Raw genomic sequence first — 108,979 nt, forward strand, 5'->3', positions numbered from 1 at the left:
AGTAAAAATAAGTGAAATTATCAACTTAAAAAAAAGAGAGACTATTTGTTATATTTTTTTGAAATCTCCAGGGCTAGTTATAGGCTGTGGACAGAAACGAGTCCGTTTTATGCAGCAAATTTAGAGTTAACGCTGCCAAAAGTGAATAAAAGCGAAAAAGCCTAACGGTTTTGAGGTTTGTGTTTCTGCAACTGTTTTGACATGTGCAACTTATCCAGAGAGGGTGAATAAAGCGAATGAAATTGTTTTGAGCGCTCTAGCGCCGTTAGTTTGTCAGAACCGGAGGTGGTCCATATTAGGAGCCGGTCCATATTAGGAGCCTTTTCCTTACATCCTTTTCTAACTGCACGAAACAAATTGTTTGAAAATGTCTCACTCTCAACAGAAAGCAGCCAGGATGCTCCCCAGCGGTAAGCGTTCAAATGGGAGTATGTTTGTACTGTCTGTAAAAGCTCGGGAGGCTCAGGGATCAGAAACAGATTGTTAACGGGAGACAAATGGTGGCTTTAAGTGTTTTCTGACTTTTCGTTGTGCATCTTGCGATTACAGAGATAATTTGTAATTTGAAAATTGACCATGAATCGCCGCTGTAATTATCAACATTTATTGGGTCTTTGAGAGTGAATGCTTACAATCGTTGTCCTCGAAAACACGAATCCAAAGCCGCGATGGTTCCACCCATTAAACAATCAGCCTGATTGGCTTTTACTTTGACGATCCACGTTTCGCCTTAAAGCTCAAACCCATTCACCCACCTCGATTTGTTACATGGGCAAGTGTTATTTGTTCCCCAGCTGGTTATGAATGAAAACTCGTGAAAATGATGACAAGACCACTGACCTGACAACGGTGTAAACACAGTACATGTATTCCTGACTGACTGGTGATTTGAGAGTGGCCAGGGACCCTTCAACCTGTTCAAGTCACAACTGTCATCCTCTTCTGTATTATAGCAAGTCACAGGAAGGTATCGCACAACTCACCTTTGCCAGCAGACAAGTGAATGTTGTCATTTCAAGGAAAATCTCCATGAAGGAGGCGACTTTTTCGGTCATCCTCTGTTGACACAGAAGAAAAGTCTACTTGATTGTTTGGTGGTCACCTGACCTCAGCTATAGTGTAACAACGCGTCAACCTTGACACACCCGTTTACCTTGACACACCCGTTTATCTAGCCTACCACATGTACAACACGTCACTGATACGTCATTGTGTAACAACGCGTCAACCTTGACACGCCCGTTTATCTAGCCCACCACATGTACAACACGTCACTACTACATCATTGTGTAACAACGCGTCAACCTTGACACGCCCGTTTATCTAGCCCACCACATGTAGTGAGTACAACATGTCACTACTACATCATAGTCAACATCTGACATACACCAATATAACAATAGTTTACAACAATTTAGAATCTTGAACCACTGTAACATAGCTAGTAATCACTCATAGCAGAAAAAACATCAGGCATCATTAGTACACTTTCATCCAATACTGTGAATGCACAACTGAACACTCTCATGAATTTTAATACAATCAAATGCATACTCATGAACAAAAATAACTAAATATTAAAAATCAAAATGAAGCAAATCAAATGGACCAAGATTAAGCCATCAATGTTGAGAAAAGCCAGATAGCAAGATGCAACCCGAAGCTAGTGTCTTTGAGTGCAGTTAGATAGAGAGTGGGTGTGTCTGTGGGTGTAGCTAGATGGAGAGTGGGTGTGTCTGTGAGTGTAGCTAGATGGAGAGTGGGTGTGTCTGTGAGTGTAGCTAGATGGAGAGTGGGTGTGTCTGTGAGTGTAATTAGATGGAGAGTGGGTGTGTCTGTGACGTGGGTGTAGCTAGATGGAGAGTGGGGGTGTCTGTGAGTGTAGCTAGATGGAGAGTGGGTGTGTCTGTGAGTGTAGCTAGATGGAGAGTGGGTGTGTCTGTGAGTGTAGCTAGATAGAGAGTGGGTGTGTCTGTGAGTGTAGCTAGATGGAGAGTGGGTGTGTCTGTGAGTGTAGCTAGATGGAGAGTGGGTGTGTCTGTGAGTGTAATTAGATGGAGAGTGGGTGTGTCTGTGAGTGTAGCTAGATGGAGAGTGGGTGTGTCTGTGAGTGTAGCTAGATGGAGAGTGGGGGCGTCTGTGAGTGTAGCTAGATGGAGAGTGGGTGTGTCTGTGAGTGTAATTACATGGAGAGTGGGTGTGTCAGTGAGTGTAGCTAGATGGAGAGTGGGTGTGTCTGTGAGTGTAGCTAGATGGAGACTGTGAGTGTAATTAGATGGAGAGTGGGTGTGTCTATGAGTGCAGCTAGATGGAGAGTGGGTGTGTCTTTGAGTGTAATTAGTTGGAGAGTGGGTGTGTCTGTGAGTGTAGCTAGATGGAGAGTGGGTGTGTCTATGAGTATAATTAGATGGAGAGTGGGTGTGTCTGTGAGTGCAGCTAGATGGAGAATGTTTGTGTCTGTAAGTGAGGCTAGATGGAGAGTGGGTGTGTTTGTGAGTGTAGCTAGATGGAGAGTGTTTGTGTCTGTAAGTGAGGCTAGATGGAGAGTGGGTGTGTTTGTGAGTGTAACTAGATGGTGAGTGGGTGTGTCTATGAGTGCAGCTAGATGGAGTGTTTGTGTCTGTGAGTGAGGCTAAATGGAGAGTGGGTGATCTGTGAGTGCAGCTAGGTGGAGAGTGGGTGTGTCTGTGAGTGTAATTAGATGGAGAGTAGGTGTGTCTGTGAGTGCAGCTAGATTGAGAGTGTGTCTGTGAGTGAGGCTAGATAGAGAGTGTGTGTGATAGTGAGTGTAGCTAGATGGAGAGTGGGTGTGTCTGTGAGTGTAGTTAGATGGAGAGTGGGTGTGTTTGAGTGCAGCTAGATGGAGAGTGGGTGTGTCCGTGAGTGTAATTAGATGGAGAGTGGGTGTGTCTGTGAGTGCAGCTAGATTGAGAGTGTTTGTGTCTGTGGGTGTAGCTAGATGGAGAGGGGATGTGTCTGTGAGTGTAGCTAGATGGAGAGTGGGTGTGTCTGTGGGTGTAGCTACATGTGGAGTTATTCGCTGTTCAGGCTGTTGATAGAAAGATGCAACACGGAGCTAGTGTCTGTGAGTGTAGCTAGATGGAGAGTGGGTGTGTCTTTGAGTGCAGCTAGATGGAGAGTGGGTGTGTCTGTGAGTAAAGTTAGATGTAGAGCTGTTCGCTGGCCAGGCTGTCGCTGAAGGGTTGTACCAGGCCACTGGTGAGGAAGTTGAAGATGAGACCGAATGTGACGGAGATGGGCAGGGCTGGCAACGCCTTCTTGAAGATGGCCAGCAGCAGCAGTGTGAAGCACAGGCCCTAAAACCACACGCACCTGCATTAGTTCTTCAAACCACAGGCACCTGCATTAGATCTTCAAACCACAGGCACCTGCACTAGTTCTTCAAACCACAGGCACCTGCACTAGTTCTTCAAACCACAGACACCTGCACTAGTTCTTCAAATCACAGGCACCTACATTAGCTCTTCAAACCACACGAACCTGCATTAGTTATTTAAACCACAGGCACCTGCACTAGTTCTTCAAACCACAGGCACCTGCATTAGTTCTTCAAACATCGGGCACCTCCACTAGTTCTTCAAACCACAGACACCTGCACTAGTTCTTCAAACCACAGGCACCTACATTAGATCTTGAAACCACACGAACCTGCATTACTTATTCAAACCACAGGCACCTGCACTAGTTCTTCAAACCACAGGCACCTGCATTAGTTCTTCAAACATCGGGCACCTGCACTAGTTCTTCAAACCACATACACCTGCACTAGTTCTTCAAACCACAGGCACCTGCACTAGTTCCTCAAACCACAGACACCTGCACTAGTTCTTCAAACCACTGGCACCTGCACTAGTTCTTCAAACCACTGACACCTGCACTAGTTCTTCAAACCACAGGCATCTGCACTAGTTCTTCAAACCACAGGCAATTACATTAGATCTTCAAACCACACGCACCTGCATTAGTTATTCAAACCACAGGCACCTGCACTAGTTCTTCAAACCACAGGCACCTGCATTAGTTCTTTAAACCACACGCACCTGCACTAGTTCTTCAAACCACAGGCACCTGCATTAGATCTTTAAACCACACGCACCTGGATTTGTTCTTCAAACCACAGGCACCTGCATTAGTTCTTCAAACTACACCACCTTTCATTAGTTTTTCAAACCTCAGGCCTCTCAATTAGTTCTTCAAACCACACACCCCTACATTAGTTCTTCAAACCACACACCCCTACATTAGATCTTCAAACCACACACCCCTACATTAGTTCTTCAAACCACACACCCCTACATTAGTTCTTCAAATCACACACCCCTATTTTAGTTCTTCAAACCACACACCCCTACATTAGTTCTTCAAACCACACACCCCTACATTAGTTCTTCAAACCACACACCCCTTCATTAGATCTTCAAACCACACACCCCTACATTAGTTCTTCAAACCACACACCCCTACATTAGTTCTTCAAACCACATACCCCTACATTAGTTCTTCAAAGCACACCCCTACATTAGTTCTTCAAACCACACACCCCTACATTAGTTCTTCAAACCACACACCCCTACATTAGATCTTCAAACCACACACCCCTACATTAGTTCTTCAAACCACACACCCCTACATTAGTTCTTCAAACCACACACCCCTACATTAGTTCTTCAAACCACACACCCCTACATTAGTTCTTCAACCCACACACCCCTACATTAGTTCTTCAAACCACACCCCTACATTAGTTCTTCAAACCACACACCCCTACATTAGTTCTTCAAAGCACACACCCCTACATTAGTTCTTCAAACCACACACCCCTACATTAGTTAATAATAATAATAATAACGATTACTTATATAGCGCGTAAACCTCGTGGTGACAAGCCCAGAGTGCTTTACACTTACACAATCATAATACAAACAAGGAAAGAGAACTAAATCCGAATAAATTCAAACATAGTCACACACACCCACACACGCACGCACACACACACGCACACACACACACACGCACGCGCGCGCGCACACACACACACACAATCTTTCTTTCGTCATTGTCAATGTTCAGGTAACCCGCAATGTCATTCCATGTACGCATACGTTATACTAGTACAACACACACAGGCACATACACATCTTCACGAACGCCACACTTTAGTAGATAATACACGTGGCAGCGCCAATGACTCACCGATCATGGGATCTCCTTCAGAGGTCTAACTTAAACATGTGTGTTTTGAGGGCTGTTCTAAAGGCAGATGGTGACTGGGAATCCCTAATGCTCCGGGGGATTTTCTCCCAGACAAGAGGTCCCTGGTACTTGAAGGATCTCTCAAATCCATAGTTAGTTGATTTTCTGTTTCTTTTTGGTTTACTAAGTACATTGGTATCTGTTGCAGAGCGAAGAGAGGAGAGGTTTGAATATTTTGATAACATCTCAGAGAGATAAGCAGGTCCTGTACCATGAAAGAAAGAGAAACAAATGCATGCAATTTTGTATTGAATACGACTTCTTACAGGCAGCCAGTGAAGAGATCTCAAAACAGGTGTGATGTGGTGTCTTTTAGGGGTCTTTGTGATTAATCTAGCGGAGTTGTTCTGTACTTTCTGCAGTTTTTCAATGAGATAGTCAAAAGAACCAGAAAGAAGGGCATTTCCGTAATCTAGCCTTGAAAGAACGAGAGAGCAAATGAGGGTTTTTGTAGCATCGGAAGAAAGGCAGTGGCGGATGGAGCTAATTTTTCTCAGTTCATAGTAGGCATTTCTACAGACAGTGGAGACTTGTTGTTTGAAGCAGAGAGTTTCGTCGAAGATGACACCGAGGTTTCGTACTTGAGAAGCCAACTGAATATCAGTTCCAGCTATAGAGATTTGGGCAGGAAGGGATGGTTTTTTTTAAGAGAAGGGGGTACAACTAGCATGATCTCGGTCTTGTCGTCATTAAGTTTCAATTTATTTTCGGTCATCCACAATTTCAAGTCAGAGATGCAGTTCTTAGTTGTCTCGATTGTGTTGGGGAGGTCAGTAATAGGGCCAGATTTTTGTAACTGAGTGTCATCAGCAAAGCTTTCATAGGAAACAGAGTGGCGAGAGATGACATTAGATATTGGTTTCGTGTACATGATGAATAGCACCGGGCCAAGTACAGATCCTTGGGGGACACCGAAAGTCAATGGGGATGGAGCAGATTGGAAGCCGTCAATGGAGACTATCTGAGAGCGGTCTGTGAGGTAGGACTTAAACCAAGCTAAGGCAGTGTGGCAAATACCAAAAGAATTGTGAAGTCTTGTTAGGAGAACGGAGTGGTCAATAGTGTCAAATGCTGCCGAGAGATCTAATAGAGAAAGGACAGACACATGCTTTTGATCGAGAGCTAAGAGAAGGTCATTTGCAACTTTGATGAGAGCGGTTTCTGTTGAGTGGCCAGCCCTATACGCGGACTGATGGGGGTCGAGGAGCTTGTTCTGGGTGAGGTGCCCAATGATCTGAGAGAGAACTATCTTTTCAAGTAATTTCGAGAAAAAAGGAAGATTTGAAACGGGTCTGAAGTTTTTTAGGCAGTTAGGGTCTAGGGAAGGTTTTTTAAGCAGAGGGCGGACTACCGCCGATTTGTATACAGATGGGAAGATCCCGGTGGCCAGCGAATCATTGACGATACCGGTAATACATGGAACTAGCGCATCAATACACTGGTTGAGAATGCACGAGGGCAATGGGTCAAGCTCACATGTCTTACGGTTGGATTCAGCAATTTTTTCTCTGACAAAACATTCTGACACATGGTGAAAACCCGAGAAAGATGTTCCTGAGAATTTTTTCTCTGTGAATTTGCTGGTGGTGGAGGTTAGCTGAGAGTCAAGTTCTTGTCGTATTGTCTGTACTTTAATTCTAAAGTAATCGGAAAATTCACAGGGTAGACGACTTGGAGTGTATATGGTCGGGAGAGGACAGTTTTTCTCTTTACCAAGCAGACTATTTGTGACAGAATACAGCTGCTTCATAGTCTTAGCTGCGAGTACCTGGGCTGAGTTATATGCAGTTTTGGCAGCTTCAACAAAGCGATTAACCTGGTGTTTAGCTCTGTTAAAAATCTCTGTGTCGATGTACGTGCTCGACGGTCGCAGCATGCGGCGTTCAGCTCTGCGTCGCTCCTGCTTCAGTGGCCGCAGCTCATCAGCGACAGCGCTATACCATTCACATGAAGACCGCGACGACACCTTGCGACGTCTTGGCGGGGCATGTGAGTCTAGAGCATCTTTGAGATACTGGTCGAGTTGATGAGCGGCGGGATGGACGGAAGAGTTGATGGAGGCCAGCATGTCCTCTGTCAGGGCAGCAACATCAACAGCGGCGATATTCCTTCTCATGACGAAGGTAGGGCGATGTTCAGGTTTAGGGAGAAATAAGTCCAGTACAGCACAGTAGTGATCCGAGGGTAGAGTGTAATCCATAGTCAAAGACTTGATGATCGATTCATCATCTCGGCAAACAACCCAATCCAAGGTGTGTCCGTTGCGCTGTGTTGGAACGGTGATGGTTTGGGAGAGTTTGAATACGTTGAGAGTTCTTCAAACCACACACCCCTACATTAGATTTTTTCAAACCACACACCCCTACATTAGTTCTTCAAACCACACACCCCTACATTAGTTCTTCAAACCACACACCCCTACATTAGTTCTTCAAACCACACACCCCTACATTAGTTCTTCAAACCACACACCCCAACATTAGTTCTTCAAACCACACACCCCTACATTAGTTCTTCAAACCACACACCCCTACATTAGATCTTCAAACCACATACCCCTACATTAGTTCTTCAAACCACACACCCCTACATTAGTTCTTCAAACCACACACCCCTACATTAGTTCTTCAAACCACACACCCCTACATTAGATCTTCAAACCACACACCCCTACATTAGTTCTTCAAACCACACACCCCTTCATTAGTTCTTCAAACCACACACCCCTACATTAGTTCTTCAAACCACACACCCCTACATTAGTTCTTCAAACCACACACCCCTACATTAGATCTTCAAACCACACACCCCTACATTAGTTCTTCAAAGCACACACCCCTACATTAGTTCTTCAAACCACACACCCCTACATTAGTTCTTCAAAGCACACACCCCTACATTAGTTCTTCAAAGCACACACCCCTACATTAGTTCTTCAAACCACACACCCCTACATTAGTTCTTCAAACCACACACCCCTACATTAGTTCTTCAAACCACACACCCCTACATTAGTTCTTCAAACCACACACCCCTACATTAGTTCTTCAAAGCACACACCCCTACATTAGTTCTTCAAACCCCACACCCCTACATTAGTTCTTCAAACCACACACCCCTACATTAGTTCTTCAAACCACACACCCCTATATTAGTTCTTCAAACCACACACCCCTATATTAGTTCTTCAAACCACACACCCCTACATTAGTTCTTCAAACCACACACCCCTACATTAGTTCTTCAAACCACACACCCCTATATTAGTTCTTCAAACCACACACCCCTACATTAGTTCTTCAAACCACACACCCCTACATTAGTTCTTCAAACCACACACCCCTACATTAGTTCTTCAAAACACACCCCCCTACATTAGTTCTTCAAACCACACACCCCTACATTAGTTCTTCAAACCACACACCCCTACATTAGATCTTCAAACCACACACCCCTACATTAGATCTTCAACCCACACACCCCTACATTAGTTCTTCAAACCACACACCCCTACATTAGATCTTCAAACCACACACCCCTACATTAGATCTTCAAACCACACACCCCTACATTAGTTCTTCAAACCACACACCCCTACATTAGTTCTTCAAACCACACACCCCTACATTAGATCTTCAAACCACACACCCCTACATTAGTTCTTCAAACCACACACCCCTACATTAGATCTTCAAACCACACACCCCTACATTAGTTCTTCAAACCACACACCCCTACATTAGTTCTTCAAACCACACACCCCTACATTAGTTCTTCAAACCACACACCCCTACATTAGTTCTTCAAACCACACACCCCTACATTAGTTCTTCAAACCACACACCCCTACATTAGTTCTTCAAACCACACACCCCTACATTAGTTCTTCAAACCACACACCCCTACATTAGTTCTTCAAACCACACACCCCTACATTAGTTCTTCAAACCACACACCCCTACATTAGTTCTTCAAACCACACACTCCTACATTAGTTCTTCAAACCACACACCCCTACATTAGTTCTTCAAACCACACACCCCTACATTAGTTCTTCAAACCACACACCCCTACATTAGTTCTTCAAACCACACACCCCTACATTAGTTCTTCAAACCACACACCCCTACATTAGTTCTTCAAACCACACACCCCTACATTAGTTCTTCATACCACACACCCCTACATTAGTTCTTCAAACCACACACCCCTACATTAGTTCTTCAAACCACACACCCCTACATTAGTTCTTCAAAGCACACACCCCTACATTAGTTCTTCAAACCACACACCCCTACATTAGTTCTTCATACCACACACCCCTACATTAGTTCTTCATACCACACACCCCTACATTAGTTCTTCAAACCACACACCCCTACATTAGTTCTTCAAACCACACACCCCTACATTAGTTCCTCAAACCACACACCCCTACATTAGTTCTTCAAAGCACACACCCCTACATTAGTTCTTCAAACCACACACCCCTACATTAGTTCTTCATACCACACACCCCTACATTAGTTCTTCATACCACACACCCCTACATTAGTTCTTCAAACCACACACCCCTACATTAGTTCTTCAAACCACACACCCCTACATTAGTTCTTCAAACCACACACCCCTACATTAGTTCCTCAAACCACACACCCCTACATTAGTTCTTCAAACCACACACCCCTACATTAGTTCTTCAAACCACACACCCCTACATTAGTTCTTCATACCACACACCCCTACATTAGTTCTTCATACCACACACCCCTACATTAGTTCTTCAAACCACACCCCTACATTAGTTCTTCATACCACACACCCCTTCACCTTCATCAGGTTTTCAAACAAGGAAGGCAATATATGTCAACCATCACTACTTCAGCTACTTTCCTAGTTTGTTTTCAAAAAAGAAAGAAACTATCTTGTGACAAACAGGGGGGATAACGAGGTTGGTACCTCCCGCTGAAGGGTTATCATACAGTTGTTGAAAGACAGGAGACTGTTAACACAACAGATGTCAAACACAGGTGACTAGTGGCACACTGTTAGGATGAAATGAGCACTCACGATGAGAATGGCGACGAAACAGGCGAGGGTGGTGTTCCAGTCGCCGTTGGAGGCTGCCTTGCCCACCAGCACACTGTAGAAGATGAAGTCTCCCAGCCCCAACTTCACCCCGCCTGTTGCAACACAGCATCACACGTCACTGACAGTTAGGGATAGAGATAAGGATAGGGATAAGGATAGGGATAAGGATAGGGATAAGGATAGGGATAGGGATAAGGATTGGGATAAAGATAGGGACAGGAGGCCTTGCCCACCAGCACACTGTAGAAGATGAAGTCTCCCAGCCCCAACTTCACCCCGCCTGTAGCAACACAGCATCACACGTCACTGACAGTTAGGGATAGAGATAAGGATAGGGATAAGGATAGGGATAAGGATAGGAATAAGGATAGGGATAAGGAAAAGGATTGGGATAAAGATAGGGACAGGAGGCCTTGCCCACCAGTACACTGTAGAAGATGGAAGTCTCCCAGCCCCAACTTCACCCCGCCTGCAGCAACACAGCATCACACGTCACTGACAGTCGGGGGTAAAAATAAGGATTAAGGATAAGGATAGGGATACGGATAGGGATAAGGATAGGGATAAGGATAAGGATAAGGATAGGGATAAGGATAGGGATAAGGATAGGGATAGGGATAGGGATAAGGATAGGGATAAGGATAGGGACAGGAGGCCTTGCCTACCTGCACACTGTAGAAGATGAAGTCTCCCAGCCCAACTAAACCCCGCCTGTAGCAACACAGCATCACACGTCACGGACAGTTAGGGATAAGGATAGGGATAAGGATAGGGATAGGGATAAGGATAGGAGTCCTCACCCACCAGCATAGAAGTCTCCCAGCCCTAACTTCACACTTGCTAAAGTCAGAAACAGGAACTTAACACATCAGCTTAACAACAAAACAACGCCAGTGTTGTTCCCAGACTCAGTCGGAGTAAAACAGGACTACAGTCACTCTGTCTCTGAATAGTAGTATTAGCAACAGAACACCGACATCTGTCAGAAAAGATGCAAGACCCTTTTTTACAAATGGAAATTGTTTCTACAGCCTTGAGTTTTGAAACTGATAGATTTGAGCTAATCCGACATCAATTTGGGAAGCTTCTACCCTTTTCTTGGAAATGGGTATGCCATATACATTGTCTGATAAAAAAAGCCCAGCATGCGATTCTTCAATGCACACCATTGGGAGACCGGCACGGTTGACCTAGTGGTAAGGCGTCCGCCCCGTGATCGGGAGATCGTGGGTTCAAACCCCGGCCGGGTCATACCTAAGACTTTAAAATTGGCAATCTAGTGGCTGCTCCGCCTGGCGTCTGCCATTGTGGGGTTAGTGCTAGGACTGGTTGGTCCGGTGTCAGAATAATGTGACTGGGTGAGACATGAAGCCTGTGCTGCGACTTCTGTCTTGTGTGTGGCGCACGTTATATGTCAAAGCAGCACCGCCCTGATATGGCCCTTCGTGGTCGGCTGGGCGTTAAGCAAACAAACAAACTCCATTGGGAGAACCTGCACTGAGCCTGTTCACTGGCAAGCAGGACAGAGCCCACATTGCTATCCTCCCACAAGACAAAACAAAATTAAACAAGTCGCGTAAGGCGAAAATACAACATTTAGTCAAGCTGTCGAACTCACAGAATGAAACTGAACGCAATGCAATTTTTCAGCAAGACCGTATACTCGTAGCATCGTCAGTCCACCGCTCGTGGCAAGGTGGTGAAATTGACAAGAATAGCGGGGTAGTAGTTGCGCTGAGAAGGATAGCACGCTTTTCTGTACCTCTCTTCGTTTTAACTTTCTGAGCGTGTTTTTAATCCAAACATATCATATCTATATGTTTTTGGAATCAGGAACAGACAGGGAATAAGATGAAAGTGTTTTTGAATTGATTTCAAAAATGTAATTTTGATAATAATTTTTATATTTTTAATTTTCAGAGCTTGTTTTTAATCCAAATATAACATATTTATATGTTTTTGGAATCAGGAAATGATGAAGAATAAGATGAACGTAAATTTGGATCGTTTTATAAAAAAAATTTTTTTTTTACAATTTTCAGATTTTTAATGACCAAATTCATTAATTAATTTTTAAGCCACCAAGCTGAAATGCAATACCGAAGTCCGGCCTTCGTCGAAGATTGCTTGGCCAAAATTTTAATCAATTTGATTGAAAAATGAGGGTGTGACAGTGCCGCCTCAACTTTTACAAAAAGCCGGAAATGACGCGCGCGCGCGCGACGTCATCAAAGACATTTATCGAAAAAAAGAAAAACAAGAAGAGCAAACGCTCGATCGAGTCACTTTCGCAGTTCTGAATATTATATGAGGCATCAGATGGACAGGAAGAAATTGCTATTCACAACACAATACAGATGTAAATAATTTGATGTAAAGAATAATCCTATAAAGTTTGAATCAAATCCGATGAATAGTTTCAGAGATATGATATTTCAATTTTTTTCCTTCAAGACATACCTGTGACCTTGAAAAAGGTCAAAGGTCACCAAAGCAGACGTCAAAGTGTAGAGGTCACTGGGAGTCACGTTCACATAAAATTTGAGCCCGGTCACTTTTATAGTTTCCGAGAAAAGCCCAACGTTAAGTTGTGTGTTGCCGAACAGAAAAGGCTAGTTATCTCCCTTGTTTTTCTGATAACGTTCGTAAAAGGCTACAGATGTAAATACTTTGATGTAAAGAATAATCCTACAAAGTTTCAATCACATCCGATGAACTTTGTCAAAGATATAAAATGTCTAATTTTTCCTTTGACGCTGACCTGTGACCTTGAAAAAGGTCAAAGGTCAACGAAACCATCGTTAAAGTGTAGAGGTCATTGGAGGTCACGACTAAACAAAATATGAGCCGGATCGCTTTGATAGTTTCCGAGAAAAGTCCAACGTTAAGGTGGTGTCTACGGACGGCCGGCCGGCCGGACGGCCGGCCGGACAGACTAACACTGACCGATTACATAGAGTCACTTTTTCTCAAGTGACTCAAAAAGTCCGGGGATATCATTCCCAGGAACTCTCATGTAAAATTTCATAAAGATTGGTCCAGTAGTTTAGTCTGAATCGCTCTACACACACACACGCACAGACAGACACACACAGACAGACAGACACACACACACACACACACACACACACACACACACACACACACATACACCACACCCTCGTCTCGATTCCCCCCTCTACGTTAAAACATTTAGTCAAAACTTGACTAAATGTAAAAAGAAAACAAACAAGTCGCGTAAGGCGAAAATACAACATTTAGTCAAGTAGCTGTCGAACTCACAGAATGAAACTAAACGCAATGCAACGAAGCAAGACCGTATACTCGTAACATCGTCAGTCCACCGCTCACGGCAAAGGCAGTGAAATTGACAAGAAGAGCGGGGTAGTAGTTGCGCTGAGAACGATAGCACGCTTTTCTGTACCTCTCTTCGTTTTAACTTTCTGAGCGTGTTTTTAATCCAAACATATCATATCTATATGTTTTTGGAATCAGGAACCGACAAGGAATAAGATGAAAGTGTTTTTAAATTGATTTGGACAATTTAATTTTGATCATAATTTTTATATATTTAATTTTCAGAGCTTGTTTTTAATCCAAATATAACATATTTATATGTTTTTGGAATCAGCAAATGATGGAGAATAAGATGAACGTAAATTTGGAAAGAAATATGTTTTTTACAATTTTCAGATTTTTAATGACCAAAGTCATTAATTATTTTTTAAGCCACCACGCTGAAATGCAATACCGAAGTCCGGGCTTCGTCGAACAATACTTGACCAAAATTTCAACCAATTTGGTTGAAAAATGAGGGCGTGACAGTGCCGCCTCAACTTTCACGAAAAGCCGGATATGACGTCATCAAAGACATTTATCAAAAAAATGAAAAAAACCTATGGGGATATCATACCCAGGAACATTCATGTCAAATTTCATAAAGATCGGTCCAGTAGTTTGGTCTGAATCGCTCTACACGCACGCACACACACACACACACACACACACACATACACCACGACCCTCGTCTCGATTCCCCCCTCGATGTTAAAACATTTAGTCATAACTTGACTAAATGTAAAAAACACAAACAGTAAAAAAGTAAAACAAGTCGCGTAAGGCGAAAATACAACATTTAGTCAAGTAGCTGTCGAACTCACAGAATGAAACTGAACGCAATGCAACGCAGCAAGACCGTATACTCGTAGCATCGTCAGTCCACCGCGCACGGCAGTGAAATTGACAAGAAGAGCGGGGTAGTACTTGCGCTGAGAAGGATAGCACGCTTTTTATATTTAGTCAAGTTTTGACTAAATATTTTAACATCGAGGGGGAATCGAAACGAGGGTCGTGGTGTATGTGCGTGTGTCTGTGTGTCTGTGTGTGTGTGTGTGTAGAGCGATTCAGACTAAACTACTGGACCGATCTTTATGAAATTTGACATGAGAGTTCCTGGGTATGAAATCCCCGAACGTCTTTTTCATTTTTTTGATAAATGTCTTTGATGACGTCATATCCGGCTTTTCGTGAAAGTTGAGGCGGCACTGTCACGCCCTCATTTTTCAACCAAATTGGTTGAAATTTTGGTCAAGTAATCTTCGACAAAGCCCGGACTTCGGTATTGCATTTCAGCTTGGTGGCTTAAAAATTAATCAATGACTTTGGTCATTAAAAATCTGAAAATTGTAAAAAAAAATAAAAATTTATAAAACGATCCAAATTTACGTTTATCTTATTCTCCATCATTTGCTGATTCCAAAAACATATAAATATGTTATATTCGGATTAAAAACAAGGTCTGAAAATTAAATATATAAACATTATTATCAAAATTAAATTGTCCAAATCAATTTAAAAACACTTTCATCTTATTCCTTGTCGGTTCCTGATTCCAAAAACATATAGATATGATATGTTTGGATTAAAAACACGCTCAGAAAGTTAAAACAAAGAGAGGTACAGAAAAGCGTGCTATCCTTCTTAGCGCAACTACTACCCCGCTCTTCTTGTCAATTTCACTGCCTTTGCCATGAGCGGTGGACTGACGATGCTACGAGTATACGGTCTTGCTGAAAAATGGCATTGCGTTCAGTTTCATTCTGTGAGTTCGACAGCTACTTGACTAAATATTGCATTTTCGCCTTACGCGACTTGTCTTTACCTCTTTTCGTTTTAACTTTCTGAGCGTGTTTTTAATCCAAACATATCATATCTATATGTTTTTGGAATCAGGAACCGACAAGGAATAAGATGAAGGTGTTTTTAAATTGATTTGGACAATTATTTTTATATTTTTAATTTTCAGAGCTTGTTTTTAAATCCAAATATAACATTTTTATATATTTTTGGAATCAGAAAATGATAAAGAATAAGATGTACGTAAATTTGGATCGTTTTATAAAAATAATAATTTTTTTAAAAATTTCAGATTTTTAATGACCAAACTCACTCATTAGTTTTTAAGCCACCAAGCTGAAATGCAATACCAAACCCCGGCCTTTGTCGAAGATTACTTGACCAAAATTTCAACCAATTTGGTTGAAAAATGAGAGCGTGACAGTGCCGCCTCAACTTTCACGAAAAGCCGGATATGACGTCATCAAAGACATTCATAGAAAAAATGAAAAAAACTTATGGGGATTTCATACCCAGGAACTCTCATGTCAAATTTCATAAAGATCGGTCCAGTAGTTTAGTCTGAATCGCTCTACACACACACACACAGACAGACAGACAGACAGACAGACAGACACACACACACACATACACCACGACCCTCGTCTCGATTCCCCCCTCTACGTTAAAATATTTAGTCAAAACTTGACTAAATATAATTAGTCAAAACTTGACTAAATATAACAGCCAAAAAAACCCACACAAAATCTCAGAAAGTTTGAAAAAAGGGATAACTAACGTTCCTCATCATCCTCGTCATCTGCCTGTTGCTGGTTGCCTTGTTGTTGCGCAGCGGGGGTCTGTGCGCTGCCTGCCTGCTGCCTGGCGGTGGAACTGTTGGGGGCCTTGTGGTTTTGGGCCTTCACTGCGCTGCGAGCGTTACCTGGACTGTTGCTACGCGGACCCTTGTCACGCAGGTGTTTCTCTACCCCCCCGTCGTCCACTTCCTCTCTCCCTCCCGCTGCCCCTCCCTTTGTCCCTGTATCCACTGAAACAAGATCCAACCCTCCATTACTGCTGCAGCTGAGTAATCAAGTTGTGTGCTGTCAATATCACATGTTATCACCCTGTCCCTGTATCCACCAGAGGTATCTGGTAGAAGTGACATTGTTAGTGTGATAAGGTGGAGTGGAAGGGGTGTGCACAGATCAGGAAGCATTCAATAGAGACGCCAAGTCAAGGGTTGCAGTAACGTGACTTTTATTTAACATATATACCAGAAGGTACTCCTCAACGTGTAGCACAAATCCGTCACATGAAATTATTGAAACTTCAACACAATCCTCCGAGGAAATCCGGTCACCTCGCTGATATAAAACCAGCTCTTCACACTTCTTCTACAAGTAGGCTACGTCCGTTTTACTTGTCCCGTGAATACACTTGAAGCTCCGCCACAACGAAGTTAATGGCTCAAACTATAAAATACTACTCTCTGCAGTTACACACCAAAACAGTTATCGCCGGTTCAATTGTGACAGGGTGACCAGTCACCAATTATAGAGTAAAGTTTTGTTATTGTCCAGTCTAGTGTCTGGAGTTCTTTATGATGTTTTGTTATTGTCCAGTCTAGTGTGTGGAGTTCTTTATGATGTTTTGTTATTGTCCAGTCTAGTGTGTGGAGTTCTTTATGATGTTTTGTTATTGTCCAGTCTAGTGTGTGGAGTTCTTTATGATGTTTTGTTATTGTCCAGTCTAGTGTGTGGAGTTCTTTATGATGTTTTGTTATTGTCCAGTCTAGTGTGTGGAGTTCTTTATGTTTTGTTATTGTCCAGTCTAGTGTGTGGAGTTCTTTATGATGTTTTGTTATTGTCCAGTCTAGTGTGTGGAGTTCTTTATGATGTTTTGTTATTGTCCAGTCTAGTGTGTGGAGTTCTTTATGTTTTGTTATTGTCCAGTCTAGTGTGTGGAGTTCTTTATGATGTTTTGTTATTGTCCAGTCTAGTGTGTGGAGTTCTTTATGTTTTGTTATTGTCCAGTCTAGTGTGTGGAGTTCTTTATGTTTTGTTATTGTCCAGTCTAGTGTGTGGAGTTCTTTATGATGTTTTGTTATTGTCCAGTCTAGTGTGTGGAGTTCTTTATGTTTTGTTATTGTCCAGTCTAGTGTGTGGAGTTCTTTATGATGTTTTGTTATTGTCCAGTCTAGTGTGTGGAGTTCTTTATGATGTTTTGTTATTGTCCAGTCTAGTGTGTGGAGTTCTTTATGATGTTTTGTTATTGTCCAGTCTAGTGTGTGGAGTTCTTTATGATGTTTTGTTATTGTCCAGTCTAGTGTGTGGAGTTCTTTATGATGTTTTGTTATTGTCCAGTCTAGTGTGTGGAGTTCTTTATGATGTTTTGTTATTGTCCAGTCTAGTGTGTGGAGTTCTTTATGATGTTTTGTTATTGTCCAGTCTAGTGTGTGGAGTTCTTTATGATGTTTTGTTATTGTCCAGTCTAGTGTGTGGAGTTCTTTATGATGTTTTGTTATTGTCCAGTCTAGTGTGTGGAGTTCTTTATGATGTTTTGTTATTGTCCAGTCTAGTGTGTGGAGTTCTTTATGATGTTTTGTTATTGTCCAGTCTAGTGTCTGGAGTTCTTTATGATGTTTTGTTATTGTCCAGTCTAGTGTCTGGAGTTCTTTATGATGTTTTGTTATTGTCCAGTCTAGTGTGTGGAGTTCTTTATGTTTTGTTATTGTCCAGTCTAGTGTGTGGAGTTCTTTATGATGTTTTGTTATTGTCCAGTCTAGTGTGTGGAGTTCTTTATGATGTTTTGTTATTGTCCAGTCTAGTGTGTGGAGTTCTTTATGATGTTTTGTTATTGTCCAGTCTAGTGTGTGGAGTTCTTTATGTTTTGTTATTGTCCAGTCTAGTGTGTGGAGTTCTTTATGATGTTTTGTTATTGTCCAGTCTAGTGTCTGGAGTTCTTTATGATGTTTTGTTATTGTCCAGTCTAGTGTGTGGAGTTCTTTATGATGTTTTGTTATTGTCCAGTCTAGTGTGTGGAGTTCTTTATGATGTTTTGTTATTGTCCAGTCTAGTGTGTGGAGTTCTTTATGATGTTTTGTTATTGTCCAGTCTAGTGTGTGGAGTTCTTTATGATGTTTTGTGTAATGCCATTTTATGGTCTCCCATAAATTAATTTATGTTCCTCCCTGGTTTGTGTCAGAAATTACTACATTTAAGGGTTTGTTCACGAACTGCCTCCCCTGTCTACTCCACCAGGAATTAACCGCCTTCCACACTCATGCTATGAACAAACGCAAACACATTGGTGATGGTATTGTCGCTGAGAATCTGTTCTAAGTTAAATGTTGAGATGCACATGTCCAGTCACCGGTAGATCCTTTGAACTTAAGCCGCTCTCCTAGAAAGAAACGGGAGCCGGGGAGCCTGCAGGTGTTGTTACGTCATATGGCGGCCTGTCTGTCTCTGTATCCCTCGGCTAGCTACATGTAGCAGTGGTTTTCAAGAAGGTGTTAATTCCTTTGTCGGATCGGGTGGACCGAATACCAGCTCAGCTGACAGGTGGTCAGTTGCGTAACTGTTATGACCGACCCGGTGTGAAAGGATGAGGTGTCCGCTTGTTTGAAAGTCCGGCGGCCTTCTTTTCCTAGGAAAATGTGTCCCTGGACTTTGTGTCCTAGGAACATAAGTCCCTGGACTCTATTTCCTAGGAAAAAGTGTCCTATTTCCCAGGCTGGAAAGTCCGCACAGGAGCGTTGAGGTAGGACACATTTTCCGGACAGAGAGTCCGCTTTGTTCTCCGGAATTGTTGCAAGTTTTCGTATTGTGTATATGCTTATTACACACACACACACACACACACACACAAACACACACACACACACACGCACACACACACACACACACACATGCGCGCGCGCACACACATTCACATGCGCGCGCGCACACACACATATGTATATCAAAGCGATATACATATTCTGGTATTGTTTTCAGCACATTTATTCGTGAAAATTTTTCAATTGAGACGCTGTATCCGCCCGTACGAGTTTTTTTCCACCTGATGTTTGCATTTCTGTCCCTTGGCGAAGATCGTGTAGGGACCAATTAAAGCCAGGGGTCCAACTCCTTGCCACCCTTGCGGTCACCTCTGACGTTGTTTTTTTTCATCACCTTTTGGCCTATCTGGAGCATTTCCTAAAATCATGTTCAGTAGAATTAGACACACACACACACACACACACACACACACACACACAGACACATACACACACACACACACACACACACACACACAAACATCACTTTAAGTGTAACTGAAAAAGCTACAAAACGACCGAAACAAATCAGGCGCAGTTGCGCCATTTAAATGCATTACACGTCACGAGATAAATAGAATACATACCGTGTAGTTCCTTTGTGCTGCTCTCCTAATTGACCGTTTGATGTTCAGGGTGGCAAGGGTAGGGTATTTCTGATTTAGAAGGTAGTTTTCCACGTCTGAGAATCGCACGTTCTGTCCCCGCACCATCTTCCTTGTGTGTGACAGCAATTTTGTGACTCCCCAAAATGTATACCATTGCTAACAATGCCAGGTGGTGACAATTGCACGAGTATTAGGCTGTACCCTTTTGGAAAGTGATAGAACGTTCTTATTGCTGACATGCCTCCTTCTCTCTTAGATACCCCTGTATTTCGTGTTGAAAATGCTTAGGACAGCACCTGGAAACCGCACGACTTTAGACAATTCTACATTATTTCAACAAAAGCAACAAGGGGAAGGGGGGGGGGGACGAGGGGTATAAAGATTGACTGATTGTTCGACTGATTCTAGTATTGTGCTTACGAATAAATAGAATACACATTTGCACACACAACTATGTCTGCAACCACAACAACTTAAGAAAAATTATTAAAAAGCGTTTCGATCGCAAGATTTGTACCTGGAAAGATAATGAACCTAACACAAGGAAACCGAAAAGCTAATGACACAGAAAAACAGATCAGACAAAACGGGAATCGCACCGAAGACCTCCAAACTCCGAAACCAACACCATAGCAACTGCGCCAACGAGGAAGCGATGAGAGCTCACGATTTTTAAGTCTACTTATAGCTAACGCGGCCGAGTGCCAACAACCAAGGACACCTTCACCTTGGTATGTGTAACAGGAAAAGATGTCCCCCAGGACTCAAAGTCCGACCCTAAATATAGACTAGGACTTTCTGTCCTGGGAAAATTTGTCCGCTGAAAGTTTAGGAAAATGTGTCCGGGTGGGGACTATCGTTCCTAGGAACAGGAGCGCGTAGGGCTCCCGTTCCTATACGGGCTCCTGTTCCTATACGGGCTCCCGTTCCTGTACGGGCTCCTGTTCTTAGGAACGAAAGTCCGTAGGACTCTTTTTCCCAGCGGACTACTTTTCCTTTTACACCGGGGTAGCCGCCGATAACACGTGCGTGTGGTAATGTTTGATGCGCTCAGATCAAAGTCTCGTTAAGAGGGTGTGAATCCCTTTGAATTTGATACGGAGAAGCGTGTCAGCTGCGGTTGGAAGGTCTTAATCGCTTACCCCCCCCCCCCCCTTCTTCTTGTCTTTAACCAATGGAATGGCTTATTATCTTAGAATGTTGTGTTGCTAATAGTTACTAGGATTTTGATTGGATGGTTGTGACTCTAGCTAAAGTTTGATTATGTATGTACATGCTAGGGTGTGAGAGAGAACAAAGAGAACGCGAGAGAGAGTGGACGTATTTTGTTGTGACAGGGCCGGACCAAATGAGTTGTAAGGGGGGGGGGTTCCTCCTTTTTTGGGGGGCAAATCAGCGAAGTGGCGAGGCGCGCGAACTAGGGGGGTCCGGGGGCATGCTCCCCCGGAAAATTTTTGAAAAACGGTTAAACTCTGTGCAATCTGGTGCATTCTGGGCCTTGTTTTGAGGGTTAAGAGCAGCATTGTTTTGGTGGGGGGGGGGGGGGGGGGACTTTTTCTCATCGGATTTCACATTGAATAAAATTTGTTAGAGACACACACAAAATTTATTTTAAAAAAAAAATAAAAAAATAAAAACAATCAAAGCAAGGTACATGCTTTTTCCAGGGGTGGGGTTCCGGAACCCCTGGACCCCCCCCCCCCCCTGGGTCCGGCCCTGTTGTGTGCTCCACTAACTGACTTCCGGTAATAGTAAAATAAAGTCACGTTACTACAAGCCCTGACTTGGCGTTTCTATTCAATGCTTCCTGCCTGAGCACCCCTCCTCCTTCACCACCCCATCACACAATCACCACCCCATCACACAATCACCACCCCATCACACAATCACCACCCCATCACACAATCACCACCCCATCACACAATCACCACCCCATCACACAATCACCACCCCATCACACAATCACAACTTGAACAACACAATCCAAAATCACAACCGTCTTCACGCTATCGAATCACACGGAACTGAGACTGAACCACGCTACCTATATTAGCACACTGCAGTTTAAACAATCAACCAAGGCCTGATTTGTTAATTCCAGGCCTTGAAGCAGTCTGGGTAGAAACTAAATTATTGCAAGAAACTGTGCTGGTTGGTTCATTTTACCGACCACCAGACTCTCGGATTGATTATTGGCACTTGGTTGACGAATCTGTAAAGCAAGTAATGAGAACACCACATAAATTTCTAATTCTTGGAGACTTTAACGAAGATTTTTTGAATAATCCATCTCCCCACTTTCTTGATTTAATACAAAAAAACAATCTGCACCAGCTCGTTACTGAACCCACACGTATTACAGAAACTAAATCCTCATGCATCGATCTGATCCTGACCACGAGTATAAACTTAATCAGTGAAGTTGTAGTGTTACCCCCCATTTGTAGTGACCATTCTGTGCCATGTGTAAAATTAACGTCACAGAGATTAAAAAAAGGTCAGTTCAAAAGGACTATATATAATTATGCCAAGTTAGATGTTGATACTTTTTTGTTTGAATTGAACAAAATTGATCTTTTGAACACAGTTTTAAATGCGTCCATTGACGAAGCTGCTGCCTTGTTTTCTGAACATTTATTCCGTGTTGCAAAAACATGTATGCCTGTTAAGATAATAACAGTACGTGAAGATGATGCCCCATGGATGACTGAACATATTTTACAATTACGAAACGCAAAAAATTGTATACATCAAGTTGCTAAGCGCTTAAATACACCTGAGCAGTGGGCATTATTCCGCCTGACTAGAAATCAGTATACAGATGAAATTCGTAAAAGAAAAAGAGATTATTTTCTAGAACTTGATGAGAGGATAAATTGTAAACAGAACTTCGGAAGCAAAAATTGGTGGCAACTTGTTAATTCCTTTTTGAAGAAAAAAGGTGTTGCATGTAACGAAATTCCACCGCTAGAAGATAATGGAAAAATTATTGATAACATTTGTGAAAAAACGATTTTGTTTAATAATTATTTTGAAAGCCAGTCTGAAGTTGAAAATCCAGACGATCCCCTGCCCGAGGCAAATTGGTGTAATACATCTTTATCGACTTTTGAATTAACAGAAGCTGAAGTTGTCCAAGTGTTAAGGAATTTAAATTTATCCAAGGCCGTGGGCCCTGACGGAATCTATACATACATATAAATAAAAGAGAGTGTCTGTCTGTGTGTGTGTGTGTGTGTGTGTGTGTCTGTCTGTCTGTGGTCGCCATACCTCAGAGATGGCAAAAGATAAGCACAAGATATTTTGCATGCACACTGCCCTAGACCCACAAATGTGCACCTGGGTTTTAGTTTCTCCAGACATTGTTTCCTTCCTCGGATAATTACCCTCCCCATCTATCAATACAGTCTATATAGTGCAAGGGAGGTAAGTCATGCTTCGTCACCCACGGAAGGGAGGTAACTCTCATCAAACCAGTATACCGTGTCATTCTCAAGGGTTACCCCCCGCCCGCTATCATCCCGCCGCCCCCCCCCCCCCCCCCCCCCCCACACACACACACACACTAACCCTGCCCCCTGCTCCCCCTCCCTGCCTTCCAGATCATCGCGAATAATGTTTACGAAACGATCGCCTCAGTGAAAGATCACGAGAATTTACAGATTTCTCTCCCCTGTTCAAAAAGGTATGACGCGCTCACTCATGAGGTATGCGTGCTTTTGATCAGACGGTAACTACAGTGGGTGTGAGAAGGGGTAAACAAATCACGAAGAACACGTTGAACCAAATAGAAACTTGCTTTGCCTATACATCCAAATGTATGAGCTCACACTGTCATTTTTCTTATCCACATTGGAATAAGATTCGAGAGGTTTCTGAGAGAGGGGAGAGCAGAAACACCCGGGCGAAGCCGGGCCTGACTGCTAGTACATATAAATAAAAGAGAGTGTCTGTCTGTCTGTGTGTGTGTGTGTGTGTGTCTGTCTGTCTGTGATCGCCAAAGCTCCGAGAAGGGAGGGGGCAGGAAGACGTTGTCGTGCATGTGCACTCCTGTGACTGTGAAGATGTGCACCTGACCACCACAGCCGCTGCCGACGCCGCTGCGCTGCCAGCCCTCCAATCTATACATCTTTCTATCTATACATATAATAAAAGAGAGTGTCTGTCTGTCTGTCTGTCTGTCTGTCTGTGGTCGCCATACCTCTGAGATGGCAAGAGGCAGGAACAAGATAGTGTGCACGTACACTCCCTAGGTGCCGCAGATGTGCACCTGGGTTTTAGTTTCTTGATTCACTGTTTCCTTTCTCAGATTATGGACCTCCCATTTATTGAATACAGCCTATATGGTGCAAGACCAGTTCAGTGCCTACTGTTCACCTGTAGCAAGCACATCATGCCAGTGATATTAGAGACTCGCTGTTGCTCCTATGAGGGGAAGAAATGAAGAATGAAAAATTAACTGGACAGTTCCGGAAATTTCTAGAAGGTAAGGGAGATAACTGTTCACCTGTAGCAAGCACATCATGCCAGTGATATTAGAGACTTGCTATTGCTCCTATGAGGGGAAGAAATGAAGAATGAAAAATTAACTGGACAGTTCCAGAAATTTCTAGAAGGTAAGGGAGATAACTCTTTTTTGTCTGCGGTCGCCATACCTCTGAGATGGCAAGAGGCAGGAACAAGATAGTGTGCACGTACACTCCCTAGGTGTCGCAGATGTGCACCTGGGTTTTAGTTTCTTGATTCATTGTTTCCTTTCTCAGATTATGGACCTCCCATTTATTGAATACAGCCTATATGGTGCAAGACCAGTTCAGTGCCTACTGTTCACCTGTAGCAAGCACATCATGCCAGTGATATTAGAGACTCGCTGTTGCTCCTATGAGGGGAAGAAATGAAGAATGAAAAATTAACTGGACAGTTCCGGAAATTTCTAGAAGGTAAGGGAGATAACTCTTTTTTGTCTGTGGTCGCCATACCTCTGAGATGGCAAGAGGCAGGAACAAGATAGTGTGCACGTACACTCCCTAGGTGCCGCAGATGTGCACCTGGGTTTTAGTTTCTTGATTCATTGTTTCCTTTCTCAGATTATGGACCTCCCATTTATTGAATACAGCCTATATGGTGCAAGACCAGTTCAGTGCCTACTGTTCACCTGTAGCAAGCACATCATGCCAGTGATATTAGAGACTCGCTATTGCTCCTATGAGGGGAAGAAATGAAGAAAGAAAAATTAACTGGACAGTTCCGGAAATTTCTAGAAGGTAAGGGAGATAACTCTTTTTTTGTATCCAAACAAAGGAGGTAAAGCTAATGATAATGGGATAGCGAGCGTCTTAAATTGCTACAGGACTCCGCTTACTCCCGGGCGAAGCCGGGCTTAACTGCTAGTACATATAAATAAAAGAGAGTGTCTGTCTCTGTGTGTGTGTGTGTGTGTGTCTGTCTGTCTGTGGTCGCCATACCTCTGAGATGGCAAGAGGCAGGAACAAGATAGTGTGCACGTACACTCCCTAGGTGCCGCAGATGTGCACCTGGGTTTTAGTTTCTTGATTCATTGTTTCCTTTCTCAGATTATGGACCTCCCATTTATTGAATACAGCCTATATGGTGCAAGACCAGTTCAGTGCCTACTGTTCTCCTGTAGCAAGCACATCATGCCAGTGATATTAGAGACTCGCTATTGCTCCTATGAGGAGAAGAAATGAAGAATGAAAAATTAACTGGACAGTTCCGGAAATTTCTAGAAGGTAAGGGAGATAACTCTTTTTTTGTATCCAAACAAAGGAGGTAAAGCTAATGATAATGGGATAGCGAGCGTCTCGCTCCGCTTACTCCCGGGCGAAGCCGGGCTTAACTGCTAGTACATAATAAATTGCTTGTAGATGGATTACCTGTTATCGTTCCACCGCTTACAGTTCTCTTTAACAGATCCTTGTCTGAGGGTGTTTTTCCAGTTGTCTGGAAAACTGCTCACATTACGCCCATTTTTAAGAAAGGCGATAGGAGTGCTTGTTCCAACTACCGTCCAATCTCTTTGCTGAGTTGTATTGGGAAGGTGCTTGAAAAATGTATACAAATCCGTGTGTTTGGTTATTTGAAAAATTATGATTTGATTACACACTGCCAATCTGGTTTTATTGCTGGTGATTCGACTGTTTATCAACTATTGAGTATATATGATGATTTTTGTGTTGCACTTCATAAAAACATTATGTCACAGGCAATATTTTTTGATGTATCCAAAGCTTTTGATAAAGTCTGGCATCGCGGTCTGCTCCACAAGCTTGAGGCGATAGGTATAAGAGGTCCCTTGCTTGTTTGTTTGGTTTGAACATTACTTGAGCGATCGCAGACAAGCAGTAGTACTGAAAGGAACCAAATCAAGTTATGCCACCCCTTCTGCTGGTGTCCCTCAGGGTTCTGTCTTAGGACCTCTTTTATTTCTCATTTATATTAACGATATTGGTGTTGGTCTTGAATCAGTGTTGAAACTCTTTGCAGACGATACGAGTATGTATTTAAGTTTAGATAACGATGATGTACGAGCAGAGATTTTGAATTCTGATTTGGATAAAATTCGCACATGGGCTTCTAAATGGAAAGTCACTTTTAATTGTCAAAAGACAGAATTGTTGGACATTTGTAGGCAACAAAATGTTTTACGTCCACCATTGTATTTCGAAGATGCACACTTAGTTGATGTTGAAAATCACAAGCACCTTGGCGTCATTCTACAAGGTAATTGTAAATGGGATTCCCACATAAAAAGTCTAATTTCTAAATGTAGAAAGTCAATTGCGTGCTTTGGTTTATTCAAGCATCGTTTAAACAGAAAATCACTTGAAGTTATATATAAATCCTTTATATTACCATTGTTTGATTATGCGGACGTTATCTGGGATAACTGTACACAGTGTTTGGCAGACGAGTTGGAGACATTGCATCTCGATGCAATCCGAATCATTGTAGGTGCAGTACGTGGCACAAGCCACCAAAAACTGTATAACGAATCGGGTTTTGTGCCCCTGAAAGAAAGGCGACGTCGTCATAAACTTTTGCTGTATTATAAAATTGTAAATCGTTTAACTCCAGAATATTTATATTCCAAACTGCCGGTCCTGGTTTCCGATGTAAATCCTTACCACAGACGACGCCCTCTTGAACGTAAGTTTCCATTGTGCAGAAGTGAGTTATATAAATCTTCATTTTTTCCTTCAACGACAGCTTTGTGGAATAATCTTCCAGAAAATATACAACAAACGCAGTCAGTTGGTGAATTTAAAAGGTATTTGACCGATGGAGATGTTGTTCCACAGTATTATTATTTAGGCAACCGCCAGGGACAGGTACTTCACAGCAGGTTGAGATTAAACATGAGCGATTTGCAACAAGACTTAGTTAACCGACACCTCTCTGATAATTTAGAATGTACGTGTGGAGCATGCCCGGAAGATTCTGAACATTTCTTGTTACACTGTCCAAAATTTAAAGAACATAGAACCATTTTATTCAATAGTCTGCCAACACACGTTCTAGACTGCAAAACACTCTTGTTTGGAAATACTGATTTAACTATATCTTTGAACACGAAAATATTCTCTGTTGTACAAGACTATGTTATGTTAACTAATCGCTTCGGCTAATATTATATTAACTGTGCAATTGATGTAGCCAGGCATTCTCTCTCTCCCTCTCTCTCTCTCTCTCTCTCTCTCTCTCTCTCTCTCTCTCTCTCTCTCTCTCTCTCTCTCTCTCCCTGTCTCTCTCTTTACCCTATTTGTATAAAATATAATTAAAGATTATCAAGATAAGTGTTGAAGCTATCACTTGTTCGCCATGTTTTGCTATCGGAATGTGTATTGATTATAATTTCAAGAACGTGTCCATAAGCAATCTGCTTGTTAACGTTCTTAATGTTGTTATTGTCTGAAACGTGTGTATGAGAATTTAAATAAACACGCTTAAACCAAACAATCAACCAATCAGGGCCCAGGAACACCCACAGGCAACAACACACAACGATCCTGGCAGCAGACACAAGCGTCAGTGGGCCGAGGGGGGGGGGGGGGGTGTAGTAGTTAGGCAGGGACTAAAGAGAGGAACAATTAATGACCGTGAATAACTTTACTCTATCATTGGTGACATGACAGTTCACCCTGTCACATTAGCAGCGACAGAGATATGTCACTGAGAATGTGACACCTACCTGAGGTACTGGCAGAGGTGACATTGTTGGCAGCGACAGAGATATGTCACTGAGAATGTGACACCTACCTGAGGTACTGGCAGAGGTGGCATTGTTGGCAGCGGCAGAGATATGTCACTGAGAATGTGACACCTACCTGAGGTACTGGCAGAGGTGACATTGTTGGCAGCGACAGAGATATGTCACTGAGAATGTGACACCTACCTGAGGTACTGGCAGAGGTGACATTGTTGGCAGCGGCAGAGATAAGTCACTGAGAATGTGACACCTACCTGAGGTACTGGCAGAGGTGACATTGTTGGCAGCGGCAGAGATATATCACTGAGAATGTGACACCTACCTGAGGTACTGGCAGAGGTGACATTGTTGGCAGCGGCAGAGATATGTCACTGAGAATGTGACACCTACCTGAGGTACTGGCAGAGGTGACATTGTTGGCAGCGGCAGCAATGACCTGGGAGGCAACGGAAGAGTTGTTGTCAGAAGCAGCAGGGGCGGAGGGGGGAGAGTTGGAGGCCAGGCTGGGTTGACCGGGTGTGGCGCTGCCTGTCTGACTTGTCTGTGGCGCTGCCTGTCTCTTGCCTTTCTTCTTCTGGTCCTTGTCATCACTGTCTGCCATGCCCGCAATCTGCCACAGCATCGCTGCACACACACACACACACACACACACACACACACACACACACACACATAATCATACACAAACAATCACACATAATTCACACATAATTATTATTATTATTATTGTGATCATTTTTATGCGCCTAATCTAGATATAGCCCTAGGCGCTTACATATTAATTTTTGCCGTTTGAAATGGAATTTTTTACAGACAGACAGACAAACAGACATTTTTTACACACAATATATAACGCATTCACATCGGCCAGTAAAGCTCAGTAGCCTATCAGGCGAGCATTCACCTTTCACGGCCTTTATTCCAAGTCAAACGGGTATTTGGTGGACATTTTTATCTATGCCTATACAATTTTGCCAGGAAAGACCCTTTTGTCAATCGTGGGATCTTTAACGTGCACACCCCAATGTAGTGTACACGAAGGGACCTCGGTTTTTCGTCTCATCCGAAAGACTAGCACTTGAACCCACCACCTAGGTTAGGAAAGGGGGGGAGAAAATTGCGGCCTGACCCAGGGTCGAACACGCAGCCTCTCGCTTCCGAGCGCAAGTGCGTTACCACTCGGCCACCCAGTCCTAACATCACAACTATAACAACTAGACAAGTGGTTGCATCTGATTTCAGAATTAGTGTAGCTTTTGTTCTTTTTTTCCAACATTACTGTCCAATGTGCTGTGCGATACATTCTACATCACGTCTGGTTCGCGTCTTATGGAACAAAAGGTTAATGGACACATTGTTTTCTTCTTGGAGTATTCTCCAATAAACTTGGCGTATTTTCAGAAAAAGGAATGTACCATGTGGAAGTCATTGTGTGCTTGTGTGTGCGAGTGAGTGTGCGAGCGCGTGTGAGTACTGTTGTTAGTTTAGCATTGTGTTTTTACATTTAGTCAAGTTTTGACTAAATGTTTTAACGTAGAGGGGGAATCGAGACGAGGGTCGTGGTGTATGTGTGTCTGTCTGTCTGTCTGTGCGTGTGTGTGTGTGTGTGTGTCTGTCTGTCTGTGTGTGTGTGTGTGTGTGTGTGTGTGTGTGTAGAGCGATTCATACTAAACTACTGGGCCGATCTTTATGAAATTTGACTTGAGAGTTCCTGGGTATGATATCCCCGGACTTTTTTTCATTTTTTCGATAAATACCTTTGATGACGTCATATCCGGCTTTTTGTAAAAGTTGAGGCGGCACTGCACTGTCACACCCTCATTTTTCAATCAAATTGATTGAAATTTTGGCAAAGCAATCTTCGACGAAGGCCGGGGTTTGCTATTGCATTTCAGCTTGGTGGCTTAAAAACTAATGAGTGAGTTTGATCATTAAAAATCGGAAACTTGTAATTAAAATTAATTTTTTATTAAACGATCCAAAACCAATTTCATCTTATTCTTCGTCATTTTCTGATTCCAAAAACATATACATATGTTATATTTGGATTAAAAGCAAGCTCTGAAAATTAAAAATATAAAAATTATGATCAAAATTAAATTTCTGAAATCGTTTTAAAAACTATTTCATCTTATTCCTTGTCGGTTCCTGATTCCAAAAACATATAGATATGATATGTTTGGATTAAAAACACGCTCAGAAAGTTAAAACGAAGAGAGGTACAGTAAAGCGTGCTATGAAGCATAATACTGTAGCGCAATCGCTACCGCGCCAAACAGGCTCGTCACTTTCACTGCCTTTTGCACAAGCGGCGGACTACGTTCAGTTTCATTCTGGGAGTTCCACAGCTTGACTAAATGTAGTAATTTCGCCTTACGCGACTTGTTTGTTCCTTTTTACATTTAGTCAAGTTTTGACTAAATGTTTTAACATAGAGGGGGGAATCGAGACGAGGGTCGTGGTGCATGTGTGTGTGTCTGTGTGTGTGTGTAGAGCGATTCAGACTAAACTACTGGACCGATCTTTATTAAATTTGACATGAGAGTTCCTGGGTATGATATCCCCGGACTTTTTTTCATTTTTTCGATAAATACCTTTGATGACGTCATATCCGGCTTTTTGTAAAAGTTGAGGCGGCACTGTCACACCCTCATTTTTCAATTAAATTGATTGAAATTTTGGCCAAGCAATCTTCGACAAAGGCCGGGGTTTGCTATTGCATTTCAGCTTGGTGGCTTAAAAACTAATGAGTGAGTTTGGTCATTAAAAATCGGAAACTTGTAATTATAATTATTTTTTATTAAACGATCCAAAAACAATTTCATCTTATTCTTCGTCATTTTCTGATTCCAAAAACATATACATATGTTATATTTGGATTAAAAACAATCTCTGAAAATTAAAAATATAAAAATTATGATCAAAATTAAATTTCCTAAATCGATTTAAAAACAATTTCATCTTATTCCTTGTCGGTTCCTGATTCCAAAACCATATAGATATGATATGTTTGGATTAAAAACACGCTCAGAAAGTTAAAACGAAGAGATGCACAGAAAAGCGTGCCATGCAGCACAGCGAAACCACTACCGCGCTAAACAGGCTCGTCAGTTTCACTCCGTTTTGCACAAGCGGCGGACTACGGTTATTGTGAAAAAATGCAGTGCGTTCAGTTCCATTCTGGGAGTTCCACAGCTTGACTAAATGTAGTAATTTCGCCTTACGCGACTTGTATTGTTATATGATTGTCTACCATAATTCACCATTATTATTTTGACATTATTTCAAACTTGTTATATTACAATTGTCCGCCAAATTTCATTTGCTTTTAAGAGTACGCTCATAAGCCTAGCTTGTTGTGCTCCATGTTCCTTATTTCATGTATGCGGCAATATTCTAATGAAATTTACTGAATAAACTTGTTTAAACCAAAAATGACTGTAGTCCACACAAGATTTGAATACCGATGATGCAAACAAGCTTAAGCCTTCGCACGCGTCCGTTGCACCGTTAAATAAGTTTACCAACACATTTAAAACTAATGCTTCTTTCAATGTTTAATCATGTTATGTAATTAAAAGCTGTAATCATTGATCTAATGCCGAGTAATAAAGTTTTTTGTTCAATCATTAAGATAAACAGTGCCCCAGTAAACAGACAGGAATGACGGGATGCGCTTGTTAAGAAAAGTAGTCTAGGAATTTTTCTCGTCGTATTTTATTTCAACCGAGCGTAGCCTACTGATTGTATTCTAGACAAATAGGCGTACACAATACGGCGAAATCGTAGGGGTTCCCATGTCTGTATGGGACTTACAGGTGTAGATGAGTCCCGGGAAGAGGGGTTCGTTTCGTTGCGAGGCCAACTCAACCAGCATGCGCAGCGGTCCCTGGGGGCACAGCACCGCCACCAGGTCTGTCACAACATCAACACATGACATGACACATGGTGTGATATATGGCACAGCACCGCCACCAGGTCTGTCACAACATCAACACATGACATGACACATGGTGTGATATATGGCACAGCACCGCCACCAGGTCTGTCACAACATCAACACATGGCATGACACATGGTGTGATATATGGCACAGCACCGCCACCAGGTCTGTCACAACATCAACGCATGGCATGACACATGGTGTGATATATGGCACAGCACCGCCACCAGGTCTGTCACAACATCAACACATGGCATGACACATGGTGTGACACATGACACAGCACCGCCACCAGGTCTGTCACAACATCAACACATGGCATGACACATGGTGTGATATATGGCACAGCACCGGCACCTGGTCTGTCACAACATGAAGACATGGCATGACACATGGTGTGATATTTGGCACAGCACCGCCACCAGGTCTGTCACAACATCAACACATGACATGACACATGGTGTGATATATGGCACAGCACCGCCACCAGGTCTGTCACAACATCAACACATGACATGACACATGGTGTGATATATGGCACAGCACCGCCACCAGGTCTGTCACAACATCAACACATGGCATGACACATGGTGTGATATATGGCACAGCACCGCCACCAGGTCTGTCACAACATGAACACATGGCATGACACATGGTGTGATATTAGGCACAGCACCGCCACCAGGTCTATCCCAATATGAACACATGGCATGACACATGGTGTGATATATGGCACAGCACCGCCACCAGATCTGTCACAACATTAACACATGGCATGACACATGGTGTGATATATGGCACAGCACCGCCACCAGGTCTGTCACAACATGAAGACATGGCATGACACATGGTGTGATATATGGCACAGCACCGCCACCACCTATGTCACAACATGAACACATTGCATGAAACATGGTGTGATAAATGACACAGCACCGCCACCACCTATGTCACAGAATACAGAATACAGAATACAGAATCTTTAATTGCCCAAGGTTGGGAATTTGTTATGACATTGGAACCGCAATGATTGCGGTTAAGAAACATTTCAATCCAGCCATATACACCAACACACGCATCATTTATACAAACTGATCAACAACATTAATTTAAAAACAACACTGGACAGCATAAGTTTAAAAATACATTCACTAAAACTAGCAGTATACACTCAAAGCTTCCTCGCCTCAAGTCACACACACACACACACACACACACACACACACACATACATACATACATACACACACCTTTTTATATAAAAGTATCACAGAAATGAGCACCATATGGAAGTTAAAAGTAGATTAAAGAGATACAGCTATCACAGCACTTTAATATCCGCAATCAATACAACCCGACTATTCAGGGACGCGCGGGTATCGTCTTGACCGCTTGTGGGAAGAATCTCTGTCCGAATCTACATGTCCTGCTTTTAATTGCTCGAAACCGCCTACCTGATGGTAAGGGTTCAAACAGACAGAATGCAGGGTGCGTGGGGTCATGTATGATGTTCTGAGATTTCTTCACGACACGAGCTGAGAACAGGGAATCTAATGAGGGTAGATCACATCCTATCACCCTAGCTTCTGTTTTCACGATTTTCTGCAGGTCCCTCTTTTCCTTTTGGGTAGCACTGCTGTACCACACAGTCATGGAGAAGGTGAGGACACTCTCTACCATAGCACGGTAGAATTGCGTAAGGATTTCTGCACACACACCAAATTTCCTCAGTTGTCTGAGGTAAAGGCGCTGGTGTGCTTTTTTTTAACGATACCCACCGTGTTGGTTTCCCAGCTGAGGCCACTGGTGATGGTAGTGCCAAGGAATTTAAACGACTCCACTTGCTCTACCACTTCTCTTTCACAACATGAACACATGGCATGACACATGGTGTGATATATGGCACAGCACCGCCACCAGGTCTGTCACAACATGAACACATGGCATGACACATGGTGTGATATATGGCACAGCACCGCCACCAGGTCTGTCACAACATGAACACATGGCATGACACATGGTGTGATATATGGCACAGCACCGCAACCAGGTCTGTCACAACATGAACACATGGCATGACACATGGTGTGATATATGGCACAGCACCGCCACCAGGTCTGTCACAACATGAACACATGGCATGACACATGGTGGGATATATGGCACAGCACCGCAACCAGGTCTGTCACAACATGAACACATGGCATGACACATGGTGTGATATATGGCACAGCACCGCCACCAGGTCTGTCACAACATGAACACATGGCATGACACATGGTGTGATATATGGCACAGCACCGCCACCAGGTCTATCACAACATGAACACATGGCATGACACAAGGAGTGACAAATGACACAGCACCGCCACCAGGTCTGTCACAACATGAACACATTGCACGACACATGGTGTGACACATGACACAGCACCGCCACCAGGTCTGTCACAACATGAACACATTGCATGACACATGGCATGACACAGCTCCGCCACCAGGTCTGTCACAACATGAACACATGGCTTGACACATGGCTTGACACATGACACAGCACCGCCACCAGGTCTGTCACAACATGAACACAGGGAAAGACACACGGTGTGATACATGACACAGCACCGGCACCAGGTCTGTTACAACATGAACACATTGAATGACACATGGTGTAATACACGGTGTGATACATGACACAGCACTGCCACCAGGTCTGTCACAACATGAACACAGGGCAAGACACATGGTGTGACCCATCGTGTGATACAAGACACAGCATCGCCACCAGGTGTGTCACAACATGAACTGCATGGCATAACACATGGCGTGACACATGACACAGCACCGCCACCAGGTCTGTCACAACATGAACACATGGCATGACACATAGTGTGATACATAACACAGCACCGCCACCAGGTCTGTCACAACATGAACACATGGCATGACACATGGTGTGATACATAACACAGCACCGCCACCAGGTCTGTCACAACATGAACACATGGCATGACACATGGTGTGATACATAACACAGCACCGCCACCAGGTCTGTCACAACATGAACACATGGCATGACACATGGTGTGATACATAACACAGCACCGCCACCAGGTCTGTCACAACATGAACACATTGCATGACACATGGCATGACACATGTGACATCATCAACAAGTACAAGCTACTCAGCATTTCATCTCAACATGTGTCTGTGTACCTTTCATTCAACAAGCAACACAGATATTTTCCTTCGTCACTACATGAAGTCCTGACAGCTAGACCCTTCGTCACTACATGAAGTCCTGACAGCTAGACCCTTCGTCACTACATGAAGTCCTGACAGCTAGACCCTTCGTCACTACATGAAGTCCTGACAGCTAGACCCTTAAGGGAAAGTGAGAGAAGGTGTGGACAGAGGAAGGACAAGCCGAGAGGGGATCCATGGTGATAACATGGCAAGAGAGGGAGTACAGGGAGAGAGAGAGGGAGTACAGGGAGAGAGAGAGGGAGTACAGGGAGAGAGAGAGGGAGTACAGGGAGAATGAGAATGAAGAGAGTGTCCGTGCAGAGCAGACCAGCGTGGCCCAGACACTCACCCCACACCACCATGACACCCAGCACCACATACAGAGTCCAGTCCGACAGGTACTTGATGAGAGAGTGAGTACAGAGAGTGAGTATAGAGTGAGTTCAGAGAGTGAGTACAGAGAGTGAGTACAGAGAGTGAGTACAGAGAGAGTGAGAGTGAAGAGAGAGAGAGCGTAGACCAGCGTGGCCCAGACACTGACCCCACACCACCATGACGCCAAGCACCACCCACAGGGTCCAGTCCGGCAGGTACTTGATGAAGACGAGCGCCATCAGAGCCGAGATTACGATCAAGTACAGCTGTTGTAACAGCAGCGGGCCCTTCCAGTGAATGCACACCATCCCCACCACGCCAAAGTTCCACAGCAAGATGACGAGCGTGAAGTAGTCCAGGGGCACGTTGTACGCACGCAGCACCTCCCTGAACACATGGCAACACACATTGTATTGACCTCCCTGAACACATGGCAACACACATTGTTTTGACCTCCCTGAACACATGGCAACACATTGTATTGACCTCCCTGAACACATGGCAACACACATTGTATTGACCTCCCTGAACACATGGCAACACACATTGTATTGACCTTCCTGAACACATGGCAACACACATTGTATTTACCTCTTTGAACACATGACAACACACATTGTATTGACCTCCCTGAACACATGGCAACACACATTGTATTGACCTCCCTGAACACATGGCAACACACATTGTATTGACCTCCCTGAACACAACACACATTGTATTGACCTCCCTGAACACATGGCAACACACATTGTATTGACCTCCCTGAACACATGGGAACACACATTGTATTGACCTCCCTGAACACATGGCAACACACATTGTATTGACCTCCCTGAACACAACACACATTGTTGTGACCTCCCTGAACACATGGCAACACACATTGTATTGACCTCCCTGAACACATGGCAACACACATTGTATTGTGCACAATTCCAATTAATAGGCATTCCTGCTGGTAAACATTCCTACACTGCACTTCAGAGAATCCATTATGGTTCTGATGAAAGATATGACTGTCATGCTCACAATCGTGTGGTTTTTGAGTAACAACATAACTCACTGTGAGCACACACAAAAAGACTGACCACACACACAGTGCCATAAGAGTGTATTTCAACCTTCAAGACAAACAACTCAACTACTACAACAGTCCAATATAAGGCTTTCCAAACCCGATTCAAACTTCATCACAATATTTCTTGCTCTCAGATATGACATAAGTTGCACACACGATACATTACATTCCCTGTTTTTGCATTGTTTGAATGAAGAAAGGTACTTACGACAGGTAGATGATACATTACATTCCCTGTTTGTGCATTGTTTGAATGAAGAAAGGTACGTACGACAGGTAGATGAAGGAGAACAAGAACAGCATCATTAAGGAGGATCCGATCAGCCAGCCGTGAATAAACTGAAACAATTATTATAAATATGATGCATTTACATAGCCAAAATCTTGGCAATTCAATACCTGTTTAAAACAATACAGCTTCCCTCGTTTTGTTGTTTCTGAACTCAGCGCTGTAAGTAGGAGTAAAGACAGGCAGTTAAATGCAGAGGTGGAAGTGGCCCTTAAACGCTGCCCGAATCCTACAGTGATAAGCAAACCTTGCAGAAAGAAGCAATGTGCAACAAACAAAAAGCCAACATTGCCTGGCCAGCCTGGGCTAACATTTTACTTTCTCCCAACTGACAAATGAGGAAAACCAAAAAACAAACCACATGTAAGTTTTCAAAGCATTAAGCCAGGGACCCAAAGCTACTGCAAAGAGTAAGGGTAACTAAACCTAACATTTACACATCAATACTGACGGGTGCATCAGGCCAGGGGGTGTACCTTGTAGCACTCGTACCAAACCTAACCTTTACACAGCAATACTGATTGGTGCATCAGGCCAAGGGGTGTACCTTGTAGCATTCGTACCAAACCTAACGTTTACACAGCAATACTGATTGATGCATCAGGCCAGGGGGTGTACCTTGTATGTAGCACTCGTACCAAACCTAACCTTTACACAGCAATACTGATTGGTGCATCAGGCCAGGGGGTGTACCTTGTAGCACTCGTACCAAACCTAACCTTTACACAGCAATACTGATTGGTGCATCAGGCCAAGGGGTGTACCTTGTAGCACTCGTACCAAACCTAACATTTACACAGCAAAACTGATTGGTGCATCAGGCCAGGGGGTGTACCTTGTAGCACTCGTACCAAAGCTAACCTTTACACAGCAATACTGATTGGTGCATCAGGCCAGGGGGTGTACCTTGTAGCACTCGTACTTGTAGAGGAGGACCAGCAAGGTCGTCATAGTGATGACGATGCACAGAATAATGGCGGCGTTGGCGAAGGATTGCCACAGCTTGGTGCCTGTGTCCTCTGTCTTCTCGTGGAACGGTGTGTACACCCTGCAAGTCACAAGCCACACATGTTTCACAGCTTGACACTGTACACCCTGCAAGTCACACATCCACACATGTTTCACAGCTTGACACTGTACACCCTGCAAGTCACACATCCACACATGTTTCACAGCTTGACACGGTACACCCTGCAAGTCACAAGCCACACATGTTTCACAGCTTGACACGGTACACCCTGCAAGTCACAAGCCACACATGTTTCACAGCTTGACACGGTACACCCTGCAAGTCACAAGCCACACATGTTTCACAGCTTGACACGGTACACCCTGCAAGTCACAAGCCACACATGTTTCACAGCTTGACACGGTACACCCTGCAAGTCACAAGCCACACATGTTTCACAGCTTGACACGGTACACCCTGCAAGTCACAAGCCACACATGTTTCACAGCTTGACACGGTACACCCTGCAAGTCACAAGCCACACATGTTTCACAGCTTGACACGGTACACCCTGCAAGTCACAAGCCACACATGTTTCACAGCTTGACACGGTACACCCTGCAAGTCACAAGCCACACATGTTTCACAGCTTGACACGGTACACCCTGCAAGTCACAAGCCACACATGTTTCACAGCTTGACACGGTACACCCTGCAAGTCACAAGCCACACATGTTTCACAGCTTGACACGGTACACCCTGCAAGTCACAAGCCACACATGTTTCACAGCTTGACACGGTACACCCTGCAAGTCACAAGCCACACATGTTTCACAGCTTGACACGGTACACCCTGCAAGTCACAAGCCACACATGTTTCACAGCTTGACACGGTACACCCTGCAAGTCACAAGCCACACATGTTTCACAGCTTGACACGGTACACCCTGCAAGTCACAAGCCACACATGTTTCACAGCTTGACACGGTACACCCTGCAAGTCACAAGCCACACATGTTTCACAGCTTGACACGGTACACCCTGCAAGTCACAAGCCACACATGTTTCACAGCTTGACACGGTACACCCTGCAAGTCACAAGCCACACATGTTTCACAGCTTGACACTGTACACCCTGCAAGTCACAAGCCACACATGTTTCACAGCTTGACACGGTACACCCTGCAAGTCACAAGCCACACATGTTTCACAGCTTGACACGGTACACCCTGCAAGTCACAAGCCACACATGTTTCACAGCTTGACACGGTACACCCTGCAAGTCACAAGCCACACATGTTTCACAGCTTGACACGGTACACCCTGCAAGTCACAAGCCACACATGTTTCACAGCTTGACACGGTACACCCTGCAAGTCACAAGCCACACATGTTTCACAGCTTGACACGGTACACCCTGCAAGTCACAAGCCACACATGTTTCACAGCTTGACACGGTACACCCTGCAAGTCACAAGCCACACATGTTTCACAGCTTGACACTGTACACCCTGCAAGTCACAAGCCACACATGTTTCACAGCTTGACACTGTACACCCTGCAAGTCACAAGCCACACATGTTTCACAGCTTGACACGGTACACCCTGCAAGTCACAAGCCACACATGTTTCACAGCTTGACACGGTACACCCTGCAAGTCACAAGCCACACATGTTTCACAGCTTGACACGGTACACCCTGCAAGTCACAAGCCACACATGTTTCACAGCTTGACACGGTACACCCTGCAAGTCACAAGCCACACATGTTTCACAGCTTGACACGGTACACCCTGCAAGTCACAAGCCACACATGTTTCACAGCTTGACACGGTACACCCTGCAAGTCACAAGCCACACATGTTTCACAGCTTGACACGGTACACCCTGCAAGTCACACATCCACACATGTTTCACAGCTTGACACGGTACACCCTGCAAGTCACACATCCACACATGTTTCACAGCTTGACACGGTACACCCTGCAAGTCACACATCCACACATGTTTCACAGCTTGACACTGTACACCCTGCAAGTCACACATCCACACATGTTTCACAGCTTGACACTGTACACCCTGCAAGTCACAAGCCACACATTTTTCACAGCTTGACACTGTACACCCGGCAAGTCACAAATCCACACATGTTTCACAACTGTACACTGTACACGCTAAAAGTCACAAATCAACAATGTTTCACAACTTGACACGTTACACGCTAAAAGTCACAAATCAACACATGTTTCACAACTTGACACTATACACGCTGAAAGTTACAAATCAACACATGTTTCACAACTTTACACGCCAAAAGTCACAAGCCACACATGTTTCACAACTTGACACTCTACACGCTGCAAGTCACAAATCAACACATGTTTCACAACTTGACACGGTACATGCTGCAAGTCACAAATCAACACATGTTTCACAACTTGACACTCTACACCTTGCAAGTCACAAATCAACACATGTTTCACAACTTGACACTCTACACGCTGAAAGTCACAAATCAACACATGTTTCACAACTTTACACGCCAAAAGTCACAAGCCACACATGTTTCACAACTTGACACTCTACACGCTGCAAGTCACAAATCAACACATGTTTCACAACTTGACACGGTACATGCTGCAAGTCACAAATCAACACATGTTTCACAACTTGACACTCTACACCTTGCAAGTCACAAATCAACACATGTTTCACAACTTGACACTCTACACGCTGAAAGTCACAAATCAACACATGTTTCACAACTTGACACTCTACACCTTGCAAGTCACAAATCAACACATGTTTCACAACTTGACACTCTACACGCTGCAAGTCACAAATCAACACATGTTTCACAACTTGACACTCTACACGCTGCAAGTCACAAATCAACACATGTTTCACAACTTGACACTCTACACGCTGCAAGTCACAAGCCACACATCAACACCTGTTTCAAACCAAATGCTGACTCACACATATTAAGCTATGACTTGTGTACACTGACACCCACCCCACTCTATAGCTTCTCAAAAGGCAGCATACCAACTCACAGATAGACGTCACCGGTGCTGTAGAAACTGATGGAGCTGATGGTTGCCACCACGACGGCCATGCAGAGTGTGACGGGAATGAAGAGCATGATGACGTGTTGGGCTCCATACAGCAATGTCTCCTCTTCTTCCTCTTCCTCCTCCTGCTGTGAGCGAGGCTGCTGCTGCTGCGGCTGGTTGCGACGGACTGGTCCTCCATCGCCTGGCGGTGCTGCATCCTTGGTGAGCGGTGCCTGCTTGTTTGGGTCACGAATCCCAACCACAATGTTGTCCGCCGATTGCCCCATGTTGTTGCTGGTGTTGAGCAACAGGTCGGGGTTGTCTCCCCTTTCCTGTGTTATCAATCCAACTTTAAACAAAGCTCTACACAACATAGTCTGTACACTCTGCGTCATCAATCTAACGGATGCAGAAGTTCTGAAATGTCTACTTGCATGACGGGTGGATAACTTTTAAAATTCACTAGCCCACAGAAGTTTGTGCTGGCACAAAACTTTTTGCATTATTTTGCCAAAGGAACGGTAGTTTTTCTATAATGATTTAATAATAAGGATGTTTTCAAGGCTAAAGACAAACTGTTAGCCAAACCATTTCAATAATAAATAGGCAAGAGTTATTGGCAACACGGATTGATGTATTTTCAAACAATATTAAAGGGAACAACTGTACTGTTGAAAACTAGAAACTGCCTCTCCACAAGATGACCCAACTGCTGGTCGCCTGACGGGCTAGTCATTCGCCCGGCAAATTACCACTGGCCATGAGTGACTGTGCTAGTTTCTGCATCCCTGAAAGTCCTCTTTTTTACCATCTACACACACACACACACACACACACACACACACACACACACACACACACACACACACACACACACACACACACACACACACATATGATTATTATGAAGGCAGTTGACTAGTATCACAAAATGTAGACACCCTATGTACATTCTTCTTCTCTTCTTCTTCTTCGTTCACGGGCTGAAAGTGAAGCTCCCACATTCACTCATGTTTTTGCACGAGTTGACTTTTACGTGTATGGGCGTTTTTACCCCGCCATTCACTGATTCAGGCAGCCATACGCCGCTTTCGGGGGAAGCATGCTGGGTATTTTCGTGTTTCTAAAACCCACCGAACTCTGACATGGATTACAGGATCTACACTATCCGTCATAAAAAAAATGACGGGACTGGGTTTTGAGGTTGGAAGACCTGTTTTTCGTAATTGTTGTTTTGCGTTCACATTTCCCTACCACCCAAGCGCGTTGTTGCTTTTGTACCAAAATTAATCCCCAATTGTAATATTTATTTGTATTGAAGTTTGTAAAATGCTGAATTTTTGCAACCATACTGTAAAACGTTATTACAGTTTAATAACACTTTTCTGAAAAGTTCCATTTCGTCGAACAAACTCTTCAAATCACCATGATATTTTACACGCGTTTTTGCAATTTGTGTTATCAATACTCATGTCAAATCTAAAAGCAATACAATGAGCCATTACAAAACAACACGGTTTTTACCCACATAGCCCACACAAAAATTACACAAAAACAAGCCTTTTACGGCTTCAAAATGGCAAAACAACACTGCTAGACACAACAGCTGAACCAAATAAATCGTTATGGGTAAAAAATGAGTTGTTCTTCCATTTGATATCAAAAACGGGGTCACTCTTGCTTAATCTTATTTTGTGTGTATTTTAGTGTCTGCAAGTTTGCTTTTGCGAATTTGATTTTGGGGGGTGTCCTAGGTCTCCGGTACACTGCATTGACTGATTTATGAAAAATGACACTCTTTATTTCAGACGGTAGAGGAATAAATTACCTTTCTGGCAATATACTTGGTTTTAATATAACTGGCCGCATCACAAAGATCTACAGCAAAATGTATCTGTGTACTTTTTTTATGACGGGTAGTGTAGACTCAGATCATCAGATTATTTTTCTGTGGCAGCTTAAAGCTTACCATTTGATTGTCATATGTAGCAGGAATTCCATCATCATCAGCAGCTACACCTACGTCTGCTTCAATCAGGCGTGCTGGAGATGTGCTTGTCACGTCCATGATGTCGTCCAGCTGAGTACTTCGACTGTTGGAGGGCTGTCTGCTCATGAGACTAGTCCGCTCGTTTGGCTCATCTGGTCTGTTGTGGGTACCGGTAAGCAAGTCGGCACTCATTCAAATGGTTTCAGTGATAACAGAGTGATACAGTGAATGTGACCAGTCTACCACCTACAGTAACACCACACAACGGACAAAGGATAGGTAGGGTCCCACAGGATAAAAAGGGGGAAACAACCAGATCCACAACAGCGTCAAACAAAAAGTCTGTTCAGCCATGCACCACCACCAATCTATTTTCCAAAGAAGTAACTTCGATAAAAATAAGAATTAAGTCAGGTACGAATAATAACTGTCAAGAGTGTTAGGAAAGAACACTTCAATGCTTCATACGTTAGAGCTTATACAGAAAACGCCAGAGAAAGAAAGAACGCGCGAGAAATAATATGACGTCATTAATCATCATTACAATTTACACTGTACATCACGTGCCGTCATTCCATTCTTTCCATAAGCTCACCATCCTGAAGAAGCCAGTCATGCCGAAATATAGCTATTCTGATGAACACGTGGGGGAATTCGGGGGCTGTGATTGGATGGTCTCTTCCGATCATCAAAGCATATTGTCAATAACAAAGACGCATGGTTCCGGTTTCTTCCACGTGTATAAAGTACACGCATACCTCGCCAGGTTTGTTTCTGTGACTAGTCGACAGACGATGCCATTTGCTTTGTGTGTGTTTTTGTTGTTGCTTACTGTACATGACATACATTACGTGTAAAATCCAGTTCTTTAACAGGCAACAAACCTTGCAAATTTCCAGAAGCTGCAATCTGAAGCGACCTATCTCTGATTCTAGCAGACGATCTCTCCAATGTTTAACACAAAATCAGCAAACTCTCCTGTCACATAGAACGTCCATTGTATAGTGCAATGTTGAAATGAAGTTACCGGTCTGAAACATTTAGTCGTTTCTTCTGAGACAATCCTTGTTCTCTTATCATCTACAGATTTACCGCAATCTTCACCACGCGAATTCCCAACAGAAGTCAGACTTTCGAACATACAATATACGTAGGCAAGCATGATACGTCATGACGTCATATGATTCCTAGCATATTGACGTAATCCTAAACATCCGGTTATCTCGAGTTTTCTCCGTAATACATGTCCGTGGGTTTTTCAATGTTCGGTTATTTCCGTGGCTAAGGGGCGGACCTAGTTGTGGATAAGGGGGGGGTTCCAAATTGGAGCAGGGGTCCAGGGGCCACTTAGGCCCCGGTGGGGTCCATGGGCAAAGCCCTGGGGGGGGTCTGGGGGGCTTTGCCCCCCAGATGCTGAAGGAATTTTATTTTTTTAGGTCAATCGGAGGCCTCTCGTGGAAGATAACAAGGTAAAACAAGTCGCGTAAAGCGGGGCTCACACACAGGCGGAGCAAGCGGAGCAGGCTGCTCCGATCCTGCTCCGCTCTCCACCTGCCCTCTCACACACAAGCTCCGGTTCCGGAGCAGGCTGCTCCGATCCTGCTCCGGTAGGGGATTCCCCTATGATATGACGTAGTTTCTCCACTCGCGCAGTCTGATGGGAAATATTTTTACACGTGGATAAGAAGTGGCGGGAAAAAAACACCGTGATGTTTACCAAAGGAGACAAAAGTCTTGTCTTTTATCGCAATTACTGAACATATTTCTAAATGGACTCTGTATAAGTCAGTGTGTCACTGTGCGTGTGTGCCAGTGCGTTTTAGAGCTTTTCAGACACAAACTATGTGAGTGTGGGGGTCGGGTGAAGAGAGAGGTGGACTAACAACTGTTGGGACATGTTTTAAGTTTTGGTTCTTTTTTGTTTTATTGAGTTATATCCGAAGCTTCAAAGATGTTGAATGTGTATAGTTACACTAGCTTCCATGGAATCCATTCTTTTTTTTTTAGATCTACTACTAACAATCTCTCTTGCAGACGGTTAGACTGTTGCTTTATGTTACGCGCAATATGGCTTTGATTTAGATTGAGTTTTTTTCATTTTGTGTGTGGTTTGATTTAGCTTCACTCTACTCAGAAGAAATGTTTTAAACATGATTAACAAAATATTACTTTATGGATGTTTGCAAATAGAAACGTACGTGTGTCAACAGCGCAACAAGTTTCTAAAGAGGACGATATAGAACGCTCATGGCCGGACCGTATCAGGTTGGGGGGGCCCCCAATTGTGTCAGTTAGGGGTTCATTAGTTGAGGGCGCTAGGGAGGTCTGGACGTTTTGAAATGTAGATGAGAATATGTGGAATCTAGCTGGCGCGTTCTCCGAATATTTGTCATGATTTATTGATTTTTATTTTATTTTCACCCTTGGAGGAGATACATGTTCAGGCCGGGGGGGGGGGGGGGGTGACAGGAACCCCCCCTGGATCCGTCCTTGACGCTAGACAAAAAAGTATCTGTGCTGTAGCTTTTTTTATGTTTTATCTCACCCTCATTTTTGAATGTTGTTTTCACACACACACACACACACACACACACACACACACACACACACACTTTTGATCCCATTCCATGTATTGCGAAGACTTTATTCAGGGTTTTTTAGCTAGTACTTAAACATCCAATTTCAAAGCACAAGTCTGAGCTGAGAATAGAGATGCATAAATGTGTAAAATAATGGTGATTTGTGATCAAAACACTTCACAGGGAAGCTTGTTTATATGTCATGTATGTGTCTTCCATCGCCCTGGCAACATCAGAACTCCACACCAGCCTGCAAAAGTATAAACATAAAGGGTGACACAAATGAAACAAATGCAGCCCATAAAAATGCTTAATACTTCTTGACCTGTTGACCTAGTTAGTTAATATTTGGCGATTATTAACTATATCTTATGCATGACAAAGGTCAACACAGTGGCGAGTTCACAGGTCAAATGGAGGGGTAATTTGGAACACTTTTGAGTTTTGATCTAGCTGTAATCTTCTTTTTTCAGCACATTTTCAACCAAAAAAAAGGACTAAAACATTACGTCTCCAATGAGTTAACAAGATCGTAAGATTTTGTTGATCTTGTCCGAGTGGATTGTGTGTATACAAGTGTTATCTGATAGTTACCTTATTGCTTCATGTGTCATTAACGGTGTAACTGGTTGTCTGAGGGATGCATTGACTAAGATCTCATAAATGCCGTTAATGGTCTTGCAGGCAACTCAGTTAGCTATCCTGCCTATGCAACTGACTCACGAAGTCTCGCACACAGATAAACAAATGAGGGAAGGGGCCTGTGTCGTCTTCAACCAATAAACACACACACACACACACACACACACACACACGCGCGCGCGCACTAAAGATGAATATTGCATATGCATAATGCAGAAGAAGACAACTTAATCTGATAATCTATAGATGTAGTGACTGGTGCAATATTTAACGAATTTAAAAGGACGACTCTGAAATGTATCATGTGAACCAACTTCTCAATAAACAAAATGAAGACCAGTTTAAAAAGTTACCTGTTTCATTTTGGAATGTTTTTGGTCCCATCACATCTCTGATGTACACTCCATAGACGCACTGTAGTAATAAAAAAAAACTGTTTAAGGAGAAAAAAGATTATGCAGGGAGGAAGAACAGTAAGAACAACAGAATCAGCAGCAACATTCACTAATCTTACTCCACATAACACATAACACTGAATCTCAGTGAAGAGTTAGTGATCCAAATATTTTAATTAAACAGAGAGACACAGAGAGATTGAGAAGGAGACAACAGCTATGTGCATGTGCGTGTGTGTTTGTGTGTGTGTGTGTGTGTGTGTGTGAGGGGAAATTTAGTCATTGAAAACTAAACACTTTCTACTCTTCAATATCAACAGTCATAGACATAAGATTAAGAGCCACTGGGAAAGTTGGACATGAACATGTATATATGTTGCAGGTGAGGAGGGGGGGGGGGGGGAGCTGGAGGGTCTTTGTTGTTTGTAGATTATAACTTAGCACAAATTCCTGTTTTGTAACACTGTAATGTATAAGTAGAAATGACTGTGGAATAACTTTCTTCTGTTATATCAGTATGATTATTTGCAAAGTTACCCGGATCATTGTGGCATCCTCTTAATCCTATCACGTCTGAGACTTTAGTAGACGTGCCTGTAGAGGGAAGGGATGGGGGAAGGGGGTGGAGGGTGGGCATAGAGAGTGTCGGTGTAATATGAAGGAGGGAGGGGAGAACCATTGGTAAATAAAACTCTTATAATATCAAAAGTTCTGAAACAAAGGCAGATAGCAACAGATGTTACACCGAGAGTGGGGGGGGGGGGGGGACTTTTAGAGGGTTAGTTGTTGGACTGTAGTATCTGAATAGCAGTGCTATGGGGTGAGGGTGGTGCTGGGGCGGAGTATGTATCGTATGTAACTTGAATTGGATATTAATAAGCATGATCACTGAGACTAGAGCTAAAAACGGTGTTAATCTTCACAGACATTACATAATATGAATTCACAAGCATGTACCTTTTGTTTTGCCCTTGAGTTTGGTAGAAGGCAATATTGAGTGTCGAACACAAGTTGCATTGATCACTGACACTGCGTCACCCTGCGGTCAATCTCCTCTGATCTGCAGATTGCACCTGCACAAACCCAAACAATGTTATGATCGCAAAAAGCCTGCATAGCCAATGGATCTAAGAACACAAACACTCGATGGATCTAATTAGAGAGTCTGCAAACGAGTCATTTTACGTTGGAAATTTAATGACAATCTGTCAGTCAATGAAGCAGATAGATCTGTCCCTGCGATTGTTTTTGCAAGCAGATACATGTTTGAACTTCACTTATCCCGTTATCATTCAACAAATTGATATCTTGCATGATGAATTTTGTGCCGAGGAGCTGAACAAACAATCAAAATCAAGCAAGTGGTACATTCAGAAGACAAACTTCAGTCGCAAAAAACAAACTGACGAGAAAGAACCTAGCTTAATTACTGCTGTATTGATTTCGGCCAAACCAACGCATTTGCATACCGAAGTCATTCCTCCTTTGATTCCAATCATTGTACATGATCTTAATGCAAAAATATATACGAAAACGAGCTGATCGAAATGAGTAACATTGCACCTGCATTGACTGTACTGCAAAAGCGAAGGTCGTCTGCGACTGGAGATTTCGAAGTTGAACAGCAGCGTTTCTTCACACTCAGCTGTTGGCTTCCTCGGAAAAGTGAAAAGCGTGACTTGAAATCTAGCGGAAACCACATTCTATCTTTCCGTTTCGGTATTCTTGTGTAAAATCCATGAAAAAGTTCTTTCGAAAAAGGCGGCCGTCGTTATTTGGGATGCCACCTAGTGTCACACTACTATTTCCGGAGAAAGTGATGAGTGCGCTGATTGGCTGCACCGCTGCACCGGAGCCAAAAAATAGAAACGTGTCCTATTCCTTGCTCCGCACCGCACACACAACTTTCTCCACTCCTGCAACGGAAGTAGCGTCATCTCTCCGCCTGGTGCAGCCTACTCCACCCTTGCTCCGCTTGCTCCACCTGTGTGTGAGCCCCGCTTAAGGCGAAAATACAATATTTAGTCAAGTAGCTGTCGAACTCACAGAATGAAACTGAACGCAACGCAACGCAGCAAGACCGTATACTCGTAGCATCGTCACTCCACCGCCCGTGGCAAAGGCAGTGCACGTGGAATTGACAAGAAGAGCGGGGTATTCGTTGCGCTGAGAAGGATAGCACGCTTTTCTGTACCTCTCTTCGTTTTAACTTTCTGAGCGTGTTTTTAATCCAAACATATCATATCTATATATTTTTGGAATCAGGAACCGACAAGGAATAAGATGAAAGTGTTTTTAAATTGATTTCGAAAAAAAAAATGTTGATAATAATTTTTATATATTTAATTTTCAGAGCTTGTTTTTAATCCGAATATAACATATTTATATGTTTTTGGAATCAGCAAATGATGGAGAATAAGATAAACGTAAATTTGGATCGTTTTATAAATTTTTATTTTTTTTTACAATTTTCCGATTTTTAATGACCAAAGTCATTAATTAATTTTTAAGCCACCAAGCTGAAATGCAATACCGAACCCCGGGCTTCGTCGAAGAGTACTTGACCAAAATTTCAACCAATTTGGTTGAAAAATGAGGGCGTGACAGTGCCGCCTCAACTTTCACGAAAAGCCGGATATGACGTCATCAAAGACATTTATCAAAAAAATGAAAAAAACGTTCGGGGATTTCATACCCAGGAACTCTCATGTCAAATTTCATAAAGATCGGTCCAGTAGTTTAGTCTGAATCGCTCTACACACACACACACACACACACACAGACACACACACACACGCACACACACACGCACATACACCACGACCCTCGTTTCGATTCCCCCTCGATGTTAAAATATTTAGTCAAAACTTGACTAAATATAAAAAAACCGGATGGGGGGTGGGGGGGGGGGGGGGGTTCCGGGCACCCAGGAACCCCCCCCTAGGACGGTCCGCCCCTGGGCTTCATGCGGAAAGTGAACCGTCGTCTGCAATCAACGACATGGACCATTCTGGTACTTGTTGATGACAAAAACATGATTTTAACACAGAATTTAATGTCAGAATAGCTATATAAACGCTATTGTGATTTCATCGTAGCAATAGGGTCCGATATTTAGACTCGAACAAGTATAATGCGACTCGTCTTCGACTCGTCAGCATTATACTTGTCTCCTGCTACGCTGAAAACACAATAGCTGGTAATATTGATAAAAAAAACAAGTCGCGTAAGGCGAAAATGTCACACGCTTTCCTTCTTTGCCACTACTAAAGCAAACGTGTGCAAGATGTAGAGGTTACATGCCGAGTCTCAGTGATTATTAAAAATAATGGTCGAAGTTGGCGGATCATGAAAAATGCGAGCTTCAGCGAGCTTTTTCATGACCGCGAACTGAGACCATTATTTTTAATAATCACTGAGACGAGGTGTGTAACCTCTTTATTCCTCCTTTCTTCAGTTATTCAAAAAAACCAGGAGTTTTTGTGCGAAAGTTTGATCGAATCCGAATCACTCAACCAGTCAACCTGCGCAGGCGATCGATTAATGCGCGGTTGTATAGTTCCGTGCAAATCATTCCATTCTGTTAACACTTCTTGTCAGTTTCCCTGTTTTAGACTAAAATCAAGTACACAGATATGCTGTTATTCTGCTGTGGCGGTAAAGGCAGATATTGTGTGTTCTGTTTATGTTTTAGTATCGTTTAGGATAATGTTCTTTCGTCAAATGGGACTAGCAGACGAACTTTTGCACCCGTGTTCCAACGTTAATTACTGTATGAAGTTCAGTTTTCTGGGGAAAATAGTGTATGAAACCGCTTTATGTTGTTTAAATTGATGAGATGTGTGCATTTGGTTGCGTGTGATCTGTTTATAAAATGAAATATTGTTGAAAACTGACCGTCGGATTGCAGTCAGTGTTGTCGAAGAAACTGCGTTAAAAGAAGGGGAACTACTCTTGTCGGCAAGAGTATGAGTTACTTGCCTTGGGAATTTGCTTGTGATGAACGGTGTGTGCACGGCAGATCTAGATTCAGAAAACAACCTAACTCATGGATTTTATATGGAGATTCATGTGTTCAGGCCTGTAGTTGTTAATTTAAATGCGGTATGTTTGTATTGTTTGCTCCAGAGATGTATATTTCGTACGTATAGAGCGTTCGGAACTTTTCAGTCGCAAAAGTAGTACCAAAACAGAACAGCTTCTCAACCCATTGCACTATCGAGGATTCAGGCTGTTGCTGGCTCGTTATTTGTTTGGTTGCTGGGTCATTATCGAACAAGAGGCGAAGCCATCAAGGCTCACGTAAGAAATCGACAAACAGAAACACAAACTCAATCACTCCGTCACACATACACACACACACACACACACACACACACACACACACACATACACACACACACACACACACACACACACACACACAGAGAAAGAGCATAGGTGAAACTGTGCAAGAAAGCGAGACACTAGATCTAGATCTGTCTGTCTGCATGTAGCCTACTTACAGGGACACGACTGCCAACTAGTCAGTCTCGGCCCGCTCAAAATAATAATGACCGAGACTTTCAGTACTTCCTTCGCGTGACGTCTAACCCTCTTACGTCATAATGTGACGTCAATGTAATGTGACGTCTTCAAATGTTAGAGTTTCTACCACAGACATACACACGCACGCACGCACATACGCACATACGCACGCACGCACAGACAGACAAAGTTACGATCGCATAGGCTACACTTACGTGAGCCAAAAATAACTAGCTCTACAAGTTTACAGAGGTAAAGAAGCAGAGGGGGGAATAATGTATGTTACACGCTTTGGAGCATGTGCAAGAACGGATTCAAACTCAAAATCGTCCCTCCAAAAAACCCAAAATGCACACACGACTTTTATTTCTCCTGCTGTTATCGTTTCTTCTCTTTACAAATTCTTCAACGCTGAGAATACTGAAAACGGCATCCCAGACGACAGTACTGTTTCCATACGCGAATTTAGCTGCCCTTGGAAAGTGGCTCGCTCAGGAGGCCTGTTAGTCTGAATCTAGAAGGACAGAGTTATGAACATAGATTTATCCTACATACGTGAGAGAGACACCCGTGAGATAATAATCGTTCAAATCACACGTGTGTATATCATGCAAATGGGGTTATGTCAAGCAAGTCTGGCAGGGACCTGTTTTTCCACTGCTTATGATGCCAAAGTCACCGAGACAAACGTCATTATAGAAACAAAAATTGCGCTCGCTAATTACCCTCGATGAATCTTTAGAACTAACACGTCACGCCACACTTTCAGAGTGACGTTTCTTTGCTTTGACGTAATAGATTGCACGAGGCTTTAGAAGAGATCGAGGTTCCAAAACAAGCGTCTTCAATTTATCTGTCTCGACGGCAGGACATTTTCAGTAAAATACACGCAAGTACAGTATGTAGGATAAACAGAATACTACATGGCTTGCTGTGTCGTACCCGCAGATTTACACTCGTTGCTTTTTCAAATAGTGAACAGCTCGCTTTCGCTCGCAGTTCAATATTTTAAAAAAACAACTCGTGTAAATCTGGTACGACACAGCAAGCCATGTAGTATTCTCTATGACAAAGATCCCGGAAAGAACAAACATTTCGCGGATGCAGACACAGAAAGACGTCATGAAGATTGCAATGCTTCAAAAGATACGGACTGTGACGATGACTGTGACGTCATTCACATATACCGAGACGTCATTTATAGTTGTTCGGTGACTTTCGTCAAAAAGTAGATCTCTCCACAATGGCTGCTCCTGTGTTTAGGTTTATCAAGCGTGAGTACGCAAAATGTGTTTGTTCTCTCCTCTGTTGAAGCTGTGAGACATAATCGCCATTACGAGTTAGTCGTGTGACAGAGAGTTCTCTTGCACACTCGACTGCTGCTGTTTCACTCCGGCTAAAGCCGTCGTGAAACATCTACAGTCTCGTGTGCAAGAAAACTCTCTGTCACACGACTAGCTCGTAATAGCGGGTAATACAACATTTAGTCAAGTAGCTGTCGAACTCACAGAATGAAACTGAACGCAATGCCATTTTTCAGCAAGACCGTATACTCGTAGCATCGTCAGTCCACCGCTCATGGCAAAGGCAGTGAAATTGACAAGAAGAGCGGGGTAGTAGTTGCGCTAAGAAGGATAGCACGCTTTTCTGTACCTCTCTTTGTTTTAACTTTCTGAGCGTGTTTTTAATCCAAACATATCATATCTATATGTTTTTGGAATCAGGAACCGACAAGGAATAAGATGAAAGTGTTTTTAAATTGATTTCGACAATTTAATTTTGATAATAATTTTGATATATTTAATTTTCAGAGCTTGTTTTTAATCCAAATATAACATATTTATATGTTTTTGGAATCAGAAAATGATGGAGAATAAGATGAACGTAAATTTGGATCGTTTTATAACTTTTTTTTTACAATTTTCCGATTTTTAATGACCAAAGTCATTAATTAATTTTTAAGCCACCAAGCTGAAATGCAATACCGAAGTCCGGGCTTCGTCGAAGATTACTTGACCAAAATTTCAACCAATTTGGTTGAAAAATGAGAGCGTGACAGTGCCGCCTCAACTTTCACGAAAAGCCGGATATGACGTCATAAAAGACATTTATTAAAAAAATGAAAAAAACGTCTGGGGATTTCATACCCAGGAACTCTCATGTCAAATTTCATAAAGATCGGTCCAGTAGTTTAGTCTGAATCGCTCTACACAGACACACAGACACACGCACATACACCACGACCCTTGTCTCGATTCCCTCCTCGATGTTAAAACATTTAGTCATAACTTGACTAAATGTAAAAAGTACCTAACCTGGTTAATTACTGGTGTGTTTTCTTTTTATTCAAATGTTAGATCTGTTAACAGCTATTGTGTTTTCAGCGTAGCAATACACCGATTAACAGTTCCCCGGCCATTTTAGATTCGCACATGCGCAGATCTTTTTCTACGAGCACTTTTCCTTCTTCTTCCTCTTCCGGTTTCCTGTTTTTGAGAAAATGCGCATCCGCAGATCGTTTTTTTCGAGAGTTGTTTCTTCTTTTTACATTTAGTCAAGTTTTGACTAAATGTTTTAACATAGAGGGGGAATCGAGACGAAGGTCGTGGTGTATGTGCGTGTGTGTGTGTAGAGCGATTCAGACCAAACTACAGGACCGAACTTTATGAAATTTTACATGAGAGTTCCTCTTAATGATATCCCCGGATATTTTTTTTATTTTTTTCGATAAATACCTTTGATGACGTCATATCCGGCTTTTTGTAAAAGTTGAGGCGGCACTGTCACACCCTCATTTTTCAATCAAATTGATTGAAATTTTGGCAAAGCAATTTTCGACAAAGGCCGGACTTCAGTATTGCATTTCAGCTTGGTGGCTTAAACATTAAAAATCTGAAAATTGTAAAAAATATTTTTTTTATAAAACGATCTAAATTTACGTTCATCTTATTCTTCATCATTTTCTGATTCCAAAAACATATAAATATGTTATATTTGGATTAAAAACAAGCTCTGAAAATTAAATATATCAAAATTATGATCAAAATTAAATTTTCGAAATCAACTTATTCCTTGTCGGTTCCTGATTCCAAAAACATATAGATATGATATGTTTGGATTAAAAACACGCTCAGAAAGTTAAAACGAAGAGAGGTACAGAAAAGCGTGCTATCCTTCTCAGCGCAACTACTACCCCGCTCTTCTTGTCAATTTCACTGCCTTTGCCACGAGCGGTGGACTGACGATGCTACGAGTATACGGTCTTGCTGAAAAATTGCTCTGCGTTCAGTTTCATTCTGTGAGTTCGACAGCTTGACTAAATGTTGTATTTTCGCCTTACGCGACTTGTTCCTGTTCCGGTTGATTTGAGAAAGCGTAGATTCAGTCAGCAGAAAGTGCAATTTTGTAGTCTTCCAGCACTGAAGTTGCTTTTGAGTGTTCGAAGAAAGAGTGTAACGGTTCTAAGGATCACATCGGGCACACAAACACGCGATTTTCCTTTTTTTTCCCCCCCCTTTGATTTGAACGCGTGCGCAGATCGTTTTTTGGTTTAAGCGTGTTTTATTCAATTTCTCATACACACGTTTCAAACAATAACATTAAGAACGTTAACAAGCAGATTGCTTATGGACACGTTCTTGAAATGATAATCAATACACATTCCGATAACAAAACATGGCGAACAAGTGATAATCTTGATAATCTTTCATTATATTTTATACAAATACGATGAAGAGAGAGAGAGAGAGAGAGAGAGAGAGAGAGAGAGAGAGAGAGAGAGAGAGAGAGAGAGAGAGAGGGAGATAGAGAGAGAGAGAGAGAGAGAGAGAGAGAGAGAGAGAGAGAGAGAGAGAGACTGAGTAGACGAGAGAGAGAGAGGGAGATAGAGAATGCCTGGCTGCACAGATAATATAATATCAGCCGAAGCGATTATTTAACATAACATAGTCTTGTACAACAGAGAATATTTTCGTGTTCAAAGATATAGTTAAATCAGTATTTCAAAACAAGAGTGTTTTGCAGTCTAGAACGTGTGTTGGCAGACTATTGAATAAAATGGTTCTATGTTCTTTAAATTTTGGACAGTGTAACAAGAAATGTTCAGAATCTTCCGGGCATGCTCCACACGTACATTCTAAATTACCAGAGAGGTGTCGGTTAACTAAGTCTTGTTGCAAATCGCTCATGTTTAATCTCAACCTGCTGTGAAATACCTGTGCCTGGCGGTTGCCTAAATAATAATACTGTGGAACAACAACATCTCCATCGGTCAAATACCTTTTAAATTCACCAACTGACTGTGTTTGTTGTATATTTTCTGGAAGAATTATTCCACAAAGCTGTCGTTGAAGGAAAAAATGAAGATTTATATAACTCACTTCTGCACAATGGAACCTTACGTTCAAGAGGGCGTCGTCTGTGGTAAGGATTTACATCGGAAACCAGGACAGGCAGTTTGGAATATAAATATTCTGGGGTTAAACGATTTACAATTTTATAATACAGCAAAAGTTTATGACGACGTCGCCTCTCTTTCAGGGGCACAAAACCCGATTCGTTATACAGTTTTTGGTGGCTTGTGCCACGTACTGCACCTACAATGATTCGGATTGCATCGAGATTCAATGTCTCCAACTCGTCTTGTTTGTTTGTTTATTTGTTGCTTAACGTCCAGCCGACTACGCAGAGCCATATCAGGACGAGGAAGGGGGGGATGAAGGGGGCCACTTGTCAAGCGATTCCTGTTTACAAATGCACTAACCCATTACTTGTGTCCCAGCAGGCTTTAGTAAAACTAAATTAATACCTACTGGAAGATTACCAGTTTCCAGTATGTTAAAATAGGCTTAACCTATCTACTGCTGGACTTACATCAGAACACTAACAGATTAAACTATACATGAATCGCGAGACAAGCGGCAAGAGAAGAGATTTTTGGAAAAAATACAGGTGAATGAGCAAGAAGGCAGAAAAAGGAAAAGAATTCATGAAGAAAAAGAGAGCATGACAGGAAAGAGGAACCAAAAATCTACCTAACAGCAAACTAGAAAGCTCCTGCGGTTCCAAAAACAGGAGGGGCCTTTAATTTCATAACCGCAGTGCCCCACTGCGGGATCCAACTCGTCTGCCAAACACTGTGTACTGTTATCCCAAATAACGTCCACGTAATCAAACAATGGTAACATAAAGGATTTATATATAACTTCAAGTGATTTTCTGTTTAAACGATGCTTGACTAAACCAAAACACGCAATTGACTTTCTACATTTAGCAGTTTGACTTTTTATGTGGGAATCCCATTTACAATTACCTTGTAGAATGACGCCAAGGTGCTTGTGATTTTCAACATCAACTAAGTGTGCATCTTCGAAATACAATGGTGGAAGTAAAAAATGTTGTTGCCTACAAATGTCCAACAATTCTGTCTTTTGACAATTAAAAGTGACTTTCCATTTAGAAGCCCATGTGCGAATTTTATCCAAATCAGAATTCAAAATCTCTGCTCGTACATCATCGTTATCTAAACTTAAATACATACTCGTATCGTCTGCAAAGAGTTTCAACACTGATTCAAGACCAACACCAATATCGTTAATATAAATGAGAAATAAAAGAGGTCCTAAGCCAGAACCCTGAGGGACACCAGCAGAAGGGGTAGCATAACTTGATTTGGTTCCTTTCAGTACTACAGCTTGCCTGCGATCGCTCAAGTAATGTTCAAACCAAACAAGCAAGGGACCTCTTATACCTATCGCCTCAAGCTTGTGGAGCAGACCGCGATGCCAGACTTAATCAAAAGCTTTTGATACATCAAAAAATATTGCTTGTGACATAATGTTTTTATCAAGTGCAACACAAAAATCATCATATATACTCAATAGTTGATAAACAGTCGAATCACCAGCAATAAAACCAGATTGGCAGTGTGTAATCAAATCATAATTTTGCAAATAACCAAACACACGGATTTGTATACATTTTTCGAGCACCTTCCCAATACAACTCAGCAAAGAGATTGGACGGTAGTTGGAACAAGCACTCCTATCGCCTTTCTTAAAAATGGGCGTAATGTGAGCAGTTTTCCAGACAACTGGAAAAACACCCTCAGACAAGGATCTGTTAAAGAGAACTGTAAGCGGTGAAACGATAACAGGTAATCCAACTACAAGCAATTTATTATGTATTCCGTCAGGGCCCACGGCCTTGGATAAATTTAAATTCCTTACCACTTGAACAACTTCAGCTTCTGTTAATTCAAAAGTCGGTAAAGATGTATTACACCAATTTGCCTCGGGCAGGGGATCGTCTGGATTTTCAACTTTAGACTGGCTTTCAAAATAATTATTAAACAAAATCGTTTTTTCACAAATGTTATCAATAATTTTTCCCTTATCCTCTAGCGGTGGAATTTCGTTACGTGCAACACCTTTTTTCTTCAAAAAGGAATTAACAAGTTGCCACCAATTTTTGCTTCCGAAGTTCTGTTTACAATTTATCCTCTCATCTCTTTTTCTTTTACGAATTTCATCTGTATACTGATTTCTAGTCAGGCGGAATAATGCCCACTGCTCAGGTGTATTTAAGCGCTTAGCAACTTGATGTATACAATATTTTGCGTTTCGTAATTGTAAAATATGTTCAGTCATCCATGGGGCATCATCTTCACGTACTGTTATTATCTTAACAGGCATACATGTTTTTGCCACACGGAATAAATGTTCAGAAAACAAGGCAGCAGCTTCGTCAATTTGTTTGTTTGTTTATTTGTTGCTTAACGTCCAGCCGACTACGCACAGCCATATCAGGACGAGGAAGGGGGGGATGAAGGGGGCCACTTGTCAAGCGATTCCTGTTTACAAATGCACTAACCCATTACTTGTGTCCCAGCAGGCTTTAGTAAAACTAAATTAATACCTACTGGAAGATTACCAGTTTCCAGTATGTTAAAATAGGCTTAACCTATCTACTGCTGGACTTACATCAGAACACTAACAGATTAAACTATACATGAATCGCGAGACAAGCGGCAAGAGAAGAGATTTTTGGAAAAAATACAGGTGAATGAGCAAGAAGGCAGAAAAAAGAAAAGAATTCATGAAGAAAAAGAGAGCATGACAGGAAAGAGGAACCAAAAATCTACCTAACAGCAAACTAGAAAGCTCCTGCGGTTCCAAAAACAGGAGGGGCCTTTAATTTCATAACCGCAGTGCCCCACTGCGGGAAGCTTCGTCAATGGACGCATTTAAAACTGTGTTCAAAAGATCAATTTTTTTTCAATTCAAACAAAAATGTATCAACATCTAACTTGGCATAATTATATATAGTCCTTTTGAACTGATTTTTTTTAATCTCTGTGACGTTAATTTTACACATGGCACAGAATGGTCGCTACAAATGGGGGGTAACACTACAACTTCACTAATTAAGTTTATACTCGTGGTCAGGACCAGATCAATGCATGAGGATTTAGTTTCTGTCTTCTTCTTCTTCTTTTCAATCGCCGATCAACAGATGCAGGACACTGCCACTACAGAGGAGCTATGGACAACCTTCAAGGAAAAGCTCCAGAAAGCAGTGAAGACGTCTGTGCCACACAAGATGTCCCGGCCTAAAGTCAGTCAGCCCTGGGTGACCGCTGACCTGCAAAGTCTGATCAACAGAAAAGACCGAGCCTACCGCAACATGAAGAAACTCGGCTCCGACGACCTCAAAACCTACATGAAACAGCTGCGTAGGGAAGTACAGCGGCGGCTGCACCACAGCTACTGGAAATACCTCAACAACATCTTCACAGGTGAAGATGACCCGGAAAGAGCTGGAAAGAACAAGCGTTTCTGGACGTATATGAAGAACCAGAAATCTACCGGCACCGGTGTTGCACCTCTGAAGAAGGATGGCCAGCTGACGTCCGACCCAATAGCACAGGCGGAGGTCCTCAACGCACGTAAGTTCCAGTCAGTGTTTGGCGACGGCGCTGCGTTCAGTGAGGAAGAGTTTGAGGCCAGGACTGGCGTGCCGGTCTGGGCATCGAGCACTCCTCCCATGGATGAGATCCACATTACAGCGCATGGCGTCCAGAAACTGATGGCAAACTTGAATCCAAACAAGGCGACAGGACCTGATGGGATTAGCCCACGGGTTCTCAAAGAACTGGCAAGGGAGCTGGCACCAGGCCTCACCGCCGTCTTCCAGTCATCACTTACCACCGGCTCAGTTCCAGCTGACTGGAAGGACGCGCACGTCACTCCGATCTTCAAAAAGGGAGAGAAGTACAATCCAGCCAATTACAGGCCGGTGTCTCTCACCTGCGTGGCGTGCAAGCTCATGGAGCACATCGTGGTGAGCGCCATGCTGCAACATTTTGACAACAACGACGTCCTCGACGATAATCAACACGGCTTTCGTCGAAGTCGGTCCTGCGAGACTCAGCTCCTAGACTTCACTGAAGAGCTCACGAGCAACCTGGAGGGTGGGAAGCAGACGGACGTGTTGATCATGGATCTGGCGAAAGCATTTGATCGCGTCAACCACAGTCTGCTTACCCACAAACTCCGAAACTTCGGTGTCCGAGGAGCTGTACTTGCTTGGATCGAGAACTTTCTCCATCAAAGACGTCAGGCCGTGGTGGTGAACGGCAGTCGCTCCTCGTTTGGCAGCGTCCGCTCAGGGGTGCCGCAGGGCTCGGTGCTGACGCTATTCTTAGCGTACATTAACGACCTCCCGGAGAGACTGACGGCACTAGCGCGCCTGTTTGCGGATGACACTGCAGTGTACAGGGTGGTGACTAGCGTAACAAGACCTCCATCGCCTAGCCGAGTGGGAGAAGAACTGGGACATGCAGTTCCACCCTGCAAAGTGCAACACCCTGCCTGTTACGAGGAGCAGACGCCCACTACAGCCCTCTTACCAGCTCCACAGGCATACGATGGAGACAGTGAAGGCGGTCAAGTACCTGGGTGTGACCATTCAGAGTGACCTGTGCTGGGACGACCATATCAACAACATCGTCAGCAAGGCAAACAAGACCCTGGGGTTCCTGCGGCGCAATCTGAAGATCTCATCAAGATCCGTGAAAGAGCAGGCGTACAAGGCCTTTGTCAGGCCTATCCTGGAGTACGCCTCGTCAGTATGGGACCCGCACACCCAGAAGAACATCGACAAGCTGGAGGCCGTCCAGAGACGAGCTGCCCGATTCGTCTGCAACCGCTACCACAACACGTCAAGTGTCAGCCGGATGCTGGACTCCCTTGGGTGGCAGTCTCTGGAGGAGCGCAGGAAGCTTGCCCGCCTATCGATGCTCTACAAGATCACGAACAGCATCGTCCACTGTCCGGGCATCAAGTCGAAGCTGGCCCCCTTACCACCACGCCAGCGAAGAGGCCATTGCCAGCAGTTCGGCCTCATCACCTGCCGCACTCAGTATCGGAGTGCCGCTTTTCTACCCAGCACAGTGAAGGACTGGAACTCTCTACCAGCAGCTGTCGTCGAGGCCCGCACTGTCGACACCTTTGTCAGTTTTGTGTCGCGCGCCTCGCACTAAACCAGCAGCCACTGTGACTCATGTCCCCTCCCCCCCATACTCCCCAACCTGTGAATTTTAATGGACTTTTGGATGCTGGAAACGCTGCTTTATTGGACTTGCGCAACATCCCATCAAGTGCCGAAATAATCACTACTGTTGATTGTGGGCAGTAATGGAAAGACAAGACAAGACACTAGTCCAGATCTTGAGATATAATTAGTGGTCCTCTGCAGCGCAGCCACTGGCCCGTACAGCTTGTTGTGCAGGGACTCCGGCATTGCAATAGCCAGATTTCCTCTCTCAGCACCTGGTGGTTCCTGCAGTCTCGTAGGATGTGGGCCGTGTCCTGCTCTGCTTCTCCACAAGAACACATGGGGGAGGGCACAACGTAATACGTGTGGGTTCAGTAACGAGCTGGTGCAGATTGTTTTTTTGTATTAAATTAAGAAAGTGGGGAGATGGATTATTCAAAAAATCTTCGTTAAAGTCTCTAAAAATTAGACATTTATGTGGTGTTCTCATTACTTGCTTTACAAACTCGTCAACCAAGTGCCAATAATCAATCCGAGAGTCTGGTGGTCGGTAAAATGAACCAACCATCACAGTTTCTTGCAATAATTTAGTTTTTACCCAGACTGCTTCAAGGCCTGGAATTAACAAATCAGGCCTTGGTTTGCAAATAAAATCGTTTTTCACGTAAACAGCTACCCCTCCATATCCATCTGGCCTATCAAGACGCACTGGGGGATGAAATCCTTTGAGGCATAAACTGTCATTTGATATCGAGTCACACAACCAAGTTTCTGACAAAGTCACAATATCGTGCTCTTTAACTTCACATTGTAAAATATCAATCTTGTTTCGGAAACTACGTACATTTATGTGCAAAATAGAGGTATCTTTAACATGCTCTCTACCAGGCGGGCCTGGGTTTGGGTGGACATCACCTGACAATAAAACCATCAGCAAAATGACAAAAACATGTGTCACAAAACTATGCACGAATATAATGTTCCAGAGCATATGCCCGTAACGCTTACTTCCAATTGGTTGACTAAAATAGGAAGGTTGCGATTTTGAGTCAGGTATGGGTTGTGGAGTTAAAACATTCTATATTTTTCTCGAAGTACACACACAAGAAATGTGCATGGAAAAAGATGAAGAGAGCTGTTCGAAAACCATTTTGTCCGTGAAAAACTAAAAGCATATATACCAAAACGGTGTCAAAATCAAGAAAAAATAATTTTTGCGAGCACCTGGCCGATATTGCGTAAAAACAACCAACCCTGGATCTGAAACTAACGATGTCTAAAGGCATTCAAAATTTAGGTTACAAATTCTTTGAAGAAGAAGAACCAGGGCTGGGCATCGGTATCTAGGCATGGGACAAGCATCAGTGAACGGGTCTCTCTCTCTAAAAGGGAATAACAGTGGTTAAGGAGCGAAAAACAGGGGAAAGCTATAGCGAAAAGCAGCTAAACAAAGAGGTCATAAACGTTTTTATACAAAATAGGAAAACAAAATGAACTTGATGAACATGACACAATATTGACATGGTCATAGTCAAAATCGCTGACGCGGCTGTCGGAAAAAAGTTGACAAAATGAACGGAGATGAAATAGTCCTGAGTGTATACAACATGAAACAAATGACAAATCGTTTTTTGCGAGTATGTTTGTACTTCTTCCTCTTCCGCTTTCCTTCTTCGTTCCATGTAAACGCCGAAACTGTTAACTGACACGTGTTTCTTTCAGGCGAGATATTCTTTCGGCTAGAGGCGAGAGTGTCTATGAAACGGTTTAATGGCTAGCTATAATTTAGTATAAATATAAATATATATAAACCATAGATATAAATAGATCTATGATTGAATCCACTTGATTCAGGTCTGTATGTCTGAATGTGTGCTGAATGCATCAATACAAGACAAGGAACACAACATGGTGTCAGAAGCTGGCGCTGTCTGAATGTGTGCTGAATGCATCAATACAAGACAAGGAACACAACATGGTGTCAGAAGCTGGCGCTGTCTGAATGTGTGCTGAATGCATCAATACAAGACAAGGAACACAACATGGTGTCAGAAGCTGGCGCTGTCTGAATGTGTGCTGAATGCATCAATACAAGACAAGGAACACAACATGGTGTCAGAAGCTGGCGCTGTCTGAATGTGTGCTGAATGCATCAATACAAGACAAGGAACACAACATGGTGTCAGAAGCTGGCGCTGTCTGAATGTGTGCTGAATGCATCAATACAAGACAAGGAACACAACATGGTGTCAGAAGCTGGCGCTGTCTGAATGTGTGCTGAATGCATCAATACAAGACAAGGAACACAACATGGTGTCAGAAGCTGGCGCTGTCTGAATGTGTGCTGAATGCATCAATACAAGACAAGGAACACAACATGGTGTCAGAAGCTGGCGCTGTCTGAATGTGTGCTGAATGCATCAATACAAGACAAGGAACACAACATGGTGTCAGAAGCTGGCGCTGTCTGAATGTGTGCTGAATGCATCAATACAAGACAAGGAACACAACATGGTGTCAGAAGCTGGCGCTGTCTGAATGTGTGCTGAATGCATCAATACAAGACAAGGAACACAACATGGTGTCAGAAGCTGGCGCTGTCTGAATGTGTGCTGAATGCATCAATACAAGACAAGGAACACAACATGGTGTCAGAAGCTGGCGCTGTCTGAATGTGTGCTGAATGCATCAATACAAGACAAGGAACACAACATGGTGTCAGAAGCTGGCGCTGTCTGAATGTGTGCTGAATGCATCAATACAAGACAAGGAACACAACATGGTGTCAGAAGCTGGCGCTGTCTGAATGTGTGCTGAATGCATCAATACAAGACAAGGAACACAACATGGTGTCAGAAGCTGGCGCTGTCTGAATGTGTGCTGAATGCATCAATACAAGACAAGGAACACAACATGGTGTCAGAAGCTGGCGCTGTCTGAATGTGTGCTGAATGCATCAATACAAGACAAGGAACACAACATGGTGTCAGAAGCTGGCGCTGTCTGAATGTGTGCTGAATGCATCAATACAAGACAAGGAACACAACATGGTGTCAGAAGCTGGCGCTGTCTGAATGTGTGCTGAATGCATCAATACAAGACAAGGAACACAACATGGTGTCAGAAGCTGGCGCTGTCTGAATGTGTGCTGAATGCATCAATACAAGACAAGGAACACAACATGGTGTCAGAAGCTGGCGCTGTCTGAATGTGTGCTGAATGCATCAATACAAGACAAGGAACACAACATGGTGTCAGAAGCTGGCGCTGTCTGAATGTGTGCTGAATGCATCAATACAAGACAAGGAACACAACATGGTGTCAGAAGCTGGCGCTGTCTGAATGTGTGCTGAATGCATCAATACAAGACAAGGAACACAACATGGTGTCAGAAGCTGGCGCTGTCTGAATGTGTGCTGAATGCATCAATACAAGACAAGGAACACAACATGGTGTCAGAAGCTGGCGCTGTCTGAATGTGTGCTGAATGCATCAATACAAGACAAGGAACACAACATGGTGTCAGAAGCTGGCGCTGTCTGAATGTGTGCTGAATGCATCAATACAAGACAAGGAACACAACATGGTGTCAGAAGCTGGCGCTGTCTGAATGTGTGCTGAATGCATCAATACAAGACAAGGAACACAACATGGTGTCAGAAGCTGGCGCTGTCTGAATGTGTGCTGAATGCATCAATACAAGACAAGGAACACAACATGGTGTCAGAAGCTGGCGCTGTCTAATCACGAGAGGCATCAGAGATCAAACAAGTGGCGTAAGGCGAAATAACAACATTTAGTCAAGCTGTCGAACTCACAGAATGAAACTGAACGCACTGCTTTTTTCCCAAAGACCACATACTCGTAGTTTCGTCAGTCCACCGCTCGTGGCAAAGGCAGTGAAATCGACAAGCCATGCAGAATAGTGCGGTAGTGGTCGCGCTGAGCAGGATAACACGCTTTTCTGTATGTCTATCTTTCTTTCTTTATTTGGTGTTTAACGTCGTTTTCAACCACGAAGGTTATATCGCGACGAGGGAAAGGGGGAGATGGGATAGGGGAAAGGGGGGAGATGGGATAGAGCCACTTGTTAAGTGTTTCTTGTTCACAAAAGCACTAATCAAAAAATTGCTCCAGGGGCTTGCAACGTAGTACAATATATGACCTTACTGGGAGAATGCAAGTTTCCAGTACAAAGGACTAAACATTTCTTACATACTGCTTGACTAAAATCTTTACAAACATTGACTATATTCTATACAAGAACCACTTAACAAGGGTTAAAGGAGAAACAGAATCCGTTAGTCGCCTCATACGACATGCAGAGAAATAAGGATGTGGAAAAGAAGACTTTTGGTAAGTGAAATAAAGGTGATGGATCCAGTCAGGTAGAAATAAGACAACAAGAAAAGAATTGGAAAACTGCAGGGAATAGTAGGGAGAGTTTTCTTGGAAGGAAATATAGGTGAAAGGACTGGTAAGGCAGAAATAAGACAAAAGAAGAGAAGAAACAGAACCGTTAGTCGCCTCTTACTAACTGGGTAGCATCGGGTAAATTCTTTCTAGTCCCAACCAATATGGGACTCCCCCTAACCCGCGGGGGGTCTGTATGTCTATTCTTTTTAGCTTACTGAGTTTGTTTTCAATCCAAACATATCATATCTATATGTTTTTGGAATCAGGAACCGACAAGGAATAAAATGAAATTGTTCTTAAATCGATTTCGGAAAATTAATTTTAATCATAATTTTCATATTTGTAATTTTCAGAGCTTGTTTGTAATCCAAATATAACATATGTATATGTTTTTGGAATCAGAAAATGACGAAGAATAAGATGAAATTATTTTTGGATCGTTTAATAAAAAAATAATTTTAATTACAAGTTTCCGATTTTTAATGACCAAACTCATTCATTAGTTTTTGAGCCACCAATCTGAAATGCAATACCAAAGTCCGGCCTTCGTCGAAAATTGCTTTGCCAAAATTTCAATCAATTTGATTGAAAAATGAGGGTGTGACAGTGCCGCCTCAACTTTTACAAAAAGCCGGATATGCCGTCATCAAAAGTATCTATCGAAAAAAATAATAATAATAATAACAATAATAATAAATAACTTTTCTATAGCGCGAGTCCCATCAATTGGCTCCAGGCGCTTTACAGATTCATTATAGAATAAACTAGCACAAATCAACAAGCATACAAAGCATACATTTAACTGAGACATAACACCAAGATCCCAAGCACTAAGCAAAACTTAGCGTACAATGTTAAAAGTACACACACACACTGTACACACACACGCACACACACACGCACGCACGCGCACACACAAAGATACCATTGACAAATAGACCATAAAGCACATACAGGGTAGAGAGTTCCAAAACAGAATAGAGTTGTGGAGAGTCTACTCAGGCTAAGCAAAGGCTTTACGAAACAGGTATGTTTTGAGTTGTGTTTTGAAGGAGGAAAGGCTGCTGGAGTCACGGATAGAACTTGGAAGCGAGTTCCAGACGGTCGGAATCTGGTACCTAAAGGTTCTTTCACCAAAGGTCTTGGTCCTGGTTTTGGGGATGCGAAGGAGTTTTTCAGAGGAGGATCTGAGAGAACGGGATGGCTCGTAGATACTGAGGGAATGGGACAAATAGGGGGGAAGTGATTTCTCAAAACAGCGGTACCCTAACAGAGCCAGCTTGTACTCGATTCTATACTTCATAGGAAGCCAGTGAAGGGTGGTAAGTAGGGGAGTGACATGGTCTTTCTTAGACTTCTGCAGAATGAGCCTTGCAGCACTGTTCTGGACTCTCTGTAAGCGATCAAGTTCTTCAGTGGGGAGGCCGGCAAGCAATGAGTTGCAGTAGTCAAGTCGACTCAAGATCAGAGAGGAGACAAGTTGAACAGTGGCTTGGAGTGTCAAGAATGATCTGACAGAGGAAATCTTGCGCAACTAAAAAAAGGCACATTTACAAACAAAACTAATGTGTTTTTGCATTGTCAGAGCAGAGTCCAGGTACACGCCTAGGTCCTTAACAGCGGTTTGGGAGACAATCTGAGTGTCGCCTATTGTCAGGAAAGTACAGTCCGGGGATATCATTCCCAGGAACTCTCATGTCAAACTTCATAAATATCGGTCCAGTAGTTTAGTCTGAATCGCTCTACACACACACACGCACAGACAGACAGACAGACAGACCCACACACACACACACACACACATACACCACGACCCTCGTCTCGATTCCCCCTCTATGTTAAAACATTTAGTCAAAAACCACGCAGGTTATATCGCGACAAGGAAAGGGGGAAGATGGGATAGAGCCACTTGTCAATTGTTTCTTGTTCACAAAAGCACTAATCAAAAATTTGCTCGAGGGGCTTGCAACGTAGTACAATATATTACCTTACTGGGAGAATGCAAGTTTCCAGTACAAAGGACTTAACATTTCTTACATACTGCTTGACTAAAATCTTTACAAAAATTGACTATATTCTATACAAGAAACACTTAACAAGGGTAAAAAGAGAAACAGAATCCGTTAGTCGCCTCTTACGACATGCTGGGGAGCATCAGGTAAATTCTTCCCCCTAACCCGCGGGGGCTGGTGCACAAAACAGTTTTCCTGATCACAAATCATGGTGTGAAACTTTCTTTACAACTTTCTTTCACAAAGTGTACGTATTTTTCTAGTAATAGGCGTGTTCCCTGTTTTGAGTGAACACTGTTTTCGTGGTGCACTACCAGTGTTTAAAAAAAAAAAAAATGCAAAAAAAACACAGTGGCCATAATTTCTCTTTATTTGAATGAATTTCAACTTCACAAAGATTGTTGTAGAGTGCATATTTTAAAAAATCAATGCATGAAGAATTTGAAAAAACAGTTGGTTATACCTACCTATAGAAGGCGACATTTTCGGTCATCCTCTGTTGACACAGAAGAAAAGTCTACTTGACCTCAGCCATAGTGTAACAACGCGTCAACCTTGACACACCCGTTTATCTAGCCTACCACATGTACAACACGTCACTACTACATCATTGTGTAACAACGCGTCAACCTTGACAGGCCCGTTTATCTAGCCTATCAATCAATATGAGGCTCATATCGCGCGTATTCCGTGGATACAGTTCTAAGCGCAGGGATTTATTTTTTTATTTTATTTTTATTTTATGCAATTTATATCGCGCACATATTCAAGGCGCAGGGATTTATTTATGCCGTGTGAGATGGAATTTTTTTACACAATACATCACGCATTAACATCGGCCAGCAGATCGCAGCCATTTCAACGCATATCCTACTTTTCACGGCCTATTATTCCAAGTCACACGGGTATTTTGGTGGACATTCTTATCTATGCCTATACAATTTTGCCAGGAAAGACCCTTTTGTCAATCGTGGGATCTTTAACGTAGTGTACACGAAGGGACCTCGGTTTTTCATCTCATCCGAAAGACTAGCACTTAAACCCACCACCTAGGTTAGGAAAGGGGGAGAAAATTGCTAACGCCCTGACCCAGGGTCGAACTCGCAACCTCTCGCTTCTGATCGCAAGTGCGTTACCACTCGGCCACTCAGCCTACCACATGTACAACACGTCACAACTACATCATAGTCAACATCTCACATACACCAATATAACAATAGTTTACAACAATTTAAAATCTTGAACCAATGTAACATATAGCTAGTAATCACTCATAGCAGAAAAAAAGATCAGGCATCATAAGTACACTTTCATCCATTACTGTCAATGCACAACTGAACACTCTCCATTTCATGAATTTTAATACAAACAAATGCATACTCATGAACAAAAAATTTATTAAATATTAAAAATCAAAATGAAGCAAATCAAATGACCTAGATTAAGCCATCAGTGTTAAGAAAAGCCAGATAGAAAGTGTGCTCGAGTTATCTACACCAAGCTGAAAATCATGTCTGTCACTGGTCTGCTATGTCTCACCACCGTAAAATATGTCAACAGTCATACACAGAAATCCCCCTAAATGAAGAGAATTGTTTGTGCAAATGAAACATTTGTTAAACTGAATTGAACATAGTTTTCTACTTCCATTTTAAAGAGGCTACTGACACATGAATAAATAAAACAAAACAAATAAATAAACATAAAAACAAAAAAAACAATAGAAAATAAAAATATATCTTTTCATCTTTAGTTTCTTGTCATTAGCTTTGTGAACACAGCAGCTCCCCCTCTTCCCCTTTTTCCTCATTTTCTTGTTAGCAGTATCTGTCTGTTGACTTTGACAGCATGTTTGACACAATCTACAATAATCAATAATAAAAACAACAATGAACAAGTCGCGTAAGGCGAAATTACTACATTTAGTCAAGCTGTGGAACTCACAAAATGAAACTGAACGCACTGCATTTTTTCACAATGACCGTAGTCCGCCGCTTCTGCATAATGGAGTGAAACTGACGAGCCTGTTCAGCGCGGTAGTGGTTTCGCTGTGCTGCATAGCACGCTTTTCTGTACCTCTCTTCGTTTTAACTTTCTGAGCGTGTTTTTAATCCAAACATATCATATCTATATGTTTTTGGAATCAGGAACCCACAAGGAATAAGATGAAATTGTTTTTAAATCGATTTCGGAAATTCAATTTTGATCATAATTTTTATATTTTTAATTTTGTAGAGCTTGTTTTTAATCCAAATATAACATATTTATATGTTTTTGGAATCAGAAAATGATGTAGAATAAGATGAACGTAAATTTGGATCGTTTTATTTAAAAAAAAAATTTATTACAATTTTCAGATGTTTAATGACCAAAGTCATTAATTAATTTTTAAGCCACCAAGCTGAAATGCAATACCGAAGTCCGGCCTTCGTCGAAGATTTCTTTACAAAAATTTCAATCAATTTGATTGAAAAATGAGGGTGTGACAGTGCCGCCTCAACTTTTACAAAAAGCCGGATATGACGTCATCAAAAGTATTTATCGAAAAAAAGAAAAAACAGTCCGGGGATATCATTACCAGGAACTCTCATGTCAAATTTCATCAAGATCAGTTCAGTAGTTTGGTCTGAATCGCTCTACACACACACACCCACAGACAGACACACAGACACACACACACACACACATACACCACGACCCTCGTCTCGATTCCCCCCTCTATGTTAAAACATTTAGTCAAAACTTGACTAATGTAATAATAAATACAACAAATAAGAAAACCTCATTTCAAGACATCCACAGAGCTATCTCGTATTTTAAATAGTCAGGGAGTCAGACAGCGGAAGGGAGACAACTCACAAAACTGCTTTGTTTCCATTTTTCTTCTTTGTTTTAAAAAACGTTTTCACTATGCAGTGAGTATTTCTTGTGCATTGACTCTGCACCCACATTCACATCAGGAACAATTCTGTCTGCACCGAGAAATTGAATTGTCGTAAAACCTGAGTTAAGATAGGTTTGCAAAGCTGCAATCCTTATATGCAGTGCAATTGTCTAGATTGCTCCTTAAAACTCATCGAGCACATTTGTTACAACAAAACAAACAAAAAATAACTTGTATGCAGGGTTCTGCTTGTGTTAGCAAATGGGGCAAGAGCAGATGGAATGACTTATGTTTAAAAGTGCACAAATATTTATAAATAACCTTTTTTGCTGAAGACAACCCATCAGGAGATCTCATGAAACACATGTTGCGAAAGTACAGCTTCAGGTCATGCGAGCCACACCTTCATTCAATCAACACTGTCACTCATTGCAGTCACTTACACTGTTACAGTGGTGCCTACACAGCCACTTATTCACCACCACTGCACACCGGTCAGTCATTCACATTCATATCACACCTGTCGTTCACATTCATATCACACCTGTCGTTCACATTCATATCACACCTGTCGTTCACATTCATATCACACCTGTCGTTCACATTCATATCACACCTGTCGCATCGCACCAGTCCCTTACATTCATTTGACATGTGTCACTCAGTCATTCCTCAGTGGTGTTTCTAACCTTGTGTTGCAATCACGACAGTGGTCAGTAAAACCATGTCTACTCCGCATCCAGCAGTCACAGCTTCCACCTCCCCATTCCTTATCGCTCCTTTCACACCTCAAATTCATCCTTGTTTCTAAGTCAGCCAAACCCCTGTCATTACTCTCTCAAAACCATTCAATCTCCAATCATCCTTGTTTCTAAGTCAGCCAAACCCCTGTCATTACTCTCTCAAAACCATTCAATCTCCAATCATCCTTGTTTCTAAGTCAGCCAAACCCCTGTCATTACTCTCTCAAAACCATTCAATCTCCAATCATTCTTTACATGTCGTCACTCCTAAGCACAAACTTGAACAATTCCTCAATGACACTACATACATGGACGAGTAAAACTCGCTTTTTTCAAACATGTCCACAGACCATGCATCCAACATTGTAGCTAGATGTAGAGCTGTTCGCTGGCCAGGCTGTCGCTGAAGGGTTGCACCAGGCCACTGGTGACGAAGTTGAAGATGAGACCGAAGGTGATGGAGATGGGCAGAGCTGGCAACGCCTTCTTGAAGATGGCCAGCAGCAGCAGTGTGAAGCACAGGCCCTAAAACCACACGCACCTGCATTAGTTCTTCAAAGCACACACCCCTACATTAGTTCTTCAAACCACACACCCCTACATTAGTTCTTCAAACCACACCCCCCTACATTAGTTCTTCAAACCACACACCCCTACACTAGTTCTTCAAACCACACACCCCTTCATTAGTTCTTCAAACCACACCCCCCTACACTAGTTCTTCAAACCACACACCCCAACATTAGTTCTTCAAACCACACCCCCCTACATTAGTTCTTCAAAGCACACACCCCTACATTAGTTCTTCAAAGCACACACCCCTACATTAGTTCTTCAAACCACACACCCCTACATTAGTTCTTCAAAGCACACACCCCTACATTAGTTCTTCAAAGCACACACCTCTACATTAGTTCTTCTAAGCACACCCCCCTACATTAGTTCTTCAAACCACACACCCCTACATTAGTTCTTCAAACCACACACCCCTACATTAGTTCTTCAAACCACATACCCCTACATTAGTTCTTCAAACCACACACCCCTACATTAGTTCTTCAAACCACACACCCCTACATTAGTTCTTCAAACCACACACCCCTACATTAGTTCTTCAAACCACACACCCCTACATTAGTTCTTCAAAGCACACACCCCTACATTAGTTCTTCAAACCACACACCCCTACATTAGTTCTTCAAACCACACACCCCTACATTAGTTCTTCAAACCACACCCCTACATTAGTTCTTCAAACCACACACCCCTACATTAGTTCTTCAAACCACACACCCCTACATTAGTTCTTCCAACCACACACCCCTACATTAGTTCTTCAAACCACACACCCCTACATTAGTTCTTCATACCACACACCCCTACATTAGTTCTTCAAACCACACACCCCTACATTAGTTCTTCATACCACACACCCCTACATTAGTTCTTCAAACCACACACCCCTACATTAGTTCTTCATACCACACGCCCCTACATTAGTTCTTCAAACCACACACCCCTACATTAGTTCTTCAAACCACACACCCCTACATTAGTTCTTCAAACCACACACCCCTACATTAGTTCTTCAAACCACACACCCCTACATTAGTTCTTCATACCACACGCCCCTTCACCTTCATTAGGTTTTCAAACAAGGAAGGCAATATATGTCAACCATCACTACTTCAGCTACTTTCCTAGTTTGTTTTCAAAAAAGAAAGAAACTATCTTGTGACGAACAGGGGGGATAACGAGGTTGGTACCTCCCGCTGAAGGGTTATCATACAGTTGTTGTCACAAAGACAGGAGACTGTTAACACAACAGATGTCAAACACAGGTGACTAGTGGCACACTGTTAGGATGAAATGAGCACTCACGATGAGAATGGCGACAAAACAGGCGAGGGTGGTGTTCCAGTCGCCGTTGGAGGCTGCCTTGCCCACCAGTACACTGTAGAAGATGAAGTCTCCCAGCCCCAACTTCACCCCGCCTGTAGCAACACAGCATCACACGTCACTGACAGTTAGGGGTAGAGATAAGGATAGGGATAAGGATAGGGATAAGGATAGGAATAAGGATAGGGATAAGGATAAGGATAGGGATAAGGATAGGGATAAGGATAGGGATAAGGATTGGGATAGAGATAAGGATAGGGATAAGGATAGGGATAAGGATAGGGATAAGGATAAGGATAGGGATAAGGATAGGAACTGGAGGCCTTGCCCACCAGCACACTGTAGAAGATAAATTATTCCCCCCTCGGCTTCTTTTTCTCTGTAAACTTGTAGGGCTAGTTATTTTTCGGTAACTTACCCAACAACCAAAATCACTTACCCAACAACAGGCCTGAATCCTCGATAGCTCATGGGTAGAGACTGTACACATTGTGGATCTACTTTTTGCGACTCGAAAGTTCACAACACTCTAATGTACAAAATATACATTTCTGGAGCAAACAATACAAGTTACAACCATACCGCATTTAAACCAGCAAATACAGGCTTGAACACATGAATCTCAATATAAAACCCATGAGTTTGGTTGTTTTCTGAATTCAGATCTGCCGTGCAGAATCGTTTATCGCTAGCAAGATTCCAAGGAAAAGTAACTCTCATACTTTGTCTAGCGATACGAGTAGTTCCCCTTCCAGATTTCGGCTGCATCGACAAGACTGCAATCTGACGGTCAGTTTTCAACAATATTTCATTTTATAAACAGATCACACGCAATCAATTGCAAACATTTAATCAACTTAAAGAACATGCAACGGTTTCATACACTATTTTGCCCCAGAAAACTGAACTTCATACAGTTTTTAAATGTTGGAACACGGGTGTAAAACTTCGTCTGCTTGTCTCATTCGAGGAAAGAACATTTCTTGAGCGATACCAAAACATGAACAGAACAAACACTTTCTGCCTTTACCGCCACAGCAGAATGACAACATAACTGTGTACTTGATTTTAGTTCAAAACATGGAAACTGACAAAAAGTGTTAACAGAATTGAATGATTTGCACAGAACTATTCAACCGTGCATTAATCGATCGCCTGTGCAGGTAGACTGGTTGGGTGAATATGATTCAATCAAACTTTCGCACAAAAACTCCTCTTTTTTTTGAATAACTGAAGAAAGGAGGAATAAAGAGGTTACATACCTCATCTCAGTGATTATCAAAAATAATGGTCGAAGTTAGCGGATCATGAAAAATGCGAGCTTCAGCTGAGACTCGGCATGTAACCTCTACGTTTCCCAGCCCCAATTTCACCCCGCCCCACAGCATCACATGTCATTGACAGTTAATTAGGGTTAGGGATAAGGATAATGACAGGACCAAGAGACCTCACCCACCAGCATAGCAGTCCCCCAACTCCAACTCAGGCATGGGAATTCCAAAATAGAAAAAACTCTGAAAATAGGCCATGATCCAGGGGCCTTGTAGGCCCCGGCGGGGTACAGATGCAGAGCCCCCCTGGTCCCCCCCGAACGGGGCTCTGCACCTGTACCTCGCTGGGGCCTATAAGGCCCCTGGACCACGGCCTATTTTCAGAGTTTTTTCTATTTTGGAATTCAGTTGGATCTGGACTGGAAAAAATTAACCAAATTTCCCGGCTGTACAAAACAATGATCTACTACATCTGTACAGTAATGTCAAAACTATGGGAAGGTCGACCGGACAAAAGTCAGAACAATGCGTCAAATGGCAACAGTATCTGAAAACAAGACTGCAACACTACCACCAAGCAGCCTCAACAACACCAACAAGAGATTACCTCCACTACCAATGACAACAAAACAAGACTGCTACACTACCACCAAGCAGCCTCAACAACACCAACAAGAGATTACCTTCACTACCAATGACAACAAAACAAGACGGCAACACTACCACCAAGCAGCCTCAACAACGCCAACAAGAGATTACCTTCACTACCAATGACAACAAAACAAAAACAGCATATCAATCTCTGAAGGAAAACACCCGCAACAACTGTGCAACAAAACAGGACAACAGTCACTCTGTCTCTGAATAGTAGTATTAGCAACAGAACACTGACATCTGTCAGAAAAGATGCAATGGAAATTGTTTCTACAGCCTTGAGTTTTGAAACTGATAGATTTGAGCTAATCCGACATAAATTTTGGTAGCTTCTGCCGGTCACCGTTTGGTGACGCGAGACGGGATCGGACTCTGTCAGGGCTTGCGCCGAGAGCTGACCTTTCTGAAAATCCTGTTTCGCGCGCCTGTGTCAATCGCAGACAGGCGACTCAGCCAGCGGGCGAGCGAAAGGACAGGTGTCGCTGAGTCACGTGGTGTTTGCGCTGTGCACACTGCGAGCCACGACAGGTGAGAATCTTTCTTTCTACTACTGAAGCCAACACGAGGAGTCGTGTTGAGATTATCCGAGTGACCGGTTTGTAGTCAACACGTGGTAACAACTGGGGAACTGCATGCCTGACTGTTTGAGAACACAGGGTTGGCATTCGACGGGACGCACAGTCCAGAAATTGGCTTGACTGTCGACGGGACGCACGGTCCAGAAATTGGCTTGACTGTCGACGGGCAGGGAACAAGCAGACATCTCAAGCACGAGAGCATGCTTCAATGAGAGCAGAATATTGGCATGAGCTTATGAGGTACTTAGCCCTTAATTTACGCTAGTGTGTACGTCAGTGAGTGTGCGGTGTCTCCTCTGTTGTATTGTATATCTTCCCATGTAGCGAATAAAATTAATATGCTGTTTATTGCGCTAGGCTTTACCTGTAAAATGACAGAGATGGGGAAAGGGGAGAAAACGTGAGTTATGACTTGCAGTATGTTCCTTTCAGGTGAGTTATGACTTGCAGTATGTTCCTTTCAGGTGAGTTATGACTTGCAGTATGTTCCTTTCAGGTGAGTTATGACTTGCAGTATGTTCCTTTCAGGTGAGTTATGACTTGCAGTATGTTCCTTTCAGGTGAGTTATGACTTGCAGTATGTTCCTTTCAGGTGAGTTATGACTTGCAGTATGTTCCTTTCAGGTGAGTTATGACTTGCAGTATGTTCCTTTCAGGTGAGTTATGACTTGCAGTATGTTCCTTTCAGGTGAGTTATGACTTGCAGTATGTTCCTTTCAGGTGAGTTATGACTTGCAGTATGTTCCTTTCAGGTGAGTTATGACTTGCAGTATGTTCCTTTCAGGTGAGTTATGACTTGCAGTATGTTCCTTTCAGGTGAGTTATGACTTGCAGTATGTTCCTTTCAGGTGAGTTATGACTTGCAGTATGTTCCTTTCAGGTGAGTTATGACTTGCAGTATGTTCCTTTCAGGTGAGTTATGACTTGCAGTATGTTCCTTTCAGGTGAGTTATGACTTGCAGTATGTTCCTTTCAGGTGAGTTATGACTTGCAGTATGTTCCTTTCAGGTGAGTTATGACTTGCAGTATGTTCCTTTCAGGTGAGTTATGACTTGCAGTATGTTCCTTTCAGGTGAGTTATGACTTGCAGTATGTTCGTTTCAGGTGCACGCGGCTTGCTGAGAGGGGAAAAGATAGACGATGTTAAAAGGTGGAGGAAGGGGGTGGTTGCGACATGGTAACTGCACCTCAACTCTCTGTTTTTAGCTCTTCGCCTTGGTCTTCGCACTTGTCTTCACCTTGAGCTTCACATTGGGCTTTGCATTTGACATCACCTACTTCTTGGGCAACGTAGTCATATAGATTGACTGAGTGGACAACACGTGGTGAACTGGGGGACCCTTCCACTGCACAGTGAACAAGGAACGGCGAGGCTACATCAGCGTCCCATACTCCTTGAAACACTCACACTGAGTTGAGTGCAACCATGCAGTAAACCCTTTCACCTATCGTCTACTCATGTCTTGTTTCCCTATGATGAACTTGTAGCCGAGGCAGCGTGAAGATACCTGAGCAAAATTTCATTGCAGAGGTATAGTTAGGTACTTCCATCTTTGCACGGTCAGCGTGCTACTTTAATTTTCAACAGTTGCTGATTCTGAGTCAGAGTCAGATTTTGTCGGACGTCATCTTTATTCTTTGATTTTGGTCACGAGAAGGGAGGAGGCGAGTTTGCATGTAAACAGGCACTTGAAACTGTTTACTTTGGTTGGATTGATCTCTGTTTTGTATGACTGCGAGACTGGGTGGCCGAGTGGTAACGCACTTGCGCTCGGAAGCGAGAGGTTGCGAGTTCGACCCTGGGTCAGGGCGTTAGCAATTTTCTTCCCCCTTTCCTAACCTAGGTGGTGGGTTCAAGTGCTAGTCTTTCGGATGAGACGAAAAACCGAGGTCCCTTCGTGTACACTACATTGGGGTGTGCACGTTAAAGATCCCACGATTGACAAAAGGGTCTTTCCTGGCAAAATTGTATAGGCACAGATAAAAAATGTCCACCAAAATACCCGTGTGACTTGGAATAATAGGCCGTGAAAAGTAGGATATGCGCCGAAATGGCTGCAATCTGCTGGTCGATGTGAATGCGTAATGTATTGTGTAAAAAATTCCATCTCACACGGCATAAATAGATCCCTGCGCCTTGAGTCCGAGTCTGGAGATACGCGCGCGATATAAGACTTCATATAACGTTTCTAGTCATTCACCTGATCATGAAACGTGACACTGCCCTTTTCTTGGAATACCATATACCTTGTCTGATAAAAAGCCCAGCATGCGATTCTTCAATGCACAAACAAACAAAACGACACAAAATCTAAGAAAGTTTGAAAAAAGGGATAACTGACGTTCCTCATCATCCTCGTCATCTGCCTGTTGGTGGTTGCCTTGTTGCTGCGCAGCGGGGGTCTGTGCGCTGCCTGCCTGCTGCCTGGCGGTGGAGCTGTTGGGGGCCGTGTGGTTCAGGGCCTCCACTGCGCTGCGAGCCTGCTGCGACTCTGTGCTGGAGGTGAGAGCGTTGCCAGGACTGTTGCTACGCGGACCCTTGGCACGCAGGTGTTCCTCAAACCCCCCGTCGTCCACTTCCTCTCTCCCTCCCGCTGCCCCTCCCCCTGGCCCTGTATCCACTGAAACAAGATCCAACCCTCCATTACTGCTGCAGTCATTGTGTGCTGTCAATATCATGTTATTACCCTGTCCCTGTATCCACTGAAACAAGATCCAACCCTCCATTACTGCTGCAGTCATTGTGTGCTGTCAATATCACATGTTATTACCCTGTCCCTGTATCCACTGAAACAAGATCCAACCCTCCATTACTGCTGCAGTCATTGTGTGCTGTCAATATCACATGTTATTACCCTGTCCCTGTATCCACTGAAACAAGATCCAACCCTCCATTACTGCTTCAGCTGAATCATTGTGTGCTGTCAATATCACATGTTATTACCCTGTCCCTGTATCCACTGAAACAAGATCCAACCCTCCATTACTGCTGCAGTCATTGTGTGCTGTCAATATCACATGTTATTACCCTGTCCCTGTATCCACTGAAACAAGATCCAACCCTCCATTACTGCTGCAGTCATTGTGTGCTGTCAATATCACATGTTATTACACTGTCCCTGTATCCACTGAAACAAGATCCAACCCTCCATTACTGCTGCAGTCATTGTGTGCTGTCAATATCACATGTTATTACCCTGTCCCTGTATCCACTGAAACAAGATCCAACCCTCCATTACTGCTGCAGTCATTGTGTGCTGTCAATATCACATGTTATTACCCTGTCCCTGTATCCACTGAAACAAGATCCAACCCTCCATTACTGCTGCAGTCATTGTGTGCTGTCAATATCACATGTTATTACTCTGTCCTTGTATCCACTGAAACAAGATCCAACCCTCCATTACAGCTGCAAATGAGTCATTGTGCCCTGTCAATATCACATGTTATTAAATAGTATAGTCACTCATGGTCTCTTTTCCTTTTTGTGTAGTTGCAAGAACTATGGTTGCTTGTGGTCACATCTTCATGCACTACTCACTGGTTCACAGTGTCGTGATGATCTCAGGAAACTCGACATTCAAAAATTTTAGTAATAAATTTTCATTTGATTAATATACTTACCCAAATCACATATAGCAATTAACCCTAGTTCAGTGCTGGTAACGCTGTACGCGTCCCCTTGGTAACAAGGGAGACAACTCTAAACAAGTCGCGCAAGGCGAAAATACAATATTTAGTCAAGTAGCTGTCGAACTCACAGAATGAAACTGAACGCAGCAAGACCGTATACTCGTAGCATCGTCACTCCACCGCCCGTGGCAAAGGCAGTGCCCGTGGAATTGACAAGAAGAGCGGGGTATTCGTTGCGCTAAGAAGGATAGCACGCTTTTCTGTACCTCTCTTCGTTTTAACTTTCTGAGCGTGTTTTTAATCCAAACATATCATATCTATATATTTTTGGAATCAGGAACCGACAAGGAATACGATGAAAGTGTTTTTAAATTGATTTCGAAAAAAAAAATTTGATAATAATTTTTATATATTTAATTTTCAGAGCTTGTTTTTAATCCAAATATAACATATTGATATGTTTTTGGAATCAGCAAATGATGGAGAATAAGATAAACGTAAATTTGGATCGTTTTATAAATTTTTAATTTTTTTTACAATTTTCAGATTTTTAATGACCAAAGTCATTAATTAATTTTTAAGCCACCAAGCTGAAATGCAATACCGAACCCCGGGCTTCGTCGAAGAGTACTTGACCAAAATTTCAACCAATTTGGTTGAAAAATGAGGGCGTGACAGTGCCGCCTCAACTTTCACGAAAAGCCGGATATGACGTCATCAAAGACATTTATCAAAAAAATGAAAAAAACGTTCGGGGATTTCATACCCAGGAACTCTCATGTCAAATTTCATAAAGATCGGTCCAGTAGTTTAGTCTGAATCGCTCTACACACACACACACACACACAGACACACACACAGACACACACACACACGCACACACGCACATACACCACGACCCTCGTTTCGATTCCCCCTCGATGTTAAAATATTTAGTCAAAACTTGACTAAATATAAAAAGAGTGACCAATACCCATACTGGTATCAAGGCCAGACCAATACTTAGTCTGTCTTCCGTATGCGTGCGCATACGCCACCATTTGTAGTCATTCTAACCGAAGCCCAACTCACTTCTTTTTTTAGAAATATATACCCCCAACAGCGGGGAGGCGGGAGGGAATAAACGATGTGAGTTGGGTAAGTATATTAATCAAATGAAAATTTATTACTAAAATTTTTGATTAAATTACATATCTTACCCAACTCACATATAGCAGATTTCTACTGTAGGTGGCGGGCACTCACCATATCAACAACGAAGGACCTGTCCTGCCGCTACCAAAGCTGGCAACGCAGAACTGCCATCCTGTCGAGTTCCAGCAACATCTCTCAGATAGAAGTTGATGAACACATCTTCAGAGCGCCAGTAAGCCGACTCAAGGACCTCTGAGAGGCGCCCAGAACGGAGAACCGCTAACGACGAAGCCCAGGCTCTAGCCTCATGGGCTTTGGCCGCAGTAAGAGGCAAGATCGCTCGATTATCGCTTGACTGGCTTTGCCACCAGATGTAGGCCTGCCTAATCGTTGTGGAAACCCACTTGGCCAAAGTGACTCTCGAAATGTCCTTCCCCCGAACCGTGTTGAGGGAGATTAAAAGCAGTTTCTGTGTTTCAGAGCGAATAGGCAAAGTCCGAGACAGGTAGCTGCTGAGGGCTCTAACGGGGCAGTTAAATACATCAGGGTCTCCAGGAGCAAGAACATTGCTCAAAGGGGGAATGCGAATAAGAGGGGATGTTTGACCAGGCTTCTGGTTCTTAGCAAGAAAGTCAGGTCTAAATTTAAGAGAAATAGAGCCATCCTTTTCTAATGAAATATCCCTTGAAAGTCCCGATAACGCATGAACTTCGCTACCCCTCCTAGAGGTAGCAAGTAAAACCAGGAAAAGAGTCTTTCGCGTTACATTAGCCAAACTGGCTGCATGGAGAGGCTCAAACTCATCAGAAGCAAGAAACCGCAAAACCAAAAACAGGTCCCAAGCAGGGAGCTGTGCCTTGGAACGAGCTGTGTCAAGAGAAGCGCCCTTGATGACACTAGCAATAACCCCACCCAGGTCTTGTGACCTAACTGCTCAAGAGTAGAAGAGATCGAAGATCTAACTCGCAGAGAAGAGGGAGAACCTCCTTGATCTGCTAGCCAGGACAAGTGGTTGGCCACCTGCATAGACCTAGGAGAGAGAGGATCAACGCCGTTTACCAAACACCATTTCGACCAAGCCGCCCAGTGTGAAGAATACACTGAGTTGGTTGAATCCCTGTGAGCATGCTGCACCAAATTCAGAGTTGAGGCTGATGCCCCTGCACGGAGCAGAGAGACTCTGACAGAATCCACCCGTGAAGCTGTAGCGCTTGTGGATTTTCGTGCGGTATGCCTGACCGAGGCTGTAACAGATCGCCCTTTCTTACGCCGAGTGGAATTGGAGGACGAACTGTAAGACAGAGTAGATCGGGATACCAGTGCTGGCTGGGCCAAAGAGGAGCAACCAGAACCAGTGCTGGCTGGGCCAAAGAGGAGCAACCAGAACCAGTGCTGGCTGGGCCAAAGAGGAGCAATCAGAACCAGCGCTGGCTGGGCCAAAGAGGAGCAATCAGAACCAGTGCGGGCTGGGCCAAAGAGGAGCAATCAGAACCAGTGCTGGCTGGGCCAAAGAGGAGCAACCAGAACCAGTGCTGGCTGGGCCAAAGAGGAGCAATCAGAACCAGCGCTGGCCTCTCTATGTCTGCCTTTCTCACAACTCTGCCCAGAAGGCGAAAGGGAGGAAAGGCATAGGCCACCAGACTTGACCAATCCATCTCGAGTGCGTTTACCCCCCATGCTTGAGGGTCCGGGAACGGTGACACAAAGAGAGGCAGTCTGGTGGAAAACTTTGTCGCAAACAAGTCGATGAACGGCTTGTTCACCTGAGCCCAGAGACGATGTAGAGCCTGGTGGGACAGTGTCCACCCTGAATGTAGGACTTTGTCCCCCCTGCTCAGGGCATCTGCCAAAACATTGAGACTGCCCTTCAGATATGTTGCTGACAGAAGGATGTGATGAGTGTTGCACCATATCAGTAAGCGACAAGCGCTGTCTGACAGACTCTGAGACCGAGTCCCACCCTGGCGGTTTGTTTGTTTGTTTGTTTGTTTAACGCCCAGCCGACCACGAAGGGCCATATCAGGGCGGTGCTGCTTTGACATATAACGTGCGCCACACACAAGACAGAAGTCGCAGCACAGGCTTCATGTCTCACCCAGTCAAATTATTCTGACACCGGACCAACCAGTCCTAGCACTAACCCCCTAATGCCAGGCAGAGCAGCCACTAGATTGCCAATTTTAAAGTCTTAGGTATGACCCGGCCGGGGTTCGAACCCACGACCTCCCGATCACGGGGCGGACGCCTTACCACTAGGCCAACCGTGCCGGTCCCTGGCGGTTTATGTAGACCGCTACAGTCATGTTGTCTGTATGTAACCTGACATGGCTGTCTATCAGAAGAGGCAGAAACGCCTGAAGACCAAAAGCAACAGCCTATAACTCCAGTGCATTTATGTGCCAAGAGACCTGATTGGCGTCCCAAACCCCTGACGCCGTCTGCTCTGCCAGATGTGCTCCCCAACCTGTCCGGGAGGCGTCCGTGAACAGATCGTTCTCCGGGGAAGGGGGAGCAATGGGAACTCCCTGCGAAACCCAGGGAAGGAGCCACACACACGTGGTACGGCCGAACCAACTCCCCAACTCGACCTGAACATTCCAGTCTTGAGTCGCTTGGTTCCATTCTGCTTGCAGAGCTGCCTGAAACGGCCTTTTGTGAACTCTGCCAAGAGGAACCAGCGGAGCCATAGATTCCATCTGACCCAGCAGCGAGGACAACTCCCGAGCCGTGGATAATATACAAAGAGATTCTTTCCGTAAAGAGAGCGAATCAAAGCCTGCAACTTGTCCACCCTTCTCTGAGAAGGGCGGACTGACCAATTCAAGGTGTTGAACTCCATCCCCAGATAAGTGAAATGTTGGGACGGTTCCAACTCCGACTTCAGCAGATTCACTATGAAGCCGAGTTGCCATGCCAGACTGAGAACCCTCTGTGTGTGCGTTCTGCAAAGGTCCTGGTCCAGATATGCCCTCAAACGCACACCCTCCTGTCTCACCAGGGCACAGAGCTGACGAATGACCATGGTGAATATCCAAGGGGAGAGAGAGAGACCGAAAGGAAGAGCTCGGAACTGGAAAATTTTCTCTCCCCAGCGGAAGCGCAGCCATTTCCTGTCCGCCGAGTGCATGAGCACATGGAAATAGGCGTCCGTCAAGTCGACAGAAGTGGCCCAGTCTCCTGGCCAGAGAGCCTCTCTCACAGAGGCAGGAGTCTCCATTGTAAATTTTACAACTAGAAGATATCTGTTCAGAGTTGACAGATCGAGAACCGGTCACCATGCCCCTGAAGCTTTGGAGACAACAAAAAGTCTGCCATAGAACCCCAGAGACCCCTGATCGTGAATCTCCTCGATCGCTTCTTTGAAAAGGAGGGAAGTCACCTCTCCCTGCACAGCTGACTTGGCCTCCGGGTCTCTTGGGAACTTGAAAGGCGGAAGTATCCTGGTCAGAGGAGCCTTTCCCTCTGCCCAGAGAAGACGGAATCCCGAACGCACTATCCCTAAGATCCACTCGCTGGCCACCATGTGTGACCAGGAAGCGAGAGCCCTGGAGGGTCCGCCCGCCACCACGAAGGTGGGGGCTACAGGGATCAGCGGTTCGGGAAGGCATCATTGGGGGTGGGGCTTATGCCCCGACCCCCTAGAACCACCAAAAGAAAAGCCCCTCTTCTGATAAGGAGCACCTCGCCCCCTATCTCGAGAAGAAGTGCTCTGGTTCTGTGCCTTGCCCCCACCAGAGGAAGAAGGCTGTGCCTTGTTCTGAACCTGAGGCTTGCTCTGCGCTTTCTGGAAACCCTGATGCGCAATACGAGCAATGGCTAAATCTCTTGCATCTTGAGTCTCTTTTTGCAGAGCATCGAGAGATGTACGACCCAAGAGAGAGCCCTCCGTGAAAGGTGAGACCTTCAGATTATCAATCGTGCCTTTGTCTCTGATCCAAGGCCCAGCTAGAAAAGCCGATCTGCGAGAATGTACTGCGTGAGTATACAGTCTGGCCGAAAGATTCATCTGTTCCGGCGAAACCCTGGCTAAAGTAGCCAAAAGAGTAGTCACATCCTCTGAGGAGGCATCAAACCGAAATTCAAATGGATCAAGCGAAGTTGCAATCGACCTTGACAATGATCTCTGGAGAGACTCCGACACGGAAGCCAACTCCAACAGACCTTCCAGTTTCTTCCAATGCCAAAAGGTAGGCTTCAGTATAGGGGACAGGCCTGTCCCTACTATACCCATCCTCCCTCAGAGTGGCAAGTTCCGGTGTAACCGGAAGAGCTGACTTGGGTAGAGCAAATACCTCAATCAGATTGATAGGCTGAGTACCCAGTTTGAAATTCCGAAAGCCAGCCGAACAAGAAGGAGCTTGTTGATCAGCTTGAGCAAGCCAAGGCTTAGCCGACTCAGGTGCCTCACTGTGTTGTGACAACAAAGGCACAGTAGAGCTCTGAGTACTCGACTGAGGGCGAAATTTCATCAGAACTTTCGACATCTCGAAGGCCACAGACGGTGATTCCCGAAACCGGAAAGGACATTTAGCCTCCTTGGAACTCCGGAAATCACTGAGATGTAATGAATGGCGGTTATGGTGTTTATAGTTGAAGGGATATAACTAGTGCTTTTTGTAATACAAAGAGTTTGTCAGGAGTTGTTTAACTTTGAGTGGAAAGTTTTGACAACTCAGTAAAATTCCATGGTTAGCTACGGGCGGGTCAAACTGGGTTCGCAGCACGTGAGTTTACAACTGTGCGAGTTGTTCACGTTATAATCGCAACCGCCTGATTTTGTGAGTTGTGATTGTAAACTGCCTGACAATTGAAAGTCATTCGACCTGGGCTCTCGGATGAGAAAACCTGCTCTTGCTTTTGATGTCAACTTTGGAAGAAAACATTTGATCTTGATGTCAACCTTGGAACCGGGAAACATTGCCGGGATGACTTGGACTTTTGTATGGGTGCCGCCATATTGGAAGATGAGGTACTTTGCTAGTTTTGTGTGAACTTGAACATTTCTTTTGTATGCGCGGACATGACTTGTGTACTTGAATAATTTCGGAATTGTATAATTTTCTTGTGCTCGGTTGGTGTGTTTTTGAATATTGTTAGTTTGTTACAGTAGGGTGTTATATTTTGTAACAGGCCGCCCCAGTCTGACTTGTGCGGGGTGGTGCCAGTGTGGCGAGGGTGCGATGGAGGCCGTAAGGTTGAAGGCTAGCTACATCGTCACCTCTACATAACGTAAAAGTTATGTTTTGTTTATTTGCTTTCTTGTCCTTGTAAATATGTTATGACATTGACAATGAATGAGTGAGTTTCAAAAGGTCGTGGACAATGAATGAATGAGTTTCAAAAGGTCATGAATTGATTATTGTAAGCAAGAAAATATTTGAGAATTTGAAGAATGAGTTGATAATTGCTATGTCAGAAACAAACCAATTTGTATGTTCTAATTAAACCATTGGCTATTGTTTGGAAAGAATGAGTTGGTGAAAGACTACAAATTCTTCTAATCTTCTCTCTGCTTTCCTAAACTTCTGAGCGGGAGTCAGATGATTGACTGTGTGTGTGTGTGTGCACATATAAAGAATCTGGAAGGAGATTAATAAGGATAAATACGGATCTTCTTTATTTCAAATCTCTTACATGAGAGCAGAAGGTGGTGGAACAAACTGAGCCTTAGACTCAACCACCCCTTCCTCAAAATACTTGATAGACTCAACCGCCCCTTCCTCAAAATACTTGAAAGCCGTTTCCGCTGCCAACGCAACAGCGTTTTACAGCTTCTGCGGCAACCTGAATTCAGTGCATTCCCCCATAGCGGAAGCACCATCATCAGTACACCCTTCATGCACATCCGTGCAATCCGGAAGCTGACCCCCACATTGACTATCATAGTTCAACGGGGAGTCAGCTTTACTGCCCTCTTCCTGCCCCCAGGGCGGAAGCGGAAGCTGCACACCCTGGCCCAAATCTTCCGATAAGGCGGGGTGCACCAAGACTTCCGTTCGCTTCTCAGGGTCCTTACCCTGAACTGACCGACCGCCTGAGCGTAATTGGCCAGCCCAGAGATCAGAACTTTCGCCCCGACGAAGTACGAGGGGGGTTACTTTCTCCTGAGAACGCGCTACGCTTTGGCCGGAGAACCCGGTTACTTGCGTAGCTGACATACCTTTAGACTGAACTGGAACGCCGGAAGACGGACCACTCAACGAAAGGAAGTGACGGTCATCAGCATCCTGTGAAGCATGAACATCCACGTGCGTGACCGTGGCGGAAGGGGAAGGGCGAACCTTGGCCAGAGAAGCGACATCCGCCACCCCGGAAGGAAGAGCCCGAAGCTCCGCTCTCGTGGAAGAAATCTCTGCAGCCAAAGATGAAACCTGCGAACTGAGCGAAAGCAGCAAAGCAGCTACGTCCGCAGAAGCCAAACCAGAACCCACAGAAGAGGAAGTCCCTTTAACAGACATATCTTCATGAACAACCTTGTCCGAGGACCTAACAGGCAAAATGGAGGTAGCCGGTAAATCGACCAAAACATCAATACATTTCTTGGAGGTCGGTTCTAAAACAGAAACAACAGCCTGGCCGGTTTGTTTAGATTTCCTAGGCGTTTTCTTAGACGGAGAGGCCTCAGCAGCCACCTGTTTGGGAGTATGCCTCTTCCTGGCACTATCAGCCATGACAAAAAGACTCAAGAAAAAATTTGCAGAAAAATTTTACAAGTCCAAATTGTGGCCAAAATGTCGCCAAAATCATAAAAAAACAAGGAAAGATCTCACCCCAACATTGTAGCAAAGTCAGAACGAAGAGTAGAAAACCAAGAGGAATGTAACGAAGTCAAAAGACTCGGTGACAACGGCTGTAAAACAGCCAGAGCGTACAAAACAGCGACCAACTTGACTGAGTGCTGAGGTAGGAATGACTACAAATGGTGGCGTATGCGCACGCATACGGAAGACAGACTCAGTATTGGTCTGGCCTTGATACCAGTATGGGTATTGGTCACTCTTTTTTAGAGTTGTCTCCCTTGTTACCGAGGAGACGCGTACAGCGTTACTAGCACTGAACTAGGGTTAATTGCTATATATGTGAGTTGGGTAAGATATGTAATTTAATGAGGGGTTTAAAAACAGTGTCGTTTGTCACACTGAGCAATTACCTGTCACTGAGAATGTGACACCTACCTGAGGTACTGGTAGAGGTGACATTGTTGGCAGCGCCAGCAATGACCTGGGAGGCAACGGTAGAGTTGTTGTCAGTGGCAGCAGGGGTGGAGGGGGGAGAGTTGGAGGCCAGGCTGGGTGTGGCGCTGCCTGTCTGACTTGTCTGGCTGTTCCTCTTGCCTTTCTTCTTCTTCTGGTCCTTGTCATCACTGTCTGCCATGCCCGCCACCTGCCACATCATTGTCGCTGCACACGCACACATAATCACACACAAACAATCACACATAATTCACACATAATTGCAACTGTAACTGTTAGCGCACACATACATTATCAGTCATTTCAATGCTGATATAAACTGCTGACAAATTCTCCACAACTGTAACTGTTAGCGCACACATACATTATCAGTCATTTCAATGCTGATATAAACTGCTGACAAATTCTCCACAACTGTAACTGTTAGCGCACACATACATTATCAGTCATTTCAATGCTGATATAAACTGCTGACAAATTCTCCACAACTGTAACTGTTAGCGCACACATACATTATCAGTCATTTCAATGCTGATATAAACTGCTGACAAATTCTCCACAACTGTAACTGTTAGCGCACACATACATTATCAGTCATTTCAATGCTGATATAAACTGCTGACAAATTCTCCACAACTGTAACTGTTAGCGCACACATACATTATCAGTCATTTCAATGCTGATATAAACTGCTGACAAATTCTCCACAACTGTAACTGTTAGCGCACACATACATTATCAGTCATTTCAATGCTGATATAAACTGCTGACAAATTCTCCACAACTGTAACTGTTAGCGCACACATACATTATCAGTCATTTCAATGCTGATATAAACTGCTGACAAATTCTCCACAACTGTGTCCTCAAAGAAGAGAAAGGACTTTGCACTGTTTCAACAAACTCATCATTGTTTATTCACTTACACTTCAACTGGCTAGGGAGGCGTGGAACTATTCAACTTACAGGAGTAGATGAGTCCCGGGAAGATGGGCTCGTTTCGTTGCGAGGCCGTCTCCACCAGCATGCGCAGCGGTCCCTTTGGACACAGCACCGCCACCAGGTCTGTCACAACATGAACACATGGCATGACACATGGTGTGATACATTACACAGCACCACAACCAGGTCTGTCACAACATGAACACATGGCAGGACACATGGTGTGATACATGACATAGCACCGCCACCAGGTCTGTCACAACATGAACACATGGCATGACACATGGTGTGATACATTACACAGCACCACAACCAGGTCTGTCACAACATGAACACATGGCAGGACACATGGTGTGATACATTACATAGCACCGCCACCAGGTCTGTCACAACATGAACACATTTCATTTCTTTTCATTTTCATTAATTTATCGTCCCATCGCGTGGAAATTTGGGTCGCTTCCTCCCAGTGGAAAGCTAGCAGCAACAGAGCCGCGCTAGCCAGGTGTCTGCGTGTTTAGGTGTATTCAGCCACCTGCACTTATGGCAGAATGACCAAGGTCTTTTACGTGCCATTGTAGTGACTTCTGTCTCTGGGTCTGCACATAAAGTTGACCCGTGTACGTCCCGGCCACAATTCAAACACAGGGCATGACACATGGTGTGACACATGACACAGCACCGATCTGTCACAACATGAACACAGGGCATGACAAGTGGTGTGACACATTTTGTGATTCATGACACAGCACCACACTTGATGAGAGAGTGAGTACAGAGAGTGAGTACAGAGAGTGTGAGTAAAGAGAGAGTGAGTACAGAGAGTGTGAGTACAGATAGAGTGAGTACAGAGAGTGAGTACAGAGAGTGAGTACAGAGAGTGTGAGTAAAGAGAGAGTGAGTACAGAGAGTGTGAGTACAGATAGAGTGAGTACAGAGAGTGAGTACAGAGAGTGAGTACAGAGAGTGTGAGTACAGAGAGTGAGTACAGAGAGTGGGTACAGAGAGTGGGTACAGAGAGTGAGTACAGAGAGCGGGTACAGGGAGTGAGTACAGAGAGAGAGTACAGAGAGTGAGTACAGAGAGTGGGTACAGAGAGTGAGTACAGAGAGTGAGTACAGAGAGTGAGTACAGAGAGTGAGTACAGAGAGTGAGTACAGAGAGTGTGAGTAAAGAGAGAGTGAGTACAGAGAGTGGGTACAGAGAGTGAGTACAGAGAGCGGGTACAGAGAGTGAGTACAGAGAGTGGGTACAGAGAATGAGTACAGAGAGCGGGTACAGAGAGTGAGTACAGAGAGTGGGTACAGAGAGTGAGTACAGAGAGTGGGTACAGATAGCGGGTACAGAGAGTGGGTACAGAGAGTGAGTACAGAGAGTGAGTACAGAGAGTGAGTACAGAGAGTGGGTACAGATAGCGGGTACAGAGAGTGAGTACAGAGAGTGAGTACAGAGAGTGAGTACAGAGAGTGGGTACAGAGAGTGAGTACATAGAGTGGGTACAGAGAGTGAGTACAGAGAGTGAGTACAGAGAGTGAGTACAGAGAGTGAGTACAGAGAGTGGGTACAGAGAGTGAGTACATAGAGTGGGTACAGAGAGTGAGTACAGAGAGCGGGTACAGAGAGTGAGTACAGAGAGTGGGTACAGAGAGTGAGTACAGAGAGCGGGTACAGAGAGTGAGTACAGAGAGTGAGTACAGAGAGTGAGTACAGAGAGTGAGTACAGAGAGTGTGAGTAAAGAGAGAGTGAGTACAGAGAGTGGGTACAGATAGCGGGTACAGAGAGTGGGTACAGAGAGTGAGTACAGAGAGTGGGTACAGAGAGTGGGTACAGAGAGTGAGTACAGAGAGTGAGTACAGAGAGTGAGTACAGAGAGTGAGTACAGAGAGTGAGTACATAGAGTGAGTACATAGAGTGGGTACAGAGGGTGGGTACAGAGAGTGAGTACAGAGAGTGAGTACAGAGAGTGAGTACAGAGAGTGAGTACAGAGAGTGGGTACAGAGAGTGGGTACAGAGAGTGGGTACAGAGAGCGGGTACAGAGAGTGAGTACAGAGAGTGAGTACAGAGAGTGGGTACAGAGAGTGAGTACAGAGAGTGGGTACAGAGAGTGAGTACAGAGAGTGAGTACAGAGAGTGAGTACAGAGAGTGGGTACAGAGAGTGAGTACAGAGAGTGAGTACAGAGAGTGGGTACAGAGAGTGAGTACAGAGAGTGGGTACAGAGAGTGGGTACAGAGAGTGAGTACAGAGAGAGTGTACAGAGAGAGAAAGTAGACGAGCGTGGCTCAGACACTGACCCCACACCACCATGACGCCAAGCACCACCCACAGGGTCCAGTCCGGTAGGTACTTGATGAAGATGAGCGCCATCAGAGCCGAGATGACGATTAGGTATAGCTGTTGTAACAGCAGCGGGCCCTTCCAGTGAATGCACACCATCCCCACCACGCCAAAGTTCCAGATTAGGATGACGAGCGTGATGTAGTCCAGGGGCACGTTGTACGCACGCAGCACCTCCCTGAACACATGACAACACACATTGTATTGACCTCCCTGAACACAACACACATTGTATTGACCTCCCTGAACACAACACACATTGTATTGACATTCCTGAACACATGGCAACACATATTAAATTGAGCTTCCTAAACACATGGCAACACACATTGTACTGACCTCCCTGAACACATGGCAACACGCTTTGTATAGACCTCCCTGAACACATGGCAACACACATTGTATTGACCTGCCTGAACACATGGCAACACACATTGTATTGACCTTCCTGAACACACGGCAACACGCATTGTATTGACCTGCCTGAACACATGGCAACACGCATTGTATTGATCTTCCTGAACACATGGCAACACACATTGTATTGACCTGCCTGAACACACGGCAACACGCATTGTATTGATCATGAACACATGGCAACACACATTGTATTGACCCTGAACACATGGCAACACACATTGTACTGACCTCCCTGAACACATGACAACACACATTGTACTGACCTTCACCGGATCACGCTTTGGACTACGCAGTCCGGATGATGTGGGTCGTGTAAGACCCATACTTTTCAAAGAAGGATTCAACGTAAAAAATATGGGTCGTACACGACCCACGTCACTGGAATAGGGATTAACGTTTTGTCGCCTCTTTGCAGAGTATGGGTCGTACATGACCCACGTCATCCGAATAAGGATAAACACATACAATTCCTTACGTAATTCCAGATGGGTCGTCCATGACCCACATCATCCGGACTGTGTAGTTCAAACTACGTCATTGTTCATTAGTTTGTTTACAAAGATAATCTTTTAAAAGTTAGGCAATGGGATGGTCGTATGGTGATTGGAGATTACATGAAGTCTCAATCAAAGACTACAAATAGTTTCAGAGATAGACGATTTTGTAAGGCTCTGGGTCGTCCACGACCCACGAAGCATGGTCAAGGTTTATAGGCATTCCTGCTGATAAGCATTCCTGCAGTTACTGCATTACAGAGAATCCATTATGGTTCTGATGAAAGATGTGACTGTCAGTGTCATGCTCACAATCCTGAGGTTTTTGAGTTACAACATAACTTACTGTGAGCACACACAAAATGACTGACCACACACACAGTGCCATAAGAGTGTATTTCAACCTTCAAGACAAACAACTCAACTACTACATCAGTCCAATATATATAAGCCTTTGCTAACCCGATTCAAACTTTATCACAATATTTCTTGCTCTCAGATATGAAATAAATATACTGTTGCACACATGATACATTACATTCCCTGTTTTTGCGTTGTTTGAATGAAAAAAGGTACGTACAACAGGTAGATGATACATTACATTCCCTGTTTGTGCATTGTTTGAATGAAGAAAGGTACGTACGACAGGTAAATGTAGGAGAACAAGAACAGCAACATGACGGAGGATCCAATCAGCCAGCCGTGAATAATCTGAAACAATTATTAGAAATATGATGGATTCATTTTGCCCAAAACTCAGAAATTTGATACCTGTTAACCTTCACCGGATCACGCTTTGGACTACACAGTCCGGATGATGTGGGTCGCGTACGACCCATACTTTCCAATAAAGGATTCAGCGTAAAAAGTATGGGTCGTACACAACTCACGCCATCCCAATAGGAATAAAAGTTTTGCCGCCTCTTTGCAGAGTATGGGTCGTACATGACCCACGCCATCCGAATAAGGATAAACTACGTACAATCCCTTATGTAATTCCATACATCATCCGGACTGTGTAGTTCAAATTACGTCATCGTTTATTTGTTTGTTAACAAAGATAATCTTTTAAAAGTTGGGCAATGGGATGGTCGTATGGTGATTGGAGATTACATGAAGTCTCAATCAAAAACTCCAAATAGTTTCAGAGATAAAGACGATTTTGTGAGGCTCTGGGTCGTCCACGAAGCACAGTGAAGGTTAAAACAAAACCTACAGTGATAAGCAAACCTTGCAGAAAGAAGCAATGTGCAACAACAAAAAAGCCAACATTGCCTGGCCAGCCTGGGGAATGCATGAATCCTAAGTTCATGTACACATACATTTTACTTTCGCCCAACTGACAAATGAGAAAAAAGAAAAAAAACTCATATGTAAGTTTTCAAAGCAACAAGCCAGGGACCTAAAACTACTGCAAAGAGTATAGGTAGCCAAACCTAATGTTTACACAGCAATACTGACGGGTGCATCAGGCCAGGGGGTGTACCTTGTAGCACTCGTACCAAACCTAACGTTTACACAGCAATACTGATTGGTGCATCAGGCCAGGGGGTATACCTTGTAGCACTCGTACTTGTAGAGGACGAGCAGCACAATCGTCATGGTGATGATCACGCCAAGCAGGATGCCGGCGTTGGCGAAGGATTGCCACAGCTTGGTGCCCGTGTCCTCTGTCTTCTCGTGGAACGGTGTGTACACCCTGCAAGTCACAAGCCACACATGTTTCACAGCTTGACACTGTACACCCTGCAAGTCACAAGCCACATGTTTCACAGCTTGACACGGTACACCCTAAAAGTCACAAGCCACATGTTTCACAGCTTGACACTGTACACCCTGCAAGTCACAAGCCACACATGTTTCACAGCTTGACACGGTACACCCTGCAAGTCACAAGCCACACATGTTTCACAGCTTGACACGGTACACCCTGCAAGTCACAAGCCACACATGTTTCACAGCTTGACACGGTACACCCTGCAAGTCACAAGCCACATGTTTCACAGCTTGACACGGTACACCCTGCAAGTCACAAGCCACACATGTTTCACAGCTTGACACGGTACACCCTGCAAGTCACAAGCCACACATGTTTCACAGCTTGACACGGTACACCCTGCAAGTCACAAGCCACACATGTTTCACAGCTTGACACGGTACACCCTGCAAGTCACAAGCCACACATGTTTCACAGCTTGACACGGTACACCCTGCAAGTCACAAGCCACACATGTTTCACAGCTTGACACTGTACACCCTGCAAGTCACAAGCCACATGTTTCACAGCTTGACACGGTACACCCTGCAAGTCACAAGCCACACATGTTTCACAGCTTGACACGGTACACCCTGCAAGTCACAAGCCACACATGTTTCACAGCTTGACACTGTACACCCTGCAAGTCACAAGCCACACATGTTTCACAGCTTGACACGGTACACCCTGCAAGTCACAAGCCACACATGTTTCACAGCTTGACACGGTACACCCTGCAAGTCACAAGCCACACATGTTTCACAGCTTGACACGGTACACCCTGCAAGTCACAAGCCACACATGTTTCACAGCTTGACACGGTACACCCTGCAAGTCACAAGCCACACATGTTTCACAGCTTGACACGGTACACCCTGCAAGTCACAAGCCACACATGTTTCACAGCTTGACACGGTACACCCTGCAAGTCACAAGCCACACATGTTTCACAGCTTGACACGGTACACCCTGCAAGTCACAAGCCACACATGTTTCACAGCTTGACACGGTACACCCTGCAAGTCACAAGCCACACATGTTTCACAGCTTGACACTGTACACCCTGCAAGTCACAAGCCACACATGTTTCACAGCTTGACACGGTACACCCTGCAAGTCACAAGCCACACATGTTTCACAGCTTGACACGGTACACCCTGCAAGTCACAAGCCACACATGTTTCACAGCTTGACACGGTACACCCTAAAAGTCACAAGCCACACATGTTACACAACTTGACACAGTACACGCTGAGAGTCACAAGCTACACATGTTTCACAACTTGACACAGTACACCCTGCAAGTCACAAGCCACACATCACCACGTCTTTCAAACCAAATGCAAACTCACACATATACTGTGATGATAGATCTAGCTATCACTTGTGTACAAACTGACACCCACCCTTCCTCGACCCAATGACTTCCTAAATGGCAGCATACCAACTCACAGATAGGTGTCACCGGTGCTGTAGAAACTAATGGAGCTGATGGTTGCCACCACGACGGCCATGCAGAGTGTGACGGGAATGAAGAGCATGATGACGTGTTTGGCTCCATACAGCAATGTCTCCTCTTCTTCCTCTTCCTCCTCCTGCTGTGAGCGAGGCTGCTGCTGCTGCGGCTGGTTGCGACGGACTGGTCCTCTGTCGCCTGCTGCATCCATGGTGAGAGGTGCCTGCCTGTTGGGGTCACGAATCTCAACCACAATGTTGTCCGCCGATTGCCCCATGTTGTTGCTGGTGTTGAGCGACAGGTCGGGGTCGTCTCCCCTTACCTGTGTTATCAATCCAACGTTATACAAAGCTCTGTAGTCTGTAGCCTCTGTGTCATCAATCTAACGGATGCAGAAGTTCTAAAATGTCTACTTGCATGACAGGTGGATAACTTTAAATTCACTAGCCCAAAGAACATTGTGCTAGCACAAACTTTTTGCATTAATCTCCCAAAAGAACGGTAGTTTTTCTATAATGATTTAATAATAATCACATTTTTAAGGCAGCTAAAGACAAACTTTTAGTCAAAACATTTCAATGATAAATAGGCAAGAGTTATTGGCAACACGGATTGTAGTATTTGTCATACCTGTCAAGTCCTACGCATTCTGCGTAATTCTTACGGATTTTCGGTGTTTTTTGGGTCCTACGTCGTATACCTCAAACCATACGCATTTTCAGCATTAAAAAAAAAAAAAAAAAATTTTTTTTGTTTGTTGTTGCTGGCATGGACTGCCGTTCATTCATTTCTGAGGAGGAGCTTGCACCAGCCACACAACAGAAGTTCTGGCATGATGTGCGCCAGTTCTACATGGCCTGTGTGAGGAAAATGTTGAATAAATTTCCATTTGGCAGTGAAACCCTGCAACACCTTCAAGTGCTGGATCACAGTCTGGGAGCTGACACACTGACTGCCTTCTTACAGGTCAAAATTAACTCTGATGCATGCTGCCATGATTTTAAGGTGACTGGCAGCATGATTGACAAAGCAAAGATTTGCACAGATGAATACAACAAAGAACACAAGTGACAAGTGACAAAAAAAATGAACGAACAAGAGTGCAGTGTAAATGTATTACATGTAGTGGTAAATAAAGAGCAGTTTGTGTAGAAAGGAATTTATGTGTTTTACTTTTAGTTTGTGAAAACCAATCTGATTGGTTTAGTGTGTATGCGTGAGAAGTTGAATTTGTGCGTTTAACCACATCCTGATCCACGCATTAACTATGGTTTTTGATCCCCAACTATGGTTTCTTATGCCATTTACTATGGTCAGAGGCCAAAAGTACTTGACAGGTATGATTTGTACACATCTTATGTAGATTAATGGATTAACGCTGATCAGATTATTTTTCTGTTGCAGCTAGCTTACCATTTGATTGTCATAGGTAGCAGGAGTTCCATCATCATCAGCAGCTACACCTACGTCTGCTTCAATCAGGCGTGCTGGAGATGCGCTTGTCACGTCCATGATGTCGTCCAGCTGAGTACTTCGACTGTTGGAGGGCTGTCTGCTCATGAGACTAGTCCGCTCGTTTGGCTCATCTGGTCTGTTGTGGGTACCGGTAAGCAAGTCGGCACTCATTCAAATGGTTTCAGTGATAATAGAGTGATAAAGTGAATGTGACCAAACAGTGCAGCAGCGCCCAGTGTACCACCTACACTTACACCACACAACGGACAAAGGATAGGTAGGGTCCCACAGGAAAGAAAGGGGGAAACCAGCAGATCCACTACAGCGTCAAACAAAAAGTCTGTTCAGCCATGCACCACCACCAATCTATTTTCGAAAGAAATAACGTCAATGAAAAAAAGAACTCAGTTACGAATAATGTCTGTTACAGTGTTAGAAAAGAACACTTCATACGTTAGAATACTTAGATACTCGTGATCAACTCGGTGACTCACTCAGTTCGCTGGAAAGGAATACAACACGAAAGATTTGTCTACATTTTTCACTGATTAGAAAGTAAGGCTGTTCGATTCCATCACCGCAAGGGTAGGTGGGGGAAAAGTTATTACAAAAACAAGAGGAACCGGACAAGTTTTGTATCAAATTCTTACGTTTGCACTGTTTTTCTCTCTTTGCTAGATGGTCTATCTAAACAGGAAGTTACTCCTGCTACATACGTCACAACCAACTTCACACAAAGGGAGTAATCATTGTCATTGACCACAGTTCAGAGTTAATGTAGAGATTCTGCTGAAACAGCAGCTTTTTGTTTTATTCTTATGACGTAAGTCTCTGTACTTTAAATCATATTAAAAAAACACGTCATTAATGTGTTGACAAATGACACACAAAGATTGATCTTTTTCTAATGTTTCTACTAGGCACTCTAATTATCTTTTAACAGAAGGCTACTGGAATAGTGATCAATGTCAGATAAAAAGGAATCATAGATTTCAACTTGTTAATAGATGAGCTGAATAATAAAACCTCTTTTGACAGAAAAATGTAGATTAAAGAAATGAAAGTACTTCCGTCGACTATTAATAACCAAGTCAAAACTTGACTAAATGTTTTAACATTGAGGGGGAATCGAGACGAGGGTCGTGGTGTGTGTGTGTGTGTGTGTGTGTCTGTGCGTGTGTGTGTGTAGAGCGATTCAGACCAAACTACTGGACCGATCTTTATGAAATTTGACATGAGAGTTCCTGGGAATGATATCCCCGGAAATGTTTTTCTTTTTTTCGATAAATACTTTTGATGACGTCATATCCGGCTTTTTGTAAAAGTTGAGGCGGCACTGTCACACCCTCATTTTTCAATTAAATTGATTGAAATTTTGGCCAAGCAATCTTCGACGAAGGCCGGGATTGGGTATTGCATTTCAGCTTGATGGCTTAAAAAACTAATGAGTGAGTTTGGTCATTAAAAATGGGAAACTTGTAATTAAAATTATTTTTTTATTAAACGATCCAAAAACAATTTCATCTTATTCTTCATCATTTTCTGATTCCAAAAACATATACCTATGTTATATTTGGATTAAAAACAAGCTCTTAAAATTAAAAATATAAAAATTATGATCAAAATTAAATTTTCGAAATGAAAGAGTGTGACATGAAGTTCTTGTACATCATTGTAAAGAGTGTGAATGACGTTTTAGTTTAGATGTCAAGCGCTTAGAGCAAGCCTTTTTAACGAAAGTTTTTGATTTAGCGCTATATAAATGTTCTTATTATTATTATTATTATTATTTAAAAACAATTTCATCTCATTCCTTGTCGGTTCCTGATTCCAAAAACATATAGATAGATATGATATGTTTGGATTAAAAACACGCTCACAACAAAAGCGAGCTATGCAGCACTGCGAAACCACTACTGCGCTGAACAGGCTCGTCAGTTTCACTCCGTTTTGCACAAGCGGCGGACTACGGTCATTGTGAAAAAATGCAGTGCGTTCAGTTTCATTCTGTGAGTTCCACAACTTGACTAAATGTAGTAATTTCGCCTTACGCGACTTGTTTCTTCTTCGTTTTAAAAACATTTTTTGTGAATTAATTCTTCATACAGTGACAGCTTGTCTGCCAGTTGATCGGGGTCAGTGTCATGAGTGGTTTAACTGTGTGCGTCACAAAAGTAGCACTGTGTAGAAATGGTCAGTATTACCAAGCAGTGCATGTGTGTTGCATGTGGTGGCTAGCTGTTTAGCTAGACAGGTATCATGCATCCTGTGCGGCCTGTCAACATGTCGGGAGGGATGTTCTTCATTTCCTACCAACGGGCACTTTCCTCATGTCATATGACAGAAGAAGTTATAAGACAAGTCGCGTAAGGCGAAAATACAACATTTAGTCAAGCTGTCGAACTCAGACTGAACTCAATGCAATTTTTCAGCAAGACCGTATACTCGTAGCATCGTCAGTCCACCGCTCGTGGCAAAGGCAGTGAAATTGACAAGAAGAGCGGGGTGGTAGTTGCACTGAGAACGATAGCACGCTTTTTATATTTAGTCAAGTTTTGACTAAATATTTTAACATCGAGGGGGAATCGAAACGAGGGTCGTGGTGTATGTGTGTGTGTGTGTGTGTGCGTGCGTGCGTGCGTGTAGAGCGATTCAGACCAAACTACTGGGCCGATCTTTATGAAATTTTACATGAGAGTTCCTGGGATTGATATCCCCGAACGTTTTTCTCCTTTTTTTGATAAATGTCTTTGATGACGTCATATCCGGCTTTTCGTGAAAGTTGAGGCGGCACTGTCACGCCCTCATTTTTCAACCAAATTGGTTCAAATTTTGGTCAAGTAATCTTCGACGAAGCCCGGGGTTCGGTATTGCATTTCAGCTTGGTGGCTTAAAAATTAATTAATGACTTTGGTCATTAAAAATCGGAAAATTGTAAAAAAAAATAAAAATTTATAAAACGATCCAAATGTACGTTTATCTTATTCTCCATCATTTGCTGATTCCAAAAACATATAAATATGTTATATTCGGATTAAAAACAAGCTCTGAAAATTAAATATATAAAAATTATTATCAAAATTAAATTGTCCAAATCAATTTAAAAACACTTTCATCTTATTCCTTGTCGGTTCCTGATTCCAAAAACATATAGATATGATATGTTTGGATTAAAAACACGCTCAGAAAGTTAAAACAAAGAGAGGTACAGAAAAGCGTGCTATCCTTCTTAGCGCAACTACTACCCCGCTCTTCTTGTCAATTTCACTGCCTTTGCCATGAGCGGTGGCCTGACGATGCTACGAGTAAAATGGCATTGCGTTCAGTTTCATTCTGTGAGTTCGACAGCTACTTGACTAAAATTATTGTATTTTCGCCTTACGCGACTTGTCTGTATCTCTCTTTGGTTTAACTTTCTGAGCGTGTTTTTAATCCAAACATATCATATCTATATGTTTTTGGAATCAGGAACCGACAAGAAATAAGATGAAAGTGCTTTTAAATTGATTTCAAAAATTTAATTTTGATCATAATTTTTATATTTTATATTTTCAGAGCTTGTTTTTAATCCAAATATAACATATTTATATGTTTTTGGAATCAGAAAATGATGAAGAATAAGATGAACGTAAATTTGGATCGCTTAATAATGTTTTGGTTTTTTTACAATTTTCAGATTTTTAATGACCAAAGTCATTAATTAATTTTTAAGCCAACAAGCTGAAATGCAATACCGAAGTCCGGCCTTTGTTGAAGATTGCTTGGCCAAAATTTCAATCAATTTGATTAAAAATTGAGTGTGTGACAGTGCCGCCTCAACTTTTACAAAAAGCCGGATATGACGTCATCAAAGACATTTATCGAAAAAATGAAAAAAAACGTCCGGGGATATCATTCCCAGAAACTCTCATGTAAAATTTCATAAAGATCGGTCCAGTAGTTTAGTCTGAATCGCTCTACACACACACACGCACAGACACACACACACACTGACACACACACACACACACATACACCACGACCCTCGTCTGGATTCCCCCCTCTATGTTAAAACATTTAGTCATAACTTGACTAAATGTAAACAAGTCGCGTAAGGCGAAAATACAACATTTAGTCAAGTAGCTGTCGAACTCACAGAATGAAACTGAACGCAATGCAACGCAGCGAGACCGTATACTCGTAGCATCGTCAGTCCACCGCTCATGGCAAAGGCAGTGAAATTGACAAGAAGAGCGGGGTAGTAGTTGCGCTGAGAAGGATAGCACGCTTTTCTGTACCTCTCTTCGTTTTAACTTTCTGAGTGTGTTTTCAATCCAAACATATCATATCTATATGTTTTTGGAATCAGGAACCGACAAGGAATAAGATGAAAGTGTTTTTAAATTGATTTCGAAAATTTAATTTTGATCATAATTTTTATATTTTTAATGTTCAGAGCTTGTTTTTAATCCAAATATAACATATTTATATGGTTTTGGAATCAGAAAATGATGGAGAATAAGATGAACGTAAATTTGGATCGTTTTATAAAAAATTTTTTTTTTACAATTTTCAGATTTTTAATGACCAAAGTCATTAATTAATTTTTAAGCCACCAAGCTGAAATGCAATACCGAAGTCCGGGCTTCGTCGGAGATTACCCGACCAAAATTTCAACCAATTTGGTTGAAAAATGAGAGCGTGACAGTGCCGCCTCAACTTTCACGAAAAGCCGGATATGACGTCATCAAAGACATTTATCAAAAAAATGAAAAAAACGTCTGAGGATATCATACCCAGGAACTCTCATGTCAAATTTCATAAAGATCGGTCCAGTAGTTTAGTCTGAATCGCTCTACACACACACAGACAGACAGACAGACAGACACACATACACCACGACCCTCGTCTCGATTCCCCCCGCTATGTTAAAACATTTAGTCAAAACTTGACTAAATGTAAAAAGGAGGAAAAGTGGAAGAATGAATTAACTGTAGTCAGTTAACAGCCATACATCTGACACTAATTTCTTCCCAGCAGTATAAACTTGAACACGTACACAAAAGTGTTCATTCTGCGAGATAGTGATATATATATTTGTGTTTGTGTTAAAGAAATTAGCTCCAATACAACATGCAGTAGATTTCTGTTTTACCAGCTTTTTGTCATCTAATATTCCAGAAAATATTGAATCAATGTTGAGGCTTATTACAATTTACATGATGATTGTTAATGATGATTAGGATGAAGAACTAATCCTGATGATGACACAGAAGAGTAAGACGAAATGGTGCATTTTGCTAATAGAAGCAAACTTTGATATTTCATGAAGCGTAAATACATGTTTCAGAATCAAAAACTGAAACGTGAGGAGTCACATATACTGTACTTGCCTTAATGTTCATGGAGTTATTGTGAAAGAATAAGTGAATGAGGAAAGTAAAACTATTCCTTTTGAAATCCAACACAGACTTAATTTTGCTGTATTCACCAGGCTTGTCGCACACTCAGGATCACAAGGCAGTGTCAGTACACTCAGGATCACAAGGCAGTGTCTGAGTACTGTACACCAGGAAGCACAGCCACGCAGTGCAGTAAATAAACTATAAGAGCCATAATTGTGTCAGAAACTAGAACCACAGGCACAAGACATTTGCATTTCAGCAGCTTCTTTTAAAATAATCTGTGAAATCTACTCCTTTCAACATGTGTGAGAAAGAGAGAGAATGTGCTTGTATGTGCAAGTGTTTTTGTGTGTGAGACTATAGTGTATGGGTGTGTGTGTGTGTGTTTTACTTTTAGATGAGCACACAGACAAACTATAAGACAACATTCGAAATTATATCTTGCACCTGTTCCGAGAATTACGCGAGTGGGTCAATTAGGGGCAATGTCTGCACAAATCCCACTTCACCAAATGCCCGGCCTTTTTACTTCATCATCATATCAGAACAACTGTTTCACACACACACAGACAGCGCGTGGACACACACCCAGCGTGTGGATAAACACACACACACACAGACAGCGCGTGGACACACACCCAGCGTGTGGACAAACACACACACACAACGTGTGGACAAACACACACACACAGCGCGTGGACAAACACACACACACAGCGCGTGGACAAACACACACACACAGCGTGTGGACAAACACACACACACAGCGCGTGGACAAACACACACACACAGCGCGTGGACAAACACACACACACAGCGCGTGGACAAACACACACACACAGCGCGTGGACAAATACACACACAGAGCGCGTGGACAAACACACACACACAGCGCGTGGACAAACACACACACACAGCGTGTGGACAAACACACACACACAGCGCGTGGACAAACACACACACACAGCGCGTGGACAAACACACACACACAGCGCGTGGACAAACACACACACACAGCGCATGGACAAACACACACACAGAGCGCGTGGACAAACACACACACACAGCGCGTGGACAAACACACACACACAGCGCGTGGACAAACACACACACACAGCGTGTGGACAAACACACACACACAGCGCGTGGACAAACACACACACACAGCGCGTGGACAAACACACACACACAGCGCGTGGACAAACACACACACACAGCGCGTGGACAAACACACACACAGAGCGCGTGGACAAACACACACACACAGCGCGTGGACAAACACACACACACAGCGCGTGGACAAACACACACACACAGCGTGTGGACAAACACACACACACAGCGCGTGGACAAACACACACACACACACAGCGCGTGGACAAACACACACACAGAGCGCGTGGACAAACACACACACACAGCGCGTGGACAAACACACACACACAGCGCGTGGACAAACACACACACACAGCGCGTGGACAAACACACACACACAGCGCGTGGACAAACACACACACACAGCGCGTGGACAAACACACACACCCAGCCTGTGGACAAACACACACACACACACACAACGTGTGGACAAACACACACACACACACACAGCGTGTGGACACACACAGCGTGTGGACACACACAGCGCATGGACAAACACACACATACTCATATACACACACACGTTCACAAAAATAACAAGACACATAATACAAGTGACAGTTTATTTAGGAAGACAGTGGGACTGACAGTCTTGTTGAACAACATGTACGTGCACGGTGCATAAAGGTTAAGAAAAACACAAAATGGATTTCCACCTAAAAGAGTATCCTCTAGTTTCCCATTCAAAACTCATTTCCTGGGCTGAAAGCTAGCTGTCAGTGTCAGCTGCAGTTACCTGGGCTGAAAGCTAGCTGTCAGTGTCAGCTGCAGTTACCTGGGCTGAAAGCTAGCTGTCAGTGTCAGCTGCTGTTACCTGGGCTGAAAGCTAGCTGTCAGTATCAGCTGCAGTTACCTGGGCTGAAAGCTAGCTGTCAGTGTCAGCTGCAGTTACCTGGGCTGAAAGCTAGCTGTCAGTGTCAGCTGCAGTTACCTGGGCTGAAAGCTAGCTGTCAGTGTCAGCTGCAGTTACCTGGGCTGAAAGCTAGCTGTCAGTGTCAGCTGCAGTTACCTGGGCTGAAAGCTAGCTGTCAGTGTCAGCTGCAGTTACCTGGCACAACAAAAACAAAAGTAAACAAGGAGTATTTTGACCCTACCAAATTGGAAAGGTTGCATGTCTGCATTGTATACTGGTCAGCAAGGGAAAACAAGTCGCGTAAGGCGAAAATACAACATTTAGTCAAGTAGCTGTCGAACTCACAGAATGAAACTGAACGCAATGCAATGCAGCAAGACCGTATACTCGTAGCATCGTCAGTCCACCGCTCACGGCATAGGCAGTGAAATTGACAAGAAGAGCGGGGTAGTAGTTGCGCTAAGAAGGATAGCACGCTTTTCTGTACCTCTCTTTGTTTTAACTTTCTGAGCGTGTTTTTAATCCAAACATATCATATCTATATGTTTTTGGAATCAGGAACCGACAAGGAATAAGATGAAAGTGTTTTTAAATTGATTTCGAAAATTTAATTTTGATAATAATTTTTATATATTTAATTTTCAGAGCTTGTTTTTAATCCGAATATAACATATTTATATGTTTTTGGAATCAGCAAATGATGGAGAATAAGATAAACGTAAATTTGGATCGTTTTATAAAAAACATATTTTTTTTACAATTTTCAGATTTTTAATGACCAAAGTCATTAATTAATTTTTAAGCCACCACGCTGAAATGCAATACCGAAGTCCGGGCTTCGTTGAACATTACCCGACCAAAATTTCAACCAATTTGGTTGAAAAATGAGGGCGTGACAATGCCGCCTCAACTTTCACGAAAAGCCGGATATGATGTCATCAAAGACATTTATCCAAAAAATGAAAAAAACGTTCGGGGATTTCATACCCAGGAACTTTCATGTCAAATTTCCACCACGACCCTCGTCTCGATTCCCACCTCTACGTTAAAACATTTAGTCAAAACTTGACGAAATGTAAAAAGACACACCACAAAACAGAATGGAAGCATACGGGCAGAGCTAGCTAGAACAGACTAGAATTAGAAGACAAGTCGCGTAAGGCGAAATTACTACATTTAGTCAAGCTGTCGAACTCACGGAATGAAACTGAACGCACTGTATTTTTTTCACCAAGACAGTACAGCTTCGTCAATCCCCGCGAGAAGGAAATCGCTCACCTCCCACGTGCAAAACGCAGTGATATGCACACGCCAGAATAGCGCGGTAGAGTATTGTGCTAAGCAGGAAAGCGCGCTTTTCTGTATTCGTGTTAACTTTCTGAGCTTGTTTTGAATACAACCTATCATATCTATATGTTTTTGGAATCAGGAAACGATAAAGAATAAGATGAAATCATTTTTGGATCGATTTCTTAAATTTTAATCGTAAGACTAATTAATCTATTTTCGTTAATTGTGATCACATTTTAAGAGTAAACATGACATATGTATATATTTTTAGATTCAGAATGTCATGAAGGATACGATGTAATCAATTTTAAATCTGTTTGCAAAAAATCGATTTAAATGACAACTTTAATGAGCAAACTCATCAATTAATTTGTAAGCCTCCAAGCTGAAATGCAATACCAAAGTCCGGGCGTCGTCGAAGATTACTTGACCAAAATTTCAACCAATTTGGCTTAAAAATGAGAGCGTGACAGTGCCGCCTCAACTTTCACGAAAAGCCGGATATGACGTCATCAAAGACATTTATAAAAAAAATGGAAAAAAAACGTCTGGGGATATCATACCCAGGAACTCCCATGTAAAATTTCATGAAGATCGGTCTAGTAGTTTAGTCTGAATCGCTCTATACACACACACAGACAGACAGACAGACAGACACACACACACACATACACCACGACCCTCGTCTCGATTCCCCCCTCTATGTTAAAACATTTAGTCAAAACTTGACTAAATGTAAAAATGAAAAAAAAACGTCTGGGGATATCATACCCAGGAACTCCCATGTAAAATTTCATGAAGATCGGTCTAGTAGTTTTCTCTAAATCGCTCTACACACACACACACACATACACCACACCCTCGTCTCGATTCCCCCCTCTACGTTAAAACATTTACCGGTAGTCAAAACTTGACTAAATGTAAAGAGAGTGCCTACATGTAAATAAAGCAGGGCTCCCCAAACTGTGCCACCCTGCTCCCTATACGCACTGGAAGCCAAAACCACGTACAACAAACTCATGGAGAGGGTCCCGGGACGCACTCAATTTCCGTTATCCTGAGTACCCCAGACGGTTATCGTCAGCTAAGTCTTAGTGCAAGTGCCGATGCCAATTTCACAACATTGGAAAAACACCTGGGTCCGTCAAAGACTTTGATTTAAAAAGCACTGGTTGCTTGGCAACAGCATGCCAGGCGACTTCAGTGGTGAAGTTTTCAAAATTCAAGGCCCACTTGGGGTAAACGAACACAGTGGCTCAGATCGAGCCAAGCAATAGAGGAAAACATGGCAAACTCAACCGACCGGTAGCTCAGTTGGTAGAGCACTGAACTTGTGATCGAAAGGTCGCAGGTTTGAATCCGGGCTGGGACAGACACGGGTCAACTTTATGTGCAGACTCAGAGACGGTATCCATGTTCCACCCCCCTGTTACCACTGTGGCACGTAAAAGACCTCGGTTATTCTGACATAAGTGCAGGTGGCTAATTATACCTAAACACGCATAGACCTGGGTAGCGCGACTCTGTTGCTGCTAGCTTTCCACTGGGAGGAAGCCACCCAAATTTTCCAGCGATGGAACAATAAAGTAATGAAAATGAAAATGTAAAAATGAAAGAGTGAGATGTTTTCAGACAGAATGGAAGACTTGCTCATCGATAGGATTCCATTTTAAACTTTGAGGTAATGATCGTGGATTGACGCCCAACAAAAACCGAATTGACGCCCGGCGGAGCGAAGCATGATCACAACATGTTATAAGTCACACAGGGGCTTCCGTGCCCGTAGACTCTTGGTACCCTCTAAAACTCCCTTTTAAGGGGTCCATGGACCCTTTAAAAATTCAAAGTGGGGGTCCCGGGACCCTGTAGATTGGGCGTCCGTGGGGAGCCCTGATAAACACTGGACCAGTTCCACTGTTAACTACACATATCTTTAGAGACTTACATGCTGAATACCGTCAGGGACTGTATAGTACACATTGTATACTCTTCAGTCTCTGATACAGTGTGCAGATAAAATGACTGCTATACTCTTTACCTAATGCTACTGACATTCACATGTGACTTGACATCATTGATGTTTCTGACAGCACCTGACGGCAACACAGTCAATTCTGATGATATGATACAATTGTTTGGCACAGCACATAACAACCACTGCCTTCAGGTCACAACACAGTCAAGGTTCAGACACACACAAAACTAAATCAAACTTTATTATTTCAAATCTGAGAAATTGCAACGGTGGCCCAAGAAAAACATAAAGACAAACAGAGACAACTACATTATTAACATTAAAATACATGTACTGAGGGGATTCTTATACAACCAAACATCTTGCTGAAAACATGCACGCATGCATGTACACACACACACACACACACACACACACACACACACACACACACACACAAACACACTACAACTTAAAGATATGCATGCTACTGCTAATGTAGCTACCGAATTCACTGGTGTCATTAAAATGAATATGTACAGTTTTTACCACAAAATGAATTTGTGCATAATAAATCACATTCAGTTAATCTGTGAATTAAAATTCAGTTACATTTGTAAATGTCAAATTCTTTCCTTCAAACATACATCATTCACAACACCAAAAACTGTAAGCAAGCAAACAAAGTGATAACATTTACACCAAAAATACAATTTTGTTAAAAAGTACAAATCCAACATGAAAAAGGACCAAGAATCTGGATAGAATTTTCTTTTAACAGCAGAAAGCGACACTTACCTGTTGGTTCAAGGGAAGCTACTTGCACGCACACACTTACAAACACACACTCACATGTGTGCATAAATATTCACATGTGCAACTTTCTTTCTTTCTTTATTTGGAGTTTTACGTTGTTTTCAACCACGAAGGTTATATCGCGACGGGGGAAGGGGGGAGATGGGATAGAGCCACTTGTCAATTGTTTCTTGTTCACAAAAGCACTAATCAAAAATTTGCTCCAGGGGCTTGCAACGTAGTACAATATATTACCTTACTGGGAGAATGCAAGTTTCCAGTACAAAGGACTTAACATTTCTTACATACTGCTTGACTAAAATCTTTATAAACATTGACTATATTCTATACAAGAAACACTTAACAAGGGTAAAAGGAGAAACAGAATCCATTCGTCGCCTCTTACGACATGCTGGGGAGCATCGGGTAAATTCTTTCTCATCCCAACCAATATGGGACTCCCCCTAACCCGCGGGGGGACATGTGCAACTGACATCCCTCCTTTACATACACACAATAAATAAAGACAAGTCCAAAGCCTAACATGTAGTTCAACATATCAAATGTACAGCTTTTATCCTGCTCAGCTCACAGATTCCATGATTGAGATGAAAAATCCTCTCACCAATGGCTTGAGCACTGATGTATCACAGTGTATTATTACCTTTGGTATTACCTTAGAGATCCCTCACTTCACACAAACACCTCAACACTAAGGATTCACACACTCTCTTTTCAAGCCAGACAAGTTCACACTTACACCTATACATATTAATACTTGTTTTTTTAGAGAAAGAGAGAGAGTGTTCCTGTCTTTTTGAATGCATGTGTTTGTGGGTGTGTCTCTATTCTTTCTTTATTTGGTGTTTAACATCGTTTTCAACCACGAAGGTTATATCGCGACGGGGAAAAGGGGGGGGGGGGGGGGGGGGGGAGATGGGATAGAGCCACTTGTTAATTGTTTCTTGTTCACAAAAGCACTAATCAAAAAATTGTTCCAGGGGCTTGCAACGTAGTACAATATATTACCTTACTGGGAGAATGCAAGTTTCCAGTACAAAGGACTTAACATTTCTTACATACTGCTTGACTAAAATTTTTACAAACATTGACTATATTCTATACAAGAAACACTTAACAAGGGTAAAAGGAGAAACAGAATCCGTTAGTCGCCTCTTACGACATGCTGGGGAGCATCGGGTAAATTCTTCCCCTTAACCCGCGGGGGGTGTGTGTCTGTCTCTTATGTGTGTGTGTCATTGTATGCACATTTGTGTGCTTGTGTGAGTGTGCCTGGACATATGTGTGCATGCATTTTGGCTTGTAAGTAACCCTTCCTTGTGACAGAAGCTGGGCTGTGGTGTACAGCTTTCAATCATGCATGACCTGACAAATCTACATGACCTGACAAATCTACATGTCAAATCTACATGACATGACAAATCTACATGACCTGACACACACTGGCAGCACTCACTGTGACTCACTCCGGTGCAATCATCAT

At 43.3% G+C, this 108,979-nt stretch overlaps 2 protein-coding genes and 1 long non-coding RNA gene across 6 annotated transcripts; all 3 read right to left on the reverse strand.

The window, feature by feature from the left end:
- Positions 1-1,515: 1,515 nt before the first annotated feature.
- On the reverse strand, positions 1,516-43,559 carry LOC138952812 (presenilin-1-like). The gene is made up of 10 exons (XM_070324548.1): positions 43,044-43,559; positions 41,075-41,406; positions 37,976-38,117; positions 37,052-37,119; positions 35,866-36,086; positions 31,955-32,053; positions 28,529-28,762; positions 16,280-16,528; positions 10,345-10,457; positions 1,516-3,317 (listed from the first exon to the last, which is right to left on the reverse strand). The coding sequence occupies exons 1-10, from the start codon at positions 43,254-43,256 to the stop codon at positions 3,162-3,164; spliced, it is 1,827 nt and encodes a 608-aa protein (XP_070180649.1). The 5' UTR covers positions 43,257-43,559; the 3' UTR covers positions 1,516-3,161.
- A 2,157-nt stretch (positions 43,560-45,716) lies between these two features.
- LOC138952814 (uncharacterized) lies at positions 45,717-48,691 on the reverse strand. Its single transcript, XR_011451429.1, has 4 exons — positions 48,244-48,691; positions 47,638-47,753; positions 46,639-46,699; positions 45,717-45,893 (listed from the first exon to the last, which is right to left on the reverse strand). It is a non-coding gene; the product is annotated as an uncharacterized lncRNA (long non-coding RNA).
- Positions 48,692-67,542: 18,851 nt separating this feature from the next.
- LOC138952810 (presenilin-1-like) lies at positions 67,543-101,570 on the reverse strand. 4 transcript variants are annotated; one of them, XR_011451428.1, is made up of 11 exons: positions 96,000-96,757; positions 94,583-94,908; positions 92,932-93,073; positions 92,018-92,085; positions 90,418-90,638; positions 88,146-88,244; positions 87,162-87,386; positions 77,562-77,840; positions 72,699-72,811; positions 70,643-71,342; positions 67,543-70,594 (listed from the first exon to the last, which is right to left on the reverse strand). XR_011451428.1 is itself a non-coding variant. In XM_070324546.1 (11 exons), exons 2-11 carry the CDS (start codon positions 96,144-96,146, stop codon positions 71,187-71,189), a joined length of 1,776 nt encoding a protein of 591 aa, XP_070180647.1. In that variant the 5' UTR covers positions 96,147-96,177; positions 101,414-101,570; the 3' UTR covers positions 67,543-71,186. The 4 variants fall into 4 exon arrangements, 3 of the variants coding, with proteins under 3 accessions (XP_070180647.1, XP_070180648.1, XP_070180646.1); XM_070324546.1 differs by adding an exon at positions 101,414-101,570 and having other exon boundaries at positions 67,543-71,342; positions 96,000-96,177; XM_070324547.1 differs by having other exon boundaries at positions 67,543-71,342; positions 96,000-96,177; positions 96,692-96,763.
- Between the last annotated feature and the right edge of the window lie 7,409 nt (positions 101,571-108,979).

This window comes from Littorina saxatilis, linkage group LG17 (genome assembly GCF_037325665.1).
Source record: "Littorina saxatilis isolate snail1 linkage group LG17, US_GU_Lsax_2.0, whole genome shotgun sequence".
Lineage (NCBI taxonomy): Eukaryota > Metazoa > Mollusca > Gastropoda > Littorinimorpha > Littorinidae > Littorina > Littorina saxatilis.

What these genes read in the sequence shown, in the direction of transcription:
- LOC138952810 (XM_070324545.1), bottom strand. Translation starts at nt 96,212, where the DNA reads ATGAGTGCCGACTTGCTTACCGGTACCCACAACAGACCAGATGAGCCA. An exon ending in CTACCTATGACAATCAAATG is followed by an intron (nt 94,909 to 95,999) that starts GTAAGCTAGCTG and finishes TTGATAACACAG; the next exon opens with GTAAGGGGAGACGACCCCGA. An exon ending in GTTTTGTCGCCATTCTCATC is followed by an intron (nt 71,343 to 72,698) that starts GTGAGTGCTCAT and finishes GTGTGGTTTTAG; the next exon opens with GGCCTGTGCTTCACACTGCT.
- LOC138952812 (XM_070324548.1), bottom strand. Translation starts at nt 43,256, where the DNA reads ATGAGTGCCGACTTGCTTACCGGTACCCACAACAGACCAGATGAGCCA. An exon ending in ACAAGTACGAGTGCTACAAG is followed by an intron (nt 37,120 to 37,975) that starts GTACACCCCCTG and finishes TAATTGTTTCAG; the next exon opens with TTTATTCACGGCTGGCTGAT. An exon ending in TGGCGTCATGGTGGTGTGGG is followed by an intron (nt 32,054 to 35,865) that starts GTCAGTGTCTGG and finishes ATGTTGTGACAG; the next exon opens with ACCTGGTGGCGGTGCTGTGC.